At 32.9% G+C, this 144,179-nt stretch overlaps 3 protein-coding genes and 1 long non-coding RNA gene across 12 annotated transcripts; 1 reads left to right on the forward strand and 3 right to left on the reverse strand.

Moving 5' to 3' along the window:
* The first annotated feature begins 4,509 nt into the window (after positions 1-4,509).
* On the forward strand, positions 4,510-19,432 carry LOC145320383 (uncharacterized). The gene is made up of 15 exons (XM_080162792.1): positions 4,510-4,607; positions 6,245-6,333; positions 7,141-7,230; positions 8,626-8,722; positions 9,176-9,242; positions 9,718-9,765; positions 10,436-10,540; positions 11,151-11,245; positions 12,927-12,973; positions 14,015-14,066; positions 14,624-14,688; positions 16,602-16,668; positions 17,817-17,866; positions 18,174-18,251; positions 19,095-19,432. The coding sequence occupies exons 1-15, from the start codon at positions 4,521-4,523 to the stop codon at positions 19,318-19,320; spliced, it is 1,263 nt and encodes a 420-aa protein (XP_080018918.1). The 5' UTR covers positions 4,510-4,520; the 3' UTR covers positions 19,321-19,432.
* A 1,525-nt stretch (positions 19,433-20,957) lies between these two features.
* LOC145319820 (sodium-dependent proline transporter-like) lies at positions 20,958-71,788 on the reverse strand. 6 transcript variants are annotated; one of them, XM_080162178.1, is made up of 25 exons: positions 52,123-52,291; positions 51,377-51,633; positions 48,538-48,649; positions 43,610-43,702; positions 41,691-41,782; positions 39,774-39,837; positions 39,055-39,135; positions 38,334-38,409; positions 35,158-35,214; positions 34,417-34,465; positions 32,996-33,051; positions 31,870-31,948; positions 30,349-30,450; positions 29,979-30,055; positions 28,275-28,353; positions 27,664-27,767; positions 27,253-27,372; positions 26,662-26,765; positions 25,852-25,915; positions 25,573-25,659; positions 24,577-24,708; positions 24,004-24,146; positions 23,343-23,526; positions 22,002-22,124; positions 20,958-21,310 (listed from the first exon to the last, which is right to left on the reverse strand). In XM_080162178.1, exons 1-25 carry the CDS (start codon positions 52,139-52,141, stop codon positions 21,286-21,288), a joined length of 2,379 nt encoding a protein of 792 aa, XP_080018304.1. In that variant the 5' UTR covers positions 52,142-52,291; the 3' UTR covers positions 20,958-21,285. The 6 variants fall into 6 exon arrangements, with proteins under 6 accessions (XP_080018304.1, XP_080018306.1, XP_080018305.1 ...); XM_080162180.1 differs by lacking the exons at positions 51,377-51,633; positions 52,123-52,291 and adding an exon at positions 71,671-71,788; XM_080162179.1 differs by lacking the exons at positions 51,377-51,633; positions 52,123-52,291 and adding an exon at positions 50,464-50,516.
* Positions 71,789-78,600: 6,812 nt separating this feature from the next.
* On the reverse strand, positions 78,601-116,644 carry LOC145319823 (serine/threonine-protein kinase STK11-like). Of its 4 annotated transcripts, XM_080162189.1 has the most exons (23): positions 116,563-116,644; positions 115,488-115,543; positions 94,173-94,221; positions 93,365-93,405; positions 91,181-91,252; positions 91,003-91,047; positions 90,496-90,548; positions 89,668-89,736; positions 89,245-89,321; positions 88,678-88,754; positions 87,767-87,865; positions 87,476-87,576; positions 87,247-87,305; positions 86,950-87,003; positions 86,071-86,159; positions 85,711-85,843; positions 85,275-85,339; positions 82,548-82,619; positions 81,959-82,029; positions 80,302-80,366; positions 79,792-79,949; positions 79,323-79,422; positions 78,601-78,952 (listed from the first exon to the last, which is right to left on the reverse strand). In XM_080162189.1, the coding sequence occupies exons 2-23, from the start codon at positions 115,509-115,511 to the stop codon at positions 78,873-78,875; spliced, it is 1,653 nt and encodes a 550-aa protein (XP_080018315.1). In that variant the 5' UTR covers positions 115,512-115,543; positions 116,563-116,644; the 3' UTR covers positions 78,601-78,872. The 4 variants fall into 4 exon arrangements, with proteins under 4 accessions (XP_080018315.1, XP_080018312.1, XP_080018313.1 ...); XM_080162186.1 differs by lacking the exons at positions 78,601-78,952; positions 79,323-79,422; positions 79,792-79,949; ... (17 more) ...; positions 94,173-94,221; positions 116,563-116,644 and adding exons at positions 102,540-102,696; positions 103,252-103,373; positions 104,260-104,395; ... (10 more) ...; positions 113,088-113,698; positions 113,877-113,916 and having other exon boundaries at positions 115,488-115,547; XM_080162187.1 differs by lacking the exons at positions 78,601-78,952; positions 79,323-79,422; positions 79,792-79,949; ... (17 more) ...; positions 94,173-94,221; positions 116,563-116,644 and adding exons at positions 102,540-102,696; positions 103,252-103,373; positions 104,260-104,395; ... (10 more) ...; positions 113,088-113,698; positions 113,864-113,916 and having other exon boundaries at positions 115,488-115,544.
* Positions 95,527-97,758, reverse strand: LOC145319824 (uncharacterized). The gene is made up of 2 exons (XR_013880044.1): positions 97,171-97,758; positions 95,527-96,960 (listed from the first exon to the last, which is right to left on the reverse strand). It is a non-coding gene; the product is annotated as an uncharacterized LOC145319824 (long non-coding RNA).
* Positions 116,645-144,179: the final 27,535 nt, after the last annotated feature.

Here is a 144,179-nt window from a genome sequence, read left to right on the forward strand (position 1 = left end):
TATTTTAATAAAGTATAACTTGTAGCTGGCTAAACTATCCTATACCACATCCCCTATCCTCCTACTGGATGAACGAACTGACCATTAAATGATGTTGTTGTTAGCAACCTAAAATTTTTTTCCCTGTCCCAATATCCACGTATATTCTACATCCATTACCATGGTATATACCAGTTCATATGACCTATAATAAATATACAGCATCATATCAGAAGTACTGAATTTTAGTTTCCGAAAGTGTACCTAGCATCCGCGTCTTATCTCAATATTTACTACTAGCTAAAAAAGCTTCAAACTTCCACAAAAAAATCAAAGTTTGGAAAATTAAAATTTTGAATGTAATAAATCGTTTATACATTATATCGCTTTTCCCTTAGACCGGTGTAGCTGAAAATAGCGTTTGCAATAATTGGGTTATCTGCTGTACACATTTGGAAATTAGGGAGGAAATAGGCAATCCATTTTCAGCATATCTCATATTAATAAAATCCAGGGACTTCAGAGATAAGACAATGGACGTTTAATTTATGTACACCCCCAAAATTACCACTTTTGCAGATCTAGAATATTTGTTGATAACCTTAAACTTTGCTAGTGTTAACCAAGATTAATTTAAAGAAAATTACATCAAATTTCTAAGCCAACGAATGACAGTTCAAGTTTATCAAATCTGAATAAAAAATATTGACAAGGATTTAAATATACTTTAGAGCGAAAGTCAGAATAGAAAACAAATACTATGAACAACAAACAGACAGATGGATAAATACAGTTTGCCCCCTCCCTCCCTAGCTTTTAAGCCTTGTTAAATCCAAGGATACAGGGATAGGACAATGTATGTTATATAAATACCCCACTATCTTCTCAAATCATGCTGTTGTTTGGTAGTATATTATACAGGGAAGAAGAATGGGGTGTAGATGAATTTAACTAACATTGTCCTCTCCCTCCATCCCTGGATAGAATCCAAAAATAATAACTTGCTCCAATTCTAGATAAATAGAAGGTCAATTAAAGCTTTGGTGTGGTCAGAAACGGGATTTAAAATTGCATTAACACTACCCTGCAATAAAATCAAGATTGAATCTTCGTCATTTTGTAGGTACCCCAAAAAAGGTTTGGACAGAGGTATTAACCTACCCCTCCCCCTCCAAATAAAAAAAAACTCTGAATCCCCTTAACCCTCAAAAAAATTCACTGGAAAATCTGTTCAAAAGAGATGGGGAAAACCCTCTCTTCTCCCATCTCTTTTTTTCTTGCCCCCTTCCCTTTTTCGGGAAAGAAAAATATGACGTCATTGGAATCGTGTTCCTCAAAAATTATACAAAATCGGGAAAGATTGGGTTGTGTCTTTTCTATAATTAGGGTCGGTCCGTACGTCCGCCCGTCTGTCCGTACGTCCGTTTGGAACGGATAGCTTTTTTCGTTAATTTAGGCATGTTAGAATTATCCTATCGATTTCAAACTTTGCATGGCGATTCCTGTTGTAGTTAGATACGATTTAGAAAGCGTAGCAACTATATAATCGTTACCAGAATGTCCGTACGTCCATTTTAATCATGTTGATTTTTAACTTTAAAAAAAACAAATTTGTATGTGATAAAATTATCCGATTGATCTGATTTTTGGAATACTGATTCCTAGGACAACAAAGTACAATGTTATAAGAGAAGCATCTATATAATCAAGTCATAAACACGTAAGTATGTCCTTAAACATTATCCTGTGTTTAAGCAGTTTTTTTTAACAAATGTACTTACAATTTTGATTCAACATTCATACATTTATGTTCTGATTTCTCATTTCTGACACTCTACAGATTAATGTTTGTTTGTTATCGTTTCAGAGCTTCGCTTTAATAGATGTTGTCATTCTTGTTATTATATGTATTTGACCATGCTTAAATGTTATGTTTTGTTTTTAGTAGGTCTTGTTCAAGGTATGGTAGTCTTTGATGACAAGAAAAAAACATCTTGAAACGAAAAAGGACAGAGTGCCAATATATAATAGAGATTTGTCTGAGTGTTTCTTTAAAATTAGCAGCTGCGCCCCTAGCATCTTGAAACTGTACCGCCAATGCATAAGAGGTGGCTCAAATTTAAAATTAAAAATGCCCGAAACCATCCCGAGATCAATGAGAAACCTTCATAAAAAGTAGAACTCAATCAGATCTGTTTCTACCAAAATATAAGATTCGAAAAAACCTTAAATCTTTATGTAATGGAATAGACATAAATTAAACCAAATTTTGTCTTTTATCAATTTTTGTAATTTGATGCATAATAGGTAGAAAAACTTCAAAATCTGAACTTCTGAAGAAAAACTTACATTTTCAGGGCAAACCAAGAGTGAAACTGTAATGCAACCATTGAAATATGAAAGCGGAGAAATATTTCATATGAAATTGTTTGTTAGAATTCTTGCCCCTTGCACTAGTAGAGAGATTACTTAAGAGAAATAATGTCTGATTCCACCAATAAGAGAATCCTTACAGAATGTTCAAGACATGTCATTAGTTGAAATTGTGTACACATTTTATTACGAGCGCATGCTTTTTTTCATTTCATTCATAGATAAAAGTCAGCTGTAAAAAGTATAATTTCTTAGTACAAAGCTTTGATGAATTGGACTTAAATTTCGTCGTAAATGTGAAAGCTTTTTAAACAAAGGTGGATTCTTAAAAAAAGTTATGCTCACTACTCGCTTGTGAGGCAAAATTATTTTTGTGCAAAAACCCTCTAAAATCGCATAAAAAATCAATCTACAAAAATTAAATAAAATCATAAAAATCGGGCAAGTCGCGTAATCTAGATATATTATGTCTATTATTGCACTATTTGAATCAAATTCAAAATATACAATACAGAGAAAGGTTTAGTGACTTTGACATGTTAATTTTAAACTTTTTTGACAACAAATTTTTATGTGATATAATAATCTAATTGGTCTGATTTTTGGAATACTGATTCATAAGACGATAAAGTACAATGTTATAAGCATCTCTATAATCAAGTACTAGTCTTAAACATTATCCTGTATTTAAGCAATTTTTCAACAAATTTACATACAATTTGGTTTCGACTGTTAAATATTAATATTATGAATAATCAGTTCTGACACTCTACAAGTGTTGATGTTCGTGTGAACCTACCTTTCCAGAGATTTGCTTTTATGGATGTTGTCATCCTTGTTTTTGTAAATAGACACGTTTACAAAAAAAATCTGTAATTTTTTTTCAGGGTATTGGGGAATACAATTATTTACTTATGTTCACAAAAATTCTTTACAATGTGACTTAATTTCATACAGAGAAACTGATCTAACCCAGTTCATTACCTCCTGGGGCAAAGCCCCTACAGATTAGGGGCGAAGCCGCTAGCGTAGTATGTACACTAATAGTGGTATACAAATTTTCTGTTGAAGAATTGAGTCAGTGAGAGAAGGAGTGAGTGAGGAGCTACACATCTCAAAAAAAACTCTCCTTCTACTTTTCCCCTACTTGAAATTTAATGTTCTAAAGAGCATTACAGACTAACGAACAAAGTGAGTTGTAGACTAATTTGTTGATATCTTTCATATGTTTATGCGCTGCTACTATATTTATAGCTGACTCATTTGCTAACAAAATATGTCCTTTCCTACTAAAATCTGTACAGAGTTTTGTCCCGGTCTGACAAAAATTGTCTCTATTTTTATGCTATACATGATTTTTCAGTATGGCTGAGAACCACTTTCTATGGAAACTATAAAAAACCATTTAACTTTCTTTTACACCCCCCCCCCCTCCCCCACCTCCCTCCAGCTGTGATACATAGAAACATTAATTGTGTATGTTTCTATACACTCTGTTCACATTACAAGGAAAATCGAAGAAAACTTTCTAAAATTACTACAACAAAATTCTGTTATTTTAACGATTTCAGTTGACTAAAATTAACTAAGCAATGCGTAGCTTTATGATAGTGAGACCAATATTTCATCAAGTATATAATATCCATGGTGATCAGACTGCTTTTCAGCAGCTTTTATTTGCAGAAAACCGCTGAACCAATATAGTTTAAAGCTTCTATTCAATTTTTGGGAAGGTTTTTGACTATTTTGGGAGAGACTAACACCTCCCTCTTCGAACCAAACTCAAGTGCTCCTAAAGGCCCCTATATACAGTAGTAAGTTTTTTGTCTGTAGCAAAGGATCTCGCTAATTTTACAGTGAAACTTTCCATAGGTCCTGAGATGGTTTTAGGCTATTTTATTTTTATTCCTTATAATGAAGTAACAGGATCTGAGGTTCTGAGATGGTGTCGGACTCAACATTTGTGATCTTCTTGATTATGGTGGCGGCCTCGCCTCTGGTATACTTGATTTCCCTCACTCGATTTTCTGGCGCTTTGTTCAGTGAAAAAATTCCCCCGCCTCTTATTTTTGATTTTTTTCAAAATTAAGTGAGGGGGGGGGGGTTAAGTGCTGTAGTCTTCACATGTAACGTAAGCAAGCACTAATTTTTTTCTATTTAAGATAAAAATGTTACTATTTTTGTTTCTAATGTTTTTATTTGGAGATATTTCTGGTTCAATAATCAATAACAAGTTACAAACTTCTTTAGGAACGGTATGTAGTTTTCTCGTATTCATTCGAATCCGGTGGATAGGAACCGGTTCTCTTCCATACGAAAAAACTATGTCTAGCATCGTAGTATATCCAGCTTTCTACGAATATAAAAATGTACAATCATAAGATTAAAACCAGTTTTTTTAGCCGGTGCCTTCGGCACTTCGGGGCTAAAAAAAACTAGTTTTAATCTCATAATTGTACATTCTATATCCGCGGAAAGCCGTTTATAATACGATGCGAGAAATAACTATTATCAGGACTCGGCAGCTGCGCATCATCCGCGTGCTGCCCTTCATACTAAAACTAAAATTTAGCTTGATGTCTAAACCTGTTCTTAAACAGACTCTTTATATTCACAAGGTTTAAATTCGAGTGTTATGCGCGGCTGCCGAGCCCTGAGTTTTATAAATTGAAGTTTTCTACATTTAGGAAAGGTTTTTTTGTTTAAATGTTTTTTTAATTATCCTATGAATGAAACATTACATGGCGATTTCTGTAAGTAAGTGTATGTTACAATTTAGAAAGTGTAAATTTAGCAACTTTTTTTGCTTTTGGTAGAGATTTTGTCTATAATATAGGGGGTAAATTATTTTCTCTGAGGAGGAGATTAGAGACCCTTCTGATAAATATTTTAAACCCTGCCATAGACTAATTCTAAACTTCTCTGAAAGTTTTGCAAGACGTCCTGACGTTTAAGAGATTTTACTGAACATACAATTACATACACAGAAAATAAACACTTTTTATGTATAGGATAATCAATAGCATGCATTGTTTCATAGTCGCTATGAACATAATTCTTCTTGTTGCAAGTAGCTACTCTATAATTCCCTTTGTCTGTCAGTTCATCCGTCAGTTTGTAATGCTATGGAGAAAATTCGATTTTCTTGGCTTCTAAACATAGACTGCTAATTGAATACCCCTTACCAATAGACATAGTATATCTAGATGGTCTAACTAATCCCTTTTTTGTCAAAAATAAAAAGGAAATTTTTTGAGATTGAAACTTATTTTATATACGAGATATGGCCGACGAAATTTGAGACAAATTTATTCAACATATCAAATATCATTTTTAGAAAGCTAATTTTATTTTAAAAATTTCATAACTAACTTATCATATGAAATCTCATATACTTCACATTAAACGATGGAAGACGTTTTTAAACTAATTAATTTACTCAGGAAAAGCTTAATCCTAAGATATGGGAAAAATTTTTTCTGACTTATATTGAGAATGAAATGAAAAAAATTATGCCCTTTCTTACCAAGATCTGTAAAATGTTTCAGAGTAACTCTGGAGTAACTATATTCCCTTAGCCAATGAGAGGCCGCTATAAATTTTACCATTGGTCAATAATGGCCTCTCATTGGCTATTTTTTTTGTTACGTCATAATCAGTCCGACACTTTTACTGTGTTAAATATATATGCTTATATGAAAAGGCTTTCAATTATTCATCTTATCCTTCTCTTGTTTTTTTCCCTTATTACCAAACATTTGTCTTAGAACCCACTTTGACCGTTTGTCCATCTTGATTTGTTACTTTACTAATTATGAATATTGTCATCCTTGTTATTTAATTAGCTAGTTTTTCCTCTGCTTGTTAGAAACATAATTTTATTTTATTTCAGGTTGATTTAAGTACAGCAGTGATGTCAGCCAGTAGAGTGGAAGAAGATCCCAAATGTAAAGATATGAAGTACAATATTACTACATTTAGGTAAGTTTCAAATTGAAAACAGTAAAATTGTCGAACTATGACGTCAGAAAAAATTAACAATTAACCAATGAGAGGCCGCTATATATTTTACCACAGTGAATACTGGTTTCTTATTGGTTAATTGTTAATTTTTTTCTGGCGTCATAGTTCGACGCTTTTACTGTTTTCCCATTATCTCTGAGTAGAGCTTATGCCACGTACAATGTTTTTTCAAATGGTCTTTGAAAACAGCCAGCACAGAGGCTTGGCTGAATTAGAGGCTTTCTACATTTTATATCTATTTTGCAAAGTTCTAATTCTGACATTTATTTTAAATAAACAGTTTCTTTAATTTTTTGAATCATTTACTTTACTTTGAAGTATACTAGAATAGAATTTAAAGATTTTGATTAATAAGAGTTAACATCTCTTGATTTTTATTTGGTACATAAGAGGGACTCTTGTGTATCATCATTGAGGATGTTCTTAAGTTTTGTGTATTAAATGTACATCAATTTATCTGCCATTTACTCATCCCTTTAGATCCCTGAGGTGGATTCTTAAAAAGAATTTGCCCCATTAATCGCTTAGTGGGAAAAATTGTTTTCGTGAAAAATCCACCAAAATCACATTAAAAATCTACAAAAATTAAACAAAATCATAGAAGGGTTATTAACATAAGATTTTATTTAATTTTTGTAGATTTTTTATGTGATTTTGGAGGATTTTTCATGAAAACAATTTTGCCCCACCAAGCGATTAGTGGGGCATTTTTTTTTTAAGAATCCACCTCTGGTGTCTTCCCAGTGTTATTTAATCCTTATTTAGGTTTTTAGAATCCATTGGAGATAATGAAGAAATAAACATCACTTTTGAACATAAATCTTTGATTCAAGAAGAACTAAAAGAATTATTTATGTAAGTTATGGTAAAGAATTGTCTTTGTCAAACTAAAATACTTTTTTTCTTCTTCTTTCCTTTTAACCCTTATACATTCCCTCGACCGTAGCTCAACACGTAGCGCATCCGCTAGTTGCCTAGGTAGACTTATTTTATTATAAGGGGGGTGGAGGAAGGGGGGGGGGAAGGTGACATGTTACAACACTACAAATAAATCTTGTTTGATTTTAGCTACTCTATAATTTGAAATGTCCGTCTGTTCGTATGTATGTCTGAAACGGAATTGGGGAAACGTGATTTTCTCGGCTCCTATAAAAGATAGACAGTTGATTTTTTTAGTGAAGATTCCCATTATATATGCCCATATAATATATACATTGTTTTGTCAATCTTTCTGATATTTGTAGTGCTAGATCGATTCCTAGATTTTTACGTTTTCGTGATTTTCTCAACCCGTTTTCAAGATAGAGGACTCAAATTCTCAGGGATTAATTATTTTTACATTCTACACATTTTCACCAAGTTTTGTTAAGATTTGTCTATAAATTGGGGTGCTAGATCAATTCCTAGATCTTTAGGTTTTTGTGATTTTCTCTATTCCTTTTCAGTATTGACAGCTGAAATTATAGGGATTGAATATGCCTATGTTCTACTTTTTTCCATCAAGTTTCACTAAGATTTGTTTATTAATTGGGGTGCGAGATCGATTCCTAGATTTCATGATTTTAAAGGTTGCATGATTTTTAAAGGTTTCTTGATTTCCCTATTTTATCAGGTTTAATGTTTATTGTATGACACTGCTCAATATTAAATTTTCCCCCGATATCCCTTTATAATTCTTGAGCTTCGCTACTTATGGATGTTCTTATCCTTGTTTTTATTAAGTTATCTGTTTCACCCAAAAGGTGCATATAATCCCCCCCCCCCACCAGAAAAAATATTATTTGTAATATCCATCTCCTCTGCTATAATATCTTTTTGGTATGTGTCATTGCCCACCAATACACCCCCCCCCCTTCTTTCCAAAAATATTGGCCATCTCTGGATGGAGATGTTTACATATGTTGTTTTATTCGATTGAGTTCAACTCAAGGACTAGAAACGATAGCATTATGGGAACCGGTTCTACCCTAAACCTTATTCTCTTTTAATTTTCGTCATGCGTCATGTTGGAAGGGTGAAGCAAATTTCAGATCCCAGATTTCGCGATTTGAAAAAAAACTCCTTAAATTATAGCGAATTTTATAATCTTGCAAGCATCGCTTTTATCTTATAGAGAAAAATAGTAAATGAAATAGCGAAAACTGAGATATGAAATTTTCGTCACCATTCCAATATGAAGAATGACCGCTACGAACTCAAGACGTGGCATTACTTTGTCTACTATCGTGTTGTTTCTGCAATTTGTTTTAGATATCGTTTTGGAATAGAATATGATATATGGTTGACTAAACGACCATTTCTAAACTGTTTTAAACAAGATGATTCTACAGTTATCAATTATATAAAGGTAATCCTTAAAATTAATACCTTACCCATTCCATACTTTTGTTATATTATACTAGCGGATTCGCCAATAGCGAATTTAATTTAAAAAAATAGAAAAAAAATTAAAAAATGGAGGTGCTCCCACTAATTTTTCGGAAAAAAAATCACGGGTATTTTTTTTTGGGTGGTTGGGGTGTCCCACCACCCCTAAGAAAATAGCCTAAAACCACAACAGGACCAGTAGGTATATTCCCTGAAGAGTAGAATCCAATCGGTTCAGTGGTTACAGAGATCTTAAGGGACAGACGGACGTACGGACAGACAGACATCGTTCTACTTTGTATTATAGAAATGAAGCCTAGATGACAATCTTATAAATATACCAAATTTAAATTATTTTTAGTTGTATGGACTATTATTTCTGATTAAGGATCAAGGGTAATAAATCTATAATTAATTTCTTGTATTCTTGTAGGATAAAATGCTAGAGGGTCCCAGTGGTGGGGAACTCAATCTCATGGATGCATTAGAAAGTAACATTGGTAATTAAAATATATTAAATATTTAAATATAATTGTATATTACTTGGATCTTACAACAGATTTTTATGTTCTTTAATAAATTGAAACTTGTAGCGCGCTAAGATAACAATTTTCCATTTATTTGACACAAAAAAATTTATATTTTGATATTTCTAATATAAAATTTACATAAAGATAAACATTTTCTGTAAAAAATTGCTCTTCTAGCTTCAAAAATAAGAAAATAACAGCCGTTTGAAATTTTTAATTAAAAAAGAACCTAAAAACAAAGGTTGTTAAATAAAAGGGTGAAGGAAGCGAAAATTGACTTTGACTCACTTTAGGTAAGCAATTCGTTATTTAACAGGGGACTTGCACAAAAAAATGTAGCCCTCTAGCTCTAATAGGAACTGAGATAAAAGGGGGGGGGGACGTTGAACGCCCCCCCCCCCCCCGACCGATTAAGGTAATTGATTCACCCTTTGACTATTTTCAGAAGGAGAGGTTGGTCAGCCATTAGATGTTGATAGAATTGTATTTGGAGGTAGGAAATTTTAGATTGGGAAGGAGGGGATATTGGGCTGTTTGGAAATATTATTGAATTTTTATTGGTTGGTTCATTAAGTTGATTGCCCAATTGTTTTAACCACTAATTATACTCCTCTACAGAAGGGGTTATTTTTGTGTCATAAACACTAATTGACACATTCAGATGAACCATCATTTTAAATATTATTGATACATAGGTAATCTAACTTTGATAATAACTTTAATTAGGATTTACCTGACAAATTCTCTAATGAAACATACCTGCGACCGTACATTAACACGTAGTGCATCCATTTGTCGTCAGGATGGTGAAGAGTAAAAGTCTCAGCTTAACACTGTGTCATAACTTAAGATATTAATGATTACTCCTACTGCTGCTATGTCAGATGAGCGACATTAATAGTCAGAATAGGGGAATACCCTGGCCAAAAACAGACACAACTTATTACCATGATTTGGCTCCCCTTAGTTATCCAGGGTTGTTGGACCTGAAATTAAAGTACCATTGAGGTTATTGATAGGTAACTCAATGAATTATGTTGGCTATAAAGCATTTGATAAACAAAAATCTGATTATTTATACGATATTAACATAACAGCTAATTGTTTTTGCATGGTAACATTTTAGATCCAATCAAAATGCATATCTTTTCAATAATTTAAAGGTGAATTGAAGAACGGATTTTTCTTGGAGGCAGGCACCTATGATGGAGAATTTAATTCAGACTCCCTTTACTTTGAAGCCAATCATAATTGGTCAGGTCTTTTAGGTAAAGAGTTATTTAATGTAAAAAACAATCTTATTTCAATATTTAGTTCACAAATACTTTAAAATTTAATCTTTGGTTAAAGTGAAATTAAGATTCACTTTACTTTATTTTGTCTTAAGCAACACTTTAAGTTAAAGAGTAACTTAAATATGCTGCAGATTTAGTAATGAAAGAAATGTCCATTCGATTTTATACCTTGCATGTATTTTTTAAGCTTTTAGATTTTTTGTGTCTGTCAGGAATTTAAAATGGCGATTCCTAGGACAATTAAGCACCATGTAATAATTGAAGCATCTCTATAGAGACTAAATAAGTTAGCATGTTAATAAAAATGCTAAAAACATAAATATTCACAAAATTGTATCCTGTTTTCTAAAATATATGACAAAGCCTAATTTGCACCACTTTTGATTCCTTTGACGCCATGAAAATTAGAGATTTTCTTTCCCACTTCTCTCATCTCCCACATTTTTATGACGTCACAGGAATCAAAAGTGGTTCAAAAGTGGTGCAGATTGGGCTTCGTCAAATATATAGGTTTGTCAACGGTTTGTTTGTTCGCCTGATTTGTTGAGAGCTTACCTTTATAAATGTTGTCATCCTTATTTAGTTGAGCCTATGCCAGAGTGGTATGAACTTATTAAATACAGAAATAGAAATGCCAGCACCATCAAGACTTGTTTAGCTGTTCACGGACAACCTCATGTAAGATTCGTTTAAACTCGCAAAGTGGGTTCTGTAAAGCTTAGAATCCCCCACACTGTTTGTCTGTTTGTGTTTCACATTTAACGATATTGTAGTTTATGTTTTAGAGTGCTATTAGAGTGCTTTTAGAATATGTTACTGTAATAACCCCATTTTTAGTACTGAAGCTACTCTATAATTCGAAATGTCCGTCTCTATGTCCGTCGTAGACAAAGTGGGAGAAATGTGATTTTCTCGGCTCCTATTCAAGATAGACAGCTGAAATTTTTAGGAAAGATTCCTATGACATATTCCCATCTAATCTATACATTGTTTTGTCCATCTGTCTGTTATTTGGTGTGCTAGATCGATTCCTAGATTTTTAAGGTTTAGTGATTTTCTTAATTCCTATTCAAGATAGAGGGCTGAAATTTTCAGGAATTAGGTAATTGATTTTACATTCTACATATGTTCACAAATTTTTATCAAGATTTGTTTATTAATTGGGGTGCTAGATCGATTCCTAGATTTTAAGGTTTTCAGGATTTTTTTGATTCCTATTCAGGATTGATGGCTGAAAATCAAGGAATGAATATACCCATATTTTACATATTTACATCAAGTTTCCTTAAGATTTGTCAATTATTTGGGGTGCTAGATCGTTTCCTAGATTTTTGGTTTTTCGTGATTTTAAAGGTTGCATGATTTTTAAGTTTTTGTTATTTCCCTACTTTATCAAGTTTAATGTTTATTGTATGACATTGCTCTATAGTAAATTGATATCCATTCATAATTTTTGAGCTTCACTTCTAATGGATGTTGTCATCCTTGTTATATTTTTAGTCGCCAAGTTGTATTCTTAGTGATTTTGTGCTGGCTGATAAATTGATATACTTAAAATATCTTACATTTCTTTGGGCCAATTTTTAAATAAATACTTTGAGGTTCACATCAAAATTAAATTTCCAGGCTCTGTGGATTTAAATTTTGTTCTCTTACCTATATTTGATTACATCTTTGCCTGAACTATGGGGCAAAAAATATTAATTCCTAAACAAAAAACTGGATAGGAATATCATTCTCATTTAAACAAAAACTCATTTTTATGCTTAAATGTTGTTTAATTTTGGTTATTAATTTTCATTTATTTCTCCGAAGTAGTCATTTTTTCCCCGAGGTAATTATGCTTTATTTTAGTAATTAATAAAAATTCAAAAATCTTCAAAAAAAAATCAAAATTCTTCTAAAGATATTTTCTCAGATTTTCATATAAATATGACTGTGTAGACATGAGAACTTCAGTCTTGCAAGGCTTGTGGTGCAGAACTGAGATTCTGTTCACCGGTTGCCATGCTCGGGGAAAAAAATGACTACCTCGGGGATAAAAATGATCCCAGGGAAAAAAATGTTATCGCAGGGAAAAAAATGACTACCTCGAGGAAATAAATGACTACCTCAGGGAGAAAAAAAGAATATTTTCATCCACTATTTAAGGGGTCCTTTATGTAAGAATGATCATTTTCAGTCTTGTCTTTACTGTCTTTCATGGCACTGTAATGTTTGGTCCACAAATATGGATAGCATACTGAGTGTTGAGACATATCATGTAGCTTCTTAAAAATCAGTTAAGCAGATAGCGAGATCTTAACTGACAAAGAAAAACTATGTATGAGAGGAGAGTTATATACATTTTCTTTTTTAGTATGCAACTTTTGATTTTTTGGCTGCTCTTCGAACTGGAAACCAAAGGTAAAATATTTTCTCGTATTCATTCGAATCCGGTGGACAGGAACCGGTTCTCAGCAATACGAAAAAACTATGTCTAGCATCGAATTATATCCAGTTTTCTACGAATATAGAAATGTACAATCATAAGATTAAAACCAGTTTTTTTAGCCGGTGCCTCCGGCACCTCGGGGCTAAAAAAACTAGTTTTAATCTTATAATTGTACATTCTATATCCGCGGAAAGCCGTTTATAATACGATGCGAGAAATAACTATTCTCGTATTCATTCGAATCCGGTGGACAGGAACCGGTTCTCATCAATACGAAAAAACTATGTCTAGCATCGTATTATATCCAGCTTTCTCGGATGGCGCCTCGGCACCTCGGGGCTAAAAAAACTGGTTTTAATCTCATTATTGTACTTTCTATATCCGCGGAAAGCCGTTTATAAGACAATGCAAGAAATAACTATTCTTTTTGTTTTGACCTGTTCTAAAAACAGATATATAGAATAGATGTAAACAGACAATTAGCTCCCTTCATTTTTCAAAGAACTCTTTCGTCTGCTTCTAAAATATTTTCTGCTACATGGCTGTGTTTATATAAGCAACACCATTGGTTGATTTTCAATTACCCAATAGGAAAGTTGCACAATACGGTTGCGATGGGGATATACAGTTATTTAACTCTTTCTCCCTCTAGTGTTTTACTCTAATGTTCTAAGAACACTAAAAAGATGAGGTGAATGGTATGGTGGTGACCCTAACACATGCCGGTATTTGTATGAATATTAATATTTTGTATACATCACAGTATACAAAGCTATTTTGTAATTTACTTTGTCTGTCCACCATCCGTTAGTCTGTTAATCCGTCCATAACGTGGAGGAAATGGGATTAACTCAGCTACTAATAACACTAGAGCTTTGATGATTCAAGTCAATGCTTCATTCATTATGGAGCATAAAACATCCATGTGGGTCGTACTGCTTTGATGCAGCTAATTTTTTATTTCCAAGTGATATTCACATTTGTGGATGTTGTCATCCATGTTTTTTTTTCAGGGAGTCTATGCAAGGAATATCTACTGAGAAACGAGACGAATATCAAGAAGAGGTATGGGCACTTTGTCTAGGGGGCATTTTAAACATTTTTCATGGGGCACTTTGTTTTAGATAAGGGGGGGGGGGGGAGAAATTGATCATCTATAAAAAAAATATTCATTAGAGCTTTTTTTAAGGGGGAGAGGTTTAAATTTTTAAAAAATATTCGAAGGGGCAATTGGGGTAACATACATCAATATATTATCTCTTGATTTATCCCTTATGATTTCTGAATATTTAAACTATTCATTCTTTATAAATAGGTGTTGGATGTTATATATGTTTAACATACAATAATATTCCCTCATAACTATCCTAAGCGTTTTTTGTCTGTCCCGAAGGATCTCGCTAACCGCTTAACCGATATTGTTCTTCTTTACAGTGAAGTTTCTTATAGGTCCTGGGAAAGGTTTTAAACTATTTTTGGGGAGGGTGTCTTCCCTACCCCTCCCAAAAAAATTTTTTTTTTACTCTTTTGAAACTCAAATTTAAAATGAGATGAGGTTGATTTTCCCCCCTTCCCCTATAGGCTTCTAAGGGGGCGTAGCCGCTAGTATATAATTGTTGTAGATGCAATGTATGCCATTATATTCAATACTCGAAGCCATGGGTAATCCAACAGTGAATTATTTCAGGTAGAAATTTATAAAATGAAAAGTTTAATAGAATCACGTACAATGGTGAAAATAGATTTGTGTGCGAAGCACCAGAAACACTTTTACACCTAGATCCAAGAAGGAATAGTAACACTCTCAAAAACTATTTTAAACACATCTCTGATTTGAACACAGTAATAGTGTCTGAAAAATTAGCCAATGAGAGGCCACTATAAATTTTACCATTGGTCAATAACGGCCTCTCATTGGCTAATTTTTTTTTGTTACGTCATAATCAGTCAGACACTATTACTGTGTTCCTCTGATTTAGTTCTTATATAAAAGCTGAGCTGATTATTAGATATTAGAGTATTGGATAGTTCTATATAAATCGTCTACAATTTTTTTTGTTTAATTTACGGGTTCATTCACTTTGCCCTTTGCAGCTACCAAAAAAATATATATCCTGTAATTTTTATCATTTTTAAAAGCGAAGCTTTTCTATAATTATTAAAAGCGAAGTTTTTCTATAATTAGGGTCAGTCAGTCCGTCCGTCCGTCAGTCCGTAACGGATAGCTTTTTTTTTTGTTAACTTAGGCATGTTAGAATTGTCCTATCGATTTAAAACTTTGCATGGTGATTTCTATAGTAGTTAAGTACGATTTAGAAAGCGTAGCAACTTTATAATCGTTACCAGAATGTCCGTACGTCCATTTTAAACATGTTGTTTTTTTTACTTTTTTAACAATAATTTTTTATGTGATAAAATAATCCGATTGATCTGATTTTTGGATTTCTGATTCTTATTACAATATTACAATAAGGTACAATATTTTGAGCGAAGCATCTCTATAATCAAGTCCTAAAAATGTCCTTAAAAAGAATTCTGTATTTAAGAAGTTTTGCAACACGTATAATTATGTCAAAACTTATATATTCATATTTTGTATATTCAGTTCTAACACTCTTCAAGAGTTAATGTTCGTCTGTCATACCATTTCAGAGCTTCGCTTTTATGGATGTTGTCATCCTTGTTTAAACATGTTGAAAATGAAATGGTATGAAAAAGAATAAGAAAGTTGAGTACTTATGGAGTTAGAGGTGGGGTTGGGCAGTATATTGAAAATGGCTTGATATCCGGCAAATTATCGGATATCCGGCCGAATGACAGGATATCCGGCATCAGGAATCATTCGGATATCTGGTATCCGGATAGTTTCAATATTCGGTATTCGACCGGGTATTGAAAATGGCCAAACCGGATATCCAGCCCAAGCCTAGTTAGAGGTAGTGTGTTGAGGGGTAGTGTATAGTTTGTTTGTTTATTCATTTAAGTAAGATTAGGTAAGTTTATATTAACTACTGAGTAGCTCCACTTGGTTAGGGTACTGCAGTCATAAAGCTTTTCTATAATTATGGTCGGTCAGTCCGTCCGTCCGTAACGGATAGGTCTTTTCGTTAATATAGGCATGTTAAAATTATCCTATCGATTTCAAACTTTGCCTGATGATTCCTATAGGAGTTAGATACAAGTTAGAAAGCGAAGCAACTCTATAATCGTTACCAGAAAGTCCGTACGTCCATTTTAAACATGTTGCTTTTTAACTTTTTAGACATCAAATTTTTATGTGATAAAATTATCCGATTGGTCTGATTTTTTAAATACTGATTCTTAGGACAACAAAGTACATTGTTATAAGCGAAGCATCTATATAATCAAGTCCTAAAAATGCAAGTATGTCCTTAAACAATATCCTGTATTTAAACAGTTTTTCAACATATTTACTTAAAATTTTGTTTCGTTCGACTTTTATACATTTATATTCTAATTATTCAGTTCTGACACTATACAAGTGTTAATGTTCGTTTCAAATTCAGAGCTTTGCTTTTTAAGGATATTGTCATTCTTGTTAAAAAAAATATAGAGGGTTTTAGTGCACCTTTTTTTTAGTTTGGATGTGGAAGGAGCAGAATTTGCTATTTTACAAACAATACCTTGGGATAAGGTTGATATTCAGGTAGGTTCACAAAATTTTAACTATGATTTCAGATGTATGACCTTGTAAATAGAGGTTTAGGTTGGAAAGAGTTCACTATTAAAATATCGATGTAAAAGGAAAAAGAAGAGAGTGCAACAGCCATTGATATCATTTTGTCGGTTCTAGTCTTGAGACGGACTTGTGTTTGGCCTTTATGACATGTTGGTCATAAAGATGGTCTATCCTCTGAGATATTTATCTTTGGGACAGTCTAGCGTTGGAGAAATAGTAGTTTCTTCACCACGGTTGCCGTGTTTGTGTTTTAGTTTAGCCCTAAAAAAAATATGTCATTTTTTGGGTAGGTCTTGAGCCGATTTTTGGCTATTTTTGGCAGGTGATATTTATAAAGTGATATTCTTATTTTGGGTTTAGAATTAGGCAAAAATCGAAAAACTGGAAAATGGATTGTTTGACTTTTTAAAGTATCGAACTCACCGCGAGTGTACACTAATTGGCTAATGAAACCTCATGTGGGACTCAATTGATCTCTTCTCTTACTACCACATGTGTAACATCAAGCTTAAGTGATTCCAGGGTCAAGGGAATGATATTCTGACAAACAACTCTAAAGACGTCACCGAAACTGTCCCAATTTTGTATAACTTTTGCGGAACAAGTTCCAATTACGTCATATTTTTCTTTCCCGAAAAAGAGAAGGGGGAAAGAAAAAAAAGGGAAGGGGGAAGAAAAAAGAGATGGGAGGAAAGGGGGTTTTCCCCATCTCTTTTGAAGAGATTTTCTTCCCCCCCTCCCTTTTTCGGGAAAGAAAAATATGACGTAATTGGAACTTGTTCCGCAAAAGTTATACAAAATTGGGACAGTTTCGTTGACGTCAACTCTAAAGGAAAAAAAACCCTCTTCCACTTTTCCTCTTCTTCTTTCCCACCCCTCTTCAATTACATGACAAAAACAAAATATACCACCAGATACTTCATATACAAGGTTTTGTGATTTTTTGTAGAGTTGTTGGTTAGAATAGCTACCCCTGAAGTGAATCATATATTGAATTATTTTAGTAGCAATTTCAATATCAATCAAAGGCCAAAATCTAAGAAACTAGTTCAAAGTTTACATGTAGTCATGTAAAAAAAATGAGCACCAATTAAAATATAGATATTATGTTGTAGGTTATGAGTATTGAGACACATCTACTTGGAGATCTTTTCCCAGGAATTAGGTTCATTTATATTTTTGATATCTCAGCTACTTTATTAATGGTTAATTATCGAGTACGTCTTACAATCATACCACGTACCATCTATCTATTAATATCAAAAAGTATAAAAATCCATGAGAAAGGTTATGTGAATTCCCCCGCCTTCATATATTTGAATATATATTTTTAATGTTAACAAATGTTCTTTGAATCTCCTTTATGTATTCCCATCCTTATTTTGTTTATGCTTTGATACTTTTGGATGTTGTCATCCCTGTTTTGTCTAAAATGAAAAGGGAGAAACCTCAACCAATGAGTATTTTTTTAGGGAACAGTTGATAGAGTACCTGGATTATGTAGGCTACAGGCATATTCCATGGGGGCATACAGCTACTAGTAAACTCAGGTGGGTAGATTGTTACATAGACAGATATATGAATTTAAATCCTTTCATAAAAGTAACAGAATGCCTTTCAGTCTTTGTTTGTGTGTCTATATTGTTCTTCTTTACAATGTAGCTTCTAGTAGGGTGAGGATACCACAACCCTCCAAATATAAATCGTCAATAGAAAAGTGACCAATTAAAAACTTTTTAAAACTAAAATTTAAAATTAGCGGGGATCGCTTACTCTCCTACCTCAAGTGCCCCTAGAGGCTTCTAAATTATAATGGAGTATCCGCTAGTAATAGATAACTAGAGAATTTGACAGAAAGACATAGGGATAGTTAGATAGACAGTTGTACATAAACTCTCAAACAATTAGAATTGAGAAGGCTTGAATAAAGCGAAATATATTTTCTACAAAGAAGTTTGTTCTTCATGTGTAGTTAGCTCTAGCCGCGCGTTTTTTGAGACAGAAAGAAAGATTGAAGGGTTGATAGATAAACAGAAGATGCTGCGCAAAATGGTACAAAAAAATTGACGTCATATGATAAAATAACCAATGAGAGGCGAGTATATATTTTACCATTGGTCAATTACAATGTATACTGGCCTCTCATTGGACAACTTTATAGTATGACGTCATTTTTTTGTACCATTTTGCGCAGCATTTAAACAGAAAAATAGCTAAAAGAAAATATGATAAAAATTAATTGACATAAAAGTATAGAACACCCTTTCTCATTCCCCCCCTCCCCCCCCCCCTTATATATATCGTACCCTTATTTTGATTTATAATAGGGGGAGGTTCTGTGTTAGCAAGGCAACCATTCAATTTTGATGTTAAAATTTGTTGTTTTGTTTTAGAACTGTTGCTGAAGATCCCGACTCCAGCACACGAGATGATCTGTTTGTCCGCAAGGATATCCCTTTAAAGATGACCCAGCAAGAGAAGGAAGCATTGGATAGGAAAGAAAACCGGATTTGGCCTGATAAAAATAATATCCCATTTTTGAGAAAAGCATTTGATGGTTTGAATAAAAGATATCATGATAGTATAAAAAAGAATGAAAAAATACATAGTGAACTTTAACAGATATTTATTACTGCCAGGGACGGCTATTCTATAACTTTGTAAACTATATGCTCTTTTTGCAGTAGAAAATGCTTATTTTGTTTAAATTCTATGTTTTCAAGTCTAAGTTTCTTTCGGTTTCAAATTTCTTATTTTTTCACATTTTTTTCTTTTAAATACATTTAATATCCACCTAATATGATTTTATATATTTTAAATATATTTTTTCCAGTGATTTTATGGTAACCATACATATAAAAACTTACTACACATAAACTTGCATATTTTTAGTATATTCAATGATTTTTCCATGAAAAAGAAAGATAATTCTAAACTGATTACTTGGGGTTGTGAATGAGCTGTTTTTGTATCTTAGGTCAAAAACTAACAGACTTTATACATATAATATGAAAGACTATGTGATTTTCTGAGTTTCTTTGATTTCTAACTTTATTTTGTTGTTTTTCCATTTATGTTATTTTGTTCTTTGTAAAAACTATATTGCGCTTTTAAATCTTTATATTATGGATAAGGGATGGGAAACGTAGGAAAATATTATTTCAGGCCTATTTCAAGCCGAGGCCTAATAAACCAGTTTTGGGATGGCGCAGTGGTTCGTCCTAAACGCTAATGAAAAAGCTGTGTGTGTGTGTGTAGATAAAGTATAGAATCAAATTCAGGTAGCTAGTTTAAAGTAAAAAACATAACTTTTTATAAACCTATATATTAATGACTTTTGTTAAATTAAGTTTTTTCTCTCCCAAAATTTTTTTATCTTTTACTTTGGTAATTTGAACTGTGAGAAAGCTATCGTTGGGTTTCCCTCAGACAGATTTTAGTTTGTATTATTTGCATTTTTATTAATGAGTAAATATTTTATTTGAAAATTTCATTGCTAATTAAAATTCAAAATAAATAAATAAATATGCACTTGGGTAACATTCTATCAAGTTCTTTGGATACTATAATGTAATGATATATCTGTACTGTGTTGTATTGTACAAAAATTAGGGTTAAGGTGTTGTATCAATTCCGTATTAAATTTTTAAAATTCAAAATACAACATCAAATTTATAAACTATCAAATGAAAATTCGTAGCTACCTTCTTTCCAAAAAAATAATCCCGTTATTTTTGTTTTTTCTATATGGCCCTTTTTTAATGTTTAACTCTAAGCAGATTTAATAATTAAACTAATGTGATCTAACACCATTTATATTTATTTTTTCGTAGCAGACAAATCATTATTTTTTCTAGAATTGTCTGCTTCTAAAATTTCCGCCAATTGGTGATTGGTTGATACAAAACAAGCCCAAATCACAGAACACTATTGGTTTAGAACGGTAGCCAATATGAGCCGTCCGCCAGTAAGGTCATTAAATTAGGCAAATGGTAAAAGTTGCATGATCCCTTTCAAAACCAGGCCGAGACCTAATTTATGGCCAGGTTTCCTATCCCTTATCCCTGAATCCTCCTAGGAATAAGCTTAATATGGATTACACCTCAACTATAGATTTGTATAAAATTGATATACTTTTATAGATTCACAAATATTGCCCCCGACCTCCCCCAAAAATGCCTATTAATTTAAAGAGTTGCCTGTTTTTAAAAGCTTTTTTCGTTATTTTTTTTTTAGTAAATGATAAATAAAAAAGATGTTTTTAAAATTTTATTTTCCTTTCAAATACATATTTTGATATAAGTTAACTGTCAGACAAAAATAAAACAAATTATGGAAGATTTCATTTAGAAAAATAGTCATAATATAATAAATTTTAATTCATATAAAAATAATAAAAAATATATATACATAGAAAGATCATTTAAAATTGCACTCTTTAAAAGAAATGTTATTGTTAAAATTTTGAGCATTTTTTTTTTTTAAATTACATAATACATATTTATAATGATAAATTACAATAACAAAAATAAATTTACAAATACTGAATATTTCTTCTGAAGTGAGGGAAAGCTTCTCTGTAAATTACAATGAGGTCAAATCAGCTGATCTAAACAAAAGAAAAGGTAAAATGAAATTTACATTTTTTTTGCGTCTGAAAGGTTTCGTGATTTTTAAACTGTAAGATTTTGAAATCTTGCCTTTCTTAATTATTCATAAATAAGGTTTTTATAAAGGAATTTTGGTTTAAATAGGATTTTAAAAAAAATAAAGGAGCATGAGAACTGTGCCCACAGAGCGTAGACCCTGTCCAGATTTTGTATTAGGTTTTAAATCAGCTAATAGCGTCGGAAATATAAACACAGCCAAGTCCATACAATAGAACAGAACAGAAAGCAATTTGCTAGCAGACAAAAGGGTATCCACTACTGGGTCTGGATAGTTGTCTCGATTTTACATCGATACTTTTACATTTATTTGTTAAGTAAATTGATTTCCTGGGAATAAGGACCTCCGCAGGGAATATAGGCTAGGTGTAGAACGTGGGAGCAATTCCGTGGGAATGGAACCCTTTTTCCAGTAAAGCTTTCAAACCGATTAATATCCGCTGGATTAGAACCGGTTCTCAGCAATACTGAAAAAATCATGTATAGCATCGCATTACAGACAATTTTCAACGATTTTATTATCATTTGTTAGCCCGGGACTGCGGCCTCTCGATTTTAATCTTATAATATTTCCTTCTATTCGCGGAAAGCTGTCTATAATACGATGCGATACATTACTATTATCACACTTACTTTCTCCATCCCTTATTGTCAATGCCTCCAGTCCTAATGTCAGCTCCCCGCCTCCTTATTAGCCGTCCGTTAGCCAACGCCTCATAACCAAAGTCGGCCGTTGTTTCGCCCCTCTCATAAGCTCTGAAATAATAGACAATTGCCGTAAAGGTAATGTTTAATTTGTTATCATATATAAATTCAATTTTCTGGTATTGTAGGTTTCGTGACATCGCCTCTTAGGGGGCGTTTCGTCGTATTTCAACAGTAGCTTTTGATAGGTTATTTTAAGTTAGGTTAGGTAAATGTTAATGAATGCTCCGCATGGTTAAGCCGTTGGCATGACAAAATTTGTCTTTGTAAAAGGTATGTAAAAGCTTGCCAAAGGATATATTTTGAGGGTAGATCAATCAAAGAAAAATTAATTTTCCCCTTTTTTTTAATTCAGGGATAAATTTTGAAGAAAAAGTGAATTATCCATAGAAAATTTAGGATCCACTGCATTTCACGGTAAAATATTGCTGGTAAGGAATATTTCCAAAAATCTATGAATTTTAAAGGCTGCTAGCGGCCAAACAGCTGAACGTACAGATCATGCCCGCACACTGTTTTAAGCAGCATAAGAAGGCCTACAAATAATCTGGAATAGCCATAAATCAATAATGCATAATTATCTGGCAGTGCAGAGAAATGCGCGAAAAAGACCAATTTTACGCGTTTTTTCTTCAGTGAAGCTTTCCCTGTGCATTTTTGGATCTTGGCTATTTCAGATTATTTGTAGGCCTTCTTATGCCGCTTAAAATGGTGTGCAGGTATGATCTGTACGTTCAGCCGTTTGGCAGCTAGCAGCCTTTTAAATTCATAGATTTTTGGAAATATTCCTTACCAGCAATATTTTACCGTGAACTGCAGTAGATCCAAAATTAAAGTTTGTTAGATATTAGAATCTGACCTAAGGTACAAAAACAGTTCCTTTATAAGTAATCAGTTTTGTAATTTCATGGAAAATTAATGAAAATATGAAAATTTGGATGTTGGTTTTTGATATGTATGGAAGCCATAAAATCAATAGAAAAATTACTTTTTTCCCTAATTTGTAAGTTTAATTGTTTTCAATTAACTTTTTAAAAAGGGATTTGTGCTGTGCATTGATTATAACTTTTTCTGTTTACATATTTTTAGTATTTTTATTAGTTTTCCTTGAAATAGAAAGATATTACAAAACTGATTACTTGGGCTTGTAAAGGAACTGTTTTAGTTTCTCTAGTCGAAAAAGGTCCGTTTGAAAGCATTTTTGTTATGGCCAAATACGTGATCGAACATACAAAAAACTTTAGTAGATACGCTACTCAAAAATCTTACTTGAAAGCATTAGCTCTCCATTCATTGGTGTGTCTATATGACTCCTCGAGAACGTCCATACTTCCATCCTTGTCTGTAGGCTGACCAGAGTTGAACCATTTCATCACCACGTAGATGATCATCACAATTGGGACGGACAGGATGCAGAACATGGCGATAAACCAGCCGATTCCGTTGGCCCATCCTAAAGTTATAAAAAAAGGTTTTTTGATAATTTTTATTACTAGTGGTGTCAGGAAATGGGTGAAGGTCCCTACCAATCCTATAATGGGTCATCTCAAAAAACGCCTATCCCAGAAAACGCATATATAAAAAAACACCTTTTAAAGTAAACGCATAATATATGTCTAAAAAAGTTTTCGCCCAACGAAAGAGACAAATTTAATGGTTTACTAAATATTGGGTACCATTATAGATAACAATCAAATTAGATTATACTTCTGATAAATTGATGTACGTCCCCAATGTTGATAAACATTAAAATTAGTGGTTGAAACGTTTAAACACTCAACTTATTAAACCAACCAATCAAAATTCACTGAAGTCCCAAAGTTAGCAACCCAGCGAAAAAGAAAACTTTATTATAAAACTTTGGGGACTAGCCCGATATCCCCTCCCGCCCTGTCCAATACAATGTCCTCTCCCCAAATATAAATCTAACCTGGATATTCATAGTCTCCCTTGGTGAATGGTTTATAGCTGGCCCAGTCAATCAACAGGATAACAACAATGATGAGGGGAGAGACAACCATGTAGAAGGTGGCCAGGAAGTATTTCACATACTTGTTGTTCAACCACGTGGCACTATAATATAATATGTTTTAAAAGCGAAGTTACCTTACAATTATTTAAGAGTAATCGTGTCTGTCTGTCCGTTATATTATTATTATTTTTGATGATTTCTTTAATTCTATATTACATCTGGAATTTTAAGTCACCCTATAAGTTTAGTTAAATAGAGTTTCTTTTGAATAAAAAAATATATATTAGTACAGTTTTGTGCTTTTCTGTATTGTAAAAAAATAAAGGTTTCATGGTTTTCCACCTTTGATAAAGATTTAAATTTAAATTATTTGATTCTTTGAAAATTAAACATTTACTTAAAGAATTTTTAAGTTAAAAATATTGCTTTTTTCTTAGATAACAGTGCATTTTTAGATCACTCTTTCCTTAATATTTTCCATTATCTAAAGCGTCGCTACTCTAATATTGTTTGTCCTCGTGTCTTACTTACTTGGTCATTTCTACGAGATCATCAATGAAGTTTGAATAACCATAGACCCAAGAAAGTAGGATTAGTTCTGTAGCTCCAATAAATAGGTAGGGCCATACAGCGGCATAATTATCCAGTAGGTCCAATAGATATCTAGAAAGAAAGATGGTTATTAAACTTTTATAGAATATAGATAGATAAATAAATAGACATATGGCTAGACACAGATAGATATCAGGTAGATAGATAGTTGGCTAAATACAGATAAATAGATAGACAGATAGATGGGTAGTTAGATAGATATAAATAGACGAGGGTAGAACACCGATAAATCAAACAATACAAATACAAGTTGCTACATAGATTGACAGATTGAGGGATAGATAGAAGGACAGAAATATAGATAGATAGATAGATAGATAGATAGATAGATAGATAGACAGATGGATAGTTATATATCCTTACCCTCCGCCAGGACATGTGAGAGGTAGACCACAGAGAAATCCAACAATACAAACTCCTGCTGTTTAATAGATAGATAGATTGAGAGATTGATAGATAGATATCCTTACCCTCCGCCAGGGCATGTGAGAGGTAGACCACAGATAAATCCATCAATACAAATTCCTGCTGTTTAACAGATAGATAGATTGAGAGATAGATAGACAGACAGATAGATAGATAGATATCCTTACCCTCCGCCAGGACATGTGAGAGGTAGACCACAGATAAATCCAACAATACAAACTCCTGCTGTTTAATAGATAGATAGATTGAGAGATAGATAGATAGATAGTTAGATATCCTTACCCTCCGCCAGGACATGTGAGAGGTAGACCACAAATGAATCCAACAATACAAACACAGGCTGCAACACAGATAGATAGATTGAGAGAAAGATAGACAGACAGCTAGATAGATAGATAGATAGATGGATAGATAGTCAGATAGATAGATAGATATATAGATAGATAGATAGATAGATAGATAGTCAGATAGATAGATAGATATCCTTACCCTCCGCCAGGGCATGTGAGAGGAAGACCACAAATGAATCCAACAATACAAACTCCAGCTACAACATACATCTTCTTGTTTCTCAATCTAAAAAAAACAAATTCATAATAAAAATCATTAAATTGGAATAAATCTTAGAGGAAAATAAAAACTTTCTTTTGGTATTATTTTAATCAACATTTAAAGCAAGGGGTTTTAAATATTCCATTAATTGCATTGTTGATAAAACTTCTAGCCTGGCATTGAACAATACAATATTCAAAATAATTTATTACTTACTTTGGTTGATAATCTAAAACGCCAGTAAGGATAGTTTCTACAATTGCAAACTGGGAATCCAAACCTATAAATAAACAATTTTACTTGTCATCTACAATACAAAGTAGAATGATGTCTGTCCGTCCGTCTGTCTGTCCGTCCCTTAGGATCTCGGATACCACTGAACCGATCGGATTCTACTCTTCAGGGAATATACCTACTGGTCCTGTGGTGGTTTTAGGCTATTTTCTTGGGGGGTGGGACACCCCCAATCCCCCCAAAAATGAAAAAAATCTCCCCTAATTTTTTTTTAAATTATTTAAAATTAGTGGTGGAGTGGGGGCTTCTTATCAAGTACTTAATTTTTTTTTTTAATTATTTAAAATTTGTGGTGGAGTGGGGGCTTCTCATGAGGTACTTAATTTTTTAAAAATTATTTAAAATTTGTGGGTGCATCTCCAGAGGTAATTATTATTTTTCTTTAATTACCTCTTGTGGCAAAGCCCCTAGAGGCTAGGGGCGAAGCCGCTAGTATATATATAAAAGAATGATGAAAATCCGCTAAAAATGGGAAAGATGAGCTACCTTTTTTTGGGACCTCTGTTTTAAAGTTCCTTTGGACTACACAAAAACAGTAGAGCATTCAAAATTTAATTTGTGGAAGATCTAAGCACTACATATTTTATGCAATTACCCAATGTATTTTTAAAGCGAAGCTTTTCAATAATTAGGGTCAGTCCGTCACGGTTAGCTATTTACATTAATTTTGGCATGTTAGAATTATCCTATTGTTTTCAAACTTTGCATGGTGATTCCTATCAATAACTGTACCTAAAGTGAACAACATAAGGAAGAAAAGAATGGCCCAGAGGGTGGGCAGAGGTAGTTTTGTCACCAGATCTGGATACGCTACGAAGGCCAGACCTGTGCCGCTCCTAAACAAAAGTTTTAAAACAAACTGACAATTCAATCAGCTACCTTCTCTGTATCATAATTGGTTAGGAATGAATTTAAGGTATGGGACATTAGACTGTAAACATCTTGATATCTAAAACAAACTTTCAACAGTTTTAATCTACAGAAGGGGGTAATTTTGGCTATCATAATTTAAGATATACATCAACCAATCGTCTAGGAAAAAAACTCAAGACATCTAAAGACATTTGCATTACATTAAAATAATAAAAGGGAAAAGACAAATCATTTTCTTGCACAGTTAGGACTTACATAAAAAGGTCTTAAGATCAAAGTATTGTATGTCTGTTTAACACTGAAAAAGTATCGTGCTGGCTTAACTTAAAATAGCTTAAAACATGCCAAGCAAAAAAATAGAAGCTTTCAATCAATTTAGATGATACAATTTTTTAAATATTTTAAAATCAGAGGAAGTAACTTGGCTATAATTGACTTATTTCAACTTACGTGGCTACGTCTTCAACATCTAGTCCAATCTGTTTAGCCATGAATCCAAGAACTGAGAAAATGGCAAATCCAGCCACGAAAGAGGTACTGCAATTTCCGATACATACAATTAGGGTGTCCCTAAAAATATTACTTTAATTAGAATGGCTCAAAATAAAATTTAATATTATTAGTATGATACACACAATTAGGGGCTACAAAAGTAAAAAAATATTATTATATAGTCCCAAAACATAAAATTAAAGAAGTATTTTATGTCAGCATAAATATAAAAGGAATAAATTTAGGCAATGAAAATAGCACGTTGAGAGAGCTCGCAAAATAACAATAAAATATATCGCCTGTAAACTATGTTTTCTTGGCTACTATAAAAGATAATTGTGAGGGAAATAAAAAAATAAAAGAAGTTACCTTAAAATATTATTATTGAATTGATTGTAGCTCGCCAATGTGATAAGACCACCGCCAGCTACAGACAACGAGAAAAAGATCTGACCGGCCGCAGCAACCCACACCTGCGGGGGAAAAAAGAGGATAAGGTATAATCCTATTAGATAAAGTAGTAAGCTTTATTTTTGTCTGTAGCGAAGGATCTCATTAAGCGCTGAATCCAATTAGATCTTCTTTACAGTGAATATTAATATAGGTCCAAGGAGGGTTTTTGACTATTTGGGGTAGAATATCTTCACCCTCCCAATAAAATCTTACTCCCCTCACATTTTAAGTGCCCCTAGAGGCTTCTAAAGGCGTAGTCGATAGTATTATAACAGTTTATTATGAAACCTGTCAATAGCCAAACTAAGAGTAAAAGTAAAATCTTGCAAATGAACTAAATAAAAGTCAACTTAATATTTCCAGTCTTATAAATGAAAATTAAGATTGAAATATCTAGAGTTGAATGCCACCTAGTGGCATAAATATTAACTAAAACTACCTTTATATTTGCCAGCTTTGAATAAGTATCATGAACCAGATAATACTCTAAAATGCCACCTAGTGATATAAATATTAACTAAATTTACCTCTATATTTGCCAGCTTTGTAGTATCAGGAACAAGATAGAAGTAAATACCGTCAGAAGCACCGTCAAGAGTTACAGCTCTGAAAAAAAATCAATGAAAAGAAGTTGTATCAACTTTTTTTTTTATAGCTAGCCGGTTCTTTTAGTAAGTAGTAGATGTAAAATTTTTCATAGAATTCAGATATGCAATCGGTTTTTTTGTAGACCTCTTATTTTTTAAGTAATTTAAGTTTTTTAAAAAAATAATTAAGTCGGTTTTAAGGTACTAAAACGCAACAAAATAAAAGAAGAAAATGGTCAGTAAGAACAAAAATAGTAAGATCTTTAATTTGACACCTTACTTTTAAAATTCTGTTGAGTAATTATTGAAAAAATCTATTTTTTTAACCTCGGTATAATAAAAACTTTAGACCTAAATATTTTCTCAAACAGACATAAAAAACATGGGTTCATATATACCATTAGAATCAGAAAAATATTACGAATCCATTGTAAGCAAAATTGAAAAAAATTTAAAAATTAAAAAATTACAGAAATGGCCAATTATTTTTTTTGTTCAGACAACACTATTGTCTTACCTTTTTTACCCCCTCTTTACCCCCTCTTTACCCCCTTCCCATTTTTATACTCAATTGAAGAATTAAGACGTTGCCTGTACAACATAATATGATATTTTCATATAATTCCTTTTATTGTAGTTTATATACTATATTGTAAACTTTTTTTTTCAATTTTGCTTACAATGGATTCGTAATATTTTTCTGATTCTAATGGTATATATGAACCCATATTTTTTTATTTGTGAAATAATAAAATTAAGTTCAAAGTTTTTATTCTCGTGGGTTTAAAAAAATCGATTTTTTCAATAATTACCTGACAGAATTGAAAAAGTAAGGTGTCAAATTAAAGATCTTACTATTTTTGTTCATAATGACCATTTTCTTTCTTTTTTTTGTTGCATTTTAGTACCTTAAAATCGACTTAATTTTTTTTTTTTTAAACTTAAATTACTTAAAAAATAAGAGGTCTACAAAAAAACCGATTGCATATCTGAATTCTATGAAAAATTTTACATCTACTACTTACTAAAAGAACCGGCTAGCTATAAAAAAAATAGTTGATACACCTTCTTTCAACAATAATAGCAGGATGACTGTTTATTAAGGTAACTGTACAAAATTATTATAAATAAAGAATTATTGTTTTATTATTGACCTATTTACTTTTGAAAGTCGAATTTCCATTGTCATGCAAACGCATCTAGAGGCCTCTTGTGGCACTTTAAAATAATTTCTATGTCAGTGTAGACTTCTAGAGGCAATTAAAAATATTTTTTTTTTGTATAAAATGTTTTCTACGCCAGTAGCGGTCTCTAGTGGTTCTTGAAAATATTTTGTGTTATTTCTTTTCTAAATTATAGGGGCGCTTTCTCTTGGGAGGGTGGAAGTACCCTCCCCCCCAAAATAGATATAAACCATCCCAGGACCTATAAAGACACAGATTTATTATACCAGATTAAACACATTTCTCGTATTCATGCGAAACCGATTAATATCCAGTGTATTGTAACCGGTTCTCAGACATCCGAAAAAAAACTATGTCTAGCATTATATTATATTCAGTTTTCTACATATATAAAATTGTACATTTTATATATTCGCGGAAAGCTGTTTATAATACGATGCAAGAAATAACTATTATTTACCTGATAAGTAGAATGATGAGAACTAGGTATGGGAAGGTGGCAGTCACGTAAACAACTTTTCCACTGGATTTAATACCCTAAAACAATAACATTTCTTAAAGTTATATTATGTTAATTTACATAAGTGGTAATTTGGTTTATTGTAATTGTAGCTTCACTTAAATGTATAGTTCATATAGTCTAATCTATAGATCTCTGGCAATACCTTTAATTGACAATAATTGACGTCATAAAAATACTAAAAGGGAGGAATAAAAATAAACCCTAAAAAAGGAATTACTCTGACGTATTTTTATGGAGTCACACATGACACTTTCACGTATTGACATGTCAGATGTAAAGTAGTAGCTGCGCTACTACAAATCTGTACCTTAACCAGGCAGAGGAATATAATGATCCATGCACAGAGGAGGGAGAGGGCCAGGGCCCAATCCGGAGTTCCAAAGTGCTCGGGTTCGATACTGGCAGCTTCCTAAATAAAAAATAATATTTTTGATAGAATGTTGATAATTGAGCCTCATAATTAACCCCCTTGTCTATCTATTTTTTACTCTTTAACTTGCTTTGTACTCCAGTCTGTCTGTCTGAATTATAATTTTCTTGGCTTCTTTTCAAGATAGAAGCTTCCGCTTTTTTATCCTTCCCTCCGTCAAAGTATGTAATATTTTTAGCTTCCGTTAAAAATAGAAGATTAGTTACAATTTTTGTTCAGACTTTTCTAAATAATTGGGCTTGTCTGTCCGTTTGTATGTTTGCTTACTAATGTTTTTGTAACAAATAGTTGTGAAAAAAATGACCAACTTTCAGAAACAGAAATAATTTTCTAATTACTCATTAAAAACGTGCTGAATAAAATCCATAGAAAAGTTTTTTTTTAAAAAACTAAGCGAAGCTCAGAAACGTTAGGACAAACGAACATTAACACTTGTATAGTGTCAGAACTCAATAATCAGAATATAAATGTATGAAAGTCGAACGAAAAAATAATGTAAGTAAATCTGATGAAAAACTGCTTAAATGCAGGATATTGTTATAAACATACTTACATTTTTAGGACTTAATTATAAAGACGATTCGCTTATAACAATGTACTTTGTTGTTCTAGGAATCGGTATTCCAAAAATCAGACTAATCGGATAATTTTATCACATAAAAATTGGCTGTTAAAAAAGTTAAAAATCAACATGTTTAAAATGGACGTACGGACTTTCTGGTAACGATTATAGAGTTGCTTTGCTTTCTAACTCGTACCTAATTCCTATAGAAATCATCATGCAAAGTTTAAAATCGATAGGACAATTTTAACATGCCTAAATTAACGAAAAGAGCTATCCGTTACGTACGGACGGACCTACCCTAATTATAGAAAAGCTTCGCTTTTAACATTAGTAACCTTAAGATTAAAGTAAAAGAATAGAGGGGACACGAGCTATATGTAACTTGGTTCATGGGGTGGGGATTTTGGGCCGTCTTTAAATATCATCCAATAGCATCGGAAATATTAACACAGCAAAGTCGCTACATTAGATCAGAAAGCAATTTGCAAGCAGACGAAAAAGGTCCTCAGCAATTAGTATCTGGGTTATACATCTATACTTATACATTTATTACCTTGAGTACAGAAATCTTGAGATATTACCTTGAGTACAGAAATCTTGAGATATTACCTTGAGTACAGAAATCTTGAGATAATACCTTGAGAACAGAAATCTTGAGATATTACCTTGAGTACAGAAATCTTGAGATATTACCTTGAGAACAGAAATCTTGAGATATTACCTTGAGTACAGAAATCTTGAGATATTACCTTGAGTACAGAAATCTTGAGATATTACCTTGAGAACAGAAATCTTGAGATATTACCTTGAGAACAGAAATCTTGAGATATTACCTTGAGTACAGAAATCTTGAGATATTGGCTACTGGATGAGTCTCTCTTTCCAACTGGCAAATCAAATGGCTTCAAAATACTAAAAAAAAAAATATTTCAATAATAAAATAACTCGTACAGAACCCGCCCCCCTTTATTTGAAGTAAATTGAAACAAAGAGAAAAGTTTGTTTGTTTTTACTTGTCTGTCTATCGTTTGACGCATCTACTGTTTGTCTGTTTAGCGTTTGTCGCATCTACTGTTTGTCTGTCTATCGTTTGACGCATCTACTGTTTGTCTGTCTATCGTTTGACGCATCTACTGTTTGTCTGTTTAGCGTTTGTCGCATCTACTGTTTGTCTGTCTATCGTTTGACGCATCTACTGTTTGTCTGTCTATCGTTTGACGCATCTACTGTTTGTCTGTTTAGCGTTTGTCGCATCTATTGTTTGTCTGTCTATCGTTTGACGCATCTACTGTTTGACGTAGTACCGTTTATACTTCGGGTTAGGTTATATTAAGTTTTGGCCAGAGCCCTCCGAAGAGCAGGGGTTAAGGAATAGAAATAAAACCTCTGTAGCAACTTATTTTCAATTTGTTTTAAAACAGTGCACTTTAAGGGCATGCCCCAAAAAACAGCTTGAAAATAAAAGTCGCTTTAGATCTACCACCAATTAATTAACTTAATTATTTGATCAAACGGAAGTGTCTAAAAAAAATCAGCCATATGACGTCATAAAAAAAGGGATGAGAGGGGAAAAGGGAAAAAGACAGGGATAATCCCACATTTTTATGACGTCACATGGCTGATTTTTGAGACACTTGGTAAAGCTTCATCAACGTTTAAGAACTTATTTATGAAAAAAGAGAAACTGTATGCAGGGCTCGGCAGTCGCCTGTAAGCCTCACAGAAATCTACGTTCTACAATTTTAAAAATCATGAAGTCTAAATCTGACCCAAACATGGAAATCTTCTTTTCCAAAAAATGTCAAAGCATCAATTTGGGTTTCAATTGAGCCTTAGTCGTGGATGACGCTCGGCTGCCGAGCCTTGACATCAATTGCCTAAAAATTCGTAAAATCTGTCTTAAAACTCTGTATTTTTTACACCTATTGAGATAAAAAAAAAACTTGAAAATATTTGTACCTGGCTTCAGTTGCATTTTCATTACAGAATGTGGCATTAGTGTACCAACAGTCAGCCTACAATACATATATTTGTTTATTTATTAAAAAAGAAAATAATTATAAACCTTCCCGGGACTTATGAGAAGCTACTCTGTAAAGGAGAACTCGATCGGTTCAGCGGTTAGCGAGATCCTTCGCTACAAACAAACAGACAGACAGACAGACAAACAAACAAACCGACAGACATCGTTCTACTTTGTATTATAGATAGATAAGTAAATGCATTAATATAAGGTATATTTTAGAATATAAAAATGATACATTTAGATAAAATTTTGACTAGTGTAATAATTTATAGGAAGCCTGTAGGGAAAAAATCAGTTTGTAAATGAACACAGTAATAGTGTCTGACTATAAATTTTAGCATTGGTCAATAACGGCCTCTCATTGGATAATTTTTTTTTGTTACGTCATAATCAGTCAGACACTATTACTGTGTTCTTTGTAATTTAACGACAAAACATTAGTTTCCTTATTTTGTACCTAGCAAATGTATAGTCATATATAAACTGAATTTTTTTTAGAGATTTTGACTAAGAAATGTTTTTTTATTGTAAAAATGTAATAAGTTACTGGCATTCTAACTCTGTTCCCAATATAAGCTCATAATTTTGCTTCTAGAAGGTGAACTTTAATATTCAAAATTCGGATCTACTGCAGTTCACGGTAAAATATTGCTGGTAACGAATATTGCTGAAAATCTATGAATTTTAAAGGCTGCTAGCTGCCAAACGGCTGAACGTACAGATCATACCCGCACACCATTTTAAGCGGTATAAGAAGGCCTACAAATAATCTGAAATAGCCAAGATCCAATGATGTACAGGGAAAGCTCCACTGAAGAAAAAGCGCGTAAAATAGGCCTTTTTCGCGCATTTCTCTGCACTGCGAGATAATTATGTATTATTTATTTATGGCTATTCCAGATTATTTGTAGGCCTTCTTATGCCGCTTAAAACAGTGTTCGGGCATGATGTGTACGTTCAGCCGTTTGGCAGCTAGCAGCCTTTTAAATTCATAGATTTTTAGCAATATTCGTTACCAGCAATATTTTACCGTGAACTGCAGTAGATCCCAAAATTCTTATAAGAGCGTTAGAATTTTTCGAAAATATATTCAACTCCCGAAAAAGTCATTCTAAAATGTTTATATCTTTTTTGTTATTGAAGCTGGAGGCTTCAAATTTAGGGTACTGGGTCTAATTCTGTCAGTATTTTAGAAGTTAAAGCGACGTATTTGCGACAGCCTTCCTTTAGAGGTACAATAGTTTGTCTTCAGTTAAAATATACTTCCATTTAAGCAAACGTTCAATACTTGTGAAAGCTAACTGTATTTTACTTGGACAGAAGTATATGTAAAGATTAAAAAAAAATATATTACCTTATAAGTAGTTTCATTGGGATGTTTCAGCTCTTTTGTGTGTTTATACCTGAGAAATTAAATATACTAAAAATTTCTAAAAAAGAGAGAGGTAGTTTTATGTGTATTTGTATTTAACTTTATGTCTAGTTGGGTTAGGTTATATTAGGTACAGGGTAGCCCTGCGTAGTAGGGGCATCGAAGGTATAATAGGTCCCATTGGGCTAGGGCCGCTATGGGTTAGATAAGGGATAGATTTTTTTCAGAAATGAGCATTTTGAGTGAATGCACCGAATATTTCAACTGAAATGAAATTGAAGCATGGATGACGACCTTTATAAAAGCGCACCTTCAAAATGGAAGGATAAACAAACATTAACACTTGTAGAGTGTATATACTTAATAAGCAGAATAATAATGCAAAAGTCTAAACAAAATTGTAAGTATATTTGTTGCAAAACTGCTCAAATACATGATTCTGTTTAAGGACATGCTTACATTTTAGGACTTATAGGATTATAGAGATGCTTCGCTTATTACATTGTACTTTGTTGTAATAGGAATCGGTATTCCAAAAATCCTAACATACAAAAATTTGTTGTCAAAAAAGTAAAAAATCTGCATTTTTTAAATGGTTAGAGTCGTACCCAACTGATATAGGAATCATCATTCTAAGGTTGAAATTAACAAAAAGAGCTAAACGTTACGGACGGGCAGACTGACCGTAATTATAGAAAAGCTTCGCTTTAAAAAAATGCTTACCATAGTGCCTTGTTACTCATAATATCGTTCAAGAAAGCTGGCTCGTTTGTACAATTCCTAAACATTAAAAATATAAGTAAGAAAAAGTCTGTCTAATCCTATCCTATAATATAAAGTAGTAAGGTATTTTCTATCTGCCAAAGATCTCGGAAATGGCTCGTTCGAGTGAGTAATTCTTTTCAAGATAGGTTTATACGTTTCTTTGAGTGGTTTTCGGCTATTTTCCTGACATATCCGTCCTCCCCTAGAGGCTAGGGGCGCAGCAACTATCCTTATACTAAAGCAACAGGATGTCTGTTTGTCTGTGTGTTTGTACAAAGGATCTCGCAAACCGCTGAACCGATCGGGTTCTCCTTAACAGGGTAGCTTCTCATAAGTCCCGAGAAGGTTTATAACTATTTGGGGGATGGTATCATCAACCTCACAACATAAATTGCCAATAGAAAAAATTTACCCCCCCCTCCAAAACAGAACACAGTAATAGTGTCTGACTGATTACGACGTAACAAAAAAAAATTAGCCAATGAGAGGCCACTATAAATTTTACCATTGGTCAATAACGGCCTCTCATTGGCTAATTTTTCTTTTGTTACGTCATAATCAGTCAGACACTATTACGGTGTTCTCCAAAACATTTTTAAAAAATTTTTTTAACAAAAATTAAAAATGGGGTAAGTCATCTCCCCCCCCCCCCAAAAAAAAAATGGTTTTACTTTTTCTTTTAAAATCTAAAGTAATAAATTGGGTTATAAAATTCAACCTTCCTCTAGTGCCTCTAAGGGCGTAGCAGCTAGTCATATCTATAATACAAAGTAGAACGATGTCTGTCTGTCCGTCTGTCCGTCTGACCGTCTGTCCGTCCGTCTGTCTGTCTGTCCCTTAAGATCTCGGTAACCACTGAACCGATCGGATTCTACTCTTCAGGGTATCTACCTATTGGTCCTGTGGTGGTTTTAAGCTATTTTCTCGGGGGGTGGGACACCCCCAACCCCCCCAAAAACCAAAAAATCCCCCCCCATTTTTTTTTTTTTGAAGGGGATTTCCATGGTCCTTTATGGTCTCTCGCAATAATTTTTTTTTATCACCTCTTGGGCAAAGCCCCTAGAGGCTAGGGGCGAAGCCGCTAGTACATATATAAAGTAGTAAGCTTATTTAGTCAATAGCGAAGGATCTCACTAACCACTGAACCAATATGGTTCTCCTTTACAGTGAAGATACAGATAGAACAATTGAAGGTTTGTAATTATTTTTAGGGAGGTTATCTCAACCTTTCAAAGACAAATCGCCCCTATAAAGAAATGAAAACATTTTCCTTTCCTTTTAAAATCAAAATTGAAAGTAAAAGGTCGACTTCCTCCCACATTCCAGTTTTTTAAGTGTCTTGAAATATAAATTTAATATTTGAACAAAAAAATGTACTTAATACAACTAGAAATACTTAAAAATTCACTTTACAAATGTCTGAAATTGTCTTTGTGAAAAAACGTATTTAACGCAATAATTGAAATAAAAATAATATTTCATAAAATTTTTCCATTGTCATCTAAAACTGAGTGTTGAGCAGGATATCCGGTCATTTTCAATATCCGGCCGGATTCCGGATATTAAAACTACCCGGATACAGGATATCCGGCTGATTTTTAATGCCGGATATCCGTTTATCCGGTAATTTGCCGGATATCCGTTGGCCAGATATCCGGCCTTAGAAATCAACCGGATATCCGGCCCAACCCTAGTTTCTTCTGAAGGAGACTAGATCAAAAATTAATTTTCTCCCAACCCTTAACCCAATATTTATCATGTGTTAAAAATTAGGAGATAAGATTGATTTGCCAGCTCTTGTCTTATCTCTGTATCCCTGGAAAATAGTACGTTACACCACCTGTTTCTAGCATACAGTAGTATGTTCTATAAACATTTTATTCTCTTACTATCTGTATTGTATTTAGAGAGAGAGAGAGAGAGAGAGAGAGAGAGAGAGAGAGAGAGAGAGAGAGAGAGAGAGAGAGAGAGAGAGAGAGAGAGAGAGAGAGAGAGAGAGAGAGAGAGAGAGAGAGAGAGAGAGAGAGAGAGAGAGAGAGAGAGAGAGAGAGAGGACACTAGAATATTTATTACACTAGTCCCCAAAGTTTTATAATAACGTTTTCTCATTCGTTGGCTTATCAACCTTGTTAATTTTGACTGGTTGGCTCATTAATTTGAGTGTTCAAACTTTTCAACCAATAATTTGAATTTACAGAAGAGGTAATTTAATGTATCATCATTTGGGATGTACAATAATGTTTGTCCATTGTCTTTTCCCTAAAATCCCGCTCTGTCTGTCTGCCTCTCAGTTTGTCTGTGTGTTTATGTATGTATTTCTATAGATTTAGAAGGTTATTCAACATGCAACCTGTGTTCCTTAAAGCTAATAATCTTCCATTTTCTGCCCGTCTGTCTGTATTTCTATATAACGTCTGTTTTCTGCATAATTTGTTTTTCATTATGGAATTTTTAGATATTAAAGTGCAGGTACATCTTCCACCTACTTTTGTACCTTGACGTTAACGGTTCGAAATCTTTCTAAACATGATTGGTTGATATTTAAAATGACAAGGCCACGTATGCGTTTAAGACCGACTAACAGAAATACCAACCAAAGCGGTTGGCTTATAGAGAAGCCTCTCTGCTAAAAATGACCAAACAATTTTGTAGATTTGCTTGTGATAATAATTGATTTGGTTAAAAGATTTCTTACAGCGCGGCGTTTACGCTTCGATGAAAAATATACAGTCATTCTAAGCATAAGAAATGCCTTGGTCAAAAACTGGCGCAACTCATTAGTTTCCAGACAAAGTCCATGCAATCAAAGGGTTAGATGCCTGCAATAGTTAAGAAGATAGGGCCATGGGACCAATTAAAAAGTTCTGTTCTACTACATTGTAAATAACCATACTACCGTACCAGGTAGGGAGGGGACATTGGACTGTTTTCTAAATTAGTCCCCAACTAGTTACATTTTCTTATTCGTTGGTTTAACAACTTTGGGGATTTTTATTGGATTTTGATTGGTTGGTTCATTCAGTTGAGTGTCTAAATATTTCAACCACTAATTTTAATCTACAGAAGGATGTGCACCAATTACCGTCTATTGTCTTATCCCTTTAGAACCCTGTCTACTACTACTAACTTATTACCTATTGATGTATACAAGATCTGAAGTATTTTTTCTTTGCTCCACACAGTCGGTATACTCGGCAATGGAGAAACAAACTTAATAAAAAGAATAGTTATTTCTCGCATCGAATTACAAACAGCTTTCCGCGGATATAGAATGTACAATTATGAGATTAAAACTGGTTTTAATCTAATGATTGTATATTTTTATATTCGTAGAAAGCTGGATATAATACGATGTTAGACATAGTTTTTTTTCGTATGGATGAGAACCGGTTCCTATTCACCGGATTCGAATGAATACGAGAATAATTATTATTCAATTATGACATGCAAATAAGGACAATTTTGGAAGCTCTTTGAAAAAATGACGTCATACAATGCAAATGACAAGTGATAGGCCAATACACAGACTAAATTACCAATGGCAGACCAGTATACATTTTAATTGGCCAATGGTAAGCCAGTATGACGTCATTTTTATAGGAACAATAAAAAGCTTCACATATGAAGTGTATATAAATAAAGCAAAAGTATGTATGATGGAATGATAATAGTAAAAAAATCAGGCAAATAATAGTAAATAAAAATAGTTATTCATTGATACGCAGCAAACTTTCAATTAGATTTAATTAAATAAAAGGGAATAGTGTATCCATTCGAAAAAAATCGAATAGGGCTTAGTTTTAAAGAAGGATAGATAAACAGACATACATCAATAAAAGGTGGAAAAAAACTTACATTGATCATTAAAATTATTGGAACAGTCTTGCCATGGCAGGTGGGAGGTGAAGCTGGCAAACAAGTAGTAAATTGTCCAGGCTAGGGTTTAATTCATATTTTCATTTTCATACTTATCATAAATAGTTTGGCAGTTTTCTCAATATTACACCTGGACCAGGGATAAACCTCCTAGGGATAGGGTCCCGCAGGGTAAGAGCCTAGCCTACTGTAAGGACTTGAAATAAGTTTTAAAATAAGAATGTTGAGGGGTCGGTTTTCAAGATATATAGTTGAGTGAAAGCAAGGACTATTATATTCTAAAGAATTCACTAGCGTGATAAATAAAGCTGTATTTTCATAAAGATGGATGAATGAATTTTAAGAAACCTTGGCTCATGGAAAGAAAACGATGTAGCGGATTTCGTCAAATTTTCATGTTAGCTTTTGATAGGTTATTTTAGGTTAGGTTACTTTAGATAAATGTTGGTGATTGTCCCGCAGGGTTAAAGCCACCCACAGGGGCTATAAATAGGAAAAAAGCTACTGTGAAAATACGACGAAATCTGCTACTTAGTTTTCTTTACATGATTCAAAAACTTTATATATTTTTTATAATATATCTATGTTTTTTACAATTATAAATGCACAAATAAACTAGGCAGAACTATAGTAAATTTTCTATATATACTTTGCCATAAGCAAAATTATTATTTTTTTTAATGAAAATATTTGCATTCCTATGATCATGTTGTAGTACAGACCAACAAAGGACTGGGCAACAAAGTTTGCAATTCCAAGACCCTGAAAATAATAATATCTATAATACAAAGTAGAACGATGTCTGTCCATCTGTCCGTCTGAGCGCCTGTCCGTCTTTCTGTCCGTCCCTTAAGATCTCGGTAACCACTGAAACGATCGGATTCTACTCTTCAGGGTATCTACCTGTGGTGGTTTTAAGCTATTTTCTTGGGGGGTGGGACACCCCCAACCCCCCCAAAAAACAAAAAATCCAACCCCATTTTTTTTTTGCTGAAGATTTCCTTTGTCCGTTATTTTTTTTGTAGAAGATTTCCTTGGTCCTTTTTTTTAAGGAGATTTCCATGGTCCTTTACGATTTTCGCCTTTTTTTTATCACCTCTTGGGGCAAAGCCCCTAGAGGCTAGGGACGCTAGTTCTTTATAATACAAGAGAGGTAGGCGTGCTGTACCATATATTTCACTAGTCCCCAAAGTTTTGGAAGGAAACAAAGTTGCGGGTTTCGTTATGTTTTCAAAGTAGCTTTCCTCCTATTTCTAGCCCCCGCAGGGGGCTCTAACCCTGCGATGCAATCACCTAACCTAACCTATAATAACCTTTGTATCAATACGACGAAACCCACAACTTCATTTTCTTCACACGACCCAAAGTTTTATAACTCTTTTTGAATATCTAGATACAAATCTTTTATCCTTCGCGATAAAAAAAAGACTGAAACAAAGACAAAATATAATATTAATACAATCACGCAACCTACCTATTGATCAACCATAATTTTTAATCTATTTATCACTTGTAAGACTTTAAAAATGGTTTTTGATGCTTCTATGCCAGGCACGTGACAATAATAGTATAAGAAGGGTGCAAACATTACCGCGAATTTTTCAGTAAAAGGCCATGTAATTAAAGGGTGAGTTGCCGGTATAATGCATGATTGATTATACACAAAAATATGACCATGTCTTTGTAAGAGCGAAGCTTTTCTATAATTAGGGTAGGTCCGTCCGTACGTCCGTCAGAGATAGATAGCTTTTATTCGTTAATTTAGGCATGTTAGAATTGTCCTATCGATTTTAAACTTTGCATGATGATTCCTGTAGTAGTTAGGTACGATTTGGAAAGCATAGCAACTCTATAATCATTACCAGAATGTCCGTACGTTCATTTTAAACATGTTGATTTTCTACTTTTTTAACAACAAATTTTTATGTGATCTAATTATCAGTTTGATCTGATTTTTGGTATGTTGATTCCTGGGACAACAAAGAACGATATTATAAGCGAAGCAACCCTATAATCAAGTCCTAAAATGTAAGTATGTCAATAGACATTATCCTGTATCAAGCAGTTTTTCAACAAATTTACTTACAATTTTGCTTTGACTCTTAGACTTTTACATTCTGATTTTTCAGTTCAGACACTATACAAGTGTTAATGTCTGTTTGTCCTACCGTCTCAGTGCTTCGCTTTTATGGATGTTGTCATCCTTGTTTGGTTATATCTATCTATCTATCTACATATATGACAAACCTTAAACATAGGAGAGATATTAGAATAGACAGTAACTGGTCCCATGGCTGAGTATTGGTTATATCTATCTATCTATCTATCTATATTACAAACCTTAAACATAGGAGATATATTAGAATAAACAGTAACTGGTCCCATAGCTGAGTATTGGTTATATCTATCTATCTATCTATATTACAAACCTTAAACATAGGAGATATATTAGAATAAACAGTAACTGGTCCCATAGCTGAGTATTGGTTATATCTATCTATCTATCTATCTATATTACAAACCTTAAACATAGGAGATATATTAGAATAAACAGTAACTGGTCCCATGGCTGAGTATTGGTTATATCTATCTATCTATCTATCTATATGACAAACCTTAAACATAGGAGAGATATTAGAATAGACAGTAACTGGTCCCATAGCTGAGTATTGGCCAATAGTCAGTTCCAACAAGAAGCAGGGAAATCCTAAAAAGATAATAGTTATTTCTCGTATCGCATTATAAACGGCTTTCCGCGGATATAGAATGTACCGGCTAAAAAAACTAGTTTTAATCTTGTGATTGTACATTTCTATATTCGTAGAAAGCTGGATATAATACGATGCTAGACATAGTTTTTTCGTATGGATGAGAACCGGTTCCTATCCACCGGATTCGAATGAATACGAGAAATAATATTAAATATTATTTTCATTTTATCATACATTTATCAAGGAAGAAAGATCGGGAAAGAAGGGGACATTGGGCTGTTTGTGTTTATTACTCGTTATAAACAAAAACACAATTAATTTTTAAATAACTATAATTATATTTAATTGTAATATTACTCAATTGAATTTATTAATCTATTTTCAAATTTAGTACTGTAGATTTTTACTTTTAAGAGTAAGATAAGTAGGGGCATAGTTATAAAAAAATACTATACCTATAAATAGTAACATAAGAAAGTAAGGTACAAGAAAGACTCCACCCCTATATTAAAAACTAAGTATCTACTATACCTATGAATAACAACATAAGAAAGTAAGGTACAAGAAAGACTCCACCACTATATTAAAAACTAAGTATCTACTATACCTATGAATAGTAACATAAGAAAGTGAGGTACAAGAAAGACTCCACCCCTATATTAAAAACTAAGTATCTACTATACCTATGAATAACAAAATAAGAAAGTAAGGTACAAGAAAGACTCCACCCCTATATTAAAAACTATGTATCTACTATACCTATGAATAGTAACATAAGAAAGTAAGATACAAGGAAGACTCCACCCCTATATTAAAAACTATGTATCTACTATACCTATGAATAACAACATAAGAAAGTAAGGTACAAGAAATGCTCCTCCTCTATATTAAAAACTATGTATCTGCTATACCTATGAATAACAACATAAGAAAGTAAGGTACAAGAAAGACTCCACCCCTATATTAAAAACTATGTATCTACTATACCTATGAATAGTAACATAAGAAAGTAAGGTACAAGAAAGACTCCACCCCTATATTAAAAACTATGTATCTACTATACCTATGAATAACAACATAAGAAAGTAAGGTACAAGAAAGACTCCACCCCTATATTAAATACTATGTATCTACTATACCTATAAATAACAACATAAGAAAGTAAGGTACAAGAAAGACTCCACCCCTATATTAAAAACTATGTATCTACTATACCTATGAATAGTAACATAAGAAAGTAAGGTACAAGAAAGACTCCACCCCTATATTAAAAACTATGTATCTACTATACCTATGAATAACAACATAAGAAAGTAAGGTACAAGAAAGACTCCACCCCTATATTAAAAACTAAGTATCTACTATACCTATGAATAACAACATAAGAAAGTAAGGTACAAGAAAGACTCCACCCCTATATTAAAAACTAAGTATCTACTATACCTATGAATAGTAAAATAAGAAAGTAAGGTACAAGAAAGACTCCACCCCTATATTAAAAACTAAGTATCTACTATACCTATGAATAACAACATAAGAAAGTAAGGTACAAGAAAGACTCCACCCCTATATTAAAAACTAAGTATCTACTATACCTATGAATAGTAACATAAGAAAGTAAGGTACAAGAAAGACTCCACCCCTACATTAAAAACTATATATCTACTATACCTCTGAATAACATCATAAGAAAGTAAGGTACAAGAAAGACTCCACCCCTATATTAAAAACTATGTATCTACTATACCTATGAATAGTAACATAAGAAAGTAAGGTACAAGAAAGACTCCACCCCTAGATTAATAACTAAGTATCTACTATACCTATGAATAACAACATAAGAAAGTAAGGTACAAGAAATGCTCCTCCTCCATATTTAAAACACAGGTATGGAAACCGCCAGACATTACCAAGACCTGAAAGTAAAACAATTTTTAAAATAAAGATCTATTAGTTATTAATCACATTGTCTTATAGACAGCTTGCTGTGGATATTAAAATGAAAAAGAAAAAGAAAAACAGTTTTGTTAGCACCTAGGGGCACGGGGTACCAAAAATAATATGATTTTTATTTCAATAATCGTGGAAAATTGTTTTTAATACAATGTTATACAGGATTTTTTTCAGTATGGCTAAAAACTGGTTATAATCCAGCGGAACTGGTTCTAATCCAGCGGATATCAATCGGTTAAGAATCCATACTGGAAATTATATTTGTCCTTAAAAATATTGATAAGATTTTTTTCTTTTTTATGAAAATTCCCTTTTTTCATATACATTTGTAATTCTCTTTAAAGAAGGTGTATAAACTTTTTTACTTTTTATTTAAGATAGCTAGCCGGTTCTTTTAGTAAGTAGTAGATGTAAAATTTTTCATAGAATTCAGATATGCAATCGGTTTTTTTGTAGACCTCTTATTTTTTAAGTAATTTAAGTTTTTTTTTTTAAATTAAGTCGATTTTAAGGTACTAAAACGCAACAAAAAAAAAGGAAAATTTTTCATAGAATTCAGATATGCAATCGGTTTTTTTGTAGACCTCTTATTTTTTAAGTAATTTAAGTTTTTTTTTTAAAAATTAAGTCGATTTTAAGGTACTAAAACGCAACAAAAAAAAAGGAAAAAAATGGCCATTATGAACAAAAATAGTAAGATCTTTAATTTGACACCTTACTTTTTGAATTTTGTCAGTTAATTATTGAAAAAATTGATTTTTTTAAACCCACGAGAATAAAAACTTTGAACTTAATTTTATCATTTCACAGGTAAAAAAAATATGGGTTCATATATACCTTTAGAATCAGAAAAATATTACGAATCCATTGTAAGAAAAAAAGTAAAAAAATACAAAATGAAAAAATAGCCTATTGTATTTTGTTGTACAGGCAACACTTTCGTCATCCCCTAGTTACCCCCTCTTTACCCCCTTCCCATTTTTATTCTCAATTCAAAAAATAAGGTGGTTGCCTGTATAATATAATATAATATTTGTATATAATTCCTTTTATTGTAGTTTATAAACTACATTGTAAACTTTTTATTTCAATTTTGCTTAGAATGGATTTGTAATATTTTTCTCATTCTAACAGTATATATAACGCCTATTTCTTATGTCTTGGTAATGATAAAATTTAGTTCAAAGTTTTTATTCTCGTGGGTTTAAAAAAATCGTTTTTTTCAATAATTACTTGACAGAATTGAAAAAGTAAGGTGTCAAATTAAAGATCTTACTATTTTTGTTCATAATGGCCATTTTCTTTTTCTTTTTTGTTGCATTTTAGTACCTTAAAATCGACTTATTTTTTTTTTTAAACTTAAATTACTTAAAAAATAAGAGGTCTACAAAAAAAACCGATTGCATATCTGAATTCTATGAAAAATTTTACATCTACTACTTACTAAAAGAACCGGCTAGCTATCTTAAATAAAAAGTAAAAAAGTTGATACACCTTCTTTTGAACTAGGAAACACTAACTAACTGATGGACAGCCGAACAAATCGATTTATAAAATAGCTTCGCTTTTTACTAGTAGCGGATGTTTATAGCAATTTTCCAAAAATGTATAACAAAAATGTATTGATCAATTTTAAGAATTAGAATAAGCAAAAAGATTGCCTTTAAATAGTGAATAAAATTATATAAACAAGTAAGATTTTGTACACAATTAACATTCTTGCAGATCAAACAGTAAATAATAAAAAAATTAAACTGAAGAAGTCTCTGTTTTTTGTAGAGTATGAATAATAAAAAATACTTCAGGCTATTTCGAATGTAAAAAAAAGGTCGCTGTCTCTGTATTATTTCAATAGCGGATGCACTCCTAGCATTTGAAGGAGTAATGAAAGAAGGAAAATAGCTTAAAACCAAAATTATATACAAAAATTAAATAGCCTATAACCATCCAGGGACCTATAAGAAACTTCCATAAAATGGAGAAGTCTATCAGTTCGTTGGTTATCGAACGAAATCATAAGCTACAGACAAAAAACCCATACTAGTTTATATAATAGGATGACGATGTTTTATTGACAGATGGACGTACGAACGTACAGACATACCCTAATTTGTGTAGCTACGCTATTTTCAAGAAGGCAGGAAGAAACAACAACAAAATGTTTTTTTGTAGTAAAAAAATTTCTTGGAATTTTGTGGCATGAGCCAACTTAATTTGTAAAGATTATCCATAAATAATTAAATGTAGATATAATTCTTAAAAGCGAAGCTGTTCCACATTTTAGATAGGTCCGACCGTAAATACCAAATTTTAAATATTTTCTGTACTTAGTCCATATCAGGGAGAAGGAGACACTAATAATGCCGTTTAATACACTAGTCCCCAAAGTTTTATAATAATGTTTGTACTTATTCGTTGGCTTATTATTGTCTTATCCCTTTAGATCCACGGGTCCATATGCGATATGAGAAAAACTGCGGCTTAACCAGTTAAATTTTCTTCACATATTTATATTTTCTCAATTTTACATTTTTGACTATAATCCTTAAACATGAATTTTCACTCGAAATTTTAACAAGAACGATAATGACTGGTAAAAGGGAGAAAGATGGTCGGAGAGTAGCAAGAGAGAGAGAGAGAGAGAGAGATAGAGAGAGAGATAGAGAGAGAGAAAGAGAGAGAGAGAGAGAGAGAGAGAGAGAAAGAGAGAGATAAAGGAAGATAGCCTTACCGACAGAATGATAAACAAGGTCGCTTATAGAGTAGCTTCATTAAAAAAACTAAATTCAAATACCAGGAATCTTATAATTATGTTAATGAGATATCTAATTAGATAATCCAGCAATTAAAAAAACACATTAAAAGTGACAAGTAAAATTTTTAAAACTTTTATATAGTTGAAATTATTTTTTTCCAGGTTTCCTGCACATTTTTAAAAAAAAAAACTTCGAAAAAAATAGACTAAAACTTTCCACACACCAAAACAAACCATTTCTGAACATGTATATATTTCTTTTAAATTGTTTTCGAGATCCTAATGGAAACAAGAACTTATCTTTATCAGAATCTTAAAAATCTGCAACATTAGCCTCTAGAGGCCCTGTTAGGGGGGTGGGGCGAGATATATTTGATTGCCATGTAAGGCATAACTCAATTATACAAGCTATTACTAAAAAACCTTTACCAACAAGCTTTTTAAATTAGACTTTTAATAAGGTTATTTATATATATTCAAAATAATTTATAACAAAATAAAATATTTATTATTTGATCCAAAAATGTTTAAAATGAATAAAAATTATAAATTCAAACCAGTAATAACCAAAAAAGGGAGGACACTTTTTAAGCATTTAGGAAACTGCAATATGACAATAAAACATTTGACATAACGGATCTATGACTTAAAAGTACACTAAAATGAAGATTTAAATTTAAATAACAAGTAAGACAATATTTTCCTTAATTTTGAAATGGTACTTTATTGTAAAACTAGCGGCTACGCCCCAAGAGGCCTCTAGTGGCACTTTAAATGTTTTTGTTTGTTAAAGTTAATTTTTTTTATGTACGATACCACCTTATTTGACGTTGAAGTCTCCCAGATTTTAAGAAAATTTTCAATTTTTTTGTCATTTCTTTTGGGAGGGTGGTAGTACCCTCCCCCAAAATAGTTATAAACCTTCCCGGGACTTATGAGAAGCTACCCTGTTAAGGAGAACCCGATCGGTTCAGCGGTTAGCGAGATCCTTCGGTACAGACACACAGACAGACACACAGACAGACAAACATCCTGTTACTTTACTATCGGGATATTAAGGAATAAGAAAATGAACGGTACACTTATCTACATCCCGAACCATGATAAACAAAATTACCCCCTCTGTAGATTAAAATTAATGTTGAGATGCAAGAACACTACCAGTTTTAACAAACAAATTCAGATTTAATGAAATACCCAAAAGGTGTTAAAGAAAAGAATGAGAAAAAGTGATTATGACACTATGGGTTCTAGTATATTTAACACTATTATAATTCTTTTAGTCTGACTACTTTTTGATTTAGTCATCCTTGTTTAGTCAATTGACGATTGATTTTATCATATAGTAGCCTTTGTAGTAATTATCATATTATATCCATCAAATATAAAACAAAACCAAAATCAATCATCATATTTTAAATGTAGTTTTTACCAGGGTTTATTTTACAAAGCACTTTTTAACGCATTAATGACTCTTTGAAGAAAAAAACGAACAAAAATTTCTTTATTCTGGCTAAACTGATTTTATATAAGCGAGGCTTTTCAATAAGAATAGCTTATACACCGCAACGGTTATAAAGACATGTTTATTTCCTTTTTAGGGTGACAGTATTAAAACACCTTTATTTAGCGAATCTACTCTATAAATAATAATTAAAATGGTCATACGAATTTCATAGATTTTTTTTTGTTTTGATAGTTTTGTTTTATTTAACAAAATTTTTAACGCATCTTCTACATATATAAATCAATATATCTTTGAACAATTAACTATTTTTTTTATCATAGACCAACAATATCTTTGTTTTGCTAATTTGTGAGCTTTGCTATTAGAATTATTATTATTTTAACAAGGATGACAACATCCATAAAAGCGAAGCTCTAAAACAGTAGGGCAAACTCTAATTATAGAAAAGCTTTACTTTAAAAAAAAAATTTTATTCAAAAATTCCCGTATAGATGGGAAGACCATGGAAAAATCTTAACCAATTGCCAACCTGCAACAATTGGGGTAAAGATTGGGGTGTAGATTGGGTGACTTACCAACAGCATAACCCAGACAGGACAGTAAGAAATCTAATTTTCCTGTCCAGTTCCCTCTCTCAGGGATATCCTCCTCCATTTCTCCTTTGTTTATAGAACTCTTTCTCTCTTCCTACAATTATAAATTTGTCATCATGATTTTTTAGGATTGGTTATTATCCTTTTATTAAAGTAACAGGATCTGTGTGTGTGTGTGTGTGTGTCTGTGTATTGAAGGATCTCGCTAACCGCAGAATATCCTTTACAGGGTAGCTTCTCATAGGTCCAGGGAAGGATTATAACTATTTTTGGGGTATGGTACAACCACCCTCCCAAAAAAATACACTAGAAAAAAATACGACCCCCAAAATTTATTTTCAACTTTTTCTTTTAAAAACTACAATTGAAAATGTGTGTAGAATGGTGGGGGTCGTCTAACCGCTATGTAAGAAAACAACTTTTTAGAAAAATTGAAAAAAAATTATTATCAAATAATGATAGTGATTCAACATTTCAACTTTTTAGAATTATATGATTTGGCAAATAGATCCTTAATCATAGACAATTATATCTAAATAGAATCTGAAATCATTCACCTTATATGTAAAAATAATTGATTATTTTTTTTAGTATCGTTTCGTTTGAATTTATATTAGCGAAAATCCAAAAAATTAGACAAGAAATGATGCACCCAAAGAAAACTATTTTATTCCTTTTATTTTTATTTAGAAATGTTGAATATATAAGACGATTTTTGTTTGTTTTATTTGCTAACTTGACAGAAGCATACTGTAATTAGTAACTAATAAAGAAAATAATGAAAAATTTAAGAGACTTTCTTACTAATCAGAGATTTTTAAAAGCGAAGCTTTTCTACATACAATTAAGGTAGGTCCGTCCGTCCGTACGTCCGTCCGAGATAGATAGCTTTTATTCGTTAATTTAGGCATGTTAGAATTGCCCTATCGATTTCAAACTTTGCATGGTGATTCCTGTAGTAGTTATGTACGATTTAGAAAGCATAGCAACTCTATAATCATTACCAGAATGTCCGTACGTTCATTTCAAACATGTTGATTTTTCTACTTTTTTTAAAAACAAATTTCTATGAGATCTAATTATCCGTTTGATCTGATTTTTGGTATATTGATTCCTGGGACAACAAAGAACAAAATTATAAGCGAAGCAACTCTATAATCAAGTTCTAAAAATGTAAGTATGTCCATAAACATTATCCTGTATCAAGCAGTTTTTCAACAAATTTACTTACAATTTTGCTTCGACTTTTATACTTTTATATTCTGATAATTTAGTTCAGACACTATACTAGTGTTAATGTCCGTTTGTCCTAACGTTTCAGTGCTTTGCTTTTATGGATGTTGTCATCCTTGTTTTATATGCTTCTTCACTTGTCCCTGATTTAGCAAAAATCTTTATTTGGGTAATATCTATATGGAATCAAAATTTAATATGTTTCTGAAAGTCTGCGTTGCACAGAAAATCCAAATTTAGCTCATCTACTTAGAAGTTAGAACGACTTTGAAAGCGAAGCAACTCTGTAATCGTTACCAGAAAGTCCGTACGTCCATTTTAAACATGTTGCTTTTTAACTTTTTTAACATCAAATTTTTATGTGATAAAATTATCCGATTGGTCTGATTTTTGGAATCCTGATTCCTAGGACAACAAAGTACATTATTATAAGCGAATCATTTCTATAATCAAGTCCTAAAAGTCTAAGTATGTCCTTAAACAATATCCTGTATTTAAACAGTTTTTCAGCAGATTTACTTACAATTTTGTTTCGTTCAACCCTTATACATTCATATTCTGATTATTCAGTTCTGACACTAAACAAGTGTTAATGTCCGTTTGTCCTAACGTTTCAGAGATTCGCTTTTATGGATGTTGTCATCCTTGTTCCCAAAAAATATTGATAAATTTTACCTTCATTGGATTGTTATTTTCATACGACATTTTTAATAATTAAATACCATCTAAATTTCGATAAAAATTATATATTTTTTAGTTTATTTTTATGTAAATGTTGAATGACTTATAGCTTAAATAAATACATGATACATACATACAAACATAAAACATACATAATATCTGTACAAGTATAATTTACAAATGTATTATAAAAAAACCAAAAAAAAAAACATTTTTTTACACTGAATATGATAAAAATCAGTGCAAAAGTTTGATTTATCTACCAAATAGGTAAACTTATATAACTACTACATAGGTTGACCTAACATAGTACATATGTAGACCTAGCAATTGCCACGTTGTGCTATTTATTTTTTGAAATGATACATTAAATAAACAACACAAGCTTATATGGTAGCTTATTTTTTTTTTTACAAATATTCTTGTGTCTTTTACTTTCCCATATATAAAAAATTCGGTCATTTGAATTTAAATTTCCGAATGTGTACAAAGTTTCCTTGGTGTTTCCTAATCCTATCTGAATATTTACAACTGGCTAAAAAAGCTTCAAACTTTAAAAAAATGAATGTATTAATCGTTTATACATTCAAAATTTTGAAAGTTTTGAAGTTTAAAGCTTTTTTAGCAATGTAGTATTAAATATTGAGGTAGGATGAGGAAACACCGAGGAAACTGTGTACACATTAGGAAATTAAAATTCAAATGACCAAAAATTCTGGTTATTAATTACCTAGTATGAATGTATTCCATACCTGGGAAGCTTTACAAAGTGTCTCAAAAAATCAGCCATGTGACGACATAAAAATGATGGATTATCCATCTCTTTTTTAGGGGTTTTTCTTTCCTACTTCTCCTCTCATCCCTCATTTTTATGACGTCATATGGTTTTTTTTATACACTTTCATACCTGGGGAATATGCGGATCTGCCAGCATAGGATCCTTAATCATGTGTGGCAACAGGACCAGACCCATGTCATGTCCTAACTCCCCTAGATCTAAGTGATGATGGTGGTGGTGCTCCCCATTAGCATGGTGATTAGTGCCATCATTAGCCTGGTCCATGGCGTGGTTGACGTGCCCGTTTTTTCTTACGGGTGGCTTTCTTTCGGCTGTGCTTGGGCTGCTGACGTTATCATTTAGTTCGACTTGACTTTTGGCGGGTTCTTTAATAAATTATAGGTATATATATCTCATTGTGTAAATATACTAGGTATGCTTTTGATTATTTGCAGTTGCTGTGTTTAGTGCCCTAGGAAAATGGGGATAGATGTCACCGCTTTTGGCCAACCTATTCGATTGACGTCATAGAAGAGTTAAAGAGAAAGGTAGGAGTAAAAAAAACCCTAGAAAAGAGATAGGGTATTTGGTATTTTCAGACGTCATTAGAATAGGTAGGCCAAAAGGAATGACATCTATCCCCATTTGCTAGGGCACTATAGACAGCTACTTATTTTTTAGTTGTTGTTGAAATTTATGGTTTTAACAAACCAACGTGAATTTTAGCTTGAAGAGTCTGTGTGAGAATATAACATTAAAATGATTCCTACAGTTAGAATTTGAAATACATGGCAATAATTGTATTTTTAATTACAGCATAAGGAATAAAGTTCAGCAATCAAAGTGTTAAATTAAGATATTTAGAAGGACAATACCTTTATCTAAATGCTGCATAATACTATCATGAAGAGTGCTACTGTTTCCATCCTCAACTACATCAATATGATCACTAGTGTCAGTGGTAACTTTGTCATCCTTTGTTATGTTGTTGTTGTCTTCTGTCACTTTATCAGTCACACTTTCTGCAGCAAGAGTAATTTTATTGAAATTATTTTTTCCAAAAAAATGAAAAAATCAATAAAAAATCTTCATATGGAGTTGATTATTATTGTTTTTTTTACTATGTGAGAAAGAATAGTTATTTCTCGCATCGTATTATAAACAGCTTTCCGCGGATATAGAATAGAATGTACAATTATAAGATTAAAACCAGTTTTTTAGTCCCGAGATGCCAAAGGCACGGGCTAGACATGATTTTTTTGAATGGACGAGAACCGGTTCTAATCCACCGGTTTTGAAGAATACGAGAAAATCAAGTATAAAGATGCTACGTATAAGAACAAGGGTGTCAGAATACATTGATAGTAGCACTTATTAATAACTAGAAAAACTATGCAATTGATAGAGTGGCTTCGCTAATAAAAATTATTGACATGTATTGTATATACAATTAGAGAGGTTTATTTCAATATTAAATCTTAAACATACAATTCAAATTTCAATGGAAATATATTTCATTTGATTTTTGAAAAGATTCAATATTTTATTAATAAGGATATGAGAAATTTTCATTCATTATTTTTAGTATGTATATGTATAGATTTACTTAGGCTTTCAAAGAATAATGTATATTTGGTCAATCAAAAGTTATCGCTATTTAAGCTACTAGCGGCTTCGCCCCTAGCCTCTAGGGGCTTTGACCCAAGAGGTTATCAAAAATTTTTTTTTGCGAAATTCGTAAAAGGACCAAGGAAATCTTCAGCAAAAAAAATGGGGGGAATATTTTTGATTTTCGGGGGGGGGGGGGGGTGTCCCACCCCCCCCCCCAAAAAAAAAAAAAATAGCCTAAAACCACCACAGGACCAGTAGGTATGTTCCCTGAAGAGTAGAATCCGATCGGTTTTGTGGTTACCGAGATCTTAAGGGACGGACGGACGGACAGACAGACGAACAGACAGACATCGTTCTACTTCGTATTATAGATTAATATTATTTTATCTGCAACTTATGATACAATAGAATGCTGTTTAAGAACAACAAAAACAATAACAACTGTGTGTGTTTAGCAAGAGATCTCGTTAACCTCAAAACCGTTATGGTTCTCCTTTGCAGTCAAGCTTCTCATAGGTCATGGGAAGGTTTATAACTATTTTAGGGAAGGGTCTAAACCTAAAAATAAAGAAGGGTCGATTAAGAAGACGAAAAAGTCGTTTTAAAAATTCTAACGTCATAAAAATGAGGATTTTTTGAGCGACTTTCTTCGTCTTCGTCGATTAGCCAACCTTTCCCTCGATTGCATCCTGTGTTTAAGTAGCTATGGTTCCAAGATTAGAGTAAAATACTAGAGGGAGAAAGAGTTAAATAACTGTATCTCCCCATCGCAACCGTCTTGTGCAACCTTCCTATTGGGTCATTGAAAATCAACCAATTGTGTCGCTTATATTAACACAGCCAAGTAGCAGCAAATAAATTAGAAGCAGACGAAAGAGGTCTTTGAAAAATAAAGGGAGGTAGTTGTCTGTATATACATCTATACTATAGATCTGTTGTTCTAAGGTTGAAATGACAAATAAATTAAACATGAAGGTAAATACATAATTTAGAGACACTCCCTATTAGTAATATTTTAACTGTGTTATCTACAAGACTGCAAAATATAAATATCAATTTACTAAAAAGTATCTTTCTATATTAGAGTAAAACATGAGAGGGGGAAGGGGTTAATTAACTGTAAGTCCCCTGCCTAAGGACCCTGTGCCGACTTTCAATTAGGTATTTGTAAATGAACGAATGGCGTCGGGAATATTAACACAGCAAAGTCGATACAGAAGAGAAGAAAGCAATTTACTAGCTGACGAAAGGGCTCTTGATCAGGGGGATAAGGTAGTTTTCTGGTTATACATCTTTACTATAAATTTATTCCTTTTACAATATTGCAATTTACTGTTATTTTACCATGTTGTTTACTTGTTATTGCTTCGCTATTTAAAGACAAATTCTCCCTTTTCAATCAAAAGAAAATTTATATATTTTCAATTGACCGTTCCCCGTAGATAAAAACAAACATAAATTTTTGTATATTTGCGTAATGAAGTATGAAGCCTTTTGAATTTATATAGACGTAAGGCAGGTAGAAAATCATGAACATACTAAGATAATAATGTTTTAGCTTTATAAAAAGAAGAGCAAAGTCTACAACAGAAAGAAAAAAGAAAAATTGTCAGTAAATGATTTTAGTAATTTTACACAACTTACTGGACCTTAAATAAATACTGACGGATAATGCAGGGGCGTACAAGATTTTTTTTTTTTGGGGGGGGGTAATCACCACATTACCCTCCCCCCCCCCCTTGGACGTCCTTTGATGGGTGGAGGTTGCGCTCCTTAATTAATACGGAAAGATTATCAAAAATTCTCCAATGTTAATTCTAATATTATGAATCTTTCTGCTTAATAAGATTTATTCATAGATGAAGGGATGGGACAATGGCTGTTTAATTATACTATTACTTCACCCCTATTTTACCCCCTAAAATTATCAGCCTTCATAATCAGAATTTCGCACTTAATACTTTTGTGGGAAGATATATTGTCTTCCATTATCCCATCCCTGTGCTTCAAGGCTCGCTATAGCTTCAAGCAAGTGAGCTATAATAGAAGCATTGATAGATGGATATTTTTCTATGGCTTCAAGATACATACATATTATGCAAGGACAAATATGTTCCAAAATAGCGATATAATTTTTAATTTATAAATGCAAGAAATGTCAATAAATCCTTGAAAGGGAAGTTTTGGTAAGATTTAAGGATGTCCAACCTTTTTTTTTGGGGGGGGGGGGGCGTGTGGGGTTCCCTTATATCAATTAATTTTCTCCAAATTTAACAAAAGAACTTCTCAACTCTTAAAATATATTAAGCTACCAAACACAGCCTCTATTAAAGGGATTTTAACATAATAAAGCATCTATCTATCTATATATCTTTATCTATCTATCTAACTAGATAGATAGATAAAATTTAGCAAGTAGTATCCAACAGAAAATATAGCTGGAAGCTAATAGGCTATATTATACAATTTAATGAAAGGGGGAATACACAAAATTAAACATAAAATTTAGGTTTAAAGTAATTGAACTAGGATATGTAAGTCATTAACAAGCGCTATTAACTTACTTTATACAGTAATAATATAAAAACTGTGATATATTCAAGAATTTTTATGCCTTAAAAGCTATTATACATACAAGCATTGATATATAGAATTGACTGTCTTTTCAAAGACAGATTTTACGATACAAAAACAGTTAAAAAGCTGCGCTTACGATTAAAAAAGAATTATATTTTTATGTACCGTAGCTACTATCTAATAACACTAGCTGCTATGCAACTCTTAGACAAAATTATCCAAAAAATTGTACATGTATAAAGCATGCTCTAAATTATCACTATGCTAAAGATCTTTGCTTGTAAAAGAGAAAGACATCAACTTTAGAATAGAAAGGCATCGTATTAAGATTTTTTAATAGTTATTTCTCGCATCGTATTATAAACGACTTTCCGCGGATATAGAATGTACAATTATAAGATTAAAACTAGTTTTTTAGCCCCGAGGTGAGGCACCGGCTAAACAAACTGGTTTTAGTCTTATAATTGTACATTTTATATTCGTAGAAAGTTGGATATAATACGATGCTAGACATAGTTTTTTCTTATGGATGAGAACCGGTTCCTATCCTCCGGATTCGAATGAATACGAGAAAAAGATATTATAATAAAATCAGTTTAGAATAATCGTTGCAAACTGATTTTCAGCAAATCTAAATATCCATTGAATTAAATGAAATGACAAATTCTTCACTACTCCATAATTTTTAATCTTGTCCGTCAGTCTATAATGTCATTGGTGAATAGCATTATAGGAATATGGAAAAAGTGTTATTTACTCAGATACTATTAAAGATAGGATTCTGAAAAATCTTCTAATATTGTCCTTTAAATAATATACAATTCTACAGATTTTTCTTAGAATAATCATAGAGGATCTAAAAATGTGTATAAGCAAACAGTTATAATGACATTTTCTAACATGTTTTCATAAAGGTCAAGACAAAATTTTTTTTAAAAATGAGACTCTTTAATTGAGAATTTTTGCTTCAGCTTTTTTTGACCATTTTATGTAGCGTAGCAATTCCATAATTCCTTCCATCCTACCAATATTGGTTTCTAGAGGGACTATTATTTTCTTATTTACAGACGGATTTTAGTGTTTTAAAGAGTTTTTGCTTGAAATTAAATAGATTAACGAAATAAAGTTTTACATTTAGTAATTTATTGATGATTTCTGCCTAAAATGATTAGTAATTAGTTAATATTGCGCAAAAATGTACACAATTGCCTTATTTCAGCTAATATTTCATTTCTTCATAAAATTACTATCCTGTAGCCATTTTTAGAGATAAAACCACACTTTTTCTTCTTCTCAAAATCACATTAGTTTAATTTCACTGTCTATCGTCTACCGCCCACCCCTAGCTTAACTCTATATTATACTGATAGGCTAGGGTTAAGTGCTTAGACTTGACCAATTTGAGATATCTTATAGAGTAGCAATGTTTTCTTTTGCCAGTCGATAATATAATTGTTATAGATAGAAATTTCGTGCCAATGTTATTTAAATTTGTCAGTGAAATGTCAGTTATGGCTACTTTTTAAAATAGTTATAGATAGAAATTTCGTGCCAATGTTATTTAAATTTGTCAGTGAAATGTCAGTTATGGCTACTTTTTAAAATAGTTATAGATAGAAATTTCGTGCCAATGTTATTTAAATGTGTCAGTGAAATGTCAGTTATGGCTACTTTTTAAAATAGTTATAGATAGAAATTTCGTGCCAATGTTATTTAAATTTGTCAGTGAAATGTCAGTTATGGCTACTTTTTAAAATAGTTATAGATAGAAATTACGTGCCAATGTTATTTAAATGTGTCAGTGAAATGTCAGTTATGGCTACTTTTTAAAATAGTTATAGATAGAAATTTCGTGCCAATGTTATTTAAATTTGTCAGTGAAATGTCAGTTATGGCTACTTTTTAAAATAGTTATAGATAGAAATTTCGTGCCAATGTTATTTAAATGTGTCAGTGAAATGTCAGTTATGGCTACTTTTTAAAATAGTTATAGATAGAAATTACGTGCCAATGTTATTTAAATGTGTCAGTGAAATGTCAGTTATGGCTACTTTTTAAAATAGTTATAGATAGAAATTACGTGCCAATGTTATTTAAATGTGTCAGTGAAATGTCAGTTATGGCTACTTTTTAAAATAGTTATAGATAGAAATTACGTGCCAATGTTATTTAAATGTGTCAGTGAAATGTCAGTTATGGCTACTTTTTAAAATAGTTATAGATAGAAATTACGTGCCAATGTTATTTAAATGTGTCAGTGAAATGTCAGCTATGGCTACTTTTTAAAATAACATATAGTCGACTATAAAACAAAACTGTAAGCAAACATTGTTAATTTAACTATACATGACAAAATGGTACCTACTGGAGCTTTGTCAAGCGTATGATTAAGGTTAAAGATTTGTTTTAAAAAGGCCAAATTCAATAAGAATACTAAGCGACTTTGCGATAAAATTTTGATCATGAAAGGATGAATTGTCTGAATCTTAAGTGAATAGGGGAAAAAATAAGCGTTACTTTAAAACGTTTCCATAGGTTTAATTTGGTTTAACGTAGCTACTCTACAAAATTTCTCTTATTTGACGACCCTACACTTTCCACTTTTTCTTAGACACCACCCTAATCCCCCCTCTCAATAATCAAAATTTATTTCATCTTCCCCCCCCCCTCAATTTCACACCCCTTTGACCACAAACATGATGACCAACCCCCCCCCCCCCTTCTTCACCCCTCCGACCCCTAATTTCCAAATTCCCATATTATTATAAGTGCGCATCTAGGGTTAAGAAAACGGTGTTCTTACACCCCTGAAAACTTAATTATTGGAATAGCGTTATTTTGTTATAAACCATTGTAATTGTATGTCAATTCAGTGTTTATTGATTCTAAATAAAAATTCATGTAAAAAAGAAATTAATACCTTTAAAACTTAATCTTAAGTAAAACAAATATGTATAGGGCCAACTAAACACAACTTTCTAAATCAAGTGTCTGTCCGTCTGTCTTCTCTCTGTCTTATGGTCTGTATTGACGAGCAGGTTGACGTTTTATATAGTGAAGATTCTCATAAATAGAAACTTTTATAAAGAAATTAAATCAATGGAAAATTTTGGTGGATTTGTCATTCATAAAAGAAATCCAATTACTAATATGATTATAAACACACACACATACACACACACACACACACACACACATGCGTAATCACAGCAACAAGAATGATAATATCCACAAAAGCACAAAATTATTAATAGCCATTGAAAGGACGTACACCTGTTTGTGTTATAGAGAAACAACGCTTTTGAAAAGCGAAGCTTTTCTATAATTAGGGTCGGTCCGTCCGTCCGTAACGGATAACTTTTTTCGTTAATTTAGGCATGTTAGAATTGTTTTATTCTTTTATAGATTTCAAACTTTGCATGGCGATTCCTTTAATAGTTAAGTGTGATTTAGAAAGCGCAGCAACTCTATAATCAGTACCAGAATGTCCGTACGTCCATTTGAAACATGTTGATTTTTTTAATTTTTAACAACAAATTCTTATGGGATCTAATTATTTGATTGATCAGGTTTTTGGTATACTGATTCCTGGGACAACAAAGTATACTGTTACAAGCGAAGCAACTCTATAATCAAGTCCTAAAATGTAAGTATGTCCATAAACATTATCCTCAAATTTACTTACAATTTTGCTTCAAATCTTATACATTTATATTCTGATTATTCAGTTCTGACACTATAAAAGTGTTGATGTCCGTTTGTCCTAACGTTTCAGTGCTTCACTTTTATGGATGTTATCATCCTTGTTATATTAATGTTAAGGTTTGAAATTAATAGTAAGTTTTAACTTTATGACAATACCTTAAGGTTTTTCCAAAGGAAATACTGAAATACAGACATATTTAAAGTATAGCAAAGCTTCGCTTTTAATAATTTCCTATGTTATTGAATTTGAACTGTAGAAAGATATCCTACTCAGCTTATAAAGATTATAATCTTGTTTTTACACACAGAAAAATATAGAACACTTCATAGGTAGAAATATTATTAAATTATAGGTAGTAATATTGATATATAGCATAACTAGCGGTTGCGCTCTAAGCATCCATAGACTCTTTAATTGAAGGGGAAAAGAGGAAGCAGAAAAATAGACTAAAACCACCCAAAACTTTATATTCAAAGCATCCATAAATTTGAATGATGTTATAAACGTTTCTTAAATTGTATGTACGTAGGAATAATTCTAATAATTTATTTTTCTATGAAACTATAAATGATTGGAATCTTTACTCGGAGAAATTTTATGCAACTATCGTCAACTAACATTTTTCAAAAGAAATAACTATAACCATGTTAACCTTTAGTGCTGCTATTATATCAACAAAATATTGTTTATTATACGTTAATTATCCGATTTAAGTTATTGGTTATAATCCTTATTAAAAAGTAACAGGATGTGTATCTGTCTATGTGTTTGATAAGGGTCTTGCTAACCGCTGAACCGATATGATTCTCATTTATAAGTTCTTAGAGGTCCAGAAAAGTTCTAAAAGTATGGGGGAAAGGGGGGAGGTACCTTCATCCTAATAGAGAAAATCGCTACAAAAAACATCTCTAGGTGCATAACAAATAGTTTTTAAGTAGACGTAAAATTAAAGAAACAAGGATGACAACATCCATAAAAGCGAAGCACTGAAACGGTAGGACAAACGGACATTAACACTTGTATAATGTCTGAACTGAATAATCGGAATATAAAAGTATAAGAGTCGAAGCAAAAGTGTAAGTAATTTTTTTTGCAAAACTGCTTGATACAGGATAATGTTTATGGACAATGACATACTTACATTTTTATGACTTGATTTTAGAGTTGCTTCGCTTAAAAAATTGTTCTTTGTTGTCCCAAGAATCAATATACCAAAAATCAGATCAAACGGATAATTAGATCACATAAAAATTTGTTGTTAAAAAAGTAGAAAAATTAACATGTTTAAAATGAACGCACGGACATTCTGGTAATAATTATAGAGTTGCTACACTTTTTAAATCGTACCTAACTACTACAGGAATCACCATGCAAAGTTTTAAATCGATGGAACTATTCTAACATGCCTAAATTAACGAATAAAAGCTATCTATCTCGGACGGACGTACGGACGGACGTACGGACTGACGTAAGGACGGACGTACGGACCGACCCTAAATACAGAAAAGCTTCGCTTTAAAAACTAGCTTGTCTATAAAATACAGGCTATGACAATAAAAGTCAGATATTTTAATTTTTAATCGTACTGTTTAGTATTTTTTTCACTTGCAATAAAAATTTACTTTATTTTATAAATTTAGATTTTTTCAATTGGACAAATAGACTGTAAATGAATCTTCCCATAAAAATTTATAAACGAGTGTAGCTTAAAATAATTTTTTTGAAATACACATTTATTATAATTGCAGAAAAGCTTGATTTACATCTCATTGTCCTATCATCTGCAATCCCTTACATTTTTAAAAGCGAAGCTTTTCTATAATTAGGGTCGGTCCGTCCGTCCGTCCGAGATAGATAGCTTTTATTCGTTAATTTAGGCATGTTAGAATTGTCCTATCGATTTCAAACTTTGCATGATGATTCCTGTAGTAGTTAGGTATGATTTAGAAAGCGTAGCAACTCTATAATCATTACCAGAATGTCCGTACGTCCATTTTAAACATGTCGATTTTTCTACTTTTTTAACAACAAATTTTTATGTGATCTAATAATCCGATTGATCTGATTTTTGGTTAACTGATTCCTGGGACAACAAAGTACAATATTATAAGCGAAGCAACTCTATAATCAAGTCCTAAAAATGTAAGTATGTCCATAAACATTATTCTGTATCAAGCAATTTTTCAAGAATTTTACTTACAATTTTGCTTCGACATTTATACATTTATATCCTGATTATTCAGTTCTAATACTATACAAGTGTTAATGTCCGTTTGTCCTACCGTTTCAGTGCTTCGCTTTTATGGATGTTGTCATCCTTGTTAATTTCTACATCTTAAACAGGTTATGACATGAAAGCACAGCCACAACCCAAGAACTTTCTAATTCTCTGTGAATTACCAAAAAAAGAAAATTTCAAACTTCCCACTCCAAAAAGGCGTGGATGGTTGGTTGTTACTTAATTCGTTTTTGCCACGAAATTTTCAACGCAATTAGAAAAACATAGCCGCAAAAAGCCCCTAACCGTCCTCTAGGGTTATCATAGTGATGAAGATGGGGGTATTCTCCCACTTTTTGTTTTTATTTTTAGAAGGAGGAAGTTATAACCTACGGGATATATACCTATACTAAGCTTCCATGAAAATTGTGGAACAGTTTACAAAACTTATATATACATATACACATACACACATCCAGATGCTTTAATAAGGTAATACTATATATATACTTAATTAAGCATAGATAATCTTAGATCTCAAATTTAATTCTGGCAACAAAAAATAAACTTGTAAATTACCCAAAAATAAAATTTGCTTTCACAAAGATTAAAAAAATGTGCTGTTGGTATTTATGCGCGAGAATGTTGGGAGGGATAGGTTAATGAGAAATATTCAAAAGTTTTGACATATCAAACTACATTAAATATGTTAGCTAATTGTTGGTATACTACAATGTCGACCCTATATAAAATTAATTAAAAGTATTCTTAGCTGAAATGTTGCGAACCTTTCATTACTTGATTTCATAGATTGATTGCCTAAAGTAGAATGAATAATTAATATTAGAATTTCCGATTTAGAGTATAAAATCCATATCAAAACAGTGGTTAAAGCTGACTATTTGGCAAAGAAAAAAGTGGTTATGACTTACACTTTATCGATATAACATTAGTTCAATGACATCATCATGGCTTTATATCCAGATACCCTTTTCCGTGCAAGAAAATGCGCGGCAACAATTTTTCCGGGAAATCTTGGCTTTTTTCTATGAATCAAAAAATTTATTCCAAGAATTGATCTTCTTGAGTCTGTGTCTGTTAAATTTGGTACTTTCGATGTGTCAAAACTATATAGTAATAACTAGCGGCTGCATCCCTAGCATCTAGAGGCTTGGTATTAAGAAGGTTTGAGTGGGGTACAATTTTGAAGGAGGGTAAAATGAGGGGTTTCACCCTTGGTCGTCTAAGGAAGAAAGATAGCTCAAAACCATCCTAAGACTTAAAATCTAAATAGCCTAAAACCATCATGAGACATATATGAAGATTTCATAAAATTAAGAACTCAATCGAATCAGTAGTCAACAAAATCTTAAGCTACAGAAAAATTACTACAGAGGTCGATAAGGGCGCATAAAAGTCAAGATATAAAGTTGTAATGTGCATAATAAAGATGTCAATAGTATACCATTTATATGTACTTTAATAAAAGACCATTTAGTCGATAATAATATCTGTTGAAATTGGATTTCAAAGTTAAGTTTCCGAGGTTAACAGATAATCTTTTATTCTAAGAAATAATGTTGTGTATTTTTACCTTCATTATAATTAGAAATTGGGCATGAACATTTTTATTGTCAGTGAAACACCCATACTCCCCTCGGTCGTCCCTTCCCCTCATTGGAAACAATTTTGTCAATTTTTAGTTCTAATCTCAATAGTATAACGTTATGTTGAAAATAATTCAGCCATGGCTACTTTTATTTTATACTATTTAGTTGAGGTTAGTTAAGGAAGTACAACGGTGGGAGAGGGGGGGAGTAAGCATGGTCCAATAATGACATGAGGAATTAACTTAAAATCTAAAGGTACGAAATTATGATGTACTATTTAATAGCAGAAAAATATTCTATTGTTAAAAATGTTTTCTACTCTCTAAGAATTTAAATGTAAACAAAGTTTGTAAAGCCTTGTCAAAATAAGTTACTTTAGCAAGTAGCAAAATTAAGTTGAATGTTAGTGCTCAAGGTGCTTTAATTAAACAAGGATAAACTTGATTATAGAGTTGCTTCGCTTATAATATTTTACTTTGTTGTACAAAAAAATCAGATCAATCGCATAATTAGATCACATAAAAATTAGTTTTTAAAAAAGTAAAAAAAAACTTGTTTAAAATGGACGTATGGACATTTTGGTAATGATTATAGAGTTGCTACGCTTTCAAAATTGTACCTAACTACTACAGAAATCACCATGCAAAGTTTGAAATCGATAGGACAATTCTAACATGCCTAAATTAGCGAATAGAGCTAACTGTCTGTGACGAACGTACGGACGGTCGGACCGACCCTAATTATAGAAAAGCTTCGCTTTTAAAAATTAAGTTAAATGTGAATATATCCTGGTATATTTCAAATGTATTTAGTGTTAGATTTTTATTTAGATTTATGGTTAAATTTCACACTAGAATAATTAAACGCTCATTATTTTCCAGAGCCCAGGGAGGAGGGGAACATTGATGGATAATAAATTTTCGAAACCGACTAATATCTGGTGGATTAGAACCAGTTCTCGGAAACACTGAAAAAATATGTACTTACAGTAATTTTCCACAAATATAAAAATAAAAATTATAAAGTTAATGCCAGTTTTGTTGGCCCGGGCCTCTGGTCCCTCGGGGCTAACGAAACTAGTTTAATCAAATAATTTTTTATTTTAATATCAGTGGAAAGCTGTCTATGATACAATGCGATAAATAACCACCACATGTTTACATGACTATTAAGTATTGGGGGTAGATAAATTTCTCATTTATTGCCCTATCCCTGTATACCTGAACAGGACCGGATGAGTTGCAGGTTGCAGCATCTTTTCATGAGAACCTAGTAAAAGTGTCTGACTCTGATTATGACGTAAAAAAAATTTGCCAATGAGAGGCCACTATAAATTTTAGCATTGGTCAATTACAGTGTATACTAGCCTCTAATTGGCTAATTTTTTTTACGTCATAATCAGAGTCAGACACTTTTACTAGGTTCTTTCATGAAATTTAGGGATTATAGGCAACTCAAAATGCACTGCTACAAACAATTACAAAAATTGAAACATTATGGAAAGTGATTAAATCAAATTGAAACATTTTTAAAATTTTGATTTTCTTTGACAAAACAAATACATTTTTTTTCATATATACTTTATTATCTATGGTAGGTGTTTTAGGTGTAATTAAGTCTCTTAAATTCAATTTTCTAATTCAATATTGTTATGATAAAAAATAAAAATTTGAACAGGGCTAGGCAGCCTTGCGTCATCCGCGACTAAGACTTAAATTTAAACCCGTTTGAAAGATTTGAATTTTTTTTAAAAGAGAGATTGCCATATTTCGGTCAGGTTTAGACTTCCAGTTGAATTTGAACAGTTGAAGTATTATTTCCATGAGGCTTACAGGTGGCTGACGAGCGGCGGCCGAGCCCTGTATTTGAACAATAACATCTATGATATCAGCTTTATTTAAATTGAACAAACCATGATATTCCACAATCAAAAGGTACACAATATAAAATGACAGATTAGTTTTCTAAAAAGCAGCAAAGCTTCTTTATACTGTGTTTTTTAGTATGTATGTCTGCTCAATACAACTATGCAGTTTTTTAGACAGCACATAATCAGAAAAAAGACAAACAAAAAAACGTTTGAACATGTATATTGACAATTTACCTTTACTTGACTTATTTTTTCTTTACCTTTTACTGAATATGTCATAACATTTTTTCCTATGTAACAGTTTTTTAAAAGCATGTTATCTATAATACAAAGTAGAACGATGTCTGTTTGTAGCGAAGGATCTCGATAACCGCTGATCCGATCGGGTTCTCCTTTACAGGGTAGCTTCTCATAAATCCTGGGAAGGTTTATAACTATTTTCTTGGGGGGTGGGGTACCCCCAACCCCCCAAAAAGTGAAAAATACCCCCCCCAAAAAACAAAATTTTCTTTTTCTTTTTAAAACTAAAATTAAAATAGATGGGTCGGCTTCCCCCCCCACCCCCATAAAAAAAATCCCCCCCCCCAAGAATTAAAAAAAAAAAATTTATTTTAAATCTAAAATACGAAAAATTGGTTTGATCAAACCTCTTGGGGCAAAGCCCCTAGGGGCTAGGGGCGAAGCCGCTAGTAGCATAAAAAGTAGTCAGTTTTTGTTTGTTTGTTAAGTTGTCGTTATTTTCCACATTGAAAACTTCATAAAAATCCAGGGTTGGTTTAAGGCTTTTTCCTTACTAAATTTAAATTCTCAAAGTCGTTTATATGCAATTTCATCTACCTTCTTCCTCTTACGTTAAATACAGACCCCCTTGATGCTAGGGATGAAGCTACTAATTTTGAAAAATAATGATTATGTATAAACTTATCCTCGTATAAAAAAAACCCAAATTAAACTGCGCTTAATTATAATGGCAACATTTCTAAATTAAACATGTTTTCAATACCCAACCTTTAAAAATTAATTTAAGTAATTCACAGAGATGTGTAGATTAGAATACTGGTTGAAATATGTGGGGATATCTACAGACTTACGGGATAAGACAATGGATGATGAATTAATAAACATCCCATATGTTGATAAACAAAATTATTTCTATTATAGATTAAGATTGTTAAAAAAAAAGTTTTAACGCTGCTAGATTAAATAAAAAATTAATTCTTATTATAAAGTATTTGTATGTTTGTACTGAAGAATCTTGCTAACCGCTGAACCGATCGGGTTTTCCTTAACAGGGTAGCTTCTCATAGCTCCCGGGAAGGTTTATAACTATTATGGGGGAGGGTACCACCACCCTCCCGAGATAAATCACAAAGAATAAAAACTTTTTAATATTATATATTTTGCGTAGAGACTTCAACGCAACATAGACAAAATAGTTCTCAAATAAGATATTAAAAAAAAACATTTAAAGTGCCACTATTGGCCTCTAGGGGGCGTAGCCGTTAGTATATTATTAAAGTAATATTTTCAGACATACATAGTTAAAAAGTAACTGCAATTCCCAAAGTTATTACAAAATACCAAAAATTTTTGAGGAAAACATGATTTTTATTGAATATAAATTGAAAGAAAGTGTAGAAATTTGATATTGGAAATATTCAAAAGCGAAGCTTTTATATATGTTATGAGTTGTTCAGTGTCGATACACACAATATGTTGTAACAGTAGGGCTTACCCTTGTAAGCGTAGCAACTCTACATTTAATGTTATGTCTGTTCTTCCATTTAAAAAAGGCGTATTAAAAAAAAAAGACTAAGTTAACATGTTAGATTTACTCAATTTATTCTAAATATTGAATGGTGATTCCTATAACACATAAAAAATAGAACTCTATTATTAAAAGTTTGAATCAATAAGTAAAAAAAGAAGGAAATAAAATTAGAATTATTTTCTTACAAACAAACAATAATTTTTCAATGACTAGTTACATGAAATTTGAACCTTTTCCCTTTCAAAAAAACGCGTAGCATCTCTATAATTTAATTCTTCCTTTTCCAATGGTTATCCTAGGTGATCGAAATGTATTTTTTTTAAATACAACTTTTTGTCATTTTAATCATTAATAGAAGACATTTTGTTTTTGATTTTGTTCAATATTTATAATTTTAGCATTAATGTAATCATAGACTATATATGCAAAGAAAACGTTTGGATATTCAACTATGTGAACCTACAATCAAAAAATAATAGTCCCAAAAGACAAAGTATATGAATAAAAAAAAACAATTTTATAAAACCTGTAGAATAAAAAGCCTAATGTCCCCTCCCTCCCTACGATATATGTCCTTGTTTTTATGAATGATTACATTCACAATTTTACATTATTAAATTTAACAAAAAACTTGAAAAACTCTAAAAATGATATAACATACTTTTTTGTGAGATTACAATGTTTTTATTACGATAGGGGTAAAAATAAATGCTAAGGGAGTTTGTATGCTGTTTAAAAATCAATAAAAGTACCCTTAAATTGCATAAGCTTTATATTAAAGTCTAGCCCATACAAGCTATTGTGATGCGTCTGTTTTAAAGCCCTGCCATTCCCCCTATCAGCAATTTTGTTGTCACGTGTCTAACAAAGTAGTCGAAGATATAATTTAACTTGAGGATTAATTAGATATTAGTGTTATGTAACCATAATAATTTTTTAAGCAGTTGATTTTAGAAATTTAGAACGGCACATAAAATATGTATAAAACATAAATGCTTTCTTACAAAGTATCAGTTGAGCACTGTAACCCCCCCCCCCCTCCTCCTCCAGAATGAGTGGTATAGTTATTTATCTTAACTGACAAACAAATAACCTTACTACTTTATATCATAGGATAAATTGAACAATAAAAAATTAAGCCTATGATAAATTCAGAATAGACATTGTTTCAACCTTCTAACTGTTATAATAATGCAATTATTGTTTTAAAAACCAGTTGTGAACAACAATAATAATATATCATATAAAACTGGGAGCCTAATATTGATAATTCAAATGTTTATGTCGACTATATGAGATCATTAAATGCAGAAAGTTATGACTTAATTTAAGTTACATATTTGTAAAATTATCTGATGTCTACAATCTATAATACAATGTAGAACAATGTTTGTCTGTCTGTACCGAAGGATCTCGCTAACAGCTGAACCAATCGGGTTCTCCTTAACAGGGTAGCTTCTCATAGATCCTAGGAAGGTTTATAACTATTTTGAGGGAGGGTACCACCACCCTTCTAAGAGAAATCACAAAAAAATCGAAAAAAATTGAAATATTTGAGAGGCTTGAACGCATTATAAGGAGGTATCGTAGAGACTTGAACAAAAAACATATAAAGTGCCACTAGAGGCCTCTAGGGGCGTAGCCGCTAGTACTAATTTAAACGATGATAAACAATGATGACAACATCCATATACCATTTGAGTAGCACAGACAGACTGACGGATAAAGTGAAGATAAAGGGAATCTTCACAAGAGATTTCAGACATTTATCTTTAATATTACGTTAGTTTCATAGAAGCATAATACATGAAAAATAAGAATACATAGTATACGTATAATGGGAGTGGGGACAAAACACCTAATTTAAAAATACCTAATTTAAAAATGTCTAATTTTATAAATGTCTAATGTGACAAAACACCTAATTTATAAATACCTAATTTAAAAATGTCTAATTTAAAAATACCTAATTTTAAAAATGCCTAATTTTACAAAACACCTAACTTTAAAAATGCCTAATTTTATAAACACCTAACTATAAATACCTAAGTTTAAAAATACCTAATTTTAAAATACCTAATCTAAAAAAACCTAATTTTAAGTATATCTTAAAACTGTTGTTAAATACATTAAACCAGCGGCTACGCCCCCTAGAGGCCTCTAGGGGCGATTGCAGTGCAGAGGGGAATTCAATTAAGTCTTTGGGAGGAGGGGGGGGGGGATTGAGGGTTCATGACCCCCCCGGCCCCCCCTCCAGAATTTCAAAGGTTGAAGGACAAGAAAACAAATGAATTTTAATTTTTTTTGGTTTCTTCCCTAACCTAAGTAGCCTTAGCATCCCTTTTTTTTCTTGGGGGGTGATAGTTAATCATCTCTATTTTCGTTCTGGTTTGATAAAGAAAGATTGAAGAAATATTAAAAATGGAGGGGGGGGATTTTTTCAAAGGGTGATTTCTCAGTGGAAGGTGTTGGTAACCTCCCCAAAACCTTCCCAACCTCATATAAACCATCCCATGACATACAGGAAGCTTCATTGTAAAATGCAGGGGCGTCCAAGCTTTTTTTTGGGGGGGGGGTAAACTTTTTTAAGGGGGGGGTAATTCGTTTTTTGGGGGGGTAAAATAACGCGCGAAGCATGCCGCAAATTTTTTTACCCCCCTAAAATTTTTACCCCAGGGGTAAAATTAGCTTGGGGGGGCTAATTACCCTCCCTGAAATCTGTTGGCAGGAGTAAATTTTGTTTACCCCCCCCCCAAAAAATTTACCCCCGGGGTACAATTTCTGGGGGGGGGGGGGGTATTTAAATTTTATTAAATATTTAGTATTAAAAATGCGTGCGAAGCACACAAACATTTTTTATGTTAGAGATTTTTTATTTTGACCCCCCCAAAATTGATTGTGGGGGGTAAAAACCCCCCCTCATAAATGGTTGGGGTAAATTTGAAATGGGGGGGGGGGGGTAAAATCAAAAAAATGGGGTTAATGTTGGGTTAAAATTGGATTAATGTTATTAAAATTTTAGGTATTTTAGTGAAAATATTTGATATTTTAGAATTAGGCATTTCTAAATTAGGCGTTTAGATAGTTTAAAATTAGGTATTTTTAAATTAGGCATTTTTAAAATTAGATATTTTTAAAATTAGGTATTTTTAGTTAGGCATTTTTAGTTAGGCGTTTTTAAATTAGGCATTTATAAATTAGGTGTTTTTAAATTAGGTGTTTTTAACGTAGGTGTTTTTAACATTAGGTATTTTTAAACTTAGGTGTTTTTAGTTAGGCATTTTTAGTTAGGCATTTTTAAATTAGGTGTTTTGTCCCCACTCCGTATAATGTATCTATATTACATATTATATGGTTTTGTTATTTATATGCAAAGAAATAAAATTAATACCCCCATACTGATAAACATAATTACCCCTTCTGTACATAAATTTATTGGTGAACAAGATATAGCTAAAGTTTAAAAGTTAGAATATATACTAAGTTAGGTAAACCTATAATATAAGTAGATATCTAATCTGTAATATATGCATGTATTATATTTTATGTTACTGCAAAAATGATTAAAGTAAATACAATATAAGTCATTCAACATTTTAAACATAAAAATATTTTTAAAAAGTAACATAGCAATAAAAATACATATAACTATAAATATAATAAACCGCTAAAAAACCCAAACAATAAACAAGTTCTTCACTTTATGAGCGCGTTTTTTTCTTCAGTGAAATAAACAATGACAAAATGATAGCGTAACTGTTTCTAACAAGCCCGTCTACTTTAAACTACTGGTAAATAAAAAACAGGGATCCTTTTTTTTCTTCAGCCAGGCAATATTGCAATAAACATCCACGGAAAGTCTGACGAACACACGCACACACAGAAAAGCGCGCATAAAAAAACACAGAACACCAGACGGACAGACAGAAAGGCGTTTTGGACGCTATATACAATATACATACATGCGTCCAAATCACTGCGCCCAGCCAGGGAGGGAGAGGACAATGAACGGTAAATCAATCTTCCTACCTTTTATCTTCCCAACATTTATCATATGCAAAATATAACACTGTATAATTTTGGAGAAATAATTTATCGACCATTGACTTATCCCCTTTATCCCTGTTATATAGTAAAGAAGAGGAGGTATGTTGAAAATATCCCACAAACGTCACAAAAAATTGATGACCCCCCCCGGGCCCCCCCCCCCCACTAAATACTAATATTTTTTTGTATCTGAAGGTTTCCTTTTATTAACTCTCCTAGCGGGGCTTAGACCGTTTAAATGATTAAGATGTAAGGGGGGGGGGAGGTTCAATTTATATTACATGGAAAGTACCTACATCTACATACTATGCGGTTAAAAAGTCCGTATCAAGGTTTTTCTGTATGGGTGAACTTAGATTTTATAATAGCGCGCGAAAGTTTTTATTTTTTTTTAAAGCTAATTAATCCAAAATAAAGATACAAAAGTAGCCGAAATTAATGCATTTTTTAGGCAAGTTTCATTGTACATTAATATCTCGTTAACAGATATACCGAAATGACTTCACAATTTCATGGGTATTAATTAAATTTAGATTTTAAGTAAAATAGAAAGACATTATCGAGAACCCTGGAGGTTCTTAAGCCAACGAGAATTTGCTTTTAAAACTGAAAGGATCAGTATAGTTTATATATAATCCAATATACCCTTCTGAATGACCTTAGATTTACTAATGAAATATATTATACTTAAGAAGATTTCATACCGTCACGCCTAAATTGACCAAAACATAACACATGACGAATTGTTAAGGTTTTTGAATAGCAACGCCGCGTTCAATAATTTTAACAGTTATTTATTCTTTCAGAGCAAAGAAGGGTTCAAAATAAAACAAAGAACACGTTTTTTTTAAATGTAAATAACCAACAAACTTTTTGTAGTATTTTAGGGTTCATTAGACTCTTAAAAGTACCAGCAATGACCTGTCAGTAGGTAATGCACTTAAATTCATGGAATAATAAATAAATTCAATATTAGTATCCACAGTTTTTGAGCCAACTAATGAAAAACTTACTTTAAAAACTTTGGGTAGCAATGAAATTCACAGTCAATATTTCCTTCCTCCCTGATGCGCAAATTTGAAATATTTACTTCACAAATAAGTATGAACCACTGTAAGTAACTGAAAAGAAACTTCTTCCCATCCACCACCCTCCTTATATTGTGCACCGGCGAAAAGATTTGCTTGTAATTCACAAAAAAAACGGGGCTATAGCACTTACACATCCAGCAAATTTACAGTTGTCAAACATACATCTGACACTGGCATTTACACATACTTTTTCAATTATATGTCATAAATACATCCAACACTGGCAAATATACATCTAGATTAATTTATAAGAATATTAATTTACAATTAATTAGGTTTTGTACACTATGTATAGGTTTTTAATTTTTGCCCTATTTTTTAGTTACTCTCCCCCTATTTACTCCCCTTTTTCTCAAGATGCTCCCTACAAAACATCAATACATTTGCACAGGTGGTCAAATTATTGTGGATAAAACCACTCAAGTACATTCCCTGCTATTTAATTTTTAGGATTTTTGGGAAACATACAAAAAGTTTTAATCTTTTCCACCAATAAATATTCAATTATTTTTAATTGATTCATGTTTAAAAGTTTGTTTATGTTTATTTTAAATATCTACTACACCCATCTTTCCTTTTTTTTAGTTATAACAACAAGATGAACAACTTCGAGCTATATTGAAGTATTGTTCTTTATTAGGTTTAGCTTAAAGCATTTTAAGATTTAAATGTATCAAGTTATGCTTTACTACATTATAAGTTCTTAGTTTCATTAAATTACAATTCAGTTAAATAACTAAAGATAAAACAACAGATTTCATTGTTTCAATAAATAAAATACAAACATTTGATAAAATAAATCTTAATTAAAATGTTGTAGATATGACTAAGCCTTGTAAATTTTCTAGAAAAATTCTAAAATAGGGTTGTGAGATTTGGGTAGGGTAAGGTTTAAGAAAGGGATAAATAGTTTGAAAAACAATTTTATTTTTAGAAGAATATATAATACTAGCGGCTTCGCCCCTAGCCTCTAGGGGCTTTGCCCAAAGAGGTGATAACTAATTTTTTTTTGCGAAATACGTAAAAGGACCAAGGAAATCTTCTAAAAAAAAAAAAAAAAAAAAAATGGGGAGGGATATTTTGTTTTTGGGGGGGTGTCCCACCCTCCAAGAAAATACCGAGATCTTAAGGGACGGACGGACGGACATACAGACAGACAGACGGACAGACATCGTTCTACTTTGTATTATACTATATTAAAATATAACTCTGCAGTGTATTTTAAACACAAGGAGTATAATATTCATTGAATGTACATTATGTTCTATTAATTCAAACTATCTTAATTTAGAATATACTCTTTAATTTACAACTTTATCCATCTTTGTACATAGTTTATTTACTGGTTGATTTATTAGTAGCGAAGCTACTCTATAATTCACTTTGTCCGTCCGTCCGTCAGTCCGTAACGCTATGGGGGAAATGGGATCTACTCAGCTCCTATAAAAGATAGAATGCTGAATTTTTTTGACAACATTCCTATCATCAAGGAGCACAATTAAGTATAAAACATCGATGGCGGTAGGACCGCTTTTTAGCAGGTTTTAGGCTATTTTTCTATTTTTCACATTTTTCTCAATATCTTCTGTGTTTTTGGTGCGATTTTCAAAATTTTTTCAGTTATAGATATCTAAATTAAATTTTAAGTCCTTTACAGAAACCAACTATGACGGTCAGACTGCCTCTAAGCAGGTTTTAGGCTATTTTTGTATTTTTCACATTTTTCTCCGTATCTTTGGTGTTTATGGTCCGATTTCCAAAATTTTTTTAGTTATAGATATCAAAATTGAATTTCCTGTCCTTTTAAGAAAACAACTATGACGGTCAGACTGTCTTTCAGCAGGTTTTAGGCTATTTTTTTATTTTTCTCATTTTTCTCCATATCTTTGGTGTTTACGATTTCCTAAATTTTTTCAGTTATACATATCTAAATTACATTTCCTGTTGTTTAAAGAAAACAACCATGACGGTCCGGCTTCCTTTTTGCAGGTTTTTGGCTATTTTTAAATTTTCCATATCTTTGATGTATATAGTCCAATTTTCCATTTTTTTTTAAGTTAAGGATTTAAAAATTAAATTTCCTGTTGTTTTAAGAAAACAAGCATGGCGGTCAGACTTCCTTTTAGCAGATTTTTGCTATTTTTATATGTTTTACATATTTCCTCATATCTTTGGTGTTTTTGGTCCAATCATAAATTTTTTTTGGGATATCAGTATCAAAATAATTTTTCCCATTGTTATGAGCATCTTTTATGTTATTTACTTTGATTGTCATCATTATACAAAATAGAACAGGGTTTCGTGTTTATTTTCTCCAATAAATCAATTAATAAATACACTTTAAATCTACTTGTATGTATTACCATTTATGATTTTATTTTTTGTGCTTCGCTACTTATGGATGTTGTCATCCTTGTTAACTGCTTATTTGTATTTAAAAAAAGATACCATAAAGAACATGTACTTATAAAAAAAGACAACCTGACCATAGACGTCCAAGGGGGGGGGGTAATGGGGCGATTACCCCCCCCCCCCAAATTTTTTTTTCATTTTACCCCACCCCCATTTAAAATTTACCTTTACCCTGGGGGTGCCGTAGGCACCCCCAACCATTTAGGAGGGGGTATTTACCCCCCACAAAACAATTTTTGGGGGGTAAATACCCCCCCCCCTAAAATAAAAAATCTCTAAAAAAAAAATTTTGTGCGCTTCGCGCGCATTTTTAATACTAAATATTTAATAAAATTTAAATTACCCCCCCCAAAAATTTTACCCAAGGGGTAAATTTTGGGGGGGGTAAACTAAATTTACCCCTGCCAACAGATTTCAGGGGGGGTAATTAACCCCCCAAGCAAATTTTACCCCTGGGGTAAAAATTTTGGGGGGGTAAAAAAAAATTTCGGCGCGCTTCGCGCGCCATTTTACCCCCCCCCCCAAATACGAATTATCCCCCCCCCAGAAAAAAAGCTTGGACGTCTATGAACCTGACATATATATTATAATTCAAATCTTTATAGTGCTTTTTATTTTAACCTGACAATTATATTATAACTCAAATAATATACAAGTTGTTTTCTTATTATTTAAATTAGATTTCTATGGATGTATAAATGCCAGTGTTGGATGTATTTATGACATATAATTGAAAAAGTATGGATGTGTAAATGCCAGTGTCAGATGTATTTTTGACATATGTATAAAATTATTTGATGTATTTTTGCCAGTGTTGGATGTATTTATGGTATTTGAATCGATTTTACTGTCATTTATACAGTAAAAATTCAGTTTGTCATAAGTGCATCCATTGCAGTGGCGAAAACACATCCACAGTAAATTTGCTGGATGTGTAAATGGCAGTCCCCCCCACAAAACATGTGATACAGGAATTTCTTGCCAACCAATTTAATTTGTGTAGAACAAAGGGGGAGGGACAAAGAATTGTGAGTACCCTTTTTGTGGCTTAGAATAACAGATTTTCTCACGGAGGAAGGGACACAACCCTTTATTTTAGGAAGTTAAGGGATAAGATAATCGACGATAATTTGATATACATCATCAATAGTGAGAAAAAATACCTTTTCTGAAGATTACATGTTTGAACACTCAAATAAAATTTTTGTAAAAGTACCCAAAACTTTTAAGCAATAAATTTTGGTACTAGTGCAAATTAATAGTCCAATGTCCCCTACCTCCCTGATTCTACTCCTATACCAACTACCCCGGGTGTGATGGTGTAGAATATTTTCTCACTAGTAAAAAGCAGGGATCTAAAGGGATAAGGCAATAGCCGATAAATTTTATGTACAATGTATTGTACATCCCCTATGATGGTACACAAAATTACCTCTTTTGTAGATTACAATTAGGGGTTGAAACGCTTGGACATTTAACTTAATGAACTAATTAATCAAAATTTAATAAAAGTCCCTACAGAGAGGGAGGGGACAATAGAAAATAATTTATACTAGTCCTCAAAGTTTTTATTTGCAAAATCTATCATTTAATGGTCTATAAACTTTGGCTAATAATTTCAGAAAGGTAAAAAGATTCGATCGTAAAAAAAATAACTCACCAAAGCACACTTAATGGATAGTTGCATGAAGTGCATTTCAGAAAAATTATTTCAAGCATAAGTTGCAAGTATACCATCAAAACACATATAATTTTGTATTACAATAAATAACTATCAATTAGACATCACTAAATTAGCCGTCTTGCTGTTTTTATGAAAATAAGCCAGCTATATAAATTGCATATATTACAAGAATACGATTTTCCTGTCTTGATATTTTTAAAACTACATGGTAGAAAATTGAAATTCTTTCAAATATATGCCCTATAAATTTAGTTTAAACCATTGAACAGAAAAAAAATCAAAAGTCCACAAAATTCAAGTCTAAATGCATTTCGTGCAACTACTTGTCAACTAATTGTCGACGTCACATTTACTGAACATGTCAAAAATTATATTTTATTACTAAAAACAGTGTTTCGGAGCCGCCATATTTTGCTGGAGCCGGAGCCGTAATTTTCGTTAAAAACGGCTCCGGACTAGAAAAATAAAGAGATTTTTACAAATTATAATTTGGTAACTCTGTTTTGTCATGTGCAAATGCCCTTTTTAAGTTTTACTTTTATCAAAAATTGATCTTTAAAACCTTCAAAAGCCAAAAATGACAAATATTTTTTTATCGGGAAAAAAATATGTCGAGTTTTTCTTGATTTTAGGTCGGAGCCGGAGCTGGAGCCGCACCAAAATCAAACGGCTCCGAAACGCTGACTAAAAAGAAACTGAGAATTTAATATAACTTTTATTGGTGCTATATAACATTTTATAACAAATTTTCACCACAAATTTTTGTTCAATACAAAAGTGCAAAATATTTAAATTAAATGACTATTATAATTGTATGACACTTGTTGTGTTATTTATTTGACTGAGTTTTTACGTATAGAAATAGAGATAATTTAAAAAAAAGAGATCTAAACTATTTTTGAAGTAAATGTTGGTTTCAATTGGAATTCTACTTTTTATGATTATTTGCAGCCATCAGCTGATTGTATGACTCAGAAAAATCTACAGCTGCCAATTAAAACAAATCAGCCACAGCGGCAATGTTTATTAATCAGCCAGGTATCTACTATAAAGTTTAAAGTTTACATCCTTAGGTCAGTTCAACAAATTTAAATTTTAAAGCTCCAGTATATTTATAATATGTAAAATCATGATAATTATAGCGTTACTAAAAATCTATGTTATAAAGTAACTATCAATATTGTTTTGGTACGGTAATAGTTATTTCTCGCTTCGTATTATAAACGGCTTTCCGCGGATATAGAATGTACAATTGAAAGATTAAAACCAGTTTTTTTAGCCGGTGCCGTCAACACCTCGGGGCTAAAAAAATAGTTTTAATCTTTTGATTGTACATTTCTATATTCGTAGAAAGCTGGATATAACACGATGCTACACATAGTTTTTCGTATGGATGAGAACCGGTTCCTATCCACCGGATTCGAATGAATACGAGAAAGGTTTTTCTAAATTCCTAAAACTATAATATTTTCTGTAAAACACTTTTATTAAATCATTAAAATCAACAAATAAATCAAATTGTCAAAAGCAAAGTAGGGTGGGGGTGACTATTAAAGAATTCTCGTATACAAGTTACAAGGGCAACTTGAAACATACTCAAACAAAACTTAAAATACCCTTGGAAAAAGATATTACAAGGACCTATTTCAATAACTTAATCTAGACTGTCAAAATAACTGTCATTTAACAGTATTAGCATTTATAATATTAAATGCGGTTCCAGGACAAACGCAGAAGTCCCAAACGTCGGAGTGGACAAACACAGGAGTGTTAAAATTAGTGATGAGAATCCAGATCCGGAATCCAGAATTCGCCCAATTTTCGGCCAATTTTGGAATCCGAATCCGTATCCGGAATCCGTTTTTTATAGCGGATTCCGGATTCTAAATTGGTAGGCTAAAATTACCGTCTTGAGTTTTTTCTTACAACTCCCTCTTTTTGAAGGCAAAGATCACCCCCCCCCCCCCAACACACCACCTTCCCACCCCCCCCCCCTATTTCTTCCCACATAAACCACGAAGTTGATATACCAGCTGATAACACAGAGCTCTCATTGTCAGGCCAGCGATCACGTGATGAGCTATTCAATTTCTACATAACAAATTTTAATAATTACTAATGTGATGTAAATGTTTTAGTTATGCTGGAAATCAACACTTTAAACAAATCAAGGCTTCAACCAAGTAACATAGTGATAAATTAACGAAAAAAGCTATCCCTCTGTGACAGACGGCCTTTTAAAATACTGCTAGAATCCGGAATCCGAATCCGCCAAATATAAGAATCCGGAATCCGGAATCCAAATCCGGCCAAAAAATTCGACGGATTCCCATCCCTAGTTAAAACATTGATTTAATTAAGTACTTCTATACAGTTTAGTTTAGGTTAAGATATAGATATACAAATAAGCCCCCCGCAGGGGTTAGGCATTTGAAAAACCTAAAATATTGTTTAGAATAGGTTAGGTAGGTTAAGTTTTCACTCCTGCATTTGTCCACTCCGACGTTTGGGACTCCTGCGTTTGTTTAGGACCTTAAATGCTTTACCAGTAGAAAAATCAAAATGAAAAATTTATTCTCGTAATATTAGTTTCTAAGAAGTAAAGAATAAAGTTTTAGCATCCTTGGATGTCCTTAATGCCTTGGCTACAAAATCTTTACAACAATACCAAAATAAAACAGTTACAACCCCCCCCCCCCCCTCCCCACCGATTATCTGCTATTGTTATCTTTGCAGATATATAGCGGTTTGCCAATATGATATTAGCGGAAATAAAAAATTGTAATCATAATTTCTGCTTAATTTAAAACATTCAACTTCTTCATTGTTTTATGAAGCTAATACTACAAAATTCTCTTTCTATATTTCACAAAAAAAAGTTTGAACGCAAATTACTGTTTTCTATAATTTGTACCTTTTAACATGTAAAACATTAAAAAGATTGTCACTTTGGTTTAATAAAAGAAAAAAAACTAAGGGAAAGTTTGCGTGGCTTATTATGAGTTCTAGCTATTATATTATATTATTTTTAAGATGGTTTATTTTGTTTCTGCATATTTTCCAGGAAAGCCAGGCGACGTCTTCTAATTTCAGCAGGGTCTGTATCTCCTGATATAAAAACAAGGATAAGAACTTGCAAAGACAAAAACTGTTTTTCCAAGGGATCATTAGTCACCGCTATACTTTATTTGTCCGCCTATAAGTTAACAGTAGGACCAGAATTTACGTTAGGTCCAAAAGCACTAAAATCCAAACTAATGCAGATAACCAACCCTTTAACTGTGCGTTCAGGGTTATGAGTTGAGCCTGTTTTGGACCAAGACATTCCCAATACTTTTACAATTATCTGACATAGCAGTAGTAAGTATAAGTTTTGTTGTTGAGCAAAGATTTGAACCAATTACCTCCCAAACAGATAGCGGATGCGCTACGTGTTACTCTACAGTAGCGGATTAGACATAAAACATTGAAAACTTACCAGTGGGCGGACGACGGGCACCCCCAAGCGTATGACCGCCGGCATCAGGCATTGCTGCAGCAGCTGCTTGTCCACTTGGCCCTGGACCACTTCCAGGTGACTTAAAACAAAATATTTTTTAATGATCAATACTTCACATTATTTTTTCATTGTAGAGGGGGGGGGGGAGAAGACAACCTGTTCCATATATTCAATTTAAGTTAGTTTTTTTTTTGGGGGGGGGGTCAGGGGGGGCCTTTTTTCAAAGGGCGATTTCTCCATAAAGGGTAATGCAGTGGTAACCTCCCACAAAATAGTTATTAACCTTCCCAGGACATATAGGAAGCTATATATTATAACGGAGAACCTTATGGGTTCAAGCGGTTAGCGAGATTATTCGGTGCAAACAGAAGCATACCCAACCTGTTACTTTTTAAAAAAACATAACAACAATGGTGTAGGCAATAAAACATCAAAAATATATTCTTACCTGAGCCTGGCTGCTGCCAGCGGACAAGGCAGCTTGCAGACTTGGACGGGAGGGAGAGGGTGGCAGCGGCTTGGCAGGTGGGGCAGCCGGCAGCGGGTTGCTCTTGGACGGACTCCCAGAAGCGGACAGCTTTTTGGTTGGGCTAGCGGCTGATGGACCTGTTATAAAGTGTCATCATACAAAAGATGATAAGACTTGGTGAAAAATGAATTGTAATATAAAATACTAGAAATAGGGCGCTTAGGAGAAGAATTGTTGTTTTTGTGATTTTTTTGTCCAGGGGCCGTTTCTCTTGGGAGTGTCGAATTTCCCTTCACTAAAATAGTTATAAACCTTCCCTGGAGAACAATTAATATTGGTTCAGCGGTTTGCCAAGATCTTAAGCTAGAGAGACAGATAGATAGACAGACTTCCTGTTTTTTTGGTACAGCGGCTAGCGAGATATCAAGCTTAACACAGATAGACATCCTGTTATTTTTATATGTAATTTTTTCGAACAAAAAAGAATACCTGGATTTGCTTGGCTAGGACCAGCAACTGAGCTAGAAGCAGAAGGCACTTTCTTTGAATCCATCCTTTGATTAGAAATAGTTATATGTTAATATGTTTGATTTTCTTGGTATACAAAACAAGTTCTGTAGAATTTAAACTATGCCAATAAACTAAGTATGCTAGATTATATTTATGCTTTAATAGGTTTTTTTATAGTGGGGAGGCGACGCTATTAGGGTAGCGTGGGGTTATTCCGGTAGGGGGGTACAATTCCGGTCACCTCTACCAACCTTTTTAAAACGGTTTTTTAACGATAATCTAAACGAGATCTTCAGAGAAGCAGAGTTGTAGTTTATTGCCTATACTTTCATTTGTTACTTCAGCAAATTTTTGTCAGATCACCCCTTCTATGATTTTTTGCCCTCAAAAAATTGAAAAGAAAATTTCAAAATAGGCTGTGTTAAACCTCAAATTTTGAAAAAATGGTAAGTCCCAGCGACCTCAGTGTTTTTGTAAATGAAAACTATGGCCTTCAGTTATCGTTTGCAATTGGAGGCGTTGTTCCAACTTGATTTTTTCATGATTTTTTTTCATTTAAAAAAAGTGGGGATATTCCGATCAGCATTTTATTCGTATAAGAGGGTGTTTTCGATTTTTGCGCGGTTTGTATTTTTTATGTGAAATCGGCTAGGATTGAGCTAAAAAGGTGTTTAAGGTGTCTAAAGAAAGCTCTTTGCATACCCTAACAAAAATTCTACAGGATATGGGTTCTATCTCCAAGATTTATAGTACATACTCAGGTTTTTGTATTTTTCAAAATTCCTGTTGCATAAAATGTGTTAAGATATTAGAGTTAGACCCCATATCTTATTGTCAGGCATGTAATTCTGCATCTTTAGACACCTTAACCACCCTTGTAGGTCAATCCTAGCCAATTTGAGACAAGAAAAATTGTATCAAAAACTGCTGTCAAAGCTGGCAGGATTTTCAAAATTAAAAATTTTGGGGGGAAAAAACACTTTTTACAAAAGACCTGCGAATCAGAAATTGCCTCTAATTTATGTATCCGATCTGCATGAGACCAATACAGTTAGAAAGCCAATGACCTGAATTTTGCATTACCACCCTCCCAAAGTCAAGTGACCGGAATTACCCCACGCGTATATGCCACCCGCCGCTCTTTAGACCGATTTTTGACCAACTTACAGTTGCGAGATCTTAATGGGACCAAGGCAGGCATCATCCTCATTGCAATACCACGCTACCCTGTTAACTTTGCATATCCGTCCGTAACGTCATCGAGAAAATTTTTTAGTTTTTCAGCTTCTATTTAAAAAAAGACTTCTGATTTTCAAAAAAATAGATTTCCCTTTCCAAAAACCATCCAGTAAACAACTTACTTAGTCCGTATCAGTCTGTAGTTAATGCTACAAAAACTTTTGGGTATAGTCCCTTTCGTGACATCGCACCTTAAGGGGCGATTCTTCGTAGTTTCACAGTAGGTTTTCTCCTATTTCTAGCCCCTGCGAGGCCAATTACCTAACCCAGTGGGGCAATCACCTACCCCAATGACCTAACCTAAAATAACCTATAAAAAGCCATTTTGAAAATACGACAAATCGCCTCTTAAGGTGCGATGTCACGTAAGGGACTATTCCCTAACTTTTTGAGTTACCTTTCTCCAGTAGGACAAGTTAATTTCTTGTGTTTCAAAACACCATCCACATTCACTATTGGGGCCTCAGCCTAAACATAATTTTCACATCATCATTCAATGTTTTAATCTTTCCCAGTTTTTTTTATTTAGTAGAATTTTGGGTATTTACCCCTATAGTACCTTCAGAGCACTAAAACCACCAGCCCTTATTTTTGTCATTAATTAAAAGGGTAAGGGGGGGGGGGTGGGGGTGCTCAGGGGCGTCCAAGCTTTTTTATTTGGGGGGGGGGGGGTAAAATTTTGGAAATAAAATTAATTTTGGGGAGGGGTAATCACCCCTTTACCCCTCCCCCCCTTGGACGTCTATGGGGGTGCTTCTATGTCCAACTTCTCTAAAACTTATACCTGCTGTGCCTTAACCCTGCGTGGTAACCCAGGACCCTATATAACCTAACCTAACCTGACCCAAAGTAAATAATAAACAATTAATTTCAAAGGGAGAGTTATTTGTGCTCAACGAAGTACTTTGAGGTAAACGCCGTATTTTGTAATAATAAAAGAAAGAAAGATTAATCTACCATTAATCTATCCCTGTATAAAAATTAACCTTTCTATCATCCTCCATTGACATAGCCAGAGCTTTTCTCAATTGTTCCTCCTCTTCATTTTGTTGACGTGCCTAGAATAGTTTTTTTATGCATCGTAGACAGCTTTCCGCAGATATTAAGATAAAAAAATATGGGATTAATTCCAGTTTTGTTGACCCCAAGTATCCAATGTTCAAACGGATATATTTTGATGTTTATTTAACTATTCACGGAAAATTGTCTATAATACGATATGATGATTGATTGTTAATGGTGTTTTAGAACCGATTCTAATCCAGCGAATATTTATCGGTTTTGAAGCCATACTGGAAAGTCGTTAAAATGATTGGATAACACTAGTAATTGGAAATTGGAATAGAAACATGGGTCAACGAAGTTTTTTTTTTATTTTAAATTATATTTTTTCTCTCACTTGACAATAACAACTAATAGCTTAAGTTAGCGGCAACCCGTGATAACAACACATAATAACTAGCCTACTTAACCAAAACATTCATTTCAATCCTAATCTTAAGTTTATTTACTAAGTATATTTGCGATAACTTTTATTTAATAGATTCTTCCAATTTTTAACATTTACAAAACAGCCTGCTTTATAGCTTCAAGATCCATGTCAGATCTATATAGGAAATAAATGTCTATAAATGAGCTCAAGTTTTCCAAGGAATAGATGTTTAAAACTCATAGTGCTCCAATAATCCTCATTAAACTCTCATTGACCGAAGCGATGAGACCTTTATTCTATTTGTTTATGTAATGAATAAAGTTTTTCAATCCATGTTGATATTTGAATTACATTGAAGTATTTAAAGGAAGCCTGCAAGAAATTACACGCTTTAACTGCTGAAAGACTGCCACAAGAAGACCCAATACCCCAATTTTAAAGCCTTAAGCTTCAATAACAAAAAAGTTCTAGGCATTTCAAAATAGCATTTGATGTACAATGGTGAAAGATTTCCAATGCTCATAAAAGAAAAAAACAATATTGAATTACGTCGCCTAGACACAAAATTATAACCTTATCTTTGTCAGAAACTTAGATTGCCTGTAACCAATTACATTTTTACAATAAAAACACCACATTTCATAGTCAAAATCTATGAAAAAAATTCGATTTAAATTGCATTTTTAAACTAAAATCATAGTGGAAACAAAGGGGTAAACTAATACAAGCTTAGCTGTGATTGGTTGTTAAGCTGATTCAGCATTCTGATTGGCTACAGTACATTCGGTACAACGCAAGTAAAATCTAATTATTTTTAATGATTTTGACTATAAAATTGGGTATTTTTATTGTAAAAATATAATTAGTTACTGGAAACCTAAATTTATGACAAAAATAAGCTTATAATTTTGTTTCTAGGCCACGTAGTTTAATTTCAAAGTTTTCAACATGAGCATTGCAATTCTTTCAAAATTTTCATTGTACATAAAATGTCATTTTAAAATGCCTAGAATTTTTTTGTTATAGAAGCTGAAGGCTTCAAATTTAGGGTATTTGGTCTACTTGTGGCAGTCTTTCAGCAGTTAAAACGTGGTATTTCTTGCAGGCTTCCTTTAATCTTGATTTAATAAACAAAAAATATACATTCATAATATAGAAAATGTAAGAAAACTCTGTTTTAAAAGAATTCGATTGTTGCGACACTTCCGTAGTGTTCAAATATTAAAACTAAAATTTTAATCATATTAACCCTTTGGTGATGGTAATCATAGACGTCCAAGGGGGGGGGGGGGGTAATGGGGCAATTACCCCCCCCCCAAACGATTTTGGGGGTGCCCCCAAATTTTTTTTCATTTTATCCCCCCCCCCCATTTAAAATTTATCCCTACCCTGGGGGTGCCGTAAGCACCCCCAACCATTTAGGAGGGGGTATTTACCCCCCCCAAACAATTTTGGGGGGGGTAAATACCCCCCCCCCCCAAAATAAAAAATCTCTAATAAAAAAAAAATTTGCACGCTTCGCACGCATATTAATACTATATATTTAATAAAATTTAAATTACCCCCCCCAAAAAAAATTTTACCCCCGGGGTAAAAATTTTGGGGGGGGTAAAAAAAATTTGCGGCGCGCTTCGCGCGCCATTTTTTCCCCCCCAAAGACGAATTACCCCCACCAAAAAAAAAGCTTGGACGCCCCTGATGGTAATGTAAATAAAAAATATAATTGAAGAAATCTTTTTAAAATCATTTAAAATATTAAATATTTACTTCTTTCTTTTAGACTAGCGGCTACACCCCTAGAAGCCTCTAGGGGCACTAGTAGGAGGAGGAAAAGTCGACCTCATCCCATTTTAAAATTGAGTTTCAAAGAAGTAAAAAAAACAGGTATTTTTTGGGGGGAGGAGATGAAGAAACCCTCTCCAAAAATAGTTTAAAACCTCCCCAGGACCTATAAGAAGCCTCACTGTAAAGGAGAACAATATCGGTTCAGCGGTTAGCGAGATCCTTCAGGACAGAGAAAAAACGCTTACTACTTTATATAATAGGATAGTAATGGCGAGGGCGGAAAATTGAAATAGATAGATAGATATGTACTTACAGAAAACTAGCCAATAGTGAGATAGTTATATCGAGCAAACTCTAGTTTAATCATACAAGACATTTTCGACTATCGTAATAAGAAGTGGTTAATGTAAGGATTGACAGCCCAAATTTTTATTGCAGCTAAACTAAACAAGAAAACTTGGGTCAGCGGCTGAAGCTAGCAAAAATTAACATTTACCTGTTCAGCCAAATATAATTGTTCTTCCTCTGCCTCTTGTTCAGCCAACCTTGCACCCCAACCAGCTGCAAAAAAAAACAATAATTAGATATCAACGGTAAATGATGTTCGGCCAATAATTTTATGTTTAAACTAAATGCTTTTTGAATCCTCAGCCGAACACAATCTCTAATAAATATACCATCTGGTACAAAGTCGCATGGTTCAAAAATGTTTTTTTTTTGCTTAAAAGTTACTTTTCTTGATATTTATTAACAATAAAAAGACACAAGGGAAAAGAGACTAAATAAACCTGAGATTGTGTATGAAGCTTTCCAAAAAAAAGCATACATTGGGTGTGATGTTTTCATTCAGAGAAATACTTTATAAAATAGTTAGGTAATATATTTTTCATAGAAACACTAAAATCAACAAAAAATAAATTCCTTTCTTTTACCTGGCCCTGAACCTGAAGGACCGCTGGCGCCACCTGATGTAGCTGCAGCAGCAGGCTGGTGAACCTGTCCCTGCCCAGCTGCGGCAGCTAAACTCATGGAAATGGCCTTTTGAAGCTCGTCTTCTTCAGATTCCTAAACAAAAATATTATGGCTGCCGCTCGTGGTTTAAAGTTTTATGTTTTTACAACTCAGGCTATATTTTAAAATTCCATTCATCTAAATTTGGGTTTTTATACCTCCCCCCCCCTCCTTAAAATCTTTTTAAATGAGTAATTACCCACGCATGTAAATTTCACTTCCTGTTGTAAAATGGCTATCTATCTATAACTAGCTTTCTAACTTGCTGTCTGTCTGTCTACCTGGGGGACTTGTCTTGGCTGTTGAGCTTCCGCCTGGGACATGGCAATAGCCATTTCCATTTCTTCGTCCATTGCATCATCTCCACGACCTTCATGACAGGAATGAGAAAATGAAAATGTTTAATTGAGAAAGTCGGGAATAGTCCCTTTCGTGACATCGCACCTTAAGGGGCGATTTGTCGTATTTTTTAAATGGCTTTTTATAGGTTATTTTAGGTTAGGTTAGGTTATATTGGGTTAGGTGATTGCCCCACAGGGTTAGGTAATTGGCCCCGCAGGGTTAGAGCCCACCGCAGGGGCTAGAAATAGGAGAAAAGCTACTTTAAAAAATACAAAGAATCGCCCCTTAAGGTGCGATGTCACGAAAGGGACTATACCCAGAAAGTCTTATAAAATCAGTGTACAATGGATGTCCTTCCTGTTTTTACCTTTCGGGACGGTTGTTAACAACCTAGAGCCAGACATTTAGAGTTGGTCCCAGTGCATTAACATACCAACTACTAACCCTTTAATATCACGGCCTTTGTCTGGAAGTCCTAGCTGTGCATGGTATTATATGCGCCTAATTGTGCCAAGGCATTCCACTGTACTCTTACTATTAATGTTACGCATCTGACCAATAGGTACAGCCTTTAACTTCTTTTGTTATGACCCGATTTGGGCCGAGGATATTGTATGTATAAGTATATTTGTACAATCCAGACCCTTTCCGTCTGCTACCGATGTATAGCTTCTTTTTTTGTAGGGACTCGCTGTGTTATATTTCCTAAACTATTAATTAGCTGTTTCAAAGACCCAATACAAAATCGTGTTACGCTAAAGTGACAAATTAAAAAAAACCATATTGTATAAGGTACAAATTACAAACTATATCTTTACCTAGAGCTGCTTGAAGTTGACTGTTATCTATAGTTGCCGGGCCTCCTTGTGAACCTATGCAATAGATGGATTATATTCAAGCTAACGGATAATATAAGAATTGGCCATCTTCATAAACGTAAAAAATTACATAATTTCAAAAGCAAAGTCTTCTATTGTTACTACTTATTGATAACACGTTTGACATATGTAGTAGAATAAAATAAATTTTAACAGCCAACTAATGAGTGGGTTAATTTAAAAAAAAATATAACTTTAGTTTGATTGATTGCTAGCAGGATAAGATAAAAAACAAACCTGGAAAATTTTCAGCCAAAGACAACATCATGGCAGCCTCCAAATCAGCCTCTTCATCCCTTAAACAAATTCAATGTTCAGTTCAGTATTTGTTATATTTTATTTCAACTAATTGAAGTAAATTAATCTGCGAAAGCAGAAGTAAAAATAATAATTTTGCACCTTATTGAACATTTACTTGTGAATAGTGACTGCTGCACTAAATTCAATTCAAATAATTAAATTATACCTAGTTGCACTGCTTGAACCACCTCCACCTGTAGAAGGTTGGTTTGTTCCAGTACCGCTAGATGGAGTTCTGGCCGCTGGTAACTCTCTACTTCTAGCACCCTGTAAAGAAAAATATTATTGTTATTTTAGTTTACTTAGTTCTGCTAGATGGAGTTCTGTTCTGGCTGTTGGTAACTCTCTACTTTTAGCACCCTGTACATAAATATATGGTTCCAGGACAAACGCAGGAGTCCCAAACGTCGGAGTGGACAAATGCAGGGACAGGTAAATGGAGGATAAGTTGAAATACCTGAGCTCCACTACTTTGTACATCAGCCAGAAGGCGTGGACGGGTGTGTTGCACAGCTGGCACTGCCTGCAGGATCAGGTCAGCATCACATTCTGGCAACTAAAACAGAAAGCAATTTTGTAATACAGCATTGATAAATCAAATGCTAACATATAAAATTAATATTAAAGTATATTTTTACATAAATAGGTATTTAACTTTATTAACAAAAAGCGTTACTACTCTAAAATCCTAAGCAACATAAATATTTCCTTAAACATTGTACTATTTTAGTCTCAGTTGACGTACATACAGACAAACCCTAGCTATAGAGCAGCTGTGCTACTTCTAATAGTTCTCTTACATTTCATCCGTCTTGCCTCAGCTGAGTTAGACGTACTTACAAACAAACCCTAGCTATAGAGCAGCTGTGCTACTTCTAATAGTTCTCTTACATTTCGTCCGTCTTGCCTCAGCTGAGTTAGACGTATATACAGACAAACCCTAGCTATAGAGCAGCTGTGCTACTACTTATAGTTCACTTACATTTCATCCTTCTTGTCTCAGCTGAGTTAGACGTACATCCAGACAAACCCTAGCTATAGAGTAGCAGTACTACTCATAATATTTCACTTACATTTCATCCGTCTTGCCTCAGCTGAGTTAGACGTACATCCAGACAAACTATAGCTATAGAGCAGCTGTGCTACTACTTTTAGTTCACTTAAATTTCATCCTAATCTTGCTTCAGCTGAGTTAGACGTACATAAAACAAACTAAAGTTATAGAGTAGTTGTGCTACTTCTAATAATTCACTTACATTTCCTTTAACAATAAAAATACTGTATCCTTCTTATCTCAGCTGAGTTAGACGTACATCCAGACAAACTCTAGCTATAGAGTAGTTGTGCTACTACAAAAAATTCACTTACATTTCCTTTAACAATAAAAATACTGTATCCTTCTTGTCTCAGCTGCGCCAAAAATTCTCCAAGATATGTGTTGGAAACTAAAATAAATATTTTTCAATCGAGTTTCATAGTCCTTTTTCTAATAGTTATAACAGTGATTTATTTACAATATATGCAAGTTATTAAAGTTAGTCCGTATAATTCATCTGGTAATTTACCAATTTCAAAATAAAGATAGACTGTTCTTTCTATCTTTTGTTGTTAGATTGTTATTGCTGTGCTGCATGTAACATCATAAGCCTTATTTATATTTTTAAAAGCGAAGATTTTCTATAATTCTGGGACATTAAGCTCTTTTCGTTAAACTAAACAGGTATGAATTGTCCTATCGATTTTCAACATTTCACGATGATTCCTTTATCAACTAGGTACGATAAAGGAAGCGTAGCATCTCTATAATCATTTAGACTTGTGCTTAGTATTCTGCTTATTCAGTGCTGACACTCTGCAAGTGTTAATTTTCGTTTTCAGGGCTTCGCCTTTATGAATATTGTCATCCTTGTTTTATCTATTAATTTAGTAATATACCTAATTCAGGGTATTCTAATAATGAGTTGAGATTGAACCACTGTGAGCCAAGTCTTCGGATAGTAAACCAATGTTCTCTGAAATATAATAGAATAGAATTTATTCACTGATAAAATACATTTAATTATTAAATATACATAATTAATAATATCAAAAATTGTACAGCAAGGAGTAATAGATGAAATATCTAGGGATAAATATTTCCATAATGCCAGATAATCCTATCCCTTTCTGTTGGATTGAAACATGTTATGTGCCAGACTGAAAAGCATATTTTAAGCAGGTGTTATAAATAGAAAGTAGTTGTTTAAGAGTCAATTGTATTTTCCAATACGCGGACAACTATATGTATTCTATGGACTTTTTATTTCACTCCCGTCCAATTCAACTTTTTTTTTATTAAAACCCTTTTTTTTGTCTCACCTGTAATTACAAATATAGGCATTAGCAGCCAAGGGGGATTCTCTCACTCTCATTGCCAAAGGATCAGAGCTGAAAATAAAAAGGTTATGTTGGCAACATTTATAGAGATATCAAAGACACTAGGATTGGGCCGGATACTTTTTTGGCCGGATACCGGATATCCGGCTGATTTCTAATGCCGGATATCCGGTTTCGGCCGGATATCTGGCCAACATTCGATATCCGGCAAATTATCGAATATCCGGCCGGATAACCGGATATCCAGCGTCAAAAATCAGCCGGATATCCTGTAACCGGATAGTTTTAATATCCGGTATCCGGCCGGATATTGAAAATGGCCGGATAACCGGCCAAACCGGATATCCGGCCCAACCCTAAAAGACACCTCAAGTAAATTTTATGTATAGTTTTACAGAGAATACATCAGACTTCATGATTCTTCTGGTTAATACCCATAACCGGAAAACACAGGGTTTTTTTCGGTCGCCGTGTAAAGGGAATAGTAGCTTTTACAAATTTCTTAAACGTGTGAATTATAAGACTTTAAAACAGGAGTAAAACGCTAATATTCACTATATAATTATAGCTTTATTTCTTATTAAAAAAGAACTATAGGCAATTTAAAAAAAACATAACTTTATCCGGAAATCGTTAAAAATTCGTAAATTGCTTTGTTTTTGTCAAACTAATATTAATTCATTTTTAAATTATTACAGTAAATTAGTATGAACAATAAAAAATGTTTTACTGTAATTAACGGTACAATGTCCCCTCCCTCCCTGCTAAGTTCTGATTATAACACTCAAATTATAATATAAAATATTTTACCTTGAGTATTGAATAAGCTCAAGTCCCCAAACTGATAGGGCATTTGAAATCACCTAATAAATAAAGCAATATGATCATCTTAGCAGCACCCCAGGCATCTCAGGAATAAGGTATAACCAACAAGCGAAATAAATGTAAAATAACATTTGGGGGGCAAATGGACATTGGAGATGTCGTCTATTTTACGATGTGTTGCCCCCCCCCCCCCCCCAACGACAGCTGAAAAACACGTATAGGTTTCGTGATTTTTTCCCGAATTAATTTCATTGTTGGTAGAAGCTGCTGGCATCTAGAAGAAATGGTTTGGGAAGATGAAAAGCCTAAAAACATCCAAGGACGTATGAGAAATTGTTGTCATTAATCATTGAAATTACCCGTGTGAAAGACATCTTCAAAGTAAAAATCATCTACCCCTTATACTCATAGCATGACAAACAGACTGACGTGCACAAAACTATACTGCAGGATATGCTAAGTTATAGAGTAGCTGCTCTATAAGTAATTTACCTGGACGGAAAAGAAACCACTATCGTCCATATTTGTTGATGGTTGCTGAAATGATAAAATTAATCTTAGTTGTTAAACACTTTTTTAAAAATAAAAAAAAATAAACGAACTATTCAAGAGATCTTTAAAGGCAAACTCAAATATTTGTTTTTTAGTCTAGAATGGAAAAAAACTTTACCTGTAAAAATCGTCTGTAATCTTCACTGTCGCCTTGAACAGCCATGTGTGATCCTTCTAGTGTATCTAGTTCCTTAAATATATACACCAGAGATAGGACAATAATGAATAAATTAATCTTCACTGTCCCCTTGAACAGCCATGTGTGATCCTTCTAGTGTATCTAGTTCCTTAAATATATAGATATCTACATCAGAGATAGGACAATAGTAAATTAATCTTCACTGTCTCCTTGAACAGCCATGTGTGATCCTTCTAGTGTATCTAGCAGCGTTACGGAGCCGTTTGATTTTGGTGCGGCTCCGCCTCCGCGGAGCCGTATCTGGAAATACGGCTCCGGCACCGACATAAAATCAAGAAAAACTCGACATATTTTTTTCTCCCATAAAAAATATTTTTTATTTTTGATTTTTGAAAGTTTTAAAAGTTCAATTTTTGATAAAAATGGACTTGAAAAACTTAAAAAGAGCATTTGCACATGACAAAATAGAGTTACCAATTTATAATTTGTAAAAAATCTCTTTATTTATCGAGTCCGGAGCCGGACCCGTTTTTAACGAAAATTACGGCTCCGGCTCCAGCAAAATATGGCGGCTCCAGGGCTCCGGCTCCGAAACACTGGTATCTAGTTCCTTAAATATATACATATCTACACCAGAGATAGGACAATAATGAATAAATTAATCTTCACTGTCGCCTTGAACAGTCATGTGTGATCCTTCTAGTGTATCTAGTTCCTTAAATATATATGTACATATCTACACCAGAGATAGGACAATAATGAATAAATTAATCTTCACTGTCCCCTTATACAGCCATGTATGATCCTTCTAGTGTATCTAGTTCCTTAAATATATACATATATACACCAGAGATAGGACAATAATGAATAAATTAATCTTCACTGTCCCCTTATACAGCCATGTATGATCCTTCTAGTGTATCTAGTTCCTTAAATATATACATATATACACCAGAGATAGGACAATAATGAATAAATTAATCTTCACTGTCGCCTTGAACAGCCATGCGTGATCCTTCTAGTGTATCTAGTTCCTTAAATATATACATCAGAGATAGGACCATAGTAAATTAATCTTTACTGTCCCCTTGAACAGCCATGTGTGATCCTTCTAGTGTATCTAGTTCCTTAAATATAAACATATATACACCAGAGATAGGACAATAATGAAGAAATTAATCTTCACTGTCCCCTTGAACAGCCATGTGTGATCCTTCTAGTGTATCTAGTTCCTTAAATATATACATATATACACCAGAGATAGGACAATAATGAATAAATTAATCTTCACTGTCCCCTTGAACAGACATGTGTGATCCTTCTAGTGTATCTAGTTCCTTAAATATATACATTAATATGTACACCAGAGATAGGACAATAATGAATAAATTAATCTTCACTGTCGCCTTGAACAGCCATGCGTGATCCTTCTAGTGTATCTAGTTCCTTAAATATATACATCAGAGATAGGACCATAGTAAATTAATCTTTACTGTCCCCTTGAACAGCCATGTGTGATCCTTCTAGTGTATCTAGTTCCTTAAATATAAACATATATACACCAGAGATAGGACAATAATGAAGAAATTAATCTTCACTGTCCCCTTGAACAGCCATGTGTGATCCTTCTAGTGTATCTAGTTCCTTAAATATATACATATATACACCAGAGATAGGACAATAATGAATAAATTAATCTTCACTGTCCCCTTGAACAGCCATGTGTGATCCTTCTAGTGTATCTAGTTTCTTAAATATATACATCTATACACCTGCAGAGATAGGACAATAGTAAATTAATCTTCACTGTCCCCTTGTACAGCCATATGGGATCCTTCTAGTGTATCTAGTTCCTTAAATATATACATATATACACCAGAGATAGGACAATAATGAATAAATTAATCTTCACTGTCCCCTTGAACAGACATGTGTGATCCTTCTAGTGTATCTAGTTCCTTAAATATATACATTAATATGTACACCAGAGATAGGACAATAATGAATAAATTAAATCTCACAATTTTGTTTATAATTTTGTACAATATACATTTATATTCTGATTATTCAGTTCTGATACTCATCAAGTATTAATGTTCGTTTGTCTTACCGTTTCAAAGCTTTGCTTTTATGAATGTTGTCATCCTTTTTTTTTTACCCTACCTGAGCTATTTCTGCCAAGTCTACAGCACTGTAAAACTGACCCTATTCATTTTTCATTATTATATTATACTTTTACAAGAGGTAAGATAAGGAGTACCTATTTTTAAGATAGAAGTCCTTTCTTTATCTTTACAAAGTCTAGTATATAAAGTAGTAAGCTTTTTTTACTTTAAAGAAGGATCTCGCTAACTGTTGGACCGATATAGTTCTCCTTTACTGTAAAGCTTCTTATAGGTTGGTTTATTTTGGGGAGGGTATCTCCACCCTCCAAATCACCTCCCCCCCCGCCTAAAAAATTGTTTCTTCTTTTCCCAATTAAAACTTAAAATGGTCAACTTATCCATCCCCATTCCTCCCTCAAGTGTCCCTAGAGGCCTCTTGGGGCGTAGGCGCTGGTAAATTAAATTGAACTCTAGAATTTATGTGCTCTGTATGAAGCTTCCCTAAAATTAAAAACTAAATCAGTTCAGCGATCAGAGAGATTTTAACGGACAAACAAACAAATATTCTTTCTCCAAAAAATACCTAGTTGAAAACCTTTCTTTGGCCTATAAGGAGCAATGTCGAACCAGCAGTAAGCGAGATCTTTTGCTAGAGACACTAGAGACTATAACCAACAAGCGAAATAAATCGGAAATAATATTTGGGGGGGCAAATGGAGAGGTCGTCAATTTTACGATATATTGCCCCCAAACGACAGCTGTAAACCACGTATAGGTTTCAGGATTTTTTTCGAATTAATTTCGTTATTGGTATAAGCTGGAGTATTTCTTCTAGTTTTAATTATTAAACTCAATAATAATAATTTCCTGGAGTAATGAATTGAGGCAATGTTGGGCACATAGAGATCCCTCTTGCTAAAAAAAACAAGTTATCTTTAAGACTAAAATAGCTAAAAACCATCTCAAACAAGCTTCATTGATGAGGACAATTAATGCAAAACAGAATTTTACTATAATTTGAATTATATGTAGCTGACATTTCTACAACTAGCAAAAGTACAATCATTGTGTTAATGACAAAAAATAGTTGTTTTATTGTCAATTTAATTGTTAGATGTACAATTGGCAATATTCTTTTACTCACTGCCAAAAATACACCTTTACTACTGACAAAAACACAGTTAGTTTGTCATTTTCACAACCATGAAATTCGATACGTTAAATTTTTACAAGAAGAATTTGTTGCTTTGTCATGATTACTAGCGGCTTCCTCCCTAGCCTCTAGGGGCTTTGCCCAAAGAGGTATTATCAACCTATTTTTGTGTTATTTAAATTTAAAAAGAAAAAAAATTTTAGCGGGAATTTTTTTTTTTTGAGGAAGTTGAACTTCCCTTTTTTGATTTTAGTTTTTTTTTGTTGTGGGGGTGTCCAGGGAGTAAGGGAGGGGACAATGGATCGAATATTCAATTTTTAGGAGTCTCAGACTTTGGGGACTGGCTTAAAGGGAATGTGCATGAATTTAGCGGTTTCTGACTGAGTTTGGGGACTTGCGCATAGAATGCCGCTACTCGTTATGTATGTTTTGAATATTGCAGACGGGGAGAAGGGATAAGGGAAGTGGGGGGAAGGGAAATAAACACTCGTTGTGTTAGTTTGGAACGTAGCAGACGGGGAGAAGAGAGAAGGGAGGTGGGGGCAAGGAAAATAAACAGAATAAAAAGGGGCAGTCATATTCTTGCTAGCAGCTGGCCGGGTCCAATAATCTTTTAATATAAAAATCACACCAAAAAAACTCAATATATTTCATTAAAAACAAGTTGTGATTTCACTTTACATGACGCTATGGAAATCTATTATCCAATAAACAATCCCTTTATAAATTCCTACAAATTTATTGGATTAAACTGGATTTCATGCCCTTTCTTTGATAACTCTTATATTAAATTAATTGCCCATTGTCCCCTCCCTTACTCCCTGGGGGGTGTCCCACACCCCAAGAAAATAGCTTAAAGCCATCCCAGGACCAGTAGGTATATTCCCCAAAGATGGAGCACATTCGGTTCAGTGGTTACAGAGATCTTAAGCTTCAGAGAGATAGACAGACGGACAGACACATCGTACTATTTTGTATTAGAGATTATTTAAATAATATTATTTAGTAGCTACGTTACCACGTTACACCAAAAGGAATATAATGAAACACAAATAAATACAACAAAATTATGATATTATAAATAATTTTATTTTAAACTGAACACACATTAATTTGTAATGATTCTAAACTAACAGTAAGTAATGATAATAATAAATATATAAACTAAAAGGATGAAAGATGAACACAAAAAAGCTACAAAGTAAATAACGGATTAGGTTAGAAATACGAAGATAGATGTGTTTGCCTTCTTTACGGCCTGCTTATGGCAGATACAACCCAATCAAGAAACTATCTTGAATAAAAACCAAAAGGGGTGGGGGAGAAAGGGGACAATGTAATGTAAAAATTAAACTATACTGCCCCCTCCCCCCCCAAAAAAAAAAATCTGCTATTTTTTGTTTGACATACTTAAATAATCTTTATTGAATTTTCAACATAAGATTCCTGAAACCAATAATTTTAATCCGAGTAGAGGGAATATTATTTATCAAAATTAGGGGTACATTAAATTATCTTTCATTGTCTCATCCCTAGAAATAACAAGATACCAGAGAGAGCACACGGCAAGAGTAAACGCGAGTAAAATGAGAATGTTTTCCACTTTTACGTCGGCTAAGAGAAAAGACAATGGACGTTAAATTATTATACATCTCAAATGATAATAAGCAAAATTATCTCCTCTACAGATTAAAATCGTTGGTTCAAAAGTTTAAACCAGCCAATACAAATTCAATAGAATTATCCAAAGTTTTTGAGCCAACAACTTTGGGTACCAGTGCAACTTCCAGTCTTATGCCTCCTCTAGGGTTTGGCCGGATATCCGGCAATTTTCGATATCCGGCCGGTTACCGGATATTGAAACTATCCGGATACCGGATATCCGGCTGATTTTTACTGCAAATTACCAGTTATCCGGCCGGATATCCGATAATTTGCCGGATATCGAGCGTTGGCCATATATTCGGCCGGATACCGGATATTGAAACTATCCGGATACCGGATATCCGGTATCCGGCCAAAAAAGTATCCGGCCCAACCCTAGCCTCCTCCCTCCCTAACTATTTCGGATTTTTAAAATACCTTATTGTGCTAGTTCTAATACTTAATAAAGTGAAAGTAAGTTATTTAGAAGTTAGCAATCTTAAAAAAACCTTCCTCCGTATTTGAAACTTAATCCTTAAAATCTTCATGAAAAAATTGGTTAGCTGAATTTAAAATCAAAAAGGAAAATTAATTTAGATTAGGTAGATAAAAAGCATTAAAAAAATTATATAAAAAAATATTTTCCTTTTAAGACTTTTCAAGCATTCCTGCTAAGAATTATATTATATTATTGATAATATAATAAATATACAAATCAAATAATTAAAATATAAATGAACTATTTAAAAAATCAAATAGTTTTACAAGTTTATCAAAAATGTTGAATCACTTATAAGTTTTGCCCTTTCACTAGGTACTAATTTTCTAAGATTTAAATCACAAAAGAATATCTGGTGCTTTTACACAAAGTACATTGTTGATCACTGATCCCTCCCCCAGCCCCCACCATTTTAAAATAAATTGAAAAACCCATGGAGTCAAGTAAGGTTTTAATGGGCACGGGGTAGACCCGCGAGGGTTTGAAATTGGAAAACCCTACCAATACCCCCAATTATCTTCAATTAAATTTTTTTTTAAGTAATAAGGTATCAGTGCTTAAAAGGCACTTTGCGCGAAATCACCAGATATATTACATTGAATATACTTGCATACAGCTTACATATAATTAGAGCGTGTCTGTGCGACCAGCCAACGGTTACGTCACAATATCGTTATCAATTTACAATATCTGCTAACGTGTTGAGAAAACTTTCTCAAAAATACTAATAGTCTATTTTGAATAGGTATTTATTCTCTGATCTTTATAATTTGTTGATCTTTATAATCTCATCATTGCTGTACTATTGATAGATTAAATTAATCTTATTGATACCTATACAAATCCATTCCCCCATTTTTTGTTGGTCTATTAAATAAAATATAGGTATTTTAAGGAAATAAAGAAATTCATAAGATATTTCATCTTGTAATGCCCAGTTTTATCATATATTGTTCAATAAAAACAAAGATTGTTAGTTTTCTTTTTTGTACACATATACAGGGTGAGTCAGAAAAAACTGAGTTTTTCGATTTTCAGAAACAACCAGAAGGAATGCAGAAAAAATAATTATATGTCCTTGTTCTCTGTACAAAAACACATCAAACTTGTAAAAGGTGTTTTTCATTATCTCTAAAAATGCGGCCTCTATGATAGGTGTATGGTGTTAAAAAATGCCTTGTGTGAAAAATGTTGATTAATAAAATTAAAATAACTCATCTATTTTGTTTTAAAAAATCTTGAAATTTCAATATTTATTTAGAAAAAGGTCTAAGAAAAGTACTTAAATGAGTTTTAAAGGTAAACTGCTTTTTGGCTCCTCACAAAAGCATTTTTAGAATACTGCAATTTGTCATTTTTTCATATTTCTTGATTGTGATGCATGTGGTTCAAAAGAATCTTCTATATTAACGTAGCTTATAGTAAAAAGAAAAAAAAACCTTTTTATTTGACAAAAAAATCTTTTAAGATAAAAAAGTTATCAAGGTTTGAATTTTCAAAATAAAAATGCCTTTTAGAAACCCTACCCTATTTAAATGAAGTTATTATGATGAATTATAACACACAAGTATAATTTGTCCAAAGGGGGCAGAGATTTTGGAGATTAAATCCAGTCTTGCACCAAACATAGAGGAAATTCAGGGAGAAAGGGGAGGAATTTAGGAAACAAGATGAAACATTTCCGGTCATGAGATGGTTTTCCGGTCATGGGGTGGTTAAATCTTAACAATAGATTACAACAAAACTTTTGATTTATAATGTGATAATTTGATTTAAATAAATTGTATTTTTAAGATGTTAAATATTTACAATATGTTGAATAAAAGTTTTAATAATCATAAAATATGTTTGTTTATCTTTTTAGAATGGTAGACATTTTTTATTATAAATAAATCTACCTAAAAAGTACAAAATAATGGCCGAAAAAGTCATCACACACACTTTTTGAAATCTTTATGCTCTAAAAAGTGTCGTTGTTTTCAGAGATATTCAAAAACACCTTTTCTAAGTTTAATGTATACCTATTTTTATAGAGAACAAGAGCCTATAATTTTTTCCATATTCCTATTGGTTGTATCAGAAAATCGGAAAACTCAGTTTTTTCCGACTCACCCTGTATATTTTGTTTATTTAAATTGGATCTAGCCAAAAATACTAAGTGAGGACTTTTAACTTTTCAGACTTCAAACAAAACAGCCAAAAAGTCCAGGTAGACAATGAAAAAGCCTCTAGCTGTTACCATCCTTTACGATATTATAAAACACCGCTTTCGTGTTTTGGACTATCTCAATTTTTTTAATATCTATAATACAAAGTAGAACGATGTCTGTCTGTCCGTCTGTCCGTCTGTCTGTCCGTCTGAAGCTTAAGATCTCAGTAACCACTGAACCGATTGGGCTCTACTCTTCCGGGAATATACCTACTGGTCCTGTGATGGTTTTAAGCTATTTTCTTGGGGGGTGGGACACCCCCAACTCCCCAAAAAAATGAAACCCCCCTCCAAAAAAAATTTTTTTTTTTACTTTTTCTTTTTAAATATAAAATACCAAAAATTAGGTTGATCAAACCTCTTGGGGCAAAGCCCCTAGAGGCTAGGGGCGAAGCTGCTAGTGTAATAAAAAGTCACAAGTAGCAAGTTTTTATATCAGTCAAAAGTTAATAATATTTGTATAATTGAGTTACTTTTAAGTCTTGTTATAAATTTTTCTATTTCTTACAATGCAGTACAAAATACACATGAACTACTTCGTAATTTAGTTTCAAGCTGTATATTTTAATATTGGATCTACTGCAGTTTACGGTAAAATATTGCTGGTAACGAATATTTCCAAAAATCTATGAATTTTAAAGGCTGCTAGCTGCCAAACGGCTGAACGTACAGATCATGCCGGCACACTATTTTAAGCGGCATAAGAAGGCCTACAAATAATCTGAAATAGCCATAAATCAATAATGCATAATTATCTCGCAATGCAGAGAAATGCGCAAAAAAAGACCTATTTTACGCGCTTTCTTTTAGTGAAGCTTTCCCTGTACATTATTGGATCTTGGCTATTCCAGATTATTTGTAGGCCTTCTTATGCCGCTTAAAATGGTGTGCGGGTATAATCTGTACGTTCAGTTGTTTGGCAGCTAGCAGCCTTGAAAATTCATAGATTTTTGGAAATATTCGTTACCAGCAATATTTTGCCGTAAAATGCAGTAGATCCTAAATATTAGATTTTTAGTAGCGCAGTTATTCTATAAACAAGAGATATCCGCATATATGTAAGGCTTTCAACAAAAGTTAAGAGAAAGCATTAGTTAATTAAAAAACACTAACAGGCGCACGCAATTGTTAATACCCTTTATCACCCAGGGATCTAAAGGAATAAGATTATGGCCGATGAATTGATGTAAATCCCTAATGATAATACACAAAATTACCCATTCTGTAGATCACAATTAGTGGTTTAAACGTTTGAACACTCAAAAAAGTTAATCAACCAATCAAAATTCACTTAAGTCCCCAAAGTTGTTGAGCCAACGAATAAGAAAGCGTTATTATATAACTTTGAGGACTAGTTTAATAAACAACCCATTGTCCTGTCTCTCTCTGTTAGTAACCAGACCCGCACAAACTTACGCCCAACTTTTAATTGAGATACTATACTAGGTACTACATTTATGGGAATTTAAAAACCTCGTAGATTTTCTAATGCTCGACTAGTTTCCTTCATATGCCATAAGATTATTTAGTGAATAACAGTTTACTTTTATTTTCAATATAAAGGGGGAAGGCGGAAGTGACACTTTTTGAAACCAAAACTAAAAGTCAAAGGTACTTAACTAAATAGAGAGTTACAGCTCTGAGATTTGACGTGGCAGTTGCTTTTAAAAGGTATAATATGGAACTCAACTGTGAAGAAATGGCGGCGGAACCGCTGCTCCTGCCGAAAACCGCTGTTTCCCGCCGAATTTTTTTCGACTTTTCTCTCCAAATGCAAATATAAGGAACGACAGGAAAGTGGAAGGCTGCAAATGCAGTAAAAGAGAAGTGTGGTTTACTAGAAGTATGATGCCGTTCAATATATTTGCACTTGACACTTTTTATATGAAAAAATAAGGGAATTTTTTATAAAAAAATTATCTAATATAGCGAGAAAAGACAAAAATAAATTTCGGTGGGAGCGGCGGTTCCACCGCCGTTTCTTAACAGTTCCATATTGTACCTCTATACAGCAACTACCATGTGAAATCTCAAAGCTGTAACTCTTTATTTAGTTGAGTTCCTTTGACTTTCAGATTTGGTTTCAAAAAGTGTCACTTCCGCCCCCTCCCTTTTTGTTATTGCTTTTCTACTTCTGGACTAAGTCTTTGATCATAATTAGAATAAACGTTTTCTCATTTAAAAACAAAGCAAATGCATAAAATAATAATAAAAAAGTAAAATACGGATCAATGGAAGAAAATTTGAACTTTTACTTTTACCGAAAAGGAAGATTTTATAATTTAATCACATAAAAATAATTTTTCTAACGAAATAGCCTAACATATACCTAATCTGTATGAATATTTGCAGGGTTAGGACTTCCCTTGAAAAAAAATGAAAAAAGTAATTTCTTGTTAAAAAAAACCTTACCTAATGAAAACTAAAATCTTGCAATATTTGAGTATATAATGTTTCACAAACATGAATCAAGATTTTTAGATTTGATATATCCAAAATGTTTTTTTTTAGTTTAAATTACCTCAGATACCTAACTAATTTAGTTAGTTTATTTATATACAAGTTTAAACATTTAATCGCGACCTAGTATTTTTAAAAAAAGGTTTTTATAATCATTGTATCTATATTTCATCAATGAATTATATGATTTAATATTTTGTTATAGGAATTTATGTATCATGAATATTAGTCTTGTAAAATATGATTTCAGTAACTATAAACTGATAAATAATATTGTGATTTACTTAAATCAACCAGTAAACCCTGTGTAACCCCTTTCATCTAATAAAGCCTACTTCTAGCCCTTAGGGGAAGCGCATACCCTCTGGAATACTCATAAACGTTTCTTAACCTAACCCAAAACAAGTAATTTACAAAAAAAATAAAACTAAGTAGGAGGGGTGTGTCATAGTGGTTTACCAGCAATATAAGATTTTGCCTACAGCATTAGTAAATGTAATTAATATCACTTATTAAGCAGCACATGTATATTTATTTTAAGGTTCCATTTCATTTTCTGAATGGATTGTCATTTATACCTAGCATTATTAAGTACAATATATCATGTTTATTATTATTATAGCAGAATCTATAATTTTTCCAAATATGAAATCACTTTATTGTAATGTTTATTTATGTGTTTATGGCAGTCTCAATTTCTTATCTCCTTTATTGATGATAATTATTTCTAATATAGAGAACACGGAGCACCAATTATAACTATTTATAGGTAGCGCGGGGCTACTCTAGAATTGTATAATTTCTGTTTGCACAAGAACAAGTTGTATGCAGAGCATGTGTGAATTAAGTTTGCGTGTTTTGTTCATTGTTGCTTGCAAGAATCTTTCAGTTTGGTACAGGTTGTGGTTTTAGATTTCTTTCTGAAATTTAACGCAATCCTTAAATTGACTTTTGCAAAGATCCTGTAATCAAGGGCATCAAAAACCAATCGACAGTAGCTAAAATCTTACAAATGGCTTAATAGAAACGGGTAACTTAATATATCTTTTGATAAAATATAAAAAATTTTCTTTTTATACCTACACCTAGGTATTTTTCTTATATATCTTATATATATAAAATGTTTTTCGATATAAATAATTTTTTGGTTTGGGTTCGTAATTGTTGACAAACTTTAAAATCGAAACATTTTTTCTGTACGGCTCCGTACCAGATTCGGACAAACACACAGACAGAAAAACATCCTGTTACTTTTATATAAGGATATCTTAGGGATGGTTTTAGGCTATTTTACAATTTCATATTAAGTAAGGATTGCGTTGATTCCTGGTAAGTCTATTCTGATGTGGTATGTGATGTTGTGAGGCTATTCCTTGACTACCACCAACACTGTAACTATATCTGTCATCTTCACACTCTTGTCTGCTAAAATAGGAAACAGTTATGATAAGAAGCTCATGAATGAAGTTAATTAAATAAAATCGCATCTTAGTCTTGTTTTCAATTTATCATACCTACATGTTTTTGGAAACTATATGATAAAATGTTGGGACATTTCACATACTCTTTCAACGTTCCATTTTTATCTCATTTAAGCCAGGAGCTGAGATGAAGCAAATTAATTTTATTTGATATTGCTGAAAATTTGGATATTTTCTTGCATGCCACTTGGCGTAAAACTTGTTTTGTACTGCAGCTGAAGGGAAGTGGGTAAAAATAGGGAGGGAGGAAAGTGAGTTGTGTGAAATTTTCACTTAGAATTGTTTGTCAGAATCACTGTCCCTTGTCCCTGATCTAAGCAAAAGCAATATCCAAATACTTTTGACATTTCCAAGTTCTATGAGTTTTATCCTTATTAGGTTTGTTTCTAAAGTACATCTGCTACACCCCCCCCCCGCCCCCCCCCCTTACAACCTCCTCAATTCTGATCTTGAATGTTTTCCATTTTACTTCAATATTAGCTTGGAAATATAAACTTACTGGTTTAGTTCATGTTCTGTAATAAGATCAGGTTCTTCAGAGGGATAATGAAGGTTTTCAAGATAGGGAAGAACAGTCGTAGATAGCAAGGGGTCATCATGATACGGGGGAGCTGTAGCTGCCTAGATAGATAGATAAGATAGTCAGAAAGATAGGTAGATAATTAAGGTTTCAAGATATTGAAGATCTGTGGTAGATAGCAAGGGGTCGTCATGATACGTAGGAGCTGTATCTGCCTAGATAGACAGATAGTTAGTTAGCAAGATAAGGAAGAACAGTCGTAGATAGCAAGGGATCACCATGATACGGGTGAGCTGTAGCTGTCTCAGGGGTGTATATTCTGCATGGGATCCCCGGCTCAGGGGGGGGGGAAAAAAAATAAAAAATAAGTGGTTGGAGGGAAAAAAAATGTAAAAATTAAGAAAACTGAAAACATTTTTTCCATTTCGCCCCCCTCCTTGGTTAAAAAAACTAAAAAAAATGTGTGGTAGGAGGGATAAAATAAATAAAATATAGAGTTCTTTAAATATTTTTCTATTTCCCCCCCTACTTTTTAAGAAAAATCTAGGGGGGAAAAAAAATAAAAAATTTTGTAGCAGGGGAAAAAAAATAAATCTTGTGCAGAATATACACCCCTGAGCTGTCTAGATAGATAAATAGAAAAAATAGTTAAAAGATGAATATATTTTTGTATAAATGATGAAGGTTTTAAGATAAGGTATAACTGTTGTGGATAATAACGGTTATTTGTTGTCACCATAAAACTGAGATAGATAGTTAGCAGGTTACAAGATAAGTAAGCTATCGCTACATCCTTTATTCCCTTGGACAAAACATATCCATTCCTTGCCAGTGAAAATATTAGAAATATTATAATGTTGACTTGATAAACCTGCGACAAAAAATATAACGCTTGTAGTTGTCTAGAAGCTTCACTGTAAAAGACTCCTCAAACGAAAGAGAGACATCTTAAATTGAAAAATATAATTTTTAAAATTGTGTTAGTACCTGTCCAGTCTTAGGGTAACGTTTCCTGCACCAGTCATGTAGCAAGGCCTGGCGGACATTTGGGCGGTCACCAGGCTCAAGGGCAAGTAACTGCGATACTAGATCTTCCAACAGACGGTCAACACGACATGGAAAACTAAAATTAAAACACAGTTGAGTTTATATTCAGGTATAATATTAAATATGATTAAGAAAAGGATTCAATTATAAAAATATGAATGGATTAGGAATAAAAACACAACATATATATTAAAATGATTTATCCATCGCTCGATGGGAATTATTAGGTACCTAAGCTAAATTTTTTAAGTGGTACTCACATGGAAAGCTTAAAAAACTCACTGTTTTTTAATCGGTGATATTTTTTAAAAGATAAAAATTAAACAATGCGTGGTAAAAACAGGGTGGGCATACAAAAAACCCACCCAAAAAAACCCACCCAGGGTTTTTTTTAAAAACCCATTGAAAAAAAACCCAAGATTTTTTGGGTTTTTGAAAAAACATTGAAATTTCACGTTAAAATTTACAAATTAAACCTCTATTTACTCAAAGACTAGGATCTAATAACATTTTAAAGCAAATTTTACCTAAAAAAAGTAAAAAAATATAAAGTATTAAAAATGATGCTCTACATATTGTTGAAATGTTTATGAAATTACTTTCTCTCAAAACTTAATTTCAGAAAACGCTTTGCTACTAAATTGATGATATATAAATTGTGTAAATTACATAATCATAATTTATTTTTAAACTAAAACATAACAATTTATGAAAGGAAATAGTTACAGTGGCGTGCAGAGGGTTTTATTAAGGGGATGTAAAAAGGGGAATACCTTAATAATTTCTAGGGGGGGGGGGGGGTGTTGACAGCTTAAGAATAGAGGAGAAGGTTCCATGTTTTGAAGCTTTTAACCTACCCTCCCCCTTAATAGAATATTTTGTGCACCGTTGCTAATAAGGGATTATAATTGATCGAAATGCTAGTTGTTTTCATTATCTATCTTGTTTATTGTGAAATCTTGCTTACCTTTTACCTACAACAACATAAACATTAATATTTCATCAATATATCAAATGTATTTGACTCCTAAATGAAAAAACCCAATTAAACCCTTAAAAAACCAATAAAACCCAGGGTTTTAAGGTTTTTTACGGGTTGGGTTGGGCTTTTTAAAAAAACCCTGGGTTTTTCCCCACCCTGGGTAAAAATGTGTAAAAAACTGATTTAAGAAATGAACTTTTCAACTTACCTATATTCACCATTTGCAATATTTTCAAAAAGCTTGAATATCGTGTCTCCTTGAAACGGGTAGTCTCCTAAAACATAATATATCCTTATAATAAGGAAACATAATGTCAGTCTGTACCGACGGATCTCGCAAGCCGCTGAACCAATATGGTTCTCCTTTACAGGGTAGCTTCTCATAAGTCCTTGGAAGGTTTATAAATATTTTGGGGGAGGGTACCACCAACCTCTCAAGTGAAATCGCAAAAAAAACATAATTAACCCCATGTAGCGGCCTAGAAAATATTTTTTGGAAACAGCTGATCTTAACATAAATCTTTAAAAAAATTTCACATTCCGCTAAATGCCTCTAAAGGCGTAGCCGCTTGTATCATAAAAAGAAAAAGCATTCAATAATTTTATGAACATTTGGAATCGTAATTTTTTGGATTATTTTTGGTCCTGATCTTATTTTCAGACTTCCCAAAATAATAAACACTCCACGAATCAAAACATAAGCACCAGGTATAAACTTAGGGACATGTAAGATTTGTCAATGTCAAGTTGCTATTAGGGTTGGGCCGGATATCCGGTAATTTTCAATATCAGGCCGGATGTCCAGCTATATAATCTTTTATTTTATACTAGCGGCTTTGCCCCTAGCATCTAGGAGCTCTAAATTCGAAGGGATATGGAAGGGAAGAAAAATATATTAAAACCATAGAAAGACTTAGTTATAAAAATAAAAAAATAGCCTAAAACCACCTTTGTGCCTATACGAAACTCCCCTCTAAAGGGAAACCATATCGGTTCAGTGGTTAGCGAGATCCTTCGCTACAGACAAAAAAAAAGCTTAGTACTTTATATAATAGGATATTAATAATCCCTGTCAACCAACAGTCACAAGTATTATTTCTTAAAGTCTTGGTACTACACAGCATTTAGTAAGTAACACCTCATTGATATTGTTGAATTTACATTTAAAGCTTTAACCTTTGAAGAAAACGTTTTTTTGTTACTTCAATAATTCAATATCTGGTTATCCGGTCGGATATCCGGTATTAGAATTATGAGGGATATCTGGTATCCGGCCAAATATGTATCCAGTGCAACCCTAGTTGCTATGCTACAAAATAATATAACCAACCTGTGACAAAGTTAAATAGGGTAACTCCGCAGCTCCAGATGTCCAGCTTTTCTCCAGAAAACCTTTCCACACCTGTGGCCACTTCTGGAGGCTGGAAAGATGGCGTCCCCTGCAAAATAGGTTATGGTCAGACTAGGAAAACAAAATTAAGCAAGGAAAACAAAACTATTATAGAGTTACAGATTTTATCATTGAAGAAGCAGAATCTAACATTTTTAAAAATGTGTGTAACATATTATTGCTAATATGTATGTAGATCTTAAAATTCCAAGATAATAAGTTACTAATAAAGCGGCGCTACGATGAGAACATTTTACCAATTTGTCCATGGAAAACGTATATTAATTTCATAAAAAAACAAGGATGACAACATTTATAAAAGCGAAGCACTGATACGGTAGGACAAACGGACATTAACATTTGTAAAGTGTCAGAACTGAATATTCAGAATATAAATGTATAAGAGTCGAACCAAAATTGTAAGTAAATTTGTTAAAAAACTGCTGGATACAGGATAATGTTTATGAATATACTTACATTTTTATAACTTGATTATAGAGTTGCTTTGCTTATAACATTATATTTTGTTTTCCCAGGAATTACTATACCAAAAATCAGATCAATCGGATGATTAGATCACATGAAAATTAGTTGTTAAAAAAGTAAAAAAAATCGACATGTTTAAAATGGACGTACGAACATTCTGGTAATGATTACAGAGTTGCTAGGCTTTCTTAATCGTACCTAATTACTAAATGAATCACCATGCAGAGTTTGAAATCGATAGGACAATTCTAACATGCCTAAATTAACGAAAAAAGCTATCTGATACGGACGGACGTACGGACGGACCGACCCTAATTATAGATAAGCTTCGCTTTAAAAATTGGTTAAGACAGTTTATAAAATTATACCTAAAGAATTTTGTTGTTATCAAGAGCGGGGTGGAGGTTATTGAATGCCCTACAAGGAACTTTATATGAAATCGCCAGAATTTTATGTAAATTGAGCTATGTACTAAATGGATAAAAAAATGACCTATCTTAATAAAAAATTTTGTGCATACTCTTTATTACATTTAGCAACTTTTACCTTTTGGGCATGCTGTAATAAAATCAATACGTCATCGATTTTTTGAAGCTTGAAAATGCCCTACCGACTTCGCCTCGAGGCGGGGCGAAGTCTGTGCCGTTTTTGAGATCAATTTTGACAAACTTCCCAAAGTCCTAGGTTTACGTCCTTTTAGGACCTGATCGACTTTTCCGAGATCTTTCTACTGGTCTTGGTCCCATTTAAAAAAATAATTTTTACGATTTGCAGGTTCAAAAAACCGAAAAAAGCACAGAGTTCGCCCCGCTTTACCCTACTTAATGGACAAATGTTCCTACCTGACTAGTTTTGATGAAATCATCCCTGGCAAACATATCCAACTGTTCACACACTCCAAAATCTGCAATCTTGAGAACTCCTGCTCGGTCCAGCAGTAGGTTTCCAGGTTTCAAGTCTTTGTGAATGATTCCCTACAAAAATTGCATCAAATAGATATTTTCGCTTTTTATTTACAATTTACTTGTCCGTCATATAATAACCAATAAACAGCATAATTTCTCAGAAATAATCTATGCTTATATCTTTGCTCTTTTTTTATAGGAGCGAATCAAAAGTGACTAGATAAATAAAATGAAAAATTTTCAAAAGAAAGAAATTCCTTTTTAATTTGGATTGATTAGGTACTGTGTCATGGTAATTTAGAGTAATAAAACTATTATTTCAATTTCCTTTTCATCAATTTTGTAATTGTCCTACTTATGGATATATTTATCCTTGTTTAAAACTAGCCTGTACCTTAGAATGAAGATATTCCAGGCCAGTTAGAAGTTGAGTGAAATAATCATGCGCTTGCCACATGGGGAACTTTTTCTCGGGACTTTGCTCCAACATATCCTGAAAATAATTTAATACCTAGTTAGTTGTATAAACAAATTTTAAAATAACGTAGGAGGTACTCGGTATGTAGATGGTTTAGTCTCTTATGGACCTCAAGAAATTGCACAAAAAATTTGGCAGGATATCATATGTCGTTTTTATACAGCAGCGGTAGTTCCCCTGTCGTTTCAGATTTTGAGAAAAAACATGTCACTTAACACACCCCCCCCCCCCCCACTCCTTAAAAACTTTTGGACCTTTTATTGTATTTCTAATTCTATTGATTAGATTAAAACTAGTAGTGTTCAAAGTTTTGAACCAAAAGTTTTTAAACTAAAGAAAGGTGGATCATGGAAAGAAAACGAAGTTGCGGGTTTCATCGTATTTTCACAGTAGCTTTCCTCCTATTTATAGCCCCTGCGGGACAATCATTAACATTATGTGAAAATATGATGAAACCCGCAACTTCGTTTTCTTTCCATGACCCGGTTAAGTTTTTATCCCTTGCCTTATCCTTTAAGATCCCTGGCTGTGGCTATTTCCAACTTCTGACTTAAGCATCAAATTGTACCTGTAATACTGCACAACAGTACTCCAGGACCATGTAGATCTTTCCCTTCTCATCATTGTACATCACCTCTATCAACTTTAGGATGTTGTTGTGATTCAAAGCCTGAAATAAAAAGTTTGATATTATTTATCCATGTCTAAATAACATATGATATACAATATGTAACCCAAAATGAAACAAACAATCAGATATAAGCAGGGGTGTATATTCTGCACAAGATTTATCTTTTTCCCCTGCTGCAAAATATTTTTTTCCCCTCCTAGTTTTTTCCATCAAGGAAGGGGAAAAATGGAAAAATATTTTCAAGACTTTATTTATTCATATTATCTATCAGCCCACCTAAATATTCTTTCAATTTTTTTTCACCAAGGAAATGTTTTCAGTTCTCTTATTTTTTACATTTTTTTCCCCCAGCCACATATTTTTTAATCTCCTCTCCCCCTTAAGCAGGGTCAAATTTGCAGAATATATATTATATACCCCTGCTAAAAATATCAACCCAATATTTAATACTCTATAGTAGTTATTATTTGTAAAGCATCTGTAAAGTATATTTCGATTAAACAACAAACTAGGTATCTTTAGAACATAGAAATAAAAACATAGAGATCTCCAATTAACTATAGCAGAGAATACCACTCGCATGGTTGTGCACGTACACAGACTTCTCCTTATCATAGGGACACTTTACTAATAAATAGTTCACTGTATAACTCGATGTATCACTGTCAATGCACGTGGCCTATCATATACCTGTCCTATCATATAATAATATAAAAAGATTAAAGAAATACCCCTGCCCTCGTTACCTACCTAAGGGGGGGGGGGGGGGGTTAATGCAACCATCTCGTAATCAGTAAGCAAATGGCACTTACAATTCGAATTTCGATCTGAAATTTTGCATGAGTAATCCTTGGTAGGTCTATTTTCCCTTAATCGAACAAAAAGTTGGAAAAGTAACGGCTGGCGGCTCAGCCGTTTTGCCATTTTGTTGGATATCTATATTGAAAATTAGTCACGAAACCTATCTCCACATAATACTCTCTGCACTCCAAAACGCTATCAAACAGTTCTAGACGGTAGATGTTGGTTGGTAATAGAAGTTTTGAGAATGGTTATTGCTATCATTTAACATGAATTAAACAAAAAATATGTTTTAAAAAGTTTATTCTTACGTAATTGATGATGGATTTACCCTGAAAAAAGGCAAAAAACGACTGAGCCGCCAGCCTTTACTTTTCCAACTTTTTGTTCGACTTAGGGAAAATAGACCTACCAAGGATTACTCATGCAAAAGTTCAGATCGAAATTCGAATTCTAAGTGCCATTTGCTCACTGATTACGAGATGGTTGCATTAACCGCCCCTCCCCCCCCCCTTTGAAAACCTATATTTTTACCAATCAAAAAAAATCATTAGGTAGGTATTGCGTCAAATGTGTTTTTCTCCGTTTTAACCGTTGGCGTTCACGGGATTTTGAAATTGAATGGGGTGGTAAAAAAGGGTTTTACAGGTCTAACTCATTTTAATTTAAGGGGGTGTTACTGTTGACTAAAATCTTTGGTTAGTGCCTTAAACTGTCAACCAATACATTTCTGATTTCACAAACCTGTAAAAGTTCAATTTCACGTTGGACATTTTGTTCTCCGTTTGGAATTTTGCGCAGCTTTCGTTTCTTCATTATTTTCACAGCTCGTCTAAACAAAAAAAAGTATTAATTTATTATTTGTTGTTGTGTTGACAACAATTTTTTATGTCTTAATGACAGATTATTTTGGTATTACTTAGCTATGTAGGTATAATGTATTGTATATAGCTCTGATCCTCTGAATTCAGATTCACACGGAGGTTGGAAGAGAAAATCCTTTCAGTTTCTTATACAAGATGGAGTATTTTTATAAAGGGTACTGGTTCTGCTACTTGTGATCGTTATTACAAGGATTTTTTTTTATAAAATATAAAAACCTGTGCAAGATACCATTACATATCAACGAACCGATAAATTCATTTTCTTTTTAAAGTACCCATATGAAAAAAAAAACAATCTTAACAGTCTAAGATGTTTCATAGAAAAATAGAACTGTTTGGAAGTCATTTTATTATATTTTACTAACTTGATGCATTACCGATCAACTGAAATACTTACCGACAAAGCGTATTTTGATCTATGGCTTCTTTGACCTTGGCATAACTTCCCTCGCCAAGTACATCTCCCATCACATAGTGACCGATTATCTAAATAAAATAGAATTGAAATGAAACGACTAGGTATAGTATAGTATATTAGGGTTGTGTTGACAAAGAGCTAAAGAATGTTATGGGATAAACTTAACGTTCTGCCAACGAAAAATATCTGAACGATATTATCCTCTCCTCAGGGAATGGCAAGTGTCCCATTAAATCATAATAAATGATAAAAAGTACCTAAATCTTTAATATGGGTTAAAATAGAGCCTTTTTCAAATAAGAATTAGATGGCCATATAATTGTCAAAACTAATTTTAATATCTTAAAATTAAAAGATCTAGGTACTATTAAAGTAAAAAATAAAGATTGAATCATAGAATAAACACTAGGTAGGTACCTTGGTAGTTTTCTTCTTGTTTTCATAGACCACATCCTTGCTGTCAACCCGACGGATGGCCAACAAATCAGATATATTGTCATCCCAACCAAAGTCCTACAATATTTAAAAATATAACTTCTTCAATTTATACTACCTTGGCTACATGTGTGCATTAGTTGGGTTTTCGAAACCCAAGTGGAACCCAACTTTTGTTCTCCTTATAGACAGGACCGGACACCCAAAATTTTTTTTTGCAACACTTAAATGCAGAAATATTACCTATTGGATATATGACCTAAAGGAGGAGAGGTGGAACTGCGGAGCTGAAAAGTACTGCATGTAAGTCTAGGTGCTTGTTGTTGAATTGAATAAGTAAATAATTTTCATGAATAGGTATGAGATACAAATATAGTTAGGTTGTTATTAAATGTTTTTGGTATTTGCTGTACAGCCTAATACAATAAGGAAAAATCAATGTCAAAAGTGGAATTTTGAGTATTTTTTTTTATTTACCTGGTCGAATTGCGCCATAGCACTAAACCTGCCAGAATACATGCCAACGGATCCAGCAGCCGATCCAGACCTTGACCAACCAGAACCTGAAAAAGGATATTATGTTAAGTATTAATAAAAATCACCGGATGCCACCCTTTCCTTTAGCGGCATCTCAAACGCAATTAGATCTTAGGTATTTGCCGTATCTCTGAACAAAATCGTGCAGGATCACACAAAAAAAAAACATTTTACCGCACGACCTTTGTTTTTAAGTCCAAAATGTGGATGAAAATCAGCTGCATTTGTTTTAGCCAAAGGCTTTTACCGACTCTAAATGATAAGATTGCATACCTGACATAACAGTAGTAGGAACCATTTTAAACGTCTTTAGTTATGAAGCGACACTTTACCGAAAATTGGACCTAAAGCCTCCCCGGCAACAAGCGGATGCAATACGTTATAAAGTCGAAGGCATTGGAATTATTTGCTACCTGGAGGCGGATGGGCCCAAACTGGAGCAGGTTGTACAGGAACATCATCCAGGTTTATAACTTCCTGTCAATATTTTCATAACATAAAATAATCTTTTTTTTACTTGAAATAATGAATAGGAATGCAGGTTAACACTTATATTTCTTAAACACTGTTTTTGAGGTTCCTAGGGCCATACAAAGAACAGGTTTGAAAAAAAAACTTCGATGGGTGTAAGAAATAAATAAACTCTTGATAACGCATTTAAATGAGCCTTTGCTTGAGAAAAAAGGTTAAATATGATAAAACTTCATGTCAAAGGATATCTATCAAAGTCCTACCAATACTTTTTATTTCTCAAAAACAAATGAATTTATTCAAAAATACGAATTCTTTAAAATTCATATCTAAGTGGAAATGAAAATATTTTCCTGATCTAGATCTGGAAAGCCAGCACCCTCGGCATGTTGCAGCGTGAACGCCAGGGAATCCATTATTTCATTCTTACTCTCGGCCCCGAGGGTGAACCCAATCCCTCCCCCACCACCACCCCCAACCGTGACGCCTGTCCCAAAACTGGCATCGTCCCCTGGCTCTGTGTTGGCCTCCCTGTCCTGCCCATCAATCAAATCCTCCCCATCCTCCTCATGATTGATATCCGGCGTTCCCGCATTTTCTCCCCTATCACAATTTTGACTTCCCGCCATTTCACTTTGTGTTTCTGTAGTGGTTTCATTTTGAGTAGGTGTTGCATTGTTGTCACCTGTATCACTTTGTGTTAGGGCCGCAGCCTCCGAGTTTTCATGATCACTAGTAGTGCAGCTTAGCACATCTTCTACCATACAATTGCTGGGTGAATTTTCTTTGTCGTTAATTTGGTCGCTGCTCTTTTCTACGTGTTGTTCTTGCAGGTTATCTACTTGAAGCTGGGGGGGAGCATCCCCTCCAGCCCCAACCCCCAGATCAGCCATGAATTACATAGTGCGGGGAAATACACGTCCAGAGCATGTTGGCCGGCTCGCGAGGATTTTAATTCAACCTTACATTTGCAAGTCAAGGGTATAAATAATTGATTTAAAAAATGAAATGAAACAAAGAAATTAAGATGTATTTCGGTGGAATGTTATTATAGTGACTGTTAATGAAACAATATTGGTGATTTAAGTTTATGGATAAGGATATTTTTTTAGTGAAGTTATTATACCCCTGGTCCCTGCCTGTAGCCATGTCTTAAATTGGCCAGCCTTCAGTCCAGTCCTGAAAACAGGAAAATTATTTTACATAAATCTTGTTTGGTGGGAGAAAATTATTTGCCACCAAAGAATGTGAACAAAAATAGGTTGGTGGATTATTTTCTGGTTTCAGGATTGTTGTGATTAAAAAGCTTGAGGTTAGTAAAATTAGATTATTAAACAACATAAACAACAGTTAAGCATGCATCAGTTTAATTGTGATGTGTATTTATATATGAGACCTTTAAATGACATTTAAATTATAATTTACAAATAAACATAACAAAAATTATCTCTTTTAGACAAATATTTATAAGATAAACAGAAAATAAATAATCAATATAAACAGATATTTTTCATATTTGTCAGAAAATTTTGATTATTTTCTGATTAATTGAGGAAGTCTGAGTTTTTAAAACAAAATAAACATCTGTCAGTTAGGACATGAATGTATTGCTGTGTTTTAGGAAAGCTAAATATTTCTTTGGTCGTATAGTAATTAGGTCGATTCATTTCACTTTTTCATTTCACTAAGACGATAAAAATAATAGTAGTATATGCAATACCAAGGATTCGGGAATAGTTATTTCTCGCATCGTATTATAAACAGCTTTCCGTGGATATAAAAGTTTAAAACCAGTTTTTTAGCCTTGGGGTGCCGAAAGCACCGGTTAAAAAACTGGTTTTAATCTTATGATTGTACATTTTATATTCGTAGAAAGCTAGATATAATACGATGCTAGACATAGTTTTTTCGTATGGATGAGAACCGGTTCCTATCCACCGGATTCGAATGAATACGAGAATGATATTTCCTTTAAAGTTATTCTTTATAATTCTGTCTTTGGAAGTTAGTTATTTGGTTATTTCAAAACACAGCAATTCATTTAAGTACCTAACTGTATGCCCATCAAAGTGTGCATACGACTTAACAGTTTTTATTCCGAGTATTTTTACTTAATGCCTAACACTTTACTGTTGCTATGTTATTTAAATTGACGTAATGTTTCAAAGATAAATTAAAAGTAGCGCGGCCAACATTCTTTGGTTACAACATATTTAGGTTTACAAAATATTCAAAACACAATTCAAGTAAATAATAAATCAGGGAGAAGAAAATGGAAGATAAATCAATGTACTTAAGAAAATCATTTCAGACCAGCTGGATCTTGAAATCATTTTAGTGGTGATCCAGATCGGGGGGAGCCAACTTTCCACCAATGAGAGCACAGCATTTTATGAAATGCCGCGCTGTGATTGGCTGAAATTCGGCGCACCCCGATCTGACTCACCACTAAAATGATTTAAAGATCCAGTCCAGGATTAATTTATCTCCACTGTCCTATCCCTGTGATGGTAATAAATACGTGTGTAATAATATTAGCACATAAACGAATGTTTTTAAATAAACAAAACAAATAACTTCAATATGTCAACTTTTTAGGTTTATTAGGCAATAAATATTCCTTTTTGCGTAACGTTTCTTTTGATTCCGATAAATAAAAAAATCTTTACTATATTCTCATGAATATTTGTTCAATTTAGGTATAATCTTATCGGTTAATTCCATGTACAAAATATATTTTATTCTCCTACCTGTTCGTGGAAAATCGCTTCCATCTTGATGACTTCTCCGATGAATAAATATCTATATAGGTATGTATGGATTGTTTGAATTTAAAATATTTATTTAATACTTAGTTGAAATATTTTCTTAACAAAATTTCTACCATTTCTTTATATTACCACAAAGATAATGAACTATAATTATAATATTGTTTTCTTTACAGTAAATTGATCAGAAAACCTTATATAACCTCTACTATGAAGGAGAACTATACCGGTTCAAGGTGAGTGATGAACAGTTTATAGTTGCATTTATATACAAGTTATATAAAATCCGTGATATTATCGTCAATTTAGATTGCTAATTAGGACCTCAAATATTTAAGTCAAACGTACGTTCCTCCTTGTCAACTCTGGTTAGAACATTATCTAGAACTAGCTTACTGACAGCATTAACATATTTGCATTGAAAACCAAATCAGTAATGACTTGCCATATTTGAAAGACTAAAGCAAGAGCAAATATATCTTTACGGATAGGTGAATAGAGGTGAATAACGAGAAAAAAAATTAAGTTTTAAAGAAAAAAATTATAATAAAACTTGTTCCATATATAGTTAAGTAATAACCAAATGAACGAATGAGATATTATCATATCATATGTTTTAGAATACTTTTAAGTGAATACAGTGTAATTCTAAGTCTTAAGTCCTCTCCCTTTCTAAGCATAATCAATACAATAATTCCCCCTTAAATGTTAATTATTTCAAGTTCAAATTTCAGACAAATATAATATTATTACGATTTCAAAAATTACGGGGTATGGGTTTTAAATTATTAATTCTCCCCCCCAAAAAAACAATTAACAAATAAACGAACTACTATAAATGTCAATTATTTCATCATTTAAATATACCGACGTTAATTTCAGTAATAATTCGTTCTATACAATTTTTTTAAAATAGTTTTCAGAATTAACTAGGTAATCAAGATCCATTTAAAAATAATACTTTTGTAACAAAAACCAAAAAAATTGGATAATTTATAGGTTCAAAATATAAAATGCTTAGGCAAATAATTTCAAATTCAAACGAATCCTTCCCTAGGAATATCCAAATAATATTTGTTTAAGTCTCTAAATTAATTTATTTTCTTCTAAGAAAAATTGTTGGGCTCTATGGCTCGGCCATTAAAAATAAAGTTGATAATGTAACGCGGCATCCTAGCAAAACATAGGACACGGTTGCCAAATTTTAATCAACTTACAAAACATAGTTACCAAAATGAAAAGCAAAACTAAAATTTGAACCCCAAAATGTCATTTTTAAAACAATTACAATAGTATAATTAAATATTTTAAACTTCAATTGATTAAAATTTGTACATTACTGGTAAATTCTAGATTTTTCTTAAAATAACAATATGTCAAAAGAAAGCCTTTGAAAATACGAATTATTTTTCACTAATTAATAATTAAAAATTACAGACTATAAAATAGTAGCTACTCTATAATAAAAGTCTATGACTTTTAGTCCGTCTACACATTCAAAAACTAACCTCCTTATTAATTGCGGGCTGATATGAAGAATTAAGGACACAAATGATTAATTAAATAAATTTCTAAATATTGCAGTAAAACACTAGAGGGAGAATGGGTTAAATAACTGTGTGTCCCCATCCCAAGGACCTTCTGCCGACTCTCAATTGGGTCTTTGAAAATCAACCAATAGTGTCCGGGAATATTAACAAAGCCAAGTGGCAGAAAACAATTTACTAGCAGGCGAAAAAGGTCATTGGAAAAGGGGGGAGGTAGTTTTCTGTATACATCTATACAATAGATCTGACTCAAAAATCTTTTTAACCAGTTATTGTTGAGCTACTTATGGATAAAAGTAGCTAAGGATGACAACATCCAATGCAGCGAAAAAGGGGGAGGTAGGTTGTGCTAAAATTCCATAAAGGCGTGAGTTTTAAGGCTTAAAAACAATAGTAGAATGATAATATTCACTAAATATGTGTATTTCTTATTGAAAAGAACTATATAGATAAAAATATTAGTGAAAAATATTTAGTAAATATTATCGTTCTACTACTAATTTTTTAAGTCATAAAACATACATTATAAGTTAGATTGTAGTTTTGACACTAAAACTATAAATAAAAATGCATAAACAAAAGTTTAAAAAACCGTCCTTGATGGAGGATGGCTAGCCAAATAGGTTTTTAAATATCTATATAAGTATAGCACAAAGTTCCCATTTATTTTTGCTTAGATCAACAAATAATAATAAAATATTCGTTTGCTATTAAGGTTTTTAATGGCTAATAAAATAGACTTTTGTAATTTTGGGGGAAACTATGGCACACCCACACCTTTCCATCAATTATTCCCGTATTCATAATTGGCACCATTTACATCATTTATTGTTATTATATGTGTTATTCCAATGGATTTAATATTCAAGGATAAATCTTTTGATGTCTTTTAGTGTTTTATAACAACAGATCTAATATCAAAAAATAAATTATAGAGTATTTATGATAGTGATACAACAACTTATTTAATATTTAAATTTTAAAATATCATTTTCTTATTCGTTGGATTAATAACTTTAGGGACTTTTACTGAATTTAATTGGTTGGTTCATTAAGTTGAGTGTCCAAACGTTTCAACCACTAATTGTAATATACAGACGGGTTATTTTTGTGTATAATCATTGGGGATGAACATCAATTTATCGGCCATTGTCTTGTCCCTTAGGTCCCTGCTATGAAATAGACATTCAAAAAAAGTTCTCTCCACTGTTAAGATATCTAATGTTGTATGTGTTTCCTTTAAAGAATATTACATATTAGATTTGTTGTGTATATTTGCTTAAAACAATAATATTAATACAACAAGAAACAATACACAAACAAACATGCAAGGTTATTAGGTTATTTCCTACTATTTCTTTAATATACACTTGCGGATTCGCCCCTAGCCTCTAGGGGCTTTGCCCCATGAGGTAGTTTAAAAAAAAATTCGGGTGCTGCGAACCATACTCTCCCCCTCCCCCCAATTTTTTTGAGGGGGGGGATTTCATTTTTGGGAGGGTTGGGGGTGTCCCACCCTCCAAGAAAATAGCTTAAAACCACCACAGGACCAATAGGTATATACCCTGATAAGTAGAATCTGATCGGATCAGTGGTTACCGAGATCTTAAGGGACAGACAGACGAACGGACGGAAGGCCAGACAGACATCGTTCTACTTTGTACTATAGATACTTATATATTCAGGGATCTTAAGGGATAAGACAATGGATGATAAATTGCTGAAACCCCCAATCACGATAGACAAAGTCACAACCCCGACTGTAGATAAAAAATGATGGTGGAAAAGTTTGGACACTGAAGGTTTGTACAACCCAAAACAAGATTTAATCAAAGTCCCCAAAGTTTTCAAACTATTACAATTAGGTGAAAATTTTTGGGGAGTATACACATAAAGTAGTATGGGGGAAAAAGATAAACGTCAAAACTTTTTTATTTAACACCCCTCTTGACTACACAAGATGGGTGAATCCAGCCCTCTTAATTTAGCCTCTGGTCGGCTAACAGATCTATAGTATAAATCATACAGATAACTACCTGCCTCCATTTTCCAAGGACCTTTTTCGTCAGCTAGCAAATTGTTTTCTGCTACTTGACTGTGTTAATATTCCCGACACTATTGGTTGATTTTAAAAGACCCAATTGAGAGTTGGCACAAGATCCTTTGGATGGGGACATACAGTTATTTAACCCCTTCCCCCTCTAGTGTTTTACTCTAATGTCGGATGTAAACGTCCTTGTTTAATTTTATATTTATAATTCTATCTGAATAATGCAAAATTAAGTAATTTTAAGTTTAAGTAAAAAGCGTGATTAGATGCACAATTCTGCAACATTTATTCTTCTTAACAAGGATGTTAACATCCATAAAAGTGAAGCACAGCAAACATGTTATCAATTGTAGAATAACAAGGAGACTTAACAAAATGATGCTATAAAAACTATCTGTTCTGTAGATTAAAATATTAGTTTGGACTCTACATGTTTTCAACCCAACAATAAAAATTCAATTAAATTACCCAAGGTCATTGAGCCAGCGAACATGATGACGTGGTTTTAAAATTTTGGGTACCGCTAAATATACAGTTCCTGGCATGTAAAGCATTTAATGCCAATACTTGTCATGGAGTTTATATTTGAATTGACATCAATAGAAAGATTTAAAAATCAATTTTTTCAAGTGACCAGTGACCATCTAATATTGATTATAGAGTTGCTATGTTCCCTTTAGACATTTGAAACTTAATTAAAGTCACCATATTCCAGCAGACAAACTCTTAATATAGAAAAGCTTTGCTTTTAACAATTGCATCTTTTTACCACATAAATAAACTAAAATCCACAAAAATTTATGTGAAAATAGTTTAGATTGCATAGACCCATTTCATCACATAGAAAAATATTCAAATTAAACCAAGGATAATTACGTCCAACTGTAGCAAAGCTGTTAGAAATTATACAAGAAAATTATATGGTTAAACATTGAAAGATTTATAGAAATGAGAAAGAAAAAAAAAGAAATAAGGGGCTTTGAGTTTTGATTTCTACTCCATTCTAAAGTTGTCCTCACGAAATTTACTTAAAATGGCATAAGACTTTTTTATAATTCTTCTGTGTTTCAGTTTATTAATGTTTTTTTTCTGAAGTTTTTCTTGAGTGGGTTGTTACCCTACTCCATCCCCCCCAAAAAAAAAAAAAATTTAAAACCTTCCCAGGACCTATAAGAAGCCTATATTGTAAAGTTGAGCCACATCGGTCCAGCGGTTAGGAAGATCCTATGGTAAAGACAGAAAGACAGAAAGACACACATCCTGTTATTTTTATATAATTCACGATTATTATTGTTGCGGTGTTACTAAAATGCTTGTTTTACCTTGCCTTACGAGAAATGTAGCTGACAGAGTACTGATCCGGCCCTAAAGAGAGAATATCCATTTGAAAAAGTTTTAAAATGATCAAAGTTTTAAAGATTATCTTAATCTCGTGGAATATTACAGAACCATTATTATTCGAAATGCATTTTGAAAACACCAAATTTAATTTTCTTCTAAACAGCAAAATAAGAAGCAATTTATAGTGCCCAATAAAAATTAATTTCATACAATACAAATGACCAATTATAGGCCAGTATACATTTTACCATATTGGTTAATTACAATGCATACTGGCCTGTCATTGGTCATTTGTATTGTGTCACGTCATTTTTACTAGGCACTATGAGCTGGTGCGGTCTGTCCACAACCGTCTTTCTTTTCTCTTAGTCGCCCTTTTTCAACAATTTTCAGCCTAAATGACATACTTTTTTGTGCTTAGAAAATTTTCAAGCACTTTTTTGCTATTTTTTTTATTTTTTGAATTATATAAACGTCCCCTATCTTTACTATTAATATCCTTCTTACTTATACACTTGTCTATATGGTCTATATTTGAAAATATCTATAATACAAAGTAGAATGATGTCTGTCCGTCCGTCTGTCTGTCTGTCTGTCTGTCTGTCTGTCCGTCTGTCCGTCCCTTAAGATCTCGGTAACCACTGAACCGATCGGATTCTACTCTTCAGGGTATATACCTACTGGTCCTGTGGTGGTTTTATTCTATTTTCTTGGGGGGTGGGACACCCCCAACCCCCCCAAAACAAAAAATCTCCCCCATTTTTTTTGCTAAAGATTTCCTTGGTCCTTTTACGATTTTTTTATCACCTCTTGGGGCAAAGCCCCTAGAGGCTAGGGGCGAAGCCGCTAGGGGTCTATATTTGAAAATTGTCAAGTACACATGATTTATAACAATTTTATAAGTATTAGAGCACTTTTAAAGCAAAGAGTAAAATAATGTAAAGCCAAAATCATGTTTTGTCTAAGGATTATAATTTTATTATTTTAAACGTGCAATTTTTGGATAAAAAGTTTTAAAGCTGCGCTGCTTATGAACATAATTCTGCTTAAATCATCTAAATTTTGATGAGCTAAATTTGAATTTCCGAATGTGTACACAGTTTCCTCGGTGTTTCCTCATCCTATCTTAATATTTACTACTGGCTAAAATAGTTTCAAACTTCCCAAAAAAATTAAAATTTTGAATGTATAATGTATAAATCGTTTATACAATCAAATTTAGATTTTTTTTTTGAAGTTTGAAACTATTTTAGCCAGTAGTAAATATTAAGATAGGATGAGGAAACACCGAGGAAACTGTGTACACATTTGGAAATTCAAATTCAGCTTATCAAAATTATATCTATCCATTACTCTCTAAAATTTTCTTTAAAGATAATCAGTTTAAAAATTAATTTGACCCAGTTTGAGAGTAGGAAGGGAAAATGAAAATCTTTTTAAAAGCAAAACTTTTCTATAATGAGTGTCGGTATGTCCGTGACGGTTAGCTCTTTTCGTTAATTTAAACAGGTTAGAATTTTCAAACTTGATTTTTATATACAGTTAGATATGAATTAGAAAGCGTAGCAACTCTATAATCGTCACCAGATTGTCCTTACGATTTTTTAATACAGATTCCTAGAACATCAAAGTACAATGTTATAAGCGAAGCATCTCTTTAATTGATTCACAAAAAAAAATATGTAACAATGTCCGTAAACATTATTCTGTTTTTAAGCAATTTTGCAACAAATCTCTTTCCAATTTATTTTATATTATTCTTATTCAGTTCAGACACTCTATAACTGTTAATGCTTGTTTGTCCTCCGTTTCATAGCTTTGCTTTTATAGATGTTGTCATCCTTATAATAAAAAGCTTATCTACATTTGGGTTATCTACGTCAGAGAGTTAGTAAGCCTGTAACGGATAGCTACGATTTTAATGAATATTATCGTCCTTGAGATTTAAAACTTTGCATGTAGATTCATGTAACAATAAAGTATAATTTTTAAAGGTAATTTTTGTTGGAGATCGAGTCCGTAGTTCTATATTAAACACTAGCGGCTACGCCCCTAGAGGCCTCTAGGGGCATTTGAGGAGAGGGGAAAGTCGATTTTGATAACCCATTTGATTATTTTAGATTTTAAAAGAAAAAGTAAAAAAAAAAATTTTTTGGTGGGGGCGAAAATTTTTTTTTGTTGGGAGGGGGTGCCGTGCCCCCCCCCCCTAATTTTTAATTTTAGTTTTAAAAAATAAAAAAAAAATTGGGGGGGGGGGGTTGGGGGTGTCCCACCTCCCAAGAAAATAGTTGTAAACCTTCCCTTGACCTATGAAAAGCTACCCTGTTAAGGAGAACCCGATCTGTTCAGCGGTTAGCGAGATCCTTCGGTACAAACAAACACACAGACACACAGATACACAGACACACAAACATCCTGTTACTTTAGTATAAGGATGTCCAGCCGTTTTCAAGATCTTACTGAACATACAGAGAGACAACCAACTACTTTAGTATATTCTATACTGAAAAGTAGAAAGCTGAGTGTGTATGACTGATAACATCTTGAAAACTGGGAAGTTCAGTTATGGACCAGGGTAGGTTTTAAGCTATTTGGCGAGGGAATGCGTCCTCCACCCCTCTCACACATGTCTCGGAATTGTTTTAGGATATATATATTCTTTTTAAAAGCGAAGTATTTCTATAATTAGGGTCGGTCCGTCCGTACGTCCGTCCGTCCGTCCGTAACGAATAGCTTTTTTCGTTAATTTAGGCATGTTAGAATTGTCCTATCGATTTCAAACTTTGCATGGTGATTCCTGTAGTAGGTAGGTACGATTTAGAAAGCATAGCAACTCTATAATCATTACCAAAATGTCCGTACGTCCATTTTAAACATGTTGATTTTTTTTACTTTTTTAACAACAAATTTTTATATGATCTAATTATCCGATTGATCTGATTTTTTGTATACTGAATTTTCACTAACAATATTGCATCGACTCTTATACATTTATATTTGGATTATTAAGTTCTGACACTATACAAGTGTTAATGTCCGTTTGTGCTACCGTGCTTTTATAGATGTTGTCATCCTTGTTAAATCTAAGTCTTGTCATGATTTCAGGCTATTTTTTTTTTGGTTTTGTTCCTCCCCCTTCGGATAATGTCTCTATAGATGCTAGGGGCGCAGCCGGTAGTATCGCTTATACAGTGTGTTTTTTTTTATGAGAACTTTTTTGAAAGCAATTTTACCCCACTTATAGTTATCAGAATTTTATGATTAACGGCTTATTTTCTTCGTTTTTTATAACCATTTAAAGAACAGTAAAAAAATATTTCAGTTTTTATTTAAAAAGTACAGTAAAATCAAAAATTCAAAACCTGGGTGTCAACATCTAAAAATGATTTTATCTTCTACCCTTTGCAAGAATTGTTGCAAAACGCTTCAAAGTTGAGATACAGAGTTAAAAATGTATACAGATACTTTTGGGGACATGTACTAGAACATATTAAAGTTTGAAGGCCATATCTTAACCAGGGAGGGAGTACTTGCCCCACAAAGTGGACTACTGAAAATCCAATTTTTTTCTTGCAAAGAGTAGAAGATTTGAGCGTAATAAAAATGCGCTAAAACCTTTTTTAGATGTTGACACCTAAGTTTTGAATTTTTGATTTTACTGTACTTTTTTAATAAAAACTGAAATATTTTTTTAATGTTTTATAAATGGTTATAAAAAACGAAGAAAATAAGCCGTTAATCATTAAATTCTGATAACTATAAGTGGGATAAAATTGCTTTCAAAAAGGTTCTCATAAAAAAACACACTGTATTATATGTTGTATGTAAAGTGTGTAAGTACTAGGGGGTGAGTCTTCAACTCCGTACATAACTCATATCATCCAGTCATGAAACAGCTGCATATTATAATGACAGCGCATACTTCCTTCCCCATTTGCTTTATTCTTATCACAAGTACCCCCACTTATTAATAAAAATATAATCGTTATGAAGCAGCAGTAGTTACTAATTTATAAATATTATGGTTGAGATAGATTTATAACTGTTAAAAGTACTTATAGGCAATTGTAAAAAATGCGACTGTAGTGAAACTGTAATGTTTTACGTTCGAAGCTCATCCCGAAGCTTGTCTTAACTAGCGATTGTTAAAATTGTACTTAATGCTACTATGTCAGATGCGTGACATTAATACGCGTGAATATAGGGGAAATGCTATGACTTAAAACAGGCGCAACTCATTAGCATGTACAGTAACGGACTTTCAGGCAAGGGTTGTTCAATCAAAATGTTCTAACTTTTGACATTAAGATTCCTTGATAATCTGAATTTGGCGAAAAATGAAAACATGAAATCTGTTTACATGGTGAAATGATGTAACACCTCATGTAACATATTGGGGTAATAGTTCACAATTATTCATAATCCCATATCTAATGAAAATATCTTACAACTATTACAGTTAGGGAGTTGAATAAATTTTTATAGAAGCAGAAATATAATCTATGATTATGGTTTGGACCCTCTAAAACTGTAATCTACCTTTCCACTTTCCCCTCTCTTGTTGAAGATATCTTCAACGCCGATACGATTTTTGAAATTTAAGATTCCACTTTTGTCTCGCTTGGTGAAGATATCTTCAACAAGAGAGACAAAAGTGGAATCTTATATTTCAAAAATCGTATCGGCGTTGAAGATATCTTCACCAAGAGAGGGGAAAGTGGAAGGGTAGATTACAGTTTTAGAAGGTCCAAACCATAATCATAGATTATATTTCTGCTTCTATAAAAATGGATTCAACTCCCTTACTGTATTAGGGAGGGTCGATATTATTCTTATATTGCAGACGTCACACCTACTTGATGCAAACACAGAAATTGTAGAGCAGCTTTGTAATTACAATTTCGGGAATAGTCCCTTTCGTGGCAACGCCCCTTGAGGGGCGATTCATCGTACTTTTAAAATGGCTTTTTATAGGTTATTTTAGGTTAGGTTAGGTTATATTGGGTTAGGTGATTGCCCCACAGGGTTAGAGCCCCCCGCAGTGGTTAGAAATAAGAGAAAAGCTACTGTGAAAAATACGAAGAATCGCCCCTTAAGGTGCGTTGCCACGAAAGGAACTATACCCAAAATTTCTATCCTTATCTAAAGTAACATGATGCCTTTGAGTCTGTGACTGTTTGTACCGAAGGATCTTGCTAACCGCTGGACCCTTATGGTTTTCCTTTACAGCGAAGCTTCTTATAAGTTTTGGGAAGATGGGGTTGGAGTCGACCATTCAGTCGACGATTAAAGTCCCTCCACAGATTATGACGTCCTACGAGGCCAGTATACACTGAAATTGACCAATGGTAAAATTTATGCTGGCATCTCATTGGTTATTTTATCGTGTGACGTCAAAATCTGAGGTGGGACTTTAATCATCTTTGACCATTCACTTTGTAATTTTAGGGTCATTCGTTTGGCAGCGATATGATCCTGGTAAAACAAATAATAATAATAATAATAATGATTCTATGGCGCAAAGCTTCTCTAAAAGTAAGTCTATATGTCAATCATCATAAATGCGGGAGGGCCAATACAATGTGTTTTACCATAGATTTATATTTTCCTCTAAAGGGGATAAAATATAAATAAAATAAAAAGACATTTAACGCTAGGATTTATTTAGTTTATACAACAAGATTAAAGCTAGGAATAAAAATGAATGACTTTTACATTTTTTTAATTTATGCAGATTTTGATGAAAAAGTTAAAAAGTCTGGCCAAATTACGTCATACTTATCAAAGTTTATAGTATAAAAGACTTCATGAAAAAAATTTTAGATTAGGGCCAATTACAATTTGTTTATTAAGATTTTTAGAAAGATGTAATAGTTGTCTGAAATTCTTTTGGAGATTCTCTTCGTTATTAAGCGTCTACTCTAAATGTCTTTATTATCAGCTTATCTGTTATTTTCATTCTTTTATTTCATCAATTTTTACAAATATATAATTCTTCTGGCATTATCTAGCACTAAAAGAATAATTTTTTATTGAAAATTTTCATATTAAAGTAACAGGATATATGTCTGCCTGTCTGTTCCAAAAGATATCAAAAACCGCTGAACCGATACAGTTCTCCTTTACAAAGTAGCTACTCATAGGTCCTGGGTAGGTTTATAGCTATTTTTGGGGAGAGTACCACCACTCGTATAAGAAATATTGCCCCTAAAAAATGATCCCATCCCCCCACCCCAAAAAAAATTTAATCAAAATTAAAAAATTAATAAAATTTAATGACTTTTCACTTAGAGGCCTCTAGGGGCTCAGCCTTTAATCTTGAATAAAGACATTATGAAAACTAATAAAGTTTAAATATTCCTAAATAATCTTACTGGGATTATCATAAACCATGAATAGAAAAATTTATTGGTTACAGAGGGCGACAGTTTATACAATATTCATACACACCCCGCAACTACAAATTACAGGTATTAAAAAAAGAAAATTATGTTTAAGTGTTTTGAATAATTTTGTAGCGACCAGTGAAGTGTCTACAATATAAAGTATTAAGCGACTTATTGAAGCGACTTGTGAAGGGTTTAGTGATTAAAATAAGCACTGAACATCAAACCAAATATAAACACACCTAACAGCGACAAGTGAAGTGTCTAGTATATTATAAAGTGTGGAATAAAACACGACGTAAATTATATCTTCTGAAACATTAACCCAGTCCCAAAATACTGAAATTCCTAACAGCGACTAGTGAAGTGTCTAGTTTATTATATAGTGTAGAATAAAATAAACCTTAAAAATCAACCAAAAAAAGGGAATCTTAACAGCGACTAGTGAAGTGTCTAATATATTATAAAGTGTAGAATAAAACACGACATAAATCATATCTTCTGAAACATCAACCAAAAAAACTGGAATTCCTAACAGCGACTAGTGAAGTGTCTAGTATATTATAAAGTGTAGAATAAAACACGACATATATTATATCTTCTGAGAATTTTCCATCTTTACTGTCTCCGTGGAAAATATTTTCCTTGCATTCACAAATATCTACAAACATTTTCATTCAATATAGAAACAAGGATGACAACTTATATAAAAGCGAAGCTCATCCAATAAGCTAATAAAATCATTACTAAACAGCGTTTTACATTTTGAAGAAACAAAAATTTTGCTAATCTTTATTAGAATTGCGTAAATGCAGGATGCTTAATATGGACTTACTAAAATTAAATGTTTTAGTGTTAAACTTACCTAATTGTTGAATGAATCTATATTTCAACAATATAAATGATACAGAATACCTCGTTATTACAGGAGTACTAAATTAAGTTTAAAAAGGGAAAAGGATATTATATTCTGAAAAACAATTCTAAAGGAAATTTCCCCACAACTCCCTTCACCTTTTCCTGCTCTTCTTTCCCACCCCTTTTAGTTACATGAAACATGTTTTAAGGTTTCGTGATTTTACATGAAAAATTTCATAAGGTTTCGTGATTTTTTTTGTAGAATTGATTGTAATAATAGCTACCCCTCAGTTTAAATCAATAAGGTAATTCGTTAATTCAGATGGACTAACATACACTCACCGAACAAATCCATTCTTTAAAAATCTTAATCGTACCTAAACTCTACTGTATAGAAGTAATACCTAATAATGTTGATAGAGTATAATATTATGATATGAATGAATCATAATTATCTTAATGATCATAATAAAGAGCTGATTCTAGAACATTAAAACTGCTAGAATAACACTAGATTATAGTTTTTTTTGATAACTAACTAGCGGTTACACCCCTAGAGGTTTTAAAAGAATTTTAAATTTTTTTTACTTTTTCTTTTTAAATCTAAAATAGAAAAATTGGGTTATTGAATTTAACTCCTCCTCCTCAAGTGCTTCTTGGGGCCTCTAGGGGCGTAGCTGCTAGTTTAGTTAAAAAGAACTGAATAGAGAGCACCATTCAAAACGAAAGAACAGACAGACAGACAGACAGACAGACATGCTCACTATAAATTATGGATGATGATATAATGTGATTTATTATTTATAAAGAACCGAATAGAGAGCACCATCAAAATCCCAAGGAACAGACAGACAGACATGCTCACTATAAATTATGAATGATGATATAATGTGATTTATTATTTATAAAGAACCGAATAGAGAGCACCATAAAAATCCCATGGAACATACAGATGTGATGTATAGTCCCTTTCTTCCTGTCTTGAGAGCATTGTATGTATTTTATATATTAGCTTTTAGTTCTTGTGTCACCCGTCTCGGAGCAAGTCTTTGCTCTGCGACTCGGCACGAACCTAAAAGTGAAACCTTGTTATTATATTTAATATTATAATTGTATGTTTAATCTGTTTTGAATTAATACACTTTATTAGAATATTTAGCTGTTTATTCTTACTATTATTACACGTCATTTTGGCGCAGTAGTGTAGTACGAATCTACGGCTCAGATTTTCTTTTAATTGTATTATTTCTTTTCTTTTTAGTTTGTTCAGGTATTTTTTGTGTTGGAATAATGGGCTTGACCATTGATGAGTGGAGGAAGTTGTCTCAGGATGAGAAGGACATGTATTTGATTAATGAGGTTCATGCTCTTGGGACTAGAATTGATAATGTAGCGGCGGAGCTGGGTGGACGTATTGATAATGTGGCGGCGGAGCTGGGTGGACGTATGGCGCCGCTGGAGAAGAAAATTCAGGAGTTGACGGATAATGTTGATACCAACAGTTCTGCGGTTACTGGATTAGCTACTCGTATGGACGATTTAGAAGATCGCCTTACTAAAATAGTGGTGCCTGGTGTTGAAAGTGATATCAAAACCGAGAATGTGACGGTTGTTGATGAGTTTATGACTGGCCAGCAACGAATTTTGGATAGAATTGCTCAGCAGAATAGTTTGAATAACTCTATGCCTTGGCAGAGGACGGCTGGAGGATATGTTCCAGAGGAGAAGCCTAACTTGTTTGCTAGTGGTTCTCGAACTATTTTTGGTGGAATGCAAGATCATGAAGATAAGATCATAAAACTTTGGGAGCTGTCTAAGGTTGATGCTGTGGATAATATCTACAATGGAGTTCTCATGTGGTGGCCAGCCATTTCTGAGGTTAAAGCGGAGGATTTTAATACGCTCAATTTCTTTGAGGCTGGGCTGAGTGAACCACAGGTTAGTTGGTGTAAATCTCTTGTTTATGTACCAGATAGATCTTTGTACGTATCGCAGGGGGAGGAGAATGTTCATAGGTACAATGAAACGTGTGCTAAGCTTGATGATCAGTTCAGAAAAAATGCGCCTGAATTTTTAGTAGACGATGATGTGATTTTCTTTGATGATTATTTAGAGAGATTTTGGATGACTACTAGACGGTATCATATGACTAATCATCAAGTGTGCAAGGAAATTCTGTTTGACAAGTGTGTGGGTGTAAGAACCGCTTGTGGTTATACGCTAAAACCTGCTGATATGGAGAATAGACGATTAACATTAAAGGGGTACTTGTGTAAGATGCGAGAGACATTTTTACCACCCGACATGAAAAATGTGTGTAAAGATGCGTATTTGTGTGTTAAGCAGCATGAAAATGATAAGATTGATGCATTTTTTGATAAGATATTATCATTCTGGAAACGTGCTTATCCGAAACCAACCGATGATATGTTTATGGATTTCTATTCTCAAGTGTGTAATGTGATTTTATCTCCAATTTTGGCTAACCAGATGCGTCAATTTTTGTTAGATTTGGAGCGTGACGGACAAGTGCGAATGATAACGAAGTTTCGGACAGAGTTAATAGTTAAAGCACAGTTGATTGTTAAAGGGCTACAATTTAATCAAATTTCAGGGTCAATGGCTAGAGGATGTACAACAAACCAGATGGCTTTGGCTAAAACGATGGTTGGTGGCGCTGGTTCCAAGTCAAATCCTGTAACTATCGATCAGGTTAGTGATGAAGATAATTTTTCATATGAAATAAATCAATGTGAAATTGATTTAGCTGATGAATTTGGCGGACCAGCTGAACTTATTCCTTTAATTGGCGCAATTCAAGGTGGTTTTATTTGTTATTATTGCAATAGAAAAGGGCATATGATGAGGGATTGCTTTGATATTAGAGATAAAAAGTTACCTAATCCTAAGGGAAAATACTATTTGCGGTGGGGTAAACAAGCCTTTTGTTCCCTATAAGACGGGGCAAAAGAGTTTTAAAAAGGATGAAAATGGCATTGATAAAAAGAAATTGGTTGGTGAAATTGAAGGAGGGGTGAAGGATGAAGCAGATACGAAGGAAGTGGCGTATGTCGATGGTTTAGGGGCACGCGATTATGAAGATGATCTTGTAGCGGAGGTTGAGGCATGGAATAGTGCTATTATAGATGACATTTTATGGTATTAATGTTTGTATGTATTATGACCACTAAAACCTTATTCCATTTTCTACATGTTACGCGGCATTGTTTTGATTTATGCGCGTTGTAAATAAACAACAACAAAACAAAATTAATGATAAAGAGTGAACGAAGCAACTCTAATATTGTGATAGTTTATTTTGATGGTTTATTTTGGATTATGAAAAGATAACATATTGTTAGTTACCGTATATGAATTTATGAGATTATGTTATAATAGAAATCAAAATAATTATTTTAGTTTTCGATTATGTTTTGTTGCAATTAGAAAAATTCATTTTTGTTTCAGATTGTTGGGGAGTCTAACAGAGATAAGAATAATAAAGAATTGAAAATGGAATAACGAAATAGGAATACAATTTTGCAAAATTGTTAATGAAAGAAAATTAATTTTAATTTTAAATTGAATAAAATTGGATAAAAATGTGAAATTAGATATTTAAAAAGTATTAAATTTTGATGAAAATGTGAAAGATTGTTTTAAAAGTTGAGTCAGTTATTGTGGTTTTAAGTATTTAATTTTAAAACAATTATATTGCGATTTAGTAATGTTGATTCAGCAAAATTTTTATGAAGCTTAGAATTTCATGAAGCAAAATTGTTATAATGCATTAGATATCTTCGTGTGTTTTGTGAATTTTGAGACCTGGTAACCCTTAGATTTTCAGTCAACAATTTAAATTTCTAGTTATTTAATCTTGCATCAAATAAGAGGGGTTTTACATTTAAATCTTGTATTTCACAAGTATAAATAATTATAATAATATAAAATAATAGAATACATATCAGCTGGTATCTCTTGTAGCTTAACACGTGGTTTTACTGAAAATCTGAAAATCTTAACCTAAATTGAATTAAATTAACTTGATTTAACTACTATTTGACTTAAAATTACACTACAATATGGTCAATCTTATCCATTCTGAGCTGAAGACTTTAAATTAGAGAAGATTGACAATATGTCTTAAAGATATTGAAGGTCAAAAAGCAGAAATAAAAGAATATAAAAATAGTTATAATATCTTACCAAACATTGAGCTATCCAGGCTGAAAGGTAGAATATCTTAGAAAATTAACAAAACATCAGTTGAATCTTCTAATGCTGTCAAAAATCTAAACATCTAACATTAAAAACATACAGCATGACCCTCAAAAAAGTATTTTTAAGCATCTGCAGCCCTTATTTCTCAATGAATTATTAAAAAATGCATATGTCCTTGTTCTCCATAGTATTCCACGTAAGTAGATATAAAAATATTTTTTTTACCTCCATTAACACCGGAGATTTTTAGAGCTAAAGTTTTGAAAAAGTGACTGAGAAAAAGAATTTTTTTTTGTTTCTCTTATTTTTTGGATGATTATATTATGTTTTTCTGGCAATTGAATAATGAGACACAAAGAAAAACAAGTTAACTAAATATTTCTTTTTTATTACACCTAAAAATATCAATTTTTAATGGCAAAAAATACTACTGAATGAATTGATTATTTGCAAATTTTAGGTAATTTATTACCCCTAATTTATAGAAAAGGATTAATTATGACAGTTGCTCCGCCTACTTTTCTGACATCTCAATTATTTGATAAGGGGTAAATTAAGCTTTTTAGACTAAAAAATCATTATGTTTTATTTTTATTTTCTTTATAACTTTTTTGTTATTAAAGTTAGGATTGTGAAACAAAAACAATTTTCCTGCTATATTCATAGAGATTTATTTGGTTTTTTAATCTTAAACAATTTTGCCTAATAAGTAAGTTTTTCAAAATATCATTAAACTAAAAAGACTCAAAAAATATGTGTAAAAAAATGCTTTTTACTCAAAAACTAAATTTTTTATTTCATTGTTGTATAAAGTTTCTGCTAGTAACAAAAATAAAAGGATTTCTAGCTTAATTTTGCTAAAAAAGTCGTATCTTGTTAAAAGTTACTTTTTCCTCAGTCACTTTTTCAAAACTTTAGCACTAAAAATCTCCGGTGTTAATGGAGGTAAAAAAAATATTTTTTTATCTACTTACGTGGAATACTATAGAGAACAAGGACATATGCATTTTTTAATAATTCTTTGAGAAATAAGGGCTGCAGATGCTTAAAAATACTTTTTTGAGGGTCATGCTGTAGATTAGGCATATCAACTACTACATTTGATATACCCAACCATAAAACATAAAAGGGGTTGGTTCTTAAAGCTACTAAAACATAAGATCTAAGCTTTAACAAAATCACTTAAATACTCTACGGTTTAAAGCAGTAAGATAAAATAAAATTAAGTCTATCACTTAAATACCTTATGGACAAAAGTATAAGTAATAAATGTACAACAAAATAAAGCTGGCTTCCACGCCTTTATTATGAAAGGACTTACCTAACCAAGCTTTTGAACTTGGTAGCTGAGGGTTTGTGCCTAGTGTTACTACTAGGACTTTACTGGTCAGACTACAATTCTAATCCGAATGTTCTATGCTTTTATAGTTAATTTTTTCAGACTAGAACTGGTTCCATTTGTAAACAAATGTGTACAGTACATTTATTTATCTATTTATTATTAAATTTATATAAATAGCAACGTAATTTCTATGTTAATTTTACATATCTTAAGCTAAAAATAAAAGTTTTAGGTAAATGTTTAAATTTTGCCCTTTGCAGACGAAATAAAATAATTATAAAAAGAAAGAAAGTATTATGTTCAATTTTACTCAGAACATCCTAAAATCTACAAAACACCGTGGAGTAGCCTCTCTTCATAAAGGGAGGGAGGGGTTGGCAAATATTTTGCGCTGTCTCTCGGAGTTGGTATGCGCAAGAATGGTGGAGCTGTCTCTCTTTTGAGGAGAAAAGGGGGAGTGAACAAATTTGCAAAGAAGTTTGCACTATCTCTCAGAGCTGGTATGCGCAAAATGGGGTGGTGTAGAGAGGTAGCTGCAATGATTAACAGGAGTGGGGCGTTCCATGCGCAGAAAGTTGAGCTGCACAAAGAAGTTGAGCTGCGCAAGAAAGTTGAGCTGCGCAAGAAGGTGCTCTCAGGTGTAGAGAAGAATAGTTAGTTGAGTTTCGACTTTCAAAAATCTAATACATAAAAGTAGTGTGCAGGAGATCAGTTATTAATTTGATAATAATAGTATTATTAGGTAATATTTTATTGTATTAGAAAAAATCTATTGTATTCAGAATTAATTATTTAGTTGCTTGGTGATTGATAACATTTGATTAATATTATATTTCTTAATACAATCTCTTTTATTAAATGTGTTGCAAATTTATTTGTTCAGTGATAACATTTAAGTATGGCATCTAAAATAATTGTATTATATTTTAGATTGGTCGGAAAGAGTAGTTGTAGTGGTTGAGATATACTATTCATTTGATGGTGAGTTGTTAAGATTTTATTTTATGCTGTTCAACATTTGATTACTATTATCTATATTGCTATCTGTTCGAAAATAGATCAGTCTTGTAAAACAATTAGTTATAGATATTAATACCGATATTAATACTTGTTTAAAGTGATTTATTTACTAATTGACATCTAAAATGTTTGTAATATTTTAGATTGGCCGGAGAGAAGTTTTGTTGATTGAGGATTGAGAGATATTTTGGACATTGCTGTTGGAGGTGGAAATTGTTGGTGAGTGATTTGTCTTATTCTGTTATTTTTTGCAAATAGATAGAAGGTTATTTGATAGGAAAATTGGATAGTTACAACCTCATAACTGTTGGTGTTGGTTAGATAGCTGTTTTCTAATTTTCATGAAGATTCTGAGATGGCGGCTGGAGCGGCTGAAGTCTACGTTCCAACGAAGATTGGTGGCATGGAAATCCTGGCCTTAGTTGACAGCGGCAATGCCCGTGGCTGCCTGATCTCTCAAGTGTTAGCTAGAAAACTCGAATGTACGATTGAAGAGACGGATTCAAAAGCATCAGGGGTGCAGGGTTCCAGCATCAAGATTGACAGTGTTGTTCGGAATGTTGAATTTCAGATTGGAGGCCACAGTTTTAAAGAAGATTGCTATGTGATTTCTGGCATGACTGTACCTATGAATCTAGGTAGTCATTGGCTTAACAGAAATCACGTGAAGACGATATTTGGGAAAGATGGTAACAGGATTGAGATGCATGGAACCAGTGTGAATCTGGTAGCTAAACGAAAGATTGTAGTGAAGAATTTGGTTCATACTGTTTTGGAGAAAATGGAGAAGGCAAGAACTAAGAAACCTGAGATTACTGTAGCTGAATTACAAGACCAAAAATGGATTTGTTCATTGAAAGATCGAATAGAAATTCCAGCATTAAGTACAGTTGTGGTAGAAGTTTCAACTAAGGGAAATATGCCTGAAGGACAGTTGTGTTACATAGCTCCTAGACAAGGTTACTGTAGTCGGAATAACCTGTTGATAAATGAAGGAATTACGGAGGTGGGCAAAAACGGTAAAATTATGACTAAAATTACGAATTTTGAAACTTTTAAGAAATCTGTTCCTGCTGGTACTTTGGTTGGAAACTTGTTTCTGGCGGAGAAGATAGCGATGTTGCAGGAAAATAGAGTTAAAGAAGATGTGTCAACAACATTAAAGAAGATTCGTTTTATTAAAGATAAATTGAAGTTAGATAAAGTTCCGTTTTTGAAAGATAATGTCTCTTTGAAAGGTAGAATAGTTGGTTTGTTCTTAAAGAATTTCAAGGCGTTATCGATTGACCCTACGGATATTGGATCTTGTACTTTGGAGGAGTATGATATTCAGTTGGTTCCTGGAGCTCAACCTTTCAAAAATAGAATGATTAGACTCAATCCTCATCATGCAGAGAAATTAAAGGAACAGATTGATTTATGGTTGGAAACAGATGTGATAGAAGAATGTAATTCACCGTTTAATTCTGGAATCTTTGCTGTTAAAAAGAAAGTGGGAAATACTAACGAGGTGAAAGTCAGGTTTGTCCTGGACTATCGCTCGTTAAATGAGATAACTGAGAAGATATGTTATCCTTTGCCTAACATTGGTGAGTTATTTGACAAACTTGGAGGAAAGAAGATTTTTACGTCTATTGATCTTACTTCGGCGTATAATTCGATGCATTTGAAGGAATCTGTCAGGAAATATACAGCATTTTGTTCTAATGGGCGGCAGTATTGCTTCAAGAGGCTACCGTTCGGATTGACCAATGCTCCAAGTGCGTTTGTAAAATTGATGGATAGAGTAATGGATTTGAGTCCTGAATTAAGAGCATTTTGTCTCGTCTATTTAGACGATGTTCTCGTATATAGCATGAATGTGGAGGAACATCTGGAGCATCTGAATACACTACTACGAACTTTCTGTGAAGCAGGACTCAAGATTAATCTTGGAAAATGTACATTGTTTGCAGAGGAAGTGAAATTTCTGGGTCATATCATAAATGCAGAAGGCATATTCATGGATAAAGCATACATTGAGAAAATTAAGAATTGGCCAGTACCTGAAACAGGTAAAGATATTCAAAGATTTACTGGTTTCATAAATTATTATGGTTCATATTTCAAGAATTTTTCTGATATTACGGCACCATTGAACAAATTCAGAAACAGTAGTAAAATAGAATGGGATGAAAAAAGTATGGAAGCTTTTACAAAGACTAGAGAATTGTTCTGTGAAGAAATAAGCAAATCATTTCCAGATTGGAGGATGGAGGCTGAACCATTTGTGCTGGATACAGATTGGTCATCTACAGCTATGTCTGCAGTGTTAAGTCAAAAACAAAATGGTCAAGAGAAAATGATATCGTGTTGGTCACGTGTTTGTTCAACTCATGAAGCCAATTATGCAGCGCATAAAGGAGAATTATGTGCATTAGTAAATGCTGTTGAAAGATTTGAATGTTATTTGAGACACAAGAAATTTATTGTTAGAACTGATTCAGCTGCACTGAAACATCTATCTACTTGGAGACAAAACGGATATTTTGTTGGCCTCACCATAAGGTGGATAAATTTTTTATAAATTTTTTATCCACCTTCAGTTATGAGGTTGTACATAGGCAGGGCAAGATGCATACTAATGTTGATATATTGTCACGTACTACGTTAGTGGATAGTAAAGATAGGATATCTAAATTATCGACGGACGAACAAGGAGAGTTAATATTGGATACTGTATATCAATTAGAAGATCCTAAATTATGTCTTATTGCAGGAATTGGAGCAGAGACGGCCAGTCAAATAGCGGCAAGATTGAAGGCGAGAGAATTCAGTCGTAGTCTGGAGAAGGATCCTGTTTTAGTGGAGAGCTATTGGATTGTCTTGACAGAAATTGGAGAACTGGACAAGAGAGGACTGAGAAGTATTTACAGGCGTTACCGAAGAGGAGAATAGTTGTGGCGCTAGTCCAGAGGTGGTTAGAAGGCGGAAGGATGGACAGGAGAAGAGATTACCATGACAATCGTCGGGAGCGTGACGACAAGCGAGGAGGCGGCGGTGGTGACAGACATGACCGGAACAGAAGAGAGGGAAATGATCATGGTATGCGGAAAAGGTCACCCGACGCTTGTAGTTCAAAGAGTGGACGTTCTGGACCAATACCTGTGAAAAAATCCAAGGATGATAGAGGAGTCAGGTACTTGGATATTTTGCTATTTTTTGTTGTGATGCAGACATATTGTTTTGTTATTGTTGGTTGTATGTATGCGTCCCAGGATCCACGGTTAGCGGCTTATGATTGTTCTCAAATAAGTGCTGTTGAGCTTAGATCAGCTGCCTGTTTGCATGATAGGATGGAACCGGTCAGATCTGTGGAATTACTTGGTTTAGCGGAAACTGATTTTATCTTGTCGGAGGCTATTAGTTGTGAGGTTAGGCTAAAGTTGGAGCGCTGGTTTTGCGGCACTGCGAGTCATGTGCACGTGTTAGACGTGCCACATGAAACACAGGTAGAGTTAAGTATGGATGAATGTAGAAGGGTTTTCCATTCTGGCAAGTATCAGCATGATGGTATTAGTTTTAAAGTGAACATAGATTTGCCAACTGTTCACAGTTTTACGGTTAATGGAACATTGTCACCTTTCAGTGATGTTGGTGGTGAAAATATTCAATGTAAGACACTGGGAGTATATGCGCACAACATGTGGTTCAACTTAGGTTTTGCTATTGGGACTTTGCATATTTTAGTAAAAAATACTCCAGTTTTGATCAAGGGAAATGTTGTTATGGATTATGATAAAAAAAACGATTGTGGCGAACTTTGAAGAAAATCATTTGTGGGCAACATCAACTTCACGCTATTATCCGTATGTAGTACAAAAACCGGCCAGTAATTTTAAGGTAGTTTTTCAAGATACATTCAATTTAACTACATGGAATGATCAACTTTTTGTTTCTAACTCGGAAAGGAATATTTTAGTTAAAGTTATGGGAACGGAGAAACTTGTTTTGCAGCATCTGGATTTTAAGATTTTTGTAACAGAATTGGAGGGTATCAAGTTTTTAGAGGAACCGAAGGCGGCTGTTAGAAGTTATTTTGGGGATCTGTTAAAACAAGAAGCCAGGTTTGATTTAAATGCTATGTTTTTGGCTAGTAGAGAAAGGAATGAGAGGATGATGGAACTTTTTAGTATTTCTAGATGTGCTCAAACAGAAGTTAGATCAAATGTACAGTTGCATCATGGGTTCAGAATTATATACCTGGGAGAGATTGCTAAGTATGAAAAATGTACAGCGGTTGAAATTCCAGTAAAGTTAGGTGTGGATTATGGATGTGCTGTAGGACATTTGTTGGTGGAATATAAAGGTGAGACAGTTGGGATACAAGAATATAGTAGAATGATTGTTACAGTAGAGGAAATAAAATTGCTGAATTGTTCGCAAAGTCCGATGTTTTTGAAGTTGACAGCTAATTTGTTTCTTGGGAATCAGGGGCAGGGACTTGAAATTCTTCACATTGCCAATGAGAAATCTGAACATGTGGGACAAAAGATTTTTCTGAATGATGAAAAGGTGTTTATTGCTGATTTTAATAAGACTATTAGATATCAGGGCTTAGAGGATTTTGAGGATTTTAATGGACAGGCTTCTAAATTGGATTTTGTTGATCATAAGTTGTCATTTTTCGAACAAGTTACAGGTTCTTGGTTTGGTTTAGAACATTTGTTTAAAGATATACTACCATTGTTTGCTAAGTTTGTATTGATTGTTTTGATGTTGTTGTTAGGTATAATTCCCATGTTGGTAGTTTTGTATTGTTGCTGCTCATGGTGTTATAAAAAAAGATTTACCGAAGAAGAATTTAATGCTAGATTTTAAATTCTTATGCTGAAATTTAATTATATTGTATTTTTGCAGGTTGGTTACGGCGGCAACAATGAATCAACAGTTATTGAGCGATGAAGAAAATGGCCGCCACAAACAATCTGCGGATGAAGGAAATCAAGTCAAACCTGGTCTACCTGTAAGCGCATTGGTCAGCAACTCTGCATCCAGGCTGGTGTTGATAATGTCGCGCGTCGAGTTGCCAACGTTGAGTGTGGGTAGATCGTCGAGGAATGTGTTTATGAACAGTGAAGACATGCCACTTGCAGATTTAATTCGTCTTATTGATAATGAACCAAGGTTCAAATTGAACTTAGTAAACATGCTTTCGTTGCAGTTAGAGATGGGGAGATGTATAAACTCATTAGACTGGGCTTTGGACAGGATCCCTATCTTTACCAGCCAGAACTCAAGACACTTGAACCTGGTAGCGGCTGGTGAGCATTCTAAAGCTATAAACAGAAAGTTGTTCTGGAACGAGACAAATAATTTGAATAAATTGAGTGCAACTATGTTTCTCTCCAAGCTTGTTTGTGAAATGTTACCAAGTTTGGTGCTTCTTGCCAAGATTGAGTACCTGGATGGGGATGAGAGAAAAAGCTGCCAAACGTTGGGAGAATTGTTGCCTATAATCAAGCACATGGGGGAACTGGATGACTGGCACCAACTTTCCAGAGTTGACGTCATACCTGCAGATGGTCGAATGAGTCTTCAGTCGGTGCTGAGAACGGTGGGCAATAGCATTGATGCGCGTTTGAAGACGCAGGTTGTATCAGCTATCCGGCTTCTGGCACATTGGAGAGACGTTGTGAATAAAATTTCCTTTATTCTGAAACAGATGCCATCCACAACTTTATTCGAGTTACAAAAAGAGTGGCTTGAAGGAAAGTCTGAACAGGATTTGAGCGCTAAAGTGTTTATTGACGCTATTCATGTGAATGAATACACGAATCTATCGGTTTTTATACCACGCATCTTCAACGTGAATTCGGTCAGCTTAATTACCAGTGGAGAGATGCCAGCTGAGATACGTTATGTTAGATTGGATGGTCAAAGAGAAATAATTGAAAATCTTGTGAGTGCTACATATACAGGTAGTTTGGTTAACAATAAAGTAGATGGAAGAGTATTGTCCTGGGAAATGCAGATGCGCTGCAAACGTCTGCGTCCGACTCTAGCCAAGCAGACGTTGCTTTGTGAGCCAGGTACTACTTTAGAGGATGTGGCAAAGGAACTTAGATTGGAGTTGGATGGAAAAGTTCATACAAGTTTGCTGGCAACCAATCTCGAATGGAAGTTTAATCCTGAACACAAAGTAAATGAGTGGTTTGAGGGTGATTTTAAGTTGGTTACTCGGTTTGGGGGTCCTGTTTGTGTCCAGCAGGATCAGCCTTTGGATCAGAACATTCCTGTTTGCCTAGATCTTGAATTGTCAGGTCAGCAATGGCGTGTTGATGAACAAGCAATGGAGGAAATGAGGTTGGAACACACGCCTGGAATATTGACGGTGCTTGATAAATTCGGGGAGGAGGTTAGTCGTAAGCATCAAAAGATTTTGGATACTCAAGAGGAGGTTGACAGCGTTGCGACCTCGATTTCAGTTGCGGTTAATAGCGGATTTGAAAGATGTTTACATATGCTTGGTGATACTGAGGCAAGGATGCCTCAAGACGGCCTTTGTGATGAGACCGCAAAACTTGGAGTGAATGATAATGAAGCTACCATGCCTATGGATATTGAAGAATCTGGCAAGAAAGGAAGAGCAGCTGGAAAAAGAAAGTAATAATTATAGTTTAATGTGTGTTAATTCATATTTTATTTTATTTTTATGTATTAATGTTTAGTATTTGTTGAGGCAGTAGTAGTCTCGAAAGGTTTAATATCAATGCTTTTATAACAATGCATCTCTAATGACATGTTTTAAATCAATGCATTTCTGATGGTTATATGTTAATCAGTGTTTTTATTTATCATGCATTTATAATAACTATGTTAATCAATGCATTTCCAATGTTTATATGTTAATCAATGCATTATATGTTAATCAATGCATTTTCAATGATTATATGTTAATCAATGTTTTTTTTAAAAAAATATATATAAAAAAGAGAAAAAAAACACATAAAGAGAAAAAAAGGAACATATAAAAAAAAAACATAAAAGAGTTCTAAGAAACCAAAACAAAAAAAAAATGTATATGAAATGTTTAAAGATCTGGAAATAAAATTTAAAAAAGAAAAAAAAAAAAATAATTATGGCAGGTGTCATACCAGATCAATCATTATCTATTTGATAAGCATTCAATGCTATTTATACTATATTTGCTAATTAACATGTAATAAACATATTGTTATATTCAATCTGTAATGTTACAGTTTCGAAATTTATGTTCATGTTAAAGCCGGGGAGAAATGTGATGTATAGTCCCTTTCTTCCTGTCTTGAGAGCATTGTATGTATTTTATATATTAGCTTTTAGTTCTTGTGTCACCCGTCTCGGAGCAAGTCTTTGCTCTGCGACTCGGCACGAACCTAAAAGTGAAACCTTGTTATTATATTTAATATTATAATTGTATGTTTAATCTGTTTTGAATTAATACACTTTATTAGAATATTTAGCTGTTTATTCTTACTATTATTACACGTCACAGACATGCTCACTCTACTATGCATAATAATATACTGTGATTCATTATTTGTAAAGTACCGAATAGAGAGCACCATCAAAATCCCAAGGAACAGACAGACAGACATGCTCTCTATAAATTATGGATGATGATATACTGTGAATTATTATTTATAAAGAACCGAATAGAGAGCACCATCAAATTCCCAAGGAACAGACAGACAGACATGCTCACTATATTATGAATGATAATATACTGTGACTTTAATAGTAAATATTGACTTTAGAACTGGTGGTAAGTGTTGATATATTTGTGCAAGAATCTTTGCCAACTTTATGCCGATATTTTCAGGGAGATAGGGAATATGGATAGCTTAGTAAAATATTTATAGTTTGGTTGTTAAAAATTGTCTAACCATTAAGTCGGCTACTTTTTCTGTGGTAGTTAGTCGGATTCTGGGCAATAAATATACACGCAACGGCTGTCTCGTAGATTTTCTTTAAGGGTGGATTTCTTCTTTAGCATTTAACCACGTTTCTGAAGAAATTTTCTATTTTTTCTGCTTCTCTTTGCAAGCAGGCTAAACATTTTACACAAATTAATGCAAGATATGAATTTCATTCACGGTTTATATAGCATTTTTATATTTTTTGTGTGTTGCAAGGGAGGGGACATTACACAATTTTGTTTGGTTATCATCAATGTAAATTGTAATCAAATGCTCCTGTTTCTGGGACAAGGCATTCTCCTTGTTCTTATCTTCAAGTTTTGTTATAAATGAAGCTTGTAGATACATTTTTAAAAAGCAGCATTTGTGTTAGTTTGACTTTATTGTGGTGTTTAATTAAAAATCATTGATTCATGATCTTTTATTAGCAGTAGGGTTGGGCCGGATACTTTTTTGGCCAGATACCGGATATCCGGATGATTTCTAATGCCGGATATGCGGTTCCGGCAGGATATCTGGCCAACGTTCGATATCCAGAAAATTACCAGATATCCGGCCGAATAACCGGATATCCGGCGTCGAAAATCAGCCGGATATCATGTAACCGGATAGATTTAATATCTGGTATCCGGCCGAATATTGAAAATGACCGGATATCCGGCCCAACCCTACTTTAGATGCTGTAAGATGTGTCCTATTGCGAAGATGATTAAAGTCCCTCCATATAACGTCATAGATAGAATAACCAATGAGAGCCCAGCATAAATTTTACTATATTGGTCAATTACAGTGTATACTGGCCTCTCATTGGTGATTCTATCATATGACGTCATAATCTGTGGAGGGACTTTAAATCATCTTCTCCTATTGCGTGTCTGTCTGTTATAATCATATTAATCATTTTGAATTATTGGCCAAATTGAGTTCAAAGATTGTTTTTTATCATCAAAATTAAATTTGTAAAGAAATTTTAGAATAGTTATTTCTTGCATTCCACGGATAAAGAATGTACAATTGTAAGATTAAAGCCAGTTTTGTTGGTTTTAATCTTATGATTGTGCATTTTTATATTCGTAGAAAGCTGGATATAATACGATGCTAGACATAGTTTTTTTGTATGGATGAGAACCGGTTCCTATCCACCGGATTCGAATGAATACGAGAAAAAAATTATCATAATCCAAGATGGCGTCAATACATAATCATAGTTGTCCTGGATTATTATTGTCTTTTCTTTAATTATTTATATTTTTATTATCATATGTATACGGAAGTACTAACCCACAATACTACTTATATGTATTGAAAACAAGAATAACAACATGCATAAAGTGCAAAACATGAAATTTTTAAACAATTATGGACATTAGGAAAGGTTGAGTTATGAATTTTTGGCAATGGAAATCTTATGATTAAAAAAACTATCTCTTATATCAGCTGAGTAAATCCATTGACTCAAAGGATAGTGGAAAATTTGCTAAATTTTTAGCCGTCTATTTTAAAAATCAGCTAATCAAATCTTATCTTCCACATAGCGTAACAGACGGACAGAAACTAATTGTTATAGAGTAGCTTAGCTTCTAATAAACTATATTGTACCTACCTACTTTAGTTAAATGTATAATGAATGTATAGGTTCCAGAGCTCCTTAAGATTTACCATCATAAGGTTCAGAAACCAAACCATAAAATATACCAAAAAAAGGATTTCAACCTACATAAAGCTTCTATGCCTAGAACATTCAAATTCCAAGGAATATAAAATTTATTTATTTAAAGTTTTATAAATACCAGGCTCTTAAGGCAAATTTTAAGGTTTTCATGTATAATACTTTTTGGATATTAACTCATATTTATAGGTGTTTCTTTAATTAATCATGGTCAAATTGTGTGGATTCCTACTAGGTATGGAACCTATATTGTATAATGGAACAAAGTTAGTGGCATTTCAATTACACATTACAACGCAC

This window comes from Acartia tonsa, chromosome 5 (assembly GCF_053477335.1).
Source record: "Acartia tonsa isolate MP-2025a chromosome 5, ASM5347733v1, whole genome shotgun sequence".
Lineage (NCBI taxonomy): Eukaryota > Metazoa > Arthropoda > Copepoda > Calanoida > Acartiidae > Acartia > Acartia tonsa.

What these genes read in the sequence shown, in the direction of transcription:
- LOC145320383 (XM_080162792.1), top strand. Translation starts at nt 4,521, where the DNA reads ATGTTACTATTTTTGTTTCTAATGTTTTTATTTGGAGATATTTCTGGT. An exon ending in TACAAACTTCTTTAGGAACG is followed by an intron (nt 4,608 to 6,244) that starts GTATGTAGTTTT and finishes ATTTTATTTCAG; the next exon opens with GTTGATTTAAGTACAGCAGT. An exon ending in GAACTAAAAGAATTATTTAT is followed by an intron (nt 7,231 to 8,625) that starts GTAAGTTATGGT and finishes AATTTGTTTTAG; the next exon opens with ATATCGTTTTGGAATAGAAT.
- LOC145319820 (XM_080162178.1), bottom strand. An exon ending in TATTCCTCTGCCTGGTTAAG is followed by an intron (nt 30,056 to 30,348) that starts GTACAGATTTGT and finishes TTATTGTTTTAG; the next exon opens with GGTATTAAATCCAGTGGAAA. An exon ending in GATGTTGAAGACGTAGCCAC is followed by an intron (nt 26,766 to 27,252) that starts GTAAGTTGAAAT and finishes ACTTTTGTTTAG; the next exon opens with GAGCGGCACAGGTCTGGCCT.
- LOC145319823 (XM_080162186.1), bottom strand. Translation starts at nt 113,630, where the DNA reads ATGGCTGATCTGGGGGTTGGGGCTGGAGGGGATGCTCCCCCCCAGCTT. An exon ending in CTATGGCGCAATTCGACCAG is followed by an intron (nt 111,808 to 112,206) that starts GTAAATAAAAAA and finishes TAAATATTGTAG; the next exon opens with GACTTTGGTTGGGATGACAA. An exon ending in TGGAATATCTTCATTCTAAG is followed by an intron (nt 108,152 to 108,476) that starts GTACAGGCTAGT and finishes CAATTTTTGTAG; the next exon opens with GGAATCATTCACAAAGACTT.